The 144,179-nt window shown below is 43.9% G+C and overlaps 4 protein-coding genes across 9 annotated transcripts; 1 reads left to right on the top strand and 3 right to left on the bottom strand.

The window, feature by feature from the left end:
• Positions 1-802: 802 nt before the first annotated feature.
• Positions 803-5,622, bottom strand: cd28 (CD28 molecule). The gene is made up of 5 exons (XM_026145691.2): positions 5,430-5,622; positions 3,766-3,974; positions 2,954-3,110; positions 2,705-2,859; positions 803-1,331 (listed from the first exon to the last, which is right to left on the bottom strand). The coding sequence occupies exons 1-5, from the start codon at positions 5,500-5,502 to the stop codon at positions 1,221-1,223; spliced, it is 705 nt and encodes a 234-aa protein (XP_026001476.2). The 5' UTR covers positions 5,503-5,622; the 3' UTR covers positions 803-1,220.
• An 8,456-nt stretch (positions 5,623-14,078) lies between these two features.
• On the bottom strand, positions 14,079-26,633 carry LOC113007926 (uncharacterized). 2 transcript variants are annotated; one of them, XR_013902281.1, is made up of 6 exons: positions 26,398-26,633; positions 23,578-23,705; positions 19,370-19,490; positions 17,521-17,675; positions 15,615-15,784; positions 14,079-15,292 (listed from the first exon to the last, which is right to left on the bottom strand). XR_013902281.1 is itself a non-coding variant. In XM_026144992.2 (5 exons), the coding sequence occupies exons 1-5, from the start codon at positions 26,465-26,467 to the stop codon at positions 15,710-15,712; spliced, it is 549 nt and encodes a 182-aa protein (XP_026000777.1). In that variant the 5' UTR covers positions 26,468-26,632; the 3' UTR covers positions 14,079-15,709. The 2 variants fall into 2 exon arrangements, 1 of the variants encoding a protein (XP_026000777.1); XM_026144992.2 differs by having other exon boundaries at positions 14,079-15,784; positions 26,398-26,632.
• Positions 26,634-35,270: 8,637 nt separating this feature from the next.
• Positions 35,271-113,334, top strand: raph1a (Ras association (RalGDS/AF-6) and pleckstrin homology domains 1a). 3 transcript variants are annotated; one of them, XM_026143828.2, is made up of 20 exons: positions 35,271-35,508; positions 69,853-69,911; positions 82,314-82,442; positions 82,533-82,641; positions 83,041-83,180; positions 83,269-83,511; positions 84,449-84,604; positions 85,436-85,606; positions 91,078-91,152; positions 95,194-95,271; positions 98,495-98,569; positions 98,662-98,746; positions 101,579-101,700; positions 102,178-102,243; positions 102,391-102,534; positions 102,611-102,721; positions 102,832-102,930; positions 103,575-103,695; positions 105,162-105,292; positions 107,333-113,334. In XM_026143828.2, the coding sequence occupies exons 3-20, from the start codon at positions 82,314-82,316 to the stop codon at positions 109,691-109,693; spliced, it is 4,416 nt and encodes a 1,471-aa protein (XP_025999613.1). In that variant the 5' UTR covers positions 35,271-35,508; positions 69,853-69,911; the 3' UTR covers positions 109,694-113,334. The 3 variants fall into 3 exon arrangements, with proteins under 3 accessions (XP_025999613.1, XP_080146861.1, XP_080146862.1); XM_080290735.1 differs by lacking the exon at positions 69,853-69,911; XM_080290736.1 differs by lacking the exon at positions 91,078-91,152.
• A 5,322-nt stretch (positions 113,335-118,656) lies between these two features.
• Positions 118,657-131,884, bottom strand: LOC113008507 (uncharacterized). Of its 3 annotated transcripts, XM_080290739.1 has the most exons (15): positions 131,443-131,884; positions 130,002-130,088; positions 125,132-125,244; positions 124,878-124,919; positions 124,755-124,781; positions 124,588-124,659; positions 122,902-122,967; positions 122,623-122,649; positions 122,502-122,546; positions 122,381-122,416; positions 122,220-122,300; positions 121,515-121,611; positions 120,307-120,416; positions 119,624-119,743; positions 118,657-119,312 (listed from the first exon to the last, which is right to left on the bottom strand). In XM_080290739.1, exons 2-15 carry the CDS (start codon positions 130,075-130,077, stop codon positions 119,295-119,297), a joined length of 930 nt encoding a protein of 309 aa, XP_080146865.1. In that variant the 5' UTR covers positions 130,078-130,088; positions 131,443-131,884; the 3' UTR covers positions 118,657-119,294. The 3 variants fall into 3 exon arrangements, with proteins under 3 accessions (XP_080146865.1, XP_080146863.1, XP_080146864.1); XM_080290737.1 differs by having other exon boundaries at positions 118,657-119,743; XM_080290738.1 differs by lacking the exon at positions 131,443-131,884 and having other exon boundaries at positions 118,657-119,743; positions 130,002-131,031.
• Between the last annotated feature and the right edge of the window lie 12,295 nt (positions 131,885-144,179).

Raw genomic sequence — 144,179 nt, 5'->3', positions numbered from 1 at the left:
CTGCAATGATTCAGACAATATACTGTATACACAGAAAAGGGGAGAGAGGACGTTCCTGGGGAACACTGCTGACTGATGAGACTGATCAGTCAACCATTTCATTTCCACTGCATCTTACATGCCCCCACCTGCCACCCCTGCTGCACATGTAAGCTGTTTTCACCTTGGATCCATTTTTACCTTGTTAGCCTCTTTATTACAGTTGAATCATGACCACTGACCTTAACCGAGGCAGGTGAGGCCTGGAGTTCTTTAGATGCTATTGTGGATTCTTTTATGAAAAGAGATGAGTGGAAAAAGCTCCATATATCATACATATGATGCATACTAAGTCAGCTGATCAAGCCCTAACTTTAAGATGTATCAAAAAAAGCTTGAAGCCTAACCTTAAAAGTAAAGAAGGTGTCTGTCTCCCAAACCCAAACTGGGAGCTGGTTCCAGGGAAAAGGAGCCTGAACGCCGAAGGCTCTGCCTCCCATTCTACTTTAGGAACAACAACAGGTCAGTAAGCAAGGCTCCAACACCTTTGATGAGCCATAGTTTATGCAGTGAGACACATGATAAATATGCTATATGTGTCGTTATTGTCTGTGCCATGTGGACGTCCTCTTGTCAATATTTATCTGTTGGCTTCTCTGTTATTTGACATAACAGCAAAGAAATAGCCCGTTTGTACACAACGAGGCTTATTCTGATTTAAAGGACTTTTAGAAAAGTCCTGAAAACTATTAAAAAGTGTTTTCCAAAAATGTCTCCTGTTGCAACAACACATATTTATATTTTTCAGATAACAAAAGTACAATTTAAAGTCAAAAAACTTTATTTTGTGTTAACATCCAACATGAATACATGAACATTTGCTTTGCATTACAACAATAACAATAGTTGCAGTAAAAGACAGCTATCATTGTACTCTTTTAATTATCCCAAGCATTGCATTTTAAGTTGCATTTAAGCTGTGCACAATACAAGTGATTTTACATCTAAACTCAATGGAAAATTAAAGCTACAGCTTTTTACCATCATTTGAGTTTACAAGAATGTAAACATTATTTTTTCACTTAAAAAGTAAAATGTTATTTTGGTGTTTTTCATCAGTCGTCAAAGAGGTGAAAATGATCATCCCCACCCCGCTCACTAGGTAGAAGCAATAATATTATTCTAACGCTTCTGAGCCAAAGAAAAATCTGCCCTGCACACGATAGCTCCACCATCAGCGTTCACATGTTACACACGATGTTTTCACATGGACCTGAAGCTCCGTCCACCTTATGAAGTGTGCCAGGCCACGGCCTCAGCATTTCTCTCCTCCCCCTTTCACATTGGACAGTCTGAAAATGGAAAGCATGCAGATGTTAATGGAGTGAATAATTATCATTGCTTTCGATGGATAGTATGCAGCAGAGCCTGACAGCTACGTGGAAGGAAAAGGTCACATGATTTGTCTGTGACACGAGAGGCTTATGGAAAGATTTGACCTTTGAAGGATAAAGATTTCTGTCAGCCTGACATATTGTGTTTCTCTTGTTGATCTTGAATAATCCTTTACACCACTAAGACTTTCATGCCATTAGTACTCTTGGACTGTTAACCATGAATATGTGCATAAATATACTACTACTTTATGCCTTAACCGATAAACAGGCTAAAACACTGAGAAGTGATTGGAAAGAAATAAGTGGGGCAAACTGAGGTCAAGAAAGGTTTCTGCAAGGTTGCTGTAAGGCTGTCAAAGTGGAGAAAAAACCCTACAAAGTGAAAGAGTTCTCTTTACAGTTGTTACAGTATCAACAAGAGAACTACTTTCTGGAAACCAGGCAGCTGAGCTGGGACGGCACGTGGAGGATGCAGCATGCAACACTGGCTGCAGCTCAGGTGGCAGAGCAGGTCAGCCACTAATCAGAAGGTCGGTGGTTCGATCCCCGGCTGCCTCCTGGCTGCATGCCAAATATCCTTGGGCAAGATGCTAACCCCGTGTTTGCCTGCTGGTGGTGGTCAGAGGGCCCGGTGGCGCCTGTGTCCGGCAGCCTCGCCTCTGTCAGTGCGCCCCAGGGTGGCTGTGGCTACATGTAGCTGCCATCACCAGTGTGTGAATGGGTGGATGACTGGATGTGTAAAGCACTTTGGGGTCCTTAGGGACTAGTAAAGCACTATACAAATACAGGCCGTTTCCTGATCCTGCACAGCCACAATAATTTGTAGCTTTGGCTGAAATTTTAAAACATGCTAGAAACAATTTTAGAAACATCAATTTTGTTTGTGCAGAGGGCAGAACACCCCATGGGGTGCCCGAGCACACAGGAAGTGATTTTCCTAAATAGCATGGTAGAAAAACGTTTCCATGTCTCTGAAACTGCTCTGGACGAGGAGCGAAACATCAGTGGCTCGCAGCTGATAAATGCCTCGAGGCTAAAAGAAAACACAAAACTGCTTTACTGCTTTTTAAACAACCCGTGCAGCGTTGGTTCAGTGCCTCGTGTTTGCTCTTTCATAAGTGAAACTGTAATATTCCACGTGAAAAATTAGAACCAGTTACCTTCTGTAAGGCAGTTAGCCAATGACTGATGATTCACACCACAGAGTCACACTCTTTGCATCAGAAACAGTTCATTGTGTTGGAGTCAGGTTGCTGTGATACTACTAATTAGAAATAAATACTAATCAAATTCCCGATAAAGACAAAATAAATGAATAATGTTCTGACCTGGAAGTAGATGATGATGATTAAGACACAAATGATTGCGATCACCAGGACAACCACAGGAACACTGACAGGTGCCGTGTTATCATCATCTCCCTCTTCTTCACCCTGGTGCTGACTTTGCCTCTGAGTTTCCTGCATGGGGCAGCTGGAGCTGTCTGTGAACGCAGAACAGGAAACGTAAGACTGAAAAAGTGATGTGCACTCAAAATTTCAGCTCTGTGGATAAACATGGCAGTGCGGTCGCCTCACCGAGGACATGAATGAGTGTGCCATTGCCAATAAGCCGCAGGTACGGTGGTGGGTAGAAGATCTGTATTTCACAGCGATACATATCTGTGTCAGTGGCATTCAGTCCAGAGAGTGTCACCTCCACAGTGTCATGTGTGGTCTCAGCAGTGCACTCCACCTGAAATGTGCAGGACATCATTGTACCTCAACACTCCGTGCACAAGTTTCACACTTTGTATTTTGTATTTCAGTCTAATGTTTGTGCCATTTGTAAGAGTGCAATCTTCAGTTTAATGTATAATGAAGAAAAAGAATATTTATGGAGGAAGAAATATACATTTGTAGGACGGGATCTGGATTCTTAATGTTTGACACCTTGTTCACTAAAGACGTCTCATGCATGCAGTTTGCTGAGCACATGAACCACCTTCGTTTGGTAACTGAGGGTAAATTAAGGGTGTAGTGAAAGTGGGCTTCTTCAGTTGTGAGCCATGATATAAATATGTTTATATAGCGCTTTTCCACTCTGAGCACTGAAAGCACTTTCATAACTTCATTCCCACGAGCACTGTTTTCTCTGCTTTCTAACATTCACACACCAGTGGATGCATCGGAGGGCAACATGGGGTTTAGTACCTCGCCCAACGATATTTGGCATGCTGACTGGAACAGAAGGAGGTGGAACCACCAACCTTCCAATTAGTAGGTGACCTGCTCGACCACCTGAGTTTTTAAGCATAAAGTGTTATCTTGTGTCACTAGCAGGTCGCAGTGGCAGATTCCTGAAGAAAACTCAACCTTAACAGGCAAAAAAGCACAAAAACAATAATTACCTGTTCTTTTTGCTCCATACGTGTCTCTCTCTGGTCCGTGAAGTTAAGGATGGAGAAGCAGATTTCTTGGTGGCCATGGAGGCCCTTCAGCACAGTGACTCTGGCCTCCTCAGGGTATGGGTATTTCAGGCTTTGTGGATGAATAACACACTGAATCTGTGCCACACCATTGGTGCTGACCACTCTGTAGGGCTGGGTCACTTTCGTAGCTGGCGTGAGAAAAGGTATAAGTGACTATTAGTAGTAGCAATGAAGAAGCAAATACATTACTATCAGCTAAAACCATTTACATATCAGAGTCCAGTTCCAATGGAGCACTCAAAGAAAGAAACGTATATATAAATCTTTTCATATAACGACAAATGAGCTAGCACAAGGAAATAATAAAATTATGGGAGCAAATTCTGGGTTTTGTAAGCTTTGTATGGATTAAACAGACAGGACACAACCTTTGGAAAACCTCACAGGAGCTAAGACACGATGCTCTTCTTTCTGAGAGCTGAGGTGAGGATGAGTGTTTGGAAAGGCCGTCTGACTCCTCCAGTTCAAAAGTTATCAAATTTGAATTGTTGTTTCATTGGTTTTCCTCCAAGCCGAGTCCTTTCAGAGATTCTCATAAGTTTGGCATTGACAAACTCAACATGCGTCATGTTACTTTACCCCCTCCTGTTACTCTGTGTTTGAATGTCTATCGAGCTGATAGTTAAATTCAGCACCGACCTACTGAAGGCCTGCTGAACAGTGACATTTAATATACCTGAATTGTTTAATCCTACATTAGAAATTCCATGACTCTTTTATGTTTTTCATCACACGACGATTCATGATGTGCTTGTTGAAAATTAATTGGAATACATTAAATTTGCTTGGCTCCTTTCCTGGCTAGCACTTTAAAAGCTAAAACCACATTACAATGCCTTATAATACAGTTAGCTGAATCCACAAGGAGCAGTAAACTTCAGAGCCACAGCAGCAAAACGGTTCAGCTAAGGACAGCTGAACTATCTATCAAAAAGAAATATTGCTGAAGATTCACTTTATGATCAGTTTTGTCATTCTGGTGGCAAAACGTCTGGATCCAAGGGTCACTCCACCTGTCAAATGAATGCCCGTTCTGTGATTACATCCTGCAAACTAAAGGTTTCAGCAGTCTTCACATGTATTTAATATTTTCCATGTATCGCGTCTGAAATGATGACTTCTTTTAAATACAGAAAATACCACCTGACACCTGAAAACCTTACATGTTTCACGTCACTGATGCTGGGCTTGGCACCAGTTTTACGTTTTAAGTCAACAGTAAGTCTTAAACTTGCTCATGTAGGAGCAAAGTGTGTCTACACAGCTCCACCATTAAAGCTTCCAAGCTACTTTATATGTCTGCTCATGTGGAAATGTAGTCACTGTGGTACATGGTCCAGCAGCTAGTTAACATATGTTTGGTGTCCCAACGAATCCTGTCAGAACTGCCCTCAGGTTCTTCAATGTGCCCCACAGAACACAAAGCTTCAATGGTTTTGCATGACTGTGACACCATTGTCTTTATCTGTAGTGCTGTTTAATCTGATTCCAGTCTCATTCGCTTTTCTTGTTCGTAATGAACTTAAAAATAATGTTTTTTAAAGTGTTACAAAAATCATCAGTAAAAGGCTGTTTATACTCACCGCTCCACACAGGCAGGCAGAAGCTAAGAGCTGTCAACACAATCCATCCCATCATACAGTGAGTCAGGAACATCCTACACTGCTACACAGAAAGCCACAGGCACTTAAAATGATCCTTAAGCTGGCGATCACTCACACTGAGCAAATTTGACAGAAATACATGAAAATGAGTGAAACTCATCTTTATATTTCCTTACGGTGCTGTCATGGAAACTGTGCAGCAGCACAGGAAATGATGACGAGGTTTTGCCGGTAAGAGAGATGGCAACGTGGTTGTGGTTCTGCTGGAACACTGAGAAAAACATGAATTTCATTTTTCTATGATTTTAATGAACTAGTTTAATAGCAGCATCCTCTGTCTGAAGAAAACAGAAGAAGCTGCTCAAAACATGAAAAAACAAAGAAAGGAAATCATGGTAAAAGATGACAGCAGTCAATTAAATTCTCAAGAAAACTTCAATATTAATAAGACAGAAAAAATAAACATGATGCTGTTTATGTTCTTTAAAGGATGTGAAGAGCGTAAGAATGTTCCAGAACAGCTACTGAAAACAAAGTAACACCTGCTGGCTCGGGAATTTTTACATCTCTTTCAACTCTGTGAATAATTTAAGATCCTTTGCATATGCTCATACAGCAAAATTCAGTGATTCAGTGCTTTATTCAAATATACACTAAATGCTCTGTTCACTGAAGCTTTTGTGTCTAATTCCAAAATCTGATTGTTTTTAGAGTTTTGTTGATTTTACATGAAGCGTGTGAGCGCGTCTCTGAGGCACAGTCGCTGATTGAGGCTTTGGCAGGTGAATCTTGGGTGGAAACTAACGTGCACAAATGACTTGTTCGTGTGGAAACTTTTGCTGGGTGAATATTTAGTTTGAATTCCTGTGACTGTTGAATTTTCCTTCCAAGTTTTAGATAACAGTGCAAAATCTGTAAAGCATAAAAACAAACCAACTGTTGTTTTTCACTGAGCCATTGCTAACATGATTTTCTGTCCATGACTCTTCCCAAGTTAATGAATATTCCTGAATACTTGTGTATTCTTGCTGAATATTTGATATTTTACATGCACATAGTCTTATTGTCTTTAGTTGTAGTTTAACTTCTTTTTATACAATTATCTCCTGTTTGAAACAACAAAACCGGAGGATCAAACTTACTGGGCTTCACCTCAGATGGACCATTGTGTAGTGTCTGAAAAACCAAACCCCGGGGAGTCGCTCGTGAACTGGTGGCATCAAGAGGTTAATTCATCTTTATATGCTTTTAGACAAACAAAAACAAAACAAGGCAGGCTAACTAAACTAAACAGCAGAACACTGAGCTTTGTAGGGGAGTAGAGTGACTACACAAAGCTGTGAGTGGGATGTACAGTAGAAACTGTTTTTGTTTTCCAAAACTGTGTTGCCTCATCACAGCAGGATGGTTTTCTGCAAAAACACAGACAAACGTTGTTCTCTACTTAGGCGGGTCCATTCAGCTCCAAAATAACAGCTTAGTCTAGTCCAGGTTAGCACAAGTATATGTTTAAGTTTACGTTTTTAACCTGTGATTGAAGCAGCTTGCAGAGATCAACTCCAAAACGTAATAACTCTGACTACTTTCAAGGCAAAAGCAAACTGTGTCACTAATTTGTCACATTTGTTCCTGTAAAGCTTTTAAAGGACTTTTAAAACAGCATTCAAGTCCTGCTTGCAGCATAATGCAGCGCATGATGCAATCAGCACCCACAAGTTCCCCACATGTTGTATTTTAACATTATCGCTGATTTGCTATTTCTCTCTGGAATATAACAATCATTTTCGTAGTTTCATTTATGCATTCCTCTCAGGCCTGCTGCACCTAATATGCAACGATAAGGTGCAAACAGTGGAAAACAGCTAATTTTGCAAGTGCATTTTCAGATAGTTCACTGTGAAAGTGCTGATGTTGTGACATTCAGTGTCCTGACGTCACATCTGTGTTTTGCCTGGAAACACTCTGTGGGGTTAAACCCCGTTTTTGACAAAGCTGACTGAAGTTACAGTCAGCACTACAGTCACCCGGAAAATGGTGGTTTATTTCTGCTGCTGTCATTGTTTCAGGACGGTTTACTATGAAGCGCATGCATGTAATGAGAAGCCGTCAGCCCCTGCATGTGCAAAAAGCTATTGAAAGGAGATGGTTTCACTGTTTAGTTCTGCAAAGCGTCTTTAAAAAGGCCAAAGTTGCAAAAGCACGTGCTCATCTGATGTTCCTACTTTACACCGCGTAGACGAGAGTAATGATCTATATTGGCAGCTCTGTGCTCAGCTTCAGTAGATTGTGTTGATGCAGCAATTGTAACACGAAGCAAATGCAAAACTATCGAAAGCAGTTTAACAGCTGCAAAATCCCATTTGGTTCCATTTATCCAGTTTTTCGTTAAATGCACAAACGTCTCAGTGATATAAATAATAAACAGACGTCCTCCCGTCAAAGCTGCAGCGCTCCTCAGGCCCAAAACTGAGAGACACTGCTTGAAGCTCCACACTTGCACTTTGCAGCATCTCGACTGGCATGCATATATTTCTACTACTTTACATAAGATTATAAACTTCTCCATCACTTTACTTTCTGTTTTATCTTAAACACATATTTGAGTGATATGGTGATGCTCTGCTTATCATGACAGCAATATGAATCCAGAGTACAGTGTTGCTGTTGGAGAGTTTAAATTGATCATGGGTGTGAGAGTGGAGGTAATGTAGCTTGTTTTAAGTGCTTTGAGAGGTAAGTAGAAAACTGATGCCAATGGGTCTATCCCTGCCCTTCCATCCTAAGACATGTGACTGTTTTGTTTCAGTGTTTTTGAATTTGTAGAGTTCGTTAACGACTAACGGACGACTGGTTCCAAACAAAGAAACGTACCCAAGCCTCTCTGCCTTCAGCTCTCCACAGCTTTAAATCTTGTGTTCATTTTCACCAATGTAATAGCTCAAAGTATGCAGTTGCTTTCTCCCCTCTTGTCTTTGATTCCTGCTGCTATAGTTATACTTACAGGATATAATATTTGCTCTTTTTGCACCGTGATATGTTTGCATGATTGCACATGAGCGATTTAGAACAGTTTGCACCAAATGCAAAAGTGCAGAACTGCTTAAATGTAAGATAAGATAAGATAAGATAAGATAAGATAAGATAAGATAAGATAAGATAAGATAAGATAAGATAAGAAGAACTTTATTTATCCCGAGGGAATTTTTGTCGTACACATGCTCAATGCAGCAGGAGAGACAGAGGAGCACAGGAATAAGATATACAACATATACAATAAGAATAGTAGTAACAGTAATATACAGTAATACAAATATAATATCAAATAACTCTAATAAAGTAACAATATAACTATATCCTGAAAAATAAATAACTTAACTATCAGTGCAGGTGATTCTTGACAGTATTGTGCAACTGAATAAAAGAGAGTAGCAGCGTGTGATGAAACATTCGATGAAATGCTGTTGGGTGATGTTGCAGGAGTGCTGGGAGTGGTGCACTGGTGCACAACAAGCCTGAAGAGGATAGCTGTTAATTGTACTATTTGTTTTCCTTAAATGAAGCTGTGACTCTGATGGAGCCAGTTCCAGGGCTCAGGCTGGTTGTTGCTCTGTCTTTATCTACTGAGTGTGCCAAAGAGTGTTTTAGACTTCCACCCATCAGCATTATTGAGTTTTTAAATAGATGTCTGCAATGAGAGAGAGAAATTCTAAATTACTGTACAGAAACGTTTTTAGGTGAGACCCATGTTTTTATAGGTTTCCATTAAATACCAATCAGCCCTGTTTACAGAACTCAGTAAAGTTCTTTTAGAGTCTCATAGAGAATGTAAAATATAATTATCTGATGATGATGATGATGATAATAATAATAATAATAATAACAACAATAATAATAACAATAACAATAATAATAATAATAATAATAATAATAATAATAATAATAATAATAATAACAATAACAATAACAATAACAATAATAATAATAATAATAATAATAATAATAATAATAATATGCCTTGCTATGTGGTGAGTCCGTGATCTGGTGAGTGAATGAGGTGATATCTGTGATTACCTTTTGGATGAGCTGCAGTGTGATCAGCTTTGACTGTTCTGAGTGTGTCCACTGTGGATAATGAAATGTTATAAAACTGGAAGAGGAACACAGGGAAGACACGAGAGCTCCACACACCGACCAAACACAAGAACCAGCATCAGCTCAGCAAATATTTCACATGAACCCAGAGCTATAGCTATCTAACCATGTAACACTGTGGCTATATCTTCTATATATTCTGTCTTTCCAAAACATAATGAAAATTAAACCGTGGTTTACGACAAGGCCAGGAACAGTTTTTCATCTCAATATGCCTGTGACCCAGTTAGAGCCGCCTCCGTGCTGTGGAAGACTGATTTCAGAAGTATGAATCAAATTTTCGATTCTCTCTTTGCGACTCTTAGTTGACGTTATGAGAACTTGGGAAACTAAAAATGGATCTAAAAGATGTGAAACTGCTTTATTTTCAGTGAAATTAGAACTTTTGATTCCTTTATGACAGAAAAAGTACTCGTATAACCGTCTGTGTGTAATGCATCCTTGTATTGCAGCTTGTATTGGAGAGGAAAATATAAAAGCAAGAGACAACATAGTAATAAGATAGAACTTTATTAATCCCTCGGGTGGGTTCCTCTGGGAAATTCGATTTCCAAAAAAGCACAGCACCGACAGAAGTTACAGAGTTGTACACACACACATATATATAAATACAGAGACAATATAAATAAAATATACGAAGGGGATAAATAGAATAAATAGGAATAAAAATAAAAATACAAGTGAATTGCACATTTCAAGTATTGAGTCTATTGCACCGTTGACTATTTACAAAAGTATTGCACAAAAGGTATTGTACAGTGAGGTGAAGAGGCACTACAGCTTAGTTGTTCCCCCCTCCTTTGTCCCCCTGTCTCCCCTCCCTCTCCCCTCCAGAGAGGAGTTAAACAGTCTGATGGCGTGTGGGACAAAGGAGTTTTTAAGTCTGTTAGTTCTTGTCTTGGGGAGAAGCAACCTGTCACTGAACAGACTCTTCTGGTTGTTAATGGCCGTGTGCAGAGGATGCCCAGCATTGTCCATAATGTCCATCAGTTTCTTTAATGTCCTTTTCTCTGCCACTGTCACCAGAGTGTCCAGCTTCATGCCGACCACAGAGCTAGCCCTCCTGATCAGTTTCTCCAGCCTGGATGAGTCCCTCTTTGCTGTGCTGCTCCCCCAGCACACCACAGCATAGAAAAGTACTCCAGCAACCACCGACTGGTAAAACATCGGTTCGATCCCCGGGCTCTCTGTCCTGGTCGTTGTGTCCTTGGGCAAGACACTTTACCCTACCGCCTACTGGTGATGGCCAGAGGGGCCGATGGCGCGATATGGCAGCCTCGCCTCTGTCAGGGCAGCTGAGGCTACACCTGTAGCTGCCTCCACCAGTGTGAATGTGAGAGTGAATGCACAGTGGCATTGTAAAGCACTTTGGGTTCCTGGAAAAGCGCTATATAAATCCATTATGATTGTATTGAACTGTACGTCTCACACGCTGTTTTAAAGATCAGTCTTCTGAGAGCACTCCTTATGTTCTAATGTTACTGACTGCTTGCTACCTGCAGGTCATCTGATTTCTCATAAACCTGGGAATAATAGGAAACGTTTAAAGATACTGACTTGTTCACCTGTTAGAAACAGCTGACACTAAGCTGCACTGTGATTATTGTGCCTTTCACTCGGTTCTCTGAGCAAAGGAACTAAGTTAATTGCTACTCTGAGTAACAAGTAAGTTATTCAGCGACCCTGCAGACTGTATAGAAAAGATGGACACAGTCATCAATCCCAGTGGGACTGATGACTGTGTCCTGTTTCAAAGTACTGAGCTCAGCATGTTTGTGCTGCGATGGCCTTTTGAAACTGGTTGTGAAGATGGAGTGAGGAGTGACTCTGCACACTCATACTTGTCAGTCACAAGCTAGTCCCAGCCTAACCCTGCTCTGACATTTGTGATTATTATTTACAAAGCAGACATCCTGTTGTATTCATTAAGACTGAGATCATGACCTTATCAGGAGTGTCTTTTCTTGAAGCCGGGGGTCATTTATTATACAGAAGTAAGAAATCTGGGCCCCTTTTGAAAGCAGTGAGGTCGCCCCCTGCTGGCTCCTGGAAAGAATGCAGGCTGAAGGTCTGTGTCTGCCTGTGTCTACTGTATCTGTGTTTCATGTTTGCCATGTGTCCCTTTGTTGTTCTGTAAAACACTTCCGGTAAACTGGTGCTTTGCTAAGTTAGATATTTAAAGCCTAAATGTAATAATTACTTTAGATTTTGTTTGAATGGGATACTGGATGTGTACGTGTGTTTAAGGTTTCTAGATGTTTCTAAATATTGTTTTAAAGCAAATGAAGTGATGACGGTTCCATGCTATTCAAAGTTTATACTGGGCAGTAAGTGCAGGCTATGCCGGGTAGTTAGTCTACCATGATAAACGATAGTGCCGTGAAGATTTCGACCCTTTCTCAGAGCTGAAAGTTTGATTAAACACATTTTAACATTAGACAAGGATTCTCGAGTAAATGCAATACTCGTCTTTGAAATTCAGCCCCACTGAAAGGCTTTTAGACGTGAACCCTACCAGGGCCGGTTCCCACGCTCAGGTCTCACCTGTCACGTCATATGAAAAGCTGTGTCAGTTTTACAACAGATGCAAGAAGCACAGTCTTTCTAAATGTTCAGCTTTTGTCTTGTTGATCTACAGAATGTTTCCTCTGAAGTCTTGGAGATGATGAAGATGTTTCTCTGCAGCCTTTGTGGGATTTCTAGCTCATCCAGAGCCCTGGAGTAAGTCCAAGAAGTGTCAGAGGGGATTTCAGGTCATCACGTGGTTTTAAAGATAACAGTTGGCAATTAGATCGTGTGAATACACAGTTTGGGTAATTAGTAATCATGCAGTAATAATGTGTATACCACAGTGAGGTACATGAATTTAAATCTTTGTATATTTATTCATCAGTCAAATATTCAAGAATTAGTTTTAAGACTGCTGCCCTCTGCACGTATCCCAGACTTTTCCTAAAGCTTCCTAACAATACTTGCTAATCAACAACAGTCAGATCCAGATATTTATTACTACATATTGATAGAGCAGAATAAATATTTTCCATCTGCCCCAATTTTTCTTCAGTGTTAGGATAACTCAGTGTTTTAGGAGGGACACAGTGTGACTCACAGGTGACTATCAGTGACGACAGCATGCCAGTGCTGTGTCTCTGTGAATACAGTGATGGACACAAGTGCAGCGACAGAGATCGCAGTTCTTTCTTAGAGGCTAAGCTAGTGGCAGGAAGGTCTCTGAGGCCGCCTCTGAAACCCGAGGCACACAAACTCAGTCATGACATGAGAGCGACAGAGGGGAGGGGGTAGGGAGAGAAAGGGCGAGGGTCCTGCAGGACTGTGACATGCTGCACACTTAATCACTAAAACAAAACGTTTTCGTCTACTTTTTGTGAAACACAGTCAGAAATGTCTCTGTTTTGTATGCAAATAAATCTGCTTTCTACATTAGAACACAGGCTCTGCCCAACATGTCAGCTTCCTTCTTGATATACAGCAGCAAGGCACCTTTGTGGTTTTAATGGCTGTTTACACCTTTGAGCATGTTTTGGTCCATTCACATATGAATACATTTGTTTTCTGTGTTTTTGAATGTTATGGAGTTCCTCGTTGATTGTAATTGTGTAATGATGAAGAGTATGTCACGTTTCCTTTGTTGTCCACAGTGTCCACTGTGGCAGGTGTCTGCTCTCTCAGACGTTACACGTGTGCAGTCGGTCATTATGGATTGGTATAAATAATATACAGTAATACTGCCAAGATGTTGTTGATGAATATGATACAGTTTTTTACTGCAATTACTCATTTAGCCCATTTTTTTCAAGGCTGACTATTTGCTGCTTTTTTACTCTCAGTTCTGTCTGAATCTATTCTAACAGCCAAATGTAACAAGACTCTGAACATATGACAGTATTAATTTGATCACATTCCCAGTAGATACACTGACACAGGCTGATAAACTACATCCCATAATGTCACTAAGGGTCAACACCATCTAACCAAGTTATCTGTAAATAAACAAATGTACAAAGTCAGCCCACATCCACTTAAGTAAGCCGATATAACACAGTCTGGTTTTTTTTAACACCTCACATTTAAAAACTACATCTCAGACTTCAGTCTGTTGTATCTCTATGACACGGTTAGCCTTTGTTGCTAACTTTCGAGTGAAACTAGTGTGAAAACTCGTAAAAACATGACCCGGCTGACTGACTGACAGGCTCTGAGCTCATCATGACGTGTATTTTGGACATATCCATCTTTAATCATTCATAATAAAAATATGTTTTATGAAATTCAAAATAAGTGCTGTAAATCTTTCCTGGTGTTCTCAGACTTTTTGTTGCTTCCACTTAACTAAAGCTCAGAGTCCAGCTGCATCTTGTCTTGCTCATAGGAATGATTCATTCATTTATTTTCAACAGAGACAAACTAAAAAATAAATGAATTAATAACATTTAAATGTTAGTGAGTGACGAGAAAAATATGCAAGATTATATTGAGACTTGAGACGTGTCGGTTTCCTGCAGAGCCATGAGCGCACTTATTCTGAGTAATAAGACATTTGTCATCTTCATCAAAGAAAAAAGATACAGTCACTTCTGAGTAAATCCACACACGCGTGAGGCATCTCTGAACTCACGACAGCATAATGTAGCTGAATATGAAGGAAAATTACTCATATATCAACCAAACAAGAGAAGGAAATAGATTTTCAGCACATCAGTCCCAGAAGTGAACACAGTCATTACATAATGGCAAAATGTTCTAAAAATACACATGATTTTTTCTATTTTAAAACATCTCATGTTTATAGCAAAGGTGTTTACTGTGCAACATGTAATGTACATATACTTCACAGTAGTGGGACAGACTTTATCATTAATTAAACAAGTAATACAACAACAACAATAATAATAATAATAATAATAATAATACATAAGAAAAAAGTAAAGATCAAACAAAATGTTTTAAACTGTTCTTAAATATTTTAACTTTTAACAACCACCAGTGCTCTGCTGAACCACTCAGGGTTGCACTTAGCCACATATTAAGCAAAGCAAAGCTAAAGGATCACTCTTACATACACTTACACACTTACATACATTTACACACTTACATACACTTACACTCTTACATACATTTACACTCTTACATACACTTACACTCTTACATACATTTACACACTTACATACACTTACACTCTTACATACATTTTCAGTGTGCACTTCTTCTGTTCTGGGACTTTCTAGGGTTTCTAGGGTTCAAGCTACAGTGAACTGATCTAAAGGCTGAAAGTGCTTTGAAGTCAGAACAGTTTGACAAATTTGTTTATTTATATTTTCTTTTTGTGTTAAGTTTTGTGTATTGAAATATTTTATTTCCCCAATTCTTTGTCTGAAAGTCTGTTGACATTGCTACATAAGTAATGTGTCTAACTGATGGTTTCTCAGTATACATGTAGTATTTTCAGTTGACACCCACAGAGTCATCCAGAGTTGGACTTTGCTTTGAGTACATGCTAAACAGGCAAATCTTCCAGGACCAGAACATGTTACATCTTGGATTAAGTAAATGTCATTACTGTTGTTTCCATTAAAGTTTTTGGCCTTTGGGTGGTGGATGAATGTCCTACAGAAAGATGGGGATTCTAAGCCCAGATTCTGCTCCCTTACCCTGGATGGGTCATCAGTGACCTGGTTAATATCAACAAGTTTAAATAAGAATAATTAACAATAATTCTACTATTATCTGTCTATACTGTTTTTCCTTTTGGTAATTGTAAAAATTGAAAGGTTTAGACAAACAGCCTTGTGATGGTGTTAGGTAAGCCTAACTCATCACGTGTGCTAATCCTAATCCTACGAAGCACCAACCATAAAACAAATGCCTGAAATCCAGACATACCATTAAATGTGCTGTGCATGTCCACGCCGTTTAGACTAACCATCAGAAAACATACAAACAACATCAAAAAACAACTTGGTAAAGACCCCAACAGGTGAATCTTTTCCATACCTACGCAGTAGTCCTCTGACTTGTACTAAATGGTGTTGGCAGCATTCCTAGGTTTAATACTCGTGATATTTATGGATGATTGCCATAAGCAGCAGTTAAGGTTTGGGAGATTTCCTGGGTCTGGTGTTTTCATACACAACACTTTCCATCTCTTCTTTCTTCTGCTTTTTCTAAGGAACACAAAACCGACAGACACATTGTTGTTGTGTGTTTTTAGATGAATACAGCACACTATACACAGAGTTGCTGCCATGTGTGGCTTATTAGATATTTGCATCAACAGGCAGCTTAACAGGTGTACCTTAAAAAGCGTATAGACACACCTACCCTCTGTGGTTACTTTGATATGAATGGCTCTTATTTACTGCATGACTCCTAATTATTATACACAAATTACACACTGTTAGCAGAAATCATAGACAGTATAAAACATGGATGTAGGTCCTGATTTGGAAAAATGAAGTCAGTGAAGTGGCTTAAAGCTGCATTCTATCTGAAGGCCACCAGGTGGCCGTAGCTGTGGTTGCAAACAGACTTCCAGTCCTGTGGAGGAACAGCTGACCTCTGTAAACACTTTCCTGCTGAGCTTCAGTCACTCGATCTGGGTCATGTCTGCTCGTAAATATTATTAATATTATGTTTGAAAGTGGAGGGTTGTCTTTGGTGTGCACCTAGAGCTACATGCTGTCCGTCTCATCAGTGTGCAGTTTCATCATGACCGTTTTTTGTGACCAAATGGAAATGACAGAAATCCTCACATCGAGGCTTCAAGTGCTGTTTTTACACTAGGAAGAAGGGGGTGGGTTATCTCACACTGAGTGTGCTATACAAAAACACTCAACCGCATAAAAACTGCTTTGGTTTAGTTGTTTTGCAAGCTTCAGCTATCTCAGTCATATTTCAGTGGGTTAGCATCTACAAACTGATATCAGCTGAAAATGTCTGAACTGATAAAATCAGCTACGTCTGCTAAAAACCCAGTGAGAAAGCTTTCCGTCTTCTTGGTAATGCATCTGGTTTCTTCTTCATTACCTCTACCGTTGATGAGTTAAAGCTGATGAGCTCGCTATTTTGAATATTACTGCCTGCAAACATGTGCAGAGAGACACGGTGTCGTTTGCAGATATTTTAGGATTTGACCTCTGCACAGGAGCTGAGGAACGGTTCAGCTAATGGCTCTTACAGAATGATGCTCATAAGAACTAATATCTGTCCTACACCACTGAATTTTGCATTCAAGCCCAATAGAGTGATTTGTATTCATGTATACTGAGATTTTTCTAAAATTGAACATGCTCTTTCCCCAGACAACTCACAACTGCTGAGCTGAGAATGTTAAATTATAGCTTACAATCCACAAATTTAGCTTACAGAGAAAAGAAAGATGATGCCTCAGTTCCCTCATTAGCCCAGTCCACTGCACTACAGCTCTCTCCTCATCTTTCAATCAGACACATATGGACAGTAAACTGTGTCTAATTTTCATCCCTAATGTCGTCTGCAGTTTATGAAGTTTCTCGTGACTCCAGCTGTGACATAATGTGGCAATTTGGTTTTAAAATATTGAATTAATGATATGAAAGAAACTTGTGAGGAAAGTAACCCCCTGAACCCAGATCAGTGATAAGAATGACATAAAAAGGCAGAAACCATCTTTCTGAAGTGAATTCCTGATCCAGTAACATGGATAACCTCACCATGTTTTCTACTGTCAGTCACATATAACTTTGACCATTTCTATTTTGTGTCATATGTTTTCTACTTTCACTAACACTGATCAAGAGAAGCAGGCCCAGGAGGCGTCTGTGTACAAAGGTATCTCCATGGTTACCCCATTTTGATCCTTTTACCTGCTTTGGCTACTTTTATGTGGACAAATGAGTGAAATCCATCTTCTTATTCTTACCCATATAGCAATGGTTATGCAGGTGATTGTCAGGCTGTAGACCAATAAAGCACAAGATCCCGCCCACATCACCACCTCTGGGATTAATGGAGGATTGCATGGACAGTCCTTAACAGGTATGATGCTGTCGTTGATTGATGTCCAATTCTTCCCATCTGAAATTCCATAAGAGTACAGTTTATATTATTATCATTATATATTATATTTCACATTCATGTGGGAAAAGTACCTCTGAAATCCTTCCTTGATGTCCCCACCTAAACCTCACTGTTGGTGTGGTGTTTTGGGGTACTTTGTGACCTCCAAACATGGCATGCATGATGGCATCCAAAGAGTTTTCCAGTTTTAGTCTCATCTGACACGACTATATTTCCCAGTATTGCACAGGCTTGTCTAAATGTTGTTCAGCAAACTTTAAATTCACTTTAACATGTTTGTTTTTACAGCATTAGAGTCTGAATAATGGCGGCTGAGTGCATTACTTATTGTTTTCAAAGGAGCTTGCAAAGAAAAGCGTCTGGACTTCTTTAAGTTGCTTGAAGACGTTTCACCTCTCATCCGAGAAGCTTCTTCAGTTCATGTTTTCTTTGAAACGATCATACCTGCTGATCCCAGGTCAGATGCTCCTTGGCTCTCCTGATCATGCTGTTCATTCTGTCTGAAATCTGTCTGGTTGTGGCCAGTTTATGGTGAAATTATGTTCTTTCCACTTGCAGATTATGGCCCCAACAATGCTCACTGGACCCTTCAGTATTTTAGGAAGCAACAACAACTGGTGGGGAGCAGCAGTGAGTAGCAGGGCTGCTTACCCCACTCCCCTCCCCACATGACTGATTTCAGCTGTCCTGACATCCCGTGCCTTTCACACCTCCCTTTCTGCATGTGTTCAATACTTTTTCAATGTCATTTATGATTATTCCTCATAATCTCATTTGTGAGCATCTGTGGTTTCATTTGTTGGTTTGTGTGGACTGCAGATCTGGTCAGAATTCAAAGTTAGCATTAAATTAGCACCTTTAGAAATATATGTACTTAAAACTGGTGACATGTTTCATATTTATTTTACCCGCTGTGAACCTTTAGAGCCTCGTCAGCGGGGAGAAGAGACTTTGTAATGTATTTGTTCTGCTCAGACAGTGTTCCTGTGCAGTGACCTGGATGTGGGGAAGACCCTCTGCTGTCCTCAATACTGTTTGCAGGGACTTTCAATCTTCTGACCACACAGACATACATGTGGTCCTACCAGCTGCAGGGACTCTGCATAACTATGATCGAATAACCTAATTAAGCAGGGAGTCAAAGACTGAGTGTGAAAAGTCTCTTTATCTGAGTCTGTGATGTGCAAAGAGCGTAACCAGACTCCAGGAGGCTGCAACTCACCAGCACTTGTTTTTGTTTTAAGCTTTGTGAGACTCCGCAAGAGGAATTTAAAAGTTTTTGGATTCAGTCTTACCTCACATAATTCTATGCGGCTGTATGTAGAAAATAAACAGAACAGATAAATTATTGAATTACCAGGTTCATAACTGCTGGATTCATTTTTACTGTTTTTTGCACTTAATGTCACTATTTGGCATGTAGGTAGGTGGGAGGTGCACCCGAACGCAGCAAACTCGGTCATATAAGAAACTAGACATGGAACAAACAGAGCGCACAGCATCAGGCGCTCGCACGACACCGAGGAAAACTGAGGACTTGGACATACATGAGGTAAAAGGACAGAGAAGAGACACCTGGGTAACACACAGACTAAGACATACAAACATAGAGACAATCAGACAATTCATGATCTCACACACAGAATGGAAAGCAATGGTTTTCTTAATGAGTTTATGTGTACGTGTTTTACCGGTCACATTGACTTGGATTCTCTGACAGCTCTGTTTGTATGGTGGAGGATAAATCTTCTCAGTGATGCAGGAATACACCCCACTCTCACTCACTGTGACTTCAAACTGTGCAGTGTGGTTCTGTATAAAGAAAACAAGCAATCATTCACCATCATTTCAACTGAATTCATTGAATGGAGTGAGTCCAGGTGTTTCCGGCATCTGGCTGGGATGTCACTCAGGCCGAGGAGAGATGTCTCAGGCATGTCCTACCACATGGAGACCCCGAGGCACGTCCAGGAGATGATTTTTCGGTTTCGGATTTTCCAGTGTCCCACCGGCAGTGTTGGTCAAGTTACTTGAAAAAAGTAATCAGTAACTAATTACTGATTACCTCCCGAAAAAAGTAATCCTGTTTCTTTACTGATCACTTATTTTCAAAAGTAATTTTGAAAACATGATTTATCCCCTAAATAGGTAATGACGTCTTGGATCTTTCAGCCCAATTCTACTTTTTCTGCATAATCCATCATACAGAATGTAATCAAATGAAAACGTCTCTTTTTAAACTTTAAAACTTTATGCATCAAGCAAAGATTTAATTATCTGCAACATTCTCTGACTGGAAGAAATTTGTTTAACATCTAAACCTATTTTCTGCACATTCCAGCACATAAGATAAAGTAGTGTTTTGTGTTTACACTCAGTCTTTTAAATAGACGCAAGTAAAACAGCAGAAAACAAATAAAAAAGTCAAAGACTCAGCGGTCCTGTTGCTCTATTTTCACCTGTAGAGCAGGAGTGGGGCAGGCGGAGGTTTGCCCTGGGGCAGGTGTGCCGCGGCGGTCAGTGGAAGGATACGGCAGTTTCTCTGTGAATGTCACATTCCAGCGGCAGCGTATTTGGTGCTTTCTCGGGCGTTTAGGGGTTTTTTCGCTGTAAAAAGAAGTTTTCTTCCCACGCACAGCGGACACTAATGTTTTTGTCCCTTTTTATGGAATCAAACTCAAAGTAAGGTCAGTACTTCCACGCTTTAAACGCTGCACGCTCATACTCTCTCTGCACTCGATATGTGATCCATTGTTGATCTGCACACAGCTGTTGTCACGAACGTCGCACTCGCTTACGTCACTGTCGTGAGACATTCTCGCAGAAAAATCACGGTTTTAGTAACGCAGTGTGCTTACGGGAAAGTAACAGTGATCTAATTACCTTTTTTGCAATAGTAATCCCTTACTTTACTCGTTACTTGAAAAAAGTAATTGGATTACAGTAACGCGTTACTTGTAAGGCGTTACTGTAATCCACCAGACGAGGTGGCCATAGAGCGGGAGCCTCGTCAGCCATGTTTAGACTGTTGCCCCACAGACCCAGTCAGCAGCACACAATCAGCTCATGCATGGATGCCTCTGAATGTTCACACTGATTGAAATAGAGCACGTACTTTATTAACTAAAAATAAAATATTTACTTTTCTTATCTACGCTGTTTCTGTGACTCCGTCTTTCTCTGAGTTGATTTATTTGAACTATTGTTCAGATTAACTGCTTTTATCATTTTAATATGGCTCATAACATTGAGTTATAGAGCTTTTTTATATGTTTAATTCAAAGGAGCAAGTTTGAAAGAAGCAGAGCTCATTAGGTTCACACATGGGTTAAACATAGATGGTTGTCATGTGCTCAGACTGCACATGTCCACACCATCTCAGCCTCGCCTCTCCAAACTGCTCAACCTGAACCTCTGATGTTCTCATTTCTAATCCTGTCATTCTGGACTCTCCCAGTGAAAATCTTGAAAACTCTGCCACTTCCAGTCCAGTATCCTGTCTCTTTTGTCAATGCCCCCATCTCCAAACCATACATCAAAGCTCTCACTAACATCTGGTAAACCTCCCCTTTCACTCTTGCTACTATTGTTCTGTCACCCTGCCTCCTCTTCACCACTCTTGTGCTCTGTCCGTTGCCTTGGATGGCTGACTTCAGTAAACTCATCTACCACACATGTCTCATTTACCCGGCTTTACACAGGCTTTTTCCAAAATATTAGAGAAAATACAAGAGGAAAGAGTAATCAATAATTACTGCAGTATGCATTAAGTATATATATATATATATAATCACACCACCACACAGTACTGACCCACACATATGGTTCTTACACACACACTGGACTTTCTGGACTTTGGTTTTGCACAACACTGGTCACTATATTCTTCATTTCCGGTTAATACTTGTACAGCTGCTGTTATTGTGTATATATTTATTTATATTTATATTTCTTCATACATTCTTATATAGTTCTATATTGTGTATTTTGTTGTACAGTTATTTTATTTTCAACTTTAATTTATATTTTATTCCTTCCTAGTTAAATTTACCCTTTTTAATTTTTCATATTTATTTCCTTTCTTATTCATAGCCTTTTCCTTTTTTGTTCTCTTTAGGTCACGAGCAGTTGTCCAAGCATTTCACTACATATCGTACTGTGTATGACTGTGTACGTGACAAATAAAATTTGAATTTGAATTTGAATTTATATATATAGTCTGAAAGTGTGTGACACAGAGCTCAGTGACGTCAGTATTATCTTTTTGTGTGTGGTGAAATGATACAATCATGCCAGTCATGCACATCCTGATTATAGGAGAGACGTTACATTTAGAAATTAAAAATAAGTTACATGTGTTTATGTGTATGTCTTAAAAATATACATAACATACATAACACTGATTTATGAATACTGACCAACTGACTGCAACAAGTATAGTAATGTTGCTTAAAGTGCTATTTACAGGGATTTTGCTGTTGATCACGGGTGGCAGTTTCTATACTTGACCTTTATCGTGCTTACAGAAGAAGAAAGGTGATAATGTTCAGCCACACTAAAGACAAATAACTCAAACTAAAATGTGAGTTACCTGAAAAAATAAAAACTACACTTCAGAAAACAAGGAAAACACTGAAAAGACATTGTATATTCACAATATGTATATAATGCTATGCACAACACACACACACACACACACACACACACACACACACACACATATATATATATATATATATATATATATATATAATATTGTGACACTACATTAATGAAATAAAATTTAATTTAATGTAAAACATTACTTAAATGTCTTTCTGCACATACTGTTGTGGATCTTTTGCATGAATTTTTACATCAATCAGTTGAATTTGAAGTTCACATGTGGGTTTGGGGGTCTGTGGGGGAGGTATGATCTGAAGCAACCACATAAATTGGTTTAACAGTCAGTGAAACTGTAATACAGCTTTCTAAAGAAGTCAGCCTGACATTTAGTTAAAGGAATATTATACCAACAGCCACTGATTACTGTTTCATCCATATGCTGACGTATGATGTCACCAAGAGCCTTTGACTCAACATGAAACAGTAACCCAACACAGGTACAGCTTCTCCCTCCTCAGTTTGTCCTTCCCATCATTTCTTTCGGGGTTAATAAAGTATTTCTGATTTTGATTCTTTTCACTTGCACTGAACGGTTTGCATACAGTTGTCATTGTTCTTAAAACACAGTGACAACAAAGATTGTGATGATGTTCCTATGCTAAGGCCATCACAGTCCCCAGATCTCAACTCCGCTCATACACCTATGGGACATTTTGAAGTCTCAGACAGAGCTCTCGATTTCTGTCATCAAAGCTTCAAATGACAAAGTGTCTTTTTGAAGACAGGGGACAACGACGGGGACCAAAGATGTTCCGCACAAAGATGCGTAATACCTCACAAAAATAGATATAGAGGTCCATGCAGCAATTTTAATTGTCAGCTTGCCATCACATGTCGATGTCACGGCCTTGATTGCTCACAGCTTTCAAAATTCAGTGCATCTGCATTGTGATACTGCACACTGTGAACAAATAGAAACCCCAACTTGCATGGGATCTCAGTGCAGTGCAGAGGAGACACTGTGGTTTTCCCGTGTGGCAGAGATCAGCAGTTCTTGCAATCTGACTTTCATTTCATCAAAGTTTTCTCTGAGACATAAATGAATACTATGACTTCAACATAAACTGTTTACATTACTGTGGTGCATACTGGCTAGGTGTGCTGCATGTGCTCCAGCGCCTATGACACAGAAATTCAACATATTTGAATGATACAAAAATCTATACTGAAAGGTTTTTAATGAATGTCCTTAGTAAGGAAACAGCTAAAGAAAGCTACAAGCTCACACACTGACCTTATCCAGGCTGACTTTACTGATGGGTTTGTCATTGAAGATTAGCTGATATTTCATCTCTGAGGCTTGGATACGTGGACATGGAAACATCACTTTACTGGATTCGGTCACTGAGATGACAGGTCCACCTGATGGACAAAAACAGAGTCCAAGCAACAAAGGATGAGGTTGTGCAGAGGCTACCTGTCATAATGGACAAACAGCAATGCTCAGCGTTGTAATGTACAAGCATGATGTGCGTGCTCCCAGGACCTGGAAGACTGTGAAACCTGAATACATGTAAGCAGTACATTTTTCTCACCCAACCCCGACAATGTTGTAACCCATGCCAACGTGAACTGTTGCACTTTTCTCTGCTTTTGTTCAATGTTCTGCTCAAAGTTAGTATGAACACAAAACAAATAGTAAGTCAGTCAAAATATTTATGAAGCACTTTTAGGCACAGCTCTCACTGACACAGCTCTACTGTGTGCAAATGTACACACCCCACGAGTAAACAGCTGTATACTGGCAACAACAACCAGAGAACAGCAGGTTACTAATGTAGGTACAGTGAATTATAGCAACACACACAGGGGAGGTCCTAGCCTAAAGATAAGGCTGCATCAGTGTCCTTAAAGACACCCCAGTGTTCAAGATGAGCCACAACAGTGCTTCAATCCAGCAAAAGGTGCAGCCTGGTCAGGGCTGCTTTATCTCCCAACTTTGACACTAGTAACAGATCAGTGGTCACTTCACAGATTTAAAGGAGTGTTTTTGTTCCCTACTGGTGGAGAAATAAAACTCCTAGAATGAAAATGAACAAAACAGAGCATTCAGCCTGCCCTTCTTTGATGTCATTGACACAACCTGTAGTATCATCACTGGTTCTGCAAACTTGCTGGAACATGCTGCTCTGACACAACTCTGATGTCCAGCTCAGGTTTGCCACTCCAGGCTCAAATCCCATCCCTGCAGGCACGCTCTGATCTGTGGTCGAACTGGGATTTCTGTCAGTTGTTGTCAAAGAAGAACTGAAACATGAACCAAAACATTTTCAGCTTCTTACCTGGAATTCCCCAGTTTACAATTTTTCAGTCAACAAGTAAAATATGATCCAGGTTACGTTTTAGGAAAATCAGGGTTAACTAGAGAGTGTCGTGCTGCTGTACCCCTAACACACTTTTCAAACCGTTGTATTTTCTTTTAAACTGTGAGTGTTCCTGGACATCAGACTTGATCCTCTCATGACTGTTTTTAACCTAAATATGATGGCACATGGAGCTTCTATGCACGGTGTTAACCTCAGTGTCTTTATACTGTTGGAAGAAACCAGACAGCCCAGCATGGAAAGGGCAATCAAAACCAGGAAGGTAAGAAACCAGAAAATTGAAGCACCACTGACACAACACACTGAAAGAAATGTGTCAGAATGTGTGAAAAGGCTCTTTGACTGAAACCTACGAGTATAATCCTTTTGTTTTCTTTATTTGTCCAAACACAGATTGTCTCCTTAAAATCTTGTACTGGGATCACTCAGCAGCCAGTTTCTCAGGGACGCTTCATTAGCACTGGTTGGACCCTTTTGACTTGATTCAACAAGCTGCTGGAAACAGTCCTTGGAGATTTTGGTCCATATTCCCATGTGAAGGCCATTTGAGTCATTTTTACAGTGTACATACATATCAGTGCATAAACTGTGCAGGAATCACTGATTGATCCATGTTTTCAAATCTGAATTTGTTCTTTCTTTAAGTGCTGCTGACACTGTGTATGAACAAACACTGTCTCAGGAAATTTAAACTCACAGTCTTTTAAATTACTACTATTATCATCATTATTTTTTTTTTTTAAGTGTTTATGATTTGTCACACTTTTGTGACCATAAAAGAAGAAGCTTCTGTTTATTACTAAGAGCTTTGCAACAGTTTCTCTTTGTGTTGTATGAAACAATAAAGTAACTGTTGGATCATTCACAGTCATGGTGTTCTCGGTTTACTCTTCTTTATTGCTAGAATCTCTAGTTTTGTATTCTGGACTGTCTTTGTTTTAAGAAAGGATTTGTGTTCATATGTTTATCTGTTTGTGCTTTAGTCCCTCGCCCTGCTGTGCTGATTGTAGTTTTCTTAGGTACCTTTTGTCTCCATGTCTGCTCTGTGGATGGTTTCGTCTTCTCAGTCAGGTTTCTGCTTTAAATAGCTGGAACATGTCTGGCCATTCTCCTCTGAACTCTCAAATTAAAAAGGCAACGTCGCCCAGAGATATTGTCTCATTTTCAGGGCTGTTCTTTCTGTGGTGCAGCACAGTGTAAAAGTGTAGTTATTCACAGTTTTACTGCTATAAAAACCAGCGTTCCTGTGATTGTGTGTGGCAGAATATGACATCTAGGTCATTCATTCTGAGGTTATATACCTCACATCTGATTCATCCAGTATCCAGTCAAAGAGCTGCACTAAAGAATAACTCACTCTTTAGTTTTTCTCGTTTTTTGAGCCCGTCAGTTTGCATAGTTTTCCGAGTCAAGCCAGCTTATCAAACTTTCCCGTGTGAGGGTTTATGTCAGTGTAGATTTGACTTTCTACTGTTTCTCAGAGTGTACATGTTGTGTACTAAAAGTTATTTGTGAGCCATGTATTAGTATTTCATTTGGTGTCCCACAGTATGCAGTACAAGAAAGAACATTTTGTGTCCATAACAAACTCGCTTTATAACCACTGCAAAGTCAGTAAAAGCACAAGAATCCGACACGCGACAGCTCTGTCATTCTGAAAGTCGTCACATTGATTAATACACTCACTTATACAAATAACTGAAGTTATTTCACAAATTCACTGGTCTTACCTGAGCATTCTGTGCCTTCTCCATCACTGAAGCACACCATCACCACCATCCACAGAGCCCTCAGCCTCATCTTGCTGTCCTCTGAAGTTAAGCTGCCCGTGTTTGATGCTGGTCTGTGACGAGGACAGATTTTGTTTCCTGTAAGGTGTGAGGGGGGTTATCACAGTCCTCACTACGTGAAAGCTATTTGCCACGTGCTAACAAACACCATGTTCAGTAAAGAGAAGTGAGTGACTGTCAGGTAGGAACATTTCCTGTGTGAAGCTATGAAACCATAGAAAACGAATACCCACGTGTCCCCACACACACACACGCACAGTTACAGTTGCTTTTGTTTGTTTGTTTTGTTTTTGAAGCAGTGAGCACTGAAACTAAACCTGCACTTTGTTGTTGTAGCTGATACTGGCTGTCAGTCAGCTTTTATTCGCAGAGTAACAAAAAAGAACACAAAACAGAGACTTTTGATGTGATCCACTTTCACCCAACTGTGTGACTTGCTGTGGTCTGTAGTTCTCCCTCACCCACTAACTGCATGTGTGTTTTGTTTGTCTCGCATGTGTGTGAAAAATCCATTGTATGTGCAAATGTACACTTTCAGACTGGATATGTTTGTGTTTATATGGGTGTACATGTTGCTGCAGACTCACCTGTAAACTGTGTGTGTGTGTGTGTGTGTGTGTGTGTGTGTGTGTGTGTGTGTGTGTGTGTGTGTGTGTGTGTGTGTGTGTCCACATGTTTCACTTTCACACATTTTTTTAATTATTTTAAGAAATTAAAACAAAATGGAAAAAAGACCAAATCTGTGGGTTTTGAAAACCAGCTTCAATGAAAGAAACTGACACAAATGAAAAGGGGGGCCCATATGAACCTATCTCTCTCTCACTTTCTGTATTAATTAATTAATTAATTAAAAAGATAGATAGATAGATAGATAGATAGATAGATAGATAGATAGATAGATAGATAGATAGATAGATAGATAGATAGATAGATAGATAGATAGATAGATAGATAGATAGATAGATAGATAGATAGATAGAGTAAGTCCACATCATCCTCTTCATGCATGTTGTCTTACTCCAAGCTGTATAGGCTCGAAAGCCTACTACCAATTAAGCATATTAGGTGATGTGCATCTCTGTAATGAGAAGGGGTGTGGTCTAATGACATCAACACCCTATATCAGGTGTGCATAATTATTAGGCAACGTCCTTTCCTTTGGCAAAATGGGTCAAAAGAAGGACTTGACAGGCTCAGAAAAGTCAAAAATAGTGAGATATCTTGCAGAGGGATGCAGCAGTCTCAAAATTGCAAAGCTTCTGAAGCGTGATCATCGAACAATCAAGCGTTTCATTCAAAATAGTCAACAGGGTCGCAAGAAGCGTGTGGAAAAACCAAGGCGCAAAATAACTGCCCATGAACTGAGAAAAGTCAAGCGTGCAGCTGCCAAGATGCCACTTGCCACCAGTTTGGCCATATTTCAGAGCTGCAACATCACTGGAGTGCCCAAAAGCACAAGGTGTGCAATACTCAGAGACATGGCCAAGGTAAGAAAGGCTGAAAGACGACCACCACTGAACAAGACACACAAGCTGAAACGTCAAGACTGGGCCAAGAAATATCTCAAGACTGGTTTTTCTAAGGTTTTATGGACTGATGAAATGAGAGTGAGTCTTGATGGGCCCGTGGCTGGATTGGTAAAGGGCAGAGAGCTCCAGTCCCACTCAGACGCCAGCAAGGTGGAGGTGGAGTACTGGTTTGGGCTGGTATCATCAAAGATGAGCTTGTGGGGCCTTTTCGGGTTGAGGATGGAGTCAAGCTCAACTCCCAGTCCTACTGCCAGTTTCTGGAAGACACCTTCTTCAAGCAGTGGTACAGGAAGAAGTCTGCATCCTTCAAGGAAAACACGATTTTCATGCAGGACAATGCTCCATCACACGCGTCCAAGTACTCCACAGCGTGGCTGCAAGAAAGGGTATAAAAGAAGAAAAACTAATGACATGGCCTCCTTGTTCACCTGATCTGAACCCCATTGAGAACCTGTGGTCCATCATCAAATGTGAGATTTACAAGGAGGGGAAAACCTCTCTGAACAGTGTCTGGGAGGCTGTGGTTGCTGCTGCACGCAATGTTGATGGTGAACAGATCAAAACACTGACAGAATCCATGGATGGCAGGCTTTTGAGTGTCCTTGCAAAGAAAGGTGGCTATATTGGTCGCTGATTTGTTTTTGAATGTCAGAAATGTATATTTGTGAATGTGGAGATGTTATATTGGTTTCACTGGTAAAAATAAATAATTGAAATGGGTATATATTTGTTTTTTGTTAAGTTGCCTAATAATAATGCACAGTAATAGTCACCTGCACACACAGATATCCCCCTAAAATAGCTAAAACTAAAAACAAACTAAAAACTACTTCCACAAACATTCAGCTTTGATATTAACGAGTTTTTTGGGTTCACTGAGAACATGGTTGTTGTTCAATAATAACATTATTCCTCAAAAATACAACTTGCCTAATAATTCTGCACTCCCTGTAATATTTCTAATAAATACAAGTAAAGGATAAGTCCGTTTATAATTAACAATGAACCAGTTAAGACGTTATATCCACAACAGTGAAATTCATTTGGTGAGTAGTTGCCCTGTATGTTAGTACATGTACTAACATACAGGGCATGTCAAAGTTGTAACAAAGTTGCCTCGTGAAGAATTAACACGCAATGTTAAAACATTCAGTTTTTCAGAATTTACATAAATGTTTCAGTAATGTGGATTCAGTTCAGCCACATAAATTCACACGGTGCCAGTTTACAGCAAGAGTCGCTTCAACGTGCTTTGTTGATGATCCCTATGAGCAAGCACTACCCGCAGGTGTGGGGAGGAAGACGTCTGCTCTGTGGAAAGGTTAATAATGTGGTTATGCTTCCATCTCATGTGTTGAGTTGATATTTAAAATATGCATCTTCATAGACGGGTTGAACACACACACACACACACCACACACTGTGTGTACATGTGCAGCCATTAACCTTCCCTTGTTCCTCCAGTGACGAGCTCACAGCTTTGTGCAAGGGGATGAAAATAAAATGTCCCGACATTTCAAATTAGCAGCGTGGGCTGTGAGTTGGAAAGCTCGTCAAAGTACTGAGATACGTAATGCACATTTAAAAAATATACATATATGTAATAAGTGGGTGGAAATCTTTGATTGCTTTTTCCATTGTCTTTCTATTATAAGTCAACAGAGGAAGCCAGCAGGGGACGTCCCGCTCCCGCTGAGCGCACCACCAGGTTAAAGTTCCACTGCCTGCTCGTCTCTGTTTGTCTAATCTGCGGCTCTTTGTTGGCTTTGGCTTTGGAAAATTGGTGTTCTTATTTGGCATGCAGTCTCTTTGCACCCCACAAGTGCAGGGTTGAGCTCTAAAGTTTGAGCAACAATAAAAAAGTTAACCCCATCAGAGATTTATAGCAATGGCTCTCTTCAGCTAGTTAGTGCCAAACACAGCATGCAAGTCTGTGGCTGAGAGCTGCAGCTTGTACCTCCTCCTCTTCCTTCCTCTCTGCAGCAGCCCCAAGTGTTCTGCTGTAAAAAAAATCAACTGTCTTATTGAAGCCAGCAGGTCTCCCATTTAAAATGGTTTAATTCCATCATTGTAACACTGACAGGTGGATTCTTGGGATTAGACAAAGTTTTTTTCTGTGAGTGCAAAGAAAATGAAATACAGCTGCTACATTGTTAAACTCGGTTGTGTGTGTGTGTGTGTGTGTGTGTGTGTGTGTGTGTGTGTGTGTGTGTGTGTGTGTGTGTGTGTGTGAGAGAGAGAGAGAGAGAAAAGCTAATTTAGCATCTTTTACCCAGCTCGAAATCACAGCATAGTCGTGTCCAACCGGCTCTAATGTTCACCAGCTGGGCAGCACCTTTATCTGGGTGCAGTGATGATAATAGTCAGATGTGACTTTGTGTTCACAGGTTTCTTCGTGAGGCGCAATGAGGACATTTTCACTGTCCACTGGTTGGACCTGGCTGAAGCTCAGGAGGTAGAGTGGGTCATCCACTGACTGGAAGACTGGTGGGTTGATCCCTGGCTGCTCCAGTTTGCATGCCAAATATGCAAATATCAATGGGCAAGAATCCTCTTAAGCACAGGAAAACATGCGGCCTGTTGTATAAAGTGCTCTGTGCGCTCCGGGAGAAAAGAAAAGCAATCAGCCCATTTAACGTTCAAGTCATGTGTGAGGGCGTTCATAAGGGACAGGTGTGCGAGTCTCTCCCATCGTCTCGTGGACCATAACTATGATTTGACACATGGAGAATGTTGTGCTCTTTGTAGCAAGCTGGTAGCTAGAAAATAATAATAATACTAGTAATATTTTCATATTGGCTCCTGATGGGACTCAGCAGATAGTCCATTGTGAAAAATGCACCATGTTTGACTATGATGATGATGCTTGGCAGTACAAACAGAAAAAACAGTAACTAATAACTTTCTGTCACACATTGACAGAGAAATGTCAAAAGGAAGAGTAGAGTGTGTTTGAACGCTGTGATACAGGTGTTACAGCACCCTCTGCACTCCTGGCCTTTCTTTGCTTTCACACAGATCTTTGAATTTTGCTGCGCAGAATGACGAGTCAGCGCAGTCTGACAGTCTGACACTAGAGGGAGCTCTCTGGAAACTCATTTCAGTTCTACATATTTGTCCTATGGAGAGAGCCATGATTGTTTTCCGCTAACTGACGTACCTCCTGCAGACCGTGCTTTGAAGAAAGCATAATATTTTTTCTTTTGTACATATAATGATTGATTTTAAAAGTGTGCTAGGTGTTAGACCCTTTAAAATAATAATAATAATAATAATAATAATTGTTGGGTTGTGTTAATATGAGCTACCAGACATACCAGAAAATAACGTATTATTATTATTTGATCCTGTCGGGGTCTCCTTTTAGTAAATTAAAATATGAAGCTTGTGTGGATCTGCATACATCACTGTGTGCACACCATAGATGGACTGGCCATCGGGCATACCGGGCATTTGCCCGGTGGGCCGCTGGCGATTTTTTGTTTTTATGGGCCGATGGATTTTTTTTTTTTTTTTAGGAAGGGTATATATAATGAAAGGTGTTGGATTGGCCAATTGGTCATGATCAACTCTGGGCTGGACCAATTACAGCCGAGGAGGCCGGATGCACCCTCCCCCTTGTTTAGCAATCACGTGATTTTCGCGCATTGCATGCCGGGAACTCGTGGCAAAACAATCCAAGTACTGCATCAAATGCAAGCATTTGCAGCACCGCAAAACGTTCATTCTCCGGTTCCAATACCTTCTTGTTTTTTCTTTGCCGCACAAAATAGGAATGTACAAAACAAAAGGAGAACAATGCCGGTCCGTACAAAGACAGACTCGACGAAAAGTCAAAGAAAAGATACACAGCAAATCCATCATGTCCAAATTAACACTGTCGGATTTGATTTCAACACTATTAAAGTGTCTATATGGGTCCACACCAGAGAGTGTTAATTTAACTCCTTTTGGAGAGTTGGTACGTTAACTCTGATTTAGTGTTAAACACCAAATCTGTCTGGAGTTGATAATTTAACACTTGGTGTTAAGAGTTTATATATTAACTCTCAAAGAGTATTTTAGTTTAACTACGTAAGAGTTATCTTCTAATTCATTCTAAAAAGCGGTAATTTTACTGTTCTGAACTTCTAGAAATTTCTTTTGGAAATAAACATTTACTAAAAAGATGCAATGGTTTTTGAAAAACATTTATTCTGAACTGTGCACCACAATTTCAAAACATTTTCTGAAAGATGTAACAGTGTACATGTTCTCACTTTATTTAGAATTTTGTTTATCAAAAGGTCTGACATGGTAAATGCAAATAACAGCATCTCATCACTTATTTCTTCAATACAATATGCATGTCCTTCATTCATCACTTTGTGGAACTTTAACGCACTTCTGCTCTCCCCCATATTCCATCTTCACAAGCATATCCTGTGTGGAGATTGAATAAAAATTAGTTGACAGTAATTAATGGCACAAATAATCCAGTAAACAATTGCAGCACAGTAAAAAAAAAAAAGGAATCCTCTTTGAGCCATTACTTGTGTAAAGTATTTTCCCAAAAGACAAAGACACAGGCAACAGGTAATACTGAACTAAATGTAAAACCTCAACCTTTTTCATTTTTACCTAAACCGTGTGCACAAAACTCTGGAGGGATCTATGCTAACGTAGAATCCAGTCAGGACGCCTGCTACTGCTGTTTGCTCGTGTTTTTTTTTATTTTTTTTTATGGGCAATCGTTTTCAGGCTTCAAGTAGCACCATTATACCAACATTTCACATTCTACACATTGTTTTAGGCGTATTTGACCAAAAGTTTGACTGAAAATTCACATGCAAGCTTTTTTTCAAGGCTGTGGTATTTGCCCGCAAACAATACCTTTCAGCTAGCTAAAACAGAATATTATGCTATCAGCGAGCAACATGGCTAATGCCTTTCACACAGCTTTGTCTCAACTCCAAAGAGCCACAGAAGTAAAAGCTCATAATAATAATTGAAACAATCTTTGAAAAAATGACTTACCAAGCATGGCAAACAACTCAAATATGTAGAGCAAAATGTTCTGAAACGGCTTCACTTCAGCTTCGATTGGAGCCGTGCTGGGGGCGGAGTCTGTGAATTTACTCTGTTGGTGTCATAGCCCGTCTAGGAGTTCAGAGTTAAGAGGTCAAGAGTTAATGTTTCCATTGTAACACCTCCAGATTTGACAGAGAAACACTCATTTTTAACACTCGATTTTAACTACTATCATTTTACACCTCAGAGTTACATTAAAAGAATGTGACTCTGCTTAGAGTAAAATTAACTCTACTTTTGCAAGGAGACTACTAACACCAAAACATTTAACACTTTTGAATTTGCTGTGTACGAGGAAAAAATCAAAGGAGTGAACGGGTCAGACCCTTACGAGCACACAGAGTGGACAAAAGACGTTAGCGTGCTGCCCAACTTTCACCACGCTCAGATTTATAATTATACGGTTCTTGGAGTGAGTGCATACACTCATGAAGTTTAGTAACTTCAGGTCACTGCAACAAGCCCAGGTACAGTTTACCGACGGATGGGTGCAGGACCTTGAAACCGTGTAGAACGAAAGACCATCGTACGTATCATAAGTTTACCAGTCTCACAAATCGTCTTCATAAATACACATTCCTTAACCGTTTATTAATAGGACCTTTGAGCTCAACGGTAATTAATTAGTAGTGGAAATAATTTCTGGTACAGAAATGTAGCAGTGACAATAATACTGTATGCTGTAATCGCACTGGGCAATTAGTGATACAAAACAACTGTTTTATCCTGTGAATAAAAGTATATGTTTTTGTCAGTGTACCATAATAACAGAAGCGAAACACAATATTGTGTCAGGACAATTCACTATTTATGCACAATAAATAAAGGAGCATAGCGCGACAATTTCTGTTCAGCGCCAGACTTGCTTGTAACCTATATCATCAATTATGTTAAGAAAAATGATGTAATAACTACTACAAAACTCTGACCTTTGTGGGAATGCTTGGAGCAGACTAACCTGTGAGCTGGAGTGTTCTGAGACGTTATATTTGGTATATCCAGACCATCCGTTGGCTCTTACTTCGGAAACATGGCTTAAAAAATTTCTCTTCAACGACGTAATCCAATTAAAAAAAACGATCTCTTTACCCGTCGGCTTCCCGTGGCTGTCATGCGACCGGCTATTGCAGTTAATAATACAACAGCTTCTTGACATTTTTTGGGTTTCTTATTATCGCTGTGTGACTGAGTTCAATTGAAAGCCTGCGTGCGCTAGTACCTCTTGCCACAAGTTCCCAGAATCCTTTGCTGTTTTACCCCTGAATGACATCACATTTTCAATCTTTATCCTGGTGGGCCGGTCTCTAGTCAAAATGCCCGGGCCGATTTTTTGTCCCAGTCCAGCCTTGGTGCACACATGCACACAGTGATGTATCCAAGTCTGACCACGTGGATGTAAAAAGCTTCTTAAATCGGACCAGGTGCCTATTTTGTGTGTGCGTGGTACATGTTGGCCCATTATATTATATTATATTATATTATATTATATTATATTATATTATATTATAAACTTTTCAAACAGATGACATGAGAATAGAATAGAATGAACTCATCAGCACCGATTGGTTAAGGCTGATTTAAGGGTTGGGCAGGACAGGAAATGAGCCACCGGGAACGCGCAGTGTGAGGATACGCGCTCCCACAAGTTTTTTTGGGATCTGGTGTAGCGTCAAGTCAAACTGCAGAATACCGGAAGTGAGGCGTTTTCGGCTTCACAGTAAAAGCTTAATTCCTATTTGTATGGTCCTTATATGCACTTTATTCTCAATCCTTAAATCTAAAATTTGATATACAGAGAAAAAACAAAAACTTCCTTTTTTTATGTAATATACACTGGTCTGTGTGGAGTCTGGAACTGGATTATTTCCCTCAGTTTAACTTCTACAATGACAAAAAAAAAAAAAAAAAAAAAATCCAATCTAAATTGAGATAAATAAAAAATAGAACCTAAAAGTGTTTAATATTGTGTAGCCTAGCCAAATAAACATGAGAAGTGGCATTCTCAAATGTCAGTACTAATAATAATGCTTTTTTTTTCCTAAGGCAAATGAGCTACAATTAATATACAAGAGAGTAGCCCGCTACCACAAAGTTATCATTACAATGTAAACACATAAATATGACATAAATATGTTATCATTATTTATTGTCAGTTATTAAATAATAATAATAATAATAATAATAATAATAAGGGCTCATCTTTCTAGTTTTATTGTGAAAGTCACGCCGGAAGTGCTCCGAGTGCCAGCCTCCAGTATCAGCAGCGGTGTTGGGATTCAGTGTAGCAGCAAGGGAAATCAGTGGAATCTGGGCTATCTGGGAAAAGGGCAGTCGGTGAAAACCGGCAAGAATCCCGGCGAAGTGTCCACCGTGACACCGCAGAAGCTCCCGGCGGACTCCTCGGTCCCGTCTCCCGCTGCTGGCTGCGGTTTTTCCTCCCTGGATCCGCACAGTAAGTAGCCCGATTCCTCGCTCACCTAAACGCATCTTCATCGCACCGCATTCACCCTTTCCCTCTCTCTCGGTAACCTTTGTGGATCAAGCACTAAAGCGGCTTCTCCTGGCTGCTGGAACACCGGAGCTTTTTCGTTTTGTGACAAATGCATCACGATTTCCATTCGTTAACATCCGCTGCAATAAGAGCTAATTAATTCCGTTAGAAGCTGCATGTGTGCAAAGAAAGGAGAAGGATGTGAGGGGAGGGGGGGGGTGACAGAAAAAAGGCACTGGGGTGTCTGCATGTGCACACACGGGCTCGCTGCTCGTAGTGTCACACTGCGCCGGGGCCTGCTGCGCACACACTCCCGGCCTGTATGCGCAGGGTCGCCGGGGAACAGCAGCCGGCTTGCATCGCCTTTCCAGGCGGAATATCGGCGTAGCTCCGAGGCCAGGCATGCCGGGCTGACGCGAGCTAGGCGTGGCCTTCATATAGCATTACACAGATATGGGCGTGTCCCCCGCAGCTGCCTCACAACTCACTGCTGTCCTGTTAAATCGCATCCACATATTACGCGCATTGATGTGATTTGAGCATCAGTTTCCATTTTCGTGATGTTTTGTGTAATAAGCAGACGAAGGCTCGCCCCGAGGCTTCTTTAAAAGTCCTTCCAAACGCAGCATCATTAGACATGCAGGCCTGCCATCTGTCTGTCCTCCTCCCATGCACCGTCAGGGTCTAACTTCCTCTCTTGTCTGTCCTCCTGCTCACACTCCTGTCCGTCTACACTGACGGACCCAGCAGGGTTAGAAGTGGTGGTCAGCCATTTTTTATGTGTGTTGCTGTAAGCTGTCAGGTGTTTAAATGACGTGACTCCACTCCTCAGTGTTGGTGGTTACGGTGTGTGCAGTGTTGTTTGTTTTTGAGTCCGTAGAGATGTGCAGTGGTATTAGGAAATGCTAGCAGGGCGGTTAGCTGAACCCACAACTGTACAACACACAGATTCACATGTCAACAACCGACCTTTTGGAAGCCTTTCCTGCACAGCCAGCCATATTATTGACACTAAATATAGGGGCGTGGTTTAGTTGTGTTACAGCCATTAGAGGTGTGGCTTAGCAGGCGCTGATTTGATACAGCTCCCAACAGGCCATGTTAATAATAATGCTAAAATTACACAAAATGATCTTATTTTTTAATATAATATGCAGACACTTACACAATATTTCTGCCAAACCACAGTTATTGTGATTGTTTTTTTTATAACCAAGAAGAATATCATCAGTACTTTTTATCACATGCTGGTATTACTATTTGAATTGTATGTTCCATGCTGGTGTGCATGGCTGAATGCGTGTTGTATAAAGTGCTGTGAGTGCTCAGGTAGAGTAGAAAGCGCTGTATAAGAACCAGTCTGTTTATCATGACCACTTCAAAAAGTAGTGAGATGGCAATGACGAAAGATCTTCCTTTTGAAGTATCCAATGGTTACTCATGTCTGTCTTTTATATACAGTCTATGAGAGAGAGCAGAATATGGAGCAGTTTCTCTGATTAACGTGGTTACGGTTAATCTTAAACTCCTGAGTGCAAACCAGACCGAACAGGCAAACAGCTAGAAGGGCAAACCTGCAGCTCCACATGGGAGATTGTTCCAGGAGCTTTGCTGGGAAGATTTCAGGTATGAACATCCTGACGCGTTCACTTGCCGTGCTCGTCTCTAAGGTTCTTCGACAGGCTTCCTCCTGTCGTTTCAGAGCGTCCGTGTCGAAGCATGTTGGTTTTTGCTGGTCAGATGCTCCAGCATCTCCATACAAGACTCATGTTGTTTTTCCTGCTCGTGTCTCCGTGGACCTGTTGCTACAGCTGCACACGTTTTTACACAAGTCTCTCCACAGCTACAAGATCTAAGCTTCATTCACTCACCATTGTAGTAAAAGGAAGGGCTGTGGCACACACTTTGTACCAATGTGTGACTGAAGATGTAGGAGCAGTGTAGTGTGTTCAGTCACAGAAGCCTGATGTAAGTGTACTGATGTAGTGCAACATGAAGTTGTACTTACAACTGATTTTGTGGGAATGAGACTGTGATCACAAACTCTTCTTTAACTGAGGAGTTAATCGCGTCCACTCGTGACACAAGACAGGAAATGATATATAAAGTATTCAGAATGATTTCACCACACTAACAGCTTTAAACGTTTCTCATTCAAATGTGTGATGCCTCATTTCAACCAAACGTTCTTAAAACCACTCGTAAAGGCGTAAACGTCTGGAACTGGGCTCGTCAGAGCTCCAGTCTAATCGTTCTGGCAGTTTTGAGAAGTCCCGCCTCGATAACGCGCTCGCGTGCGGCAAAGTGGGGCAGGATCCCGTGTCTCCGGGTGGTGCTGAGAGTGAACTGGAGTATAAAAATCTCAGATGCCCTAATTCCACTCAAGGCTTCCCCAGCTATGTGTGACCAGCCCCTGGACTACACTGTCCACTGTGCCCTCACTAACATGCTGATTTAGTCGCCTGGCGCCTTTTTAAACAGCGTGACACCATTTTTGATGGTTTTAGCATTGATGCAGTACGAGTTGCTGCTTATTGCTGGCAAGGTGTGGATTACATGTTTAAATTGTTTAAATATCGTGAACATCATTTGGCTAACCATTGCAGGGCTCTCAAAATTTCAAAATCCCTGGTAGCCCTTCGGGCAGGGACTCTTCAGTTTTTGGTAGCCCAAAATAAATGTAAGTAGCCCGAATAAAAAAGAGAGCAATTTTTTTATTGATGTTTTGTTTCCTTTACAATATTATACATTAAAGTATAATATTGTAAAGGAAACAAAACATTCATCAAAAAATTGTTGAAACACAAATTACAACATTGTATAAAAATTACAATCATCAACTCAAACACTTGGTTCTAATTGAACAGAAATTTCTATGAACTTGTAAGAACTGTGTAGGACTTGAATCAGTCTGTGTCAGATCCTGAATTTGAAATTTCCACTGAAGTCACGGGTAAGAGGCAAGTGGAACCAAGATCGAGGCCGTTTGCTTTTTGAAGTTTGCACAGACTGCTACATTGTGCCAGTGGTAGTTCACTCTTTGCAACATAGTAGCTGTTCTAAACAGATTTTTCAGGTTTATTTTTAGTTTGTTATTTGCAATTGGTGTTTGTTCTGGGAAAGATACTGCAGACAGCAATAATGCATTTCTTGCATTTCTCATGGGTTCTAATGGGGGCCTTTCTTAAAATGACTGGTCCCAGTAACAAAGGCGCTTGTCGACTCAGAAATCGAGAGAAAACCAACAACACAGCCGGCAGAACATTATGTTATTTACACGGGTGCACATAAGTGGTCCGCATGTGCGCATTCGCTGTCAAAATAAAAGACGCACCAGATAAGAAGTTGCAGCGCGCGTTTGCGTCCATATAAAAGGCACTGTTTTTGTCCTAGAGTGGGATTTTCACGGCACATTCTGCACCACATCTGTGCGTTCATCATTTGTTTGAAGCCAGCTCACCTCCTGCAACCACTTTTCCAAGAATACGCGCTTCTTTTGTGGTTCGGACTCCTTCTGACATTTGTTTGGAGGTGGAGGAACATCACAGTAATTGCTTAAAGGAGCTTCTTCGACATCTTTAAGAGTTTTAAACAAATGTCTGTCCTCCTCCTGAAAATCTTATGTACGCAAACACGCGTTGCAACTTCTTATCTTGTGCGTGTTTTTTATTTTGACAGCGAATGCGCACCTGCGGACCACTTATGTGCAGCCCTGGTTATTTAGCTCGTCATATTGCAGCCACAGAAATTCTTCTGTCCATGAAACCATGAAGCTGCACTTTCTTTTTGCCTTATAGTCTGATTTGTCACAACTTTTCCGTTTTGTGGTAAGCTTTTCTTTGGCTGTCACTTCTTCCCCCTGACCTGTCTTATTTGGCTCAGCAGAACTAAAATATATATCTGTCTGTGAAGGTTCTCAGTCATCCAGGTCATCGTAGTCAAATATAAATCCTGCTGCTTTTACACACGTACTCACATAACGCTCAGCGATTCTCTGCGCGATCAACCTCTCACATGTTTAAGCTGCGGGAGATTTCACTTGTCATGTTTGCATAGTGAGCTAACGATTGATAAGACGATGTCAGAGGAATTGGTGTGCAAATTATCATCACTCACAGATCAGTGCTGTCGCTCTCTATACACAGTTCGCGCGATTGCAAAGTGAAAGCAAAAAACAAGCGCAAATTCAAACACGATTTCAATATGTCACATATTGACAGTGGCTCACCGATGCCAATGACATAATTACCCAGCTACATTTCCGAAAGAATGCAAAAGCATTGACATATATTTTTCCTTCCTACAATAGCCCGACGGGCAGGGCAGAGATAGATTTTGGTAGCCTGACTGGCAAAATCGCTAGCCCCGGGACGTCGGGCTGCCTTACCCACCTCAGCTCACCAAGGCAGTACAGACACTGCCTTTTAATCCAGTCCTTGTACCCATGAATCATCCAAGCATAAAACACCTAACTAGAGAGAGATGAGTTAGTGTTGTGTTTACATGTACCAGACTTAGCAGTTGTGTCATTAGCTTGATTTTGTTCCCATTTCTGTGGTTGAATCCATGAAAAATGCTCCAATGGAGACACTTTGGAAAACTGCACCTCTTCCTCCTGTAACTATATACACTATATATCTATGTGCAATGTTACCAAAACAGTAACATTGTAACAGAGATCCTGAACACATCACGATAAAATATCATACGACGATATAATCACACACACACACACACACACACACACACACACACACACACACACACACACACACACACACACACACACACACACACACACACTTTGAACTACACTGAAGTGTTTTAAGAACCTATGTAGTTATAAGATTATATATTAGTAATTAGGATTAATGTGTGGCCTTTGACCATGCTGTGACCTATTGTCAGAAGGCAAAGCAAAGGGCTAACCTGAGGGTGTCCCCTTGGGCAGGGCCCTCAGCCAGGGCTGCCCGTACCCTGGCCTGTACCTGACCCCTGCAGCTGTGTTTGGACGGGTGGGAAAGTTACTCAGCAACAGGGGGCGGGGATACTGATCCCTATATATCAGGGGACCAGAGGACACCCCCAGCACTCGTTTCCCCTCTGCTGATGCTCTCTGTCCGTCTCTGTGTTGTTCTGCTGTCTGTGCTTAAGGCTGTACACCCTGGGGTTTTGCTTTGCTTGCTTTCTGCTATGTAATTCTCTTGCTAAATGTCTGTATGTATTTTTCCTGCTGTTCATATGATTCAGTGTATTAAACTCTGTTCCAGAGCATCTTTTTAAGTGTCTTGATTTTAATTGGATCTAAAGAGGTTGGATCTCCACATCCTTGGTGGGAGAAGGTTATCAGGATGGCTTCAAAATTTACGACCACAACCTCAGACACTTATTTCTACTGTTAGGTTTAGAGGTGCTGGCCTCTCTTTTACACCAGCGTCACTACAGTAATGGGGGTGGGGCAGAATGCAGATGGTATGTAAACTGTATGGAGATCCTGTTAGACTGTCGGTTCGAATGAATCAGATTGACTAATAAATACGCATGGTGGTCAGAACAAAACAGTCCGGTACAAACTGCAGCAGATGTTAGTAAATGAGGTCCAATGATCTCAAACATGCTGCCAATGCAGTAAAACATACATGGGTTGAAAATAGGGCTGCCATGATTACTATCAAAATCGTCGACAACTAACTTAATAGTCGATGTGTCGTTTGAAGCTTTGTAAGATCCCGAAAGATACAGGAATAAGTAGTAGGATTTAAGAGTGTAATAACGGACTGAAACAGAAGATGGCAGCACTGCATGTACAAGGAGTCCAGCTGCCGTCAAACCCCGAAGAAGAAGAAGCTGTGTCCGGTATCGTAGCTGTGTCCAAATTCAGGAACTGCATCCTCCTGAGCCCGCATTTGTAGGCCGATTACGTTACAGCGACACGACAGACTGTCCAAATTCGAAGACTCCTCCAAATGTGGCCTTAGCCGTGTAAACTTCAAATATCTGTTCGGTTTATCAAGACATCACATATTTGCAAGAGCGCTCCGACGTTTTCGGAGATGTCTGTTACCGACCAGCTCGATAGTGGGGTTCAAGGCTCACTAGAGCACAGCGAGAACAGCGGACTCCCTGCACATCATTTTCAACCCCCCGCGGCCTTTGGCTACTCAGGTTAAGCATGATATATAAGTCACTTAGATAACTTAAAAATGTTGTTGTTTGGCTTTTTTCAGTATTTGTTCCTGAGTAAATCGGTTTGGCTGAGATTAAAGTTATAGTTTTTACACAGCTGAATAAACGTCAAGCAGAGAACTGATTATCAGAAGTGTGAGACGGTGGAGAATATACTCCTGTTATATTTTAGATAGCAAGGAGCAGACGGCTGAGTTTATTAAACTTCACCAAAACAATCTGCAAACTATCATCTTGATTATTTTTAGTTAGCACAGACCTGAAACACTTCAAGCTGTAAGCTAATGATAGTCAGTGTTGGTGAAGTTTTTTGAAAAAAGTAATCAGTAACTAATTACTGATTACTTCCTCAAAAACGTAATCCCGTTACTTTACTGATTACTTATTTTCAAAAGTAATTACTTAGTTACTTAGTTAGTTTTTAAAAACACGATTTACAACCTGAATAGGTGATAAAGGGGTAGATCTTTCAGCCCAATTCTACTTTTTCTACATAATCCATCATACAAAATGTAATCAAATGGAAAAGTCTCTTTTTAAAACTTGTTTTATCAGTTTTAATCTTTTAACTTTATGCATCAAGCAAACATTTAATTATATGCAACATTCTCTGACTGGAAGAAATTAGTTTAACATTTAAACCTATTCCAGCACATAAAATAAAATATTTTTTGTGTTTACACTCACTCTTTCAGATGCAAGTAAAACACAGCAGAAAATAAATAAAGTCAAAGACTCAGCGGTCCTGTTGCTCTATTTTCACCTGTAAAGCAGGAGTGGGGTAGGCGGAGGTTTACCCTGGTGCAGGTGTGCCGCGGTCAGTGGAAGAATCCGCGAGTTTCTCTGTGAGTTTCCCATTACGTCGTAGCGCACTCGGTGCTTGCTTGGAAGTTTAGGGGTTTTTCGCTGTAAAAAGACGTTTTCTTCCCACGCACAGCGGACGCTAATGTTTTTGTCACTTTTTATGGAATCAAACTCAAAGTAAGGTCAGTACTTCCACGCTTTAAACGCTGCACGCTCATACTCTCTCCTGCACTCGATATATGATCCATTGTTGATCTGCACACAGCTGTTGTCACGAACGTCGCACTCGCTTATGTCACTGTCATGAGACATTCTCGCAAAAAAATATCACGGTTTTAGTAACGCAGTAACGCAGCCTTCCTACAGGAAAGTAACGGTAATCCAATTAGCTTTTTTGCAATAGTAATTCCTTACTTTACTCGTTACTTGGAAAAAAGTAATCGGATTAACGCGTTACTGCCCATCTCTGCTGATAGTTGTATAAGAGCAGATGCACGCTGGTGCAATAAGCCGTACGTTTTACATGATCTGATTAGTCGACTGTCAAAATAGTCGTTTGTGGCAGCCCTAGTTGAAAAACCAAAGTGCAGCTGTGTCATTCATGGTCTGGCCTCCTCTGCAATCTAACAGAACAAAAAGCAGCTGACATCCAAAGAAGAGCTTTGGAGCGCCCTTCAAAAAGCTTAGAGAAATATTTCACAAGACTATTTAAGCAATAACTGGAAAGCTTGCCTTAGAGTTCAGGCTGTATGGACGAATGAAGGCGGTCATACCAAATACTGACTGTCAAGCTCAACTGTTTCATACTTGATATTTCCATGGATGTCTGCACATGTTTCAGTAACTGCACCTTTTTCCCATTTTCCTAAAAAATCAAAAGAAATGTGGGAAGACTTTTGCACAGCACCGTACCTGCTTTACATCTTCACCAACTGCCCAACAATAAACTATAATACACATAATAACTGTAAAATGATGTGGTACATAGATTATAATTTAACATGTAATGAGGGCCGTAGGTCGATGATCGATTTTGTAATCGTATCACCAGACCTGCGACCATATGTTCTGGACACTCGGGTAAAGAGAGGGGCTGAGCTGTCAACTGATCACCACCTGGTGGTGAGTTGGATCAGGTGGCGGGGGAGGACGCTGGACAGACCTGGTGCACCTAAACGCGTAGTGAGGGTGTGCTGGGAACGTCTAGCAGAGGCCCCAGTCCGCGAGATCTTCAACGCACACCTCCGGCAGAGCTTCAACAGCATTCCGAGGGAGACTGGGGACATTAAGTCCGAATGGACCATGTTCAGCGTCTCCATTGCCGAAGCTGCTACATTGAGCTGCGGCCGCAAGGTGGTTGGTGCCTGCCGTGGTGGTAATCCCCGAACCAAATGGTGGACACCAGAGGTGAAGGGAGCCACCAGGCTGAAGAAGGAGTCCTATCGGGCTTGGTTAGCCTGTGGGACTCCGGAGGCAGCCGACAGGTATCGACAGGCCAAGCGGAATGCGGCTCGGGCAGTGGCTGAAGCAAAAACTCGGGTGTGGGAGGAGTTCGGAGAGGCCATGGAAAAAGACTTTCGGACTGCCTCGAAGAGATTCTGGCAAACCATCAGGCGTCTCAGGAGGGGAAAGCGGTGCTCTACCTGCACTGTGTATAGTGCTGGCGGAGCGCTGCTGACGTCGACTGAGAAAATTGTCAGGCGGTGGAAGGAATACTTCGAGGACCTCCTTAATCCCACTGACACGTCTTCCGAGGAGGAAGCAGAGTCTGGGGATGAGGGGAATGACCCGCCAATTTCCGGGGGCGAGGTCACTGAGGCAGTTAAACAACTCCTTGGTGGCAGAGCCCCTGGTGTTGATGAGGTCCGCCCCGAGTTCCTGAAGGCTCTGGACGTTGTAGGGCTGTCCTGGTTGACACGCCTCTGCAATGTTGCGTGGAGATCAGGGGCAGTACCTGTGGACTGGCAGACCGGGGTGGTGGTCCCCATCTTTAAGAAGGGGGACCGGAGGGTGTGTTCCAACTACAGGGGGATCACACTCCTCAGCCTCCCTGGGAAAGTCTATGCCAGGGTGCTGGAAAGGAGAGTTCGTCCGTTAGTTGAACCTCGGATACAGGAGGAACAATGCGGTTTTCGTCCTGGTCGTGGAACACTGGACCAGCTCTTTATCCTCTCGAGGATACTTGAGGGTGCATGGGAGTTTGCCCAACCAGTCTACATGTGTTTTGTGGACTTGGAGAAGGCATTCGACCGTGTCCCTCAGGGTGTCCTGTGGGAGGTGTTGCGGGAGTATGGGGTGTCTGGCCCATTGCTACGGGCCATTCGATCCCTATACAACCATTGTAAGAGCTTGGTTCGCATTGCCGGCAATAAGTCGGACTCGTTCCCGGTGGGTGATGGGCTCCGCCAGGGCTGCCCTTTGTCTCCGGTTCTGTTCATAATTTTTATGGACAGGATTTCTAGGCGCAGCCAAGTGGCGGAGGGCTTTCGCTTTGGTGGCCTCAGAATCCCATCTCTGATTTTTGCGGATGATGTGGTTCTGTTGGCTTCATCGGGTGAGGGCCTCCAGCTCGCACTGGAACGGTTCGCAGCCGAGTGTGAAGCAGCGGGAATGAGGATCAGCACCTCCAAATCTGAGGCCATGGTTCTCAGCCGGAAAAGGGTGGAGTGCCCACTCCGGGTCGGGGATGAGTTCCTGCCCCAAGTGGAGGAGTCCAAGTATCTCAGGGTCTTGTTCGCGAGTGATGGGAGAAGGGAGCCGGAGATCGACAGACGGATTGGGGCTGCAGCTGCAGTAATGCGGATGCTGCACCGGTCCGTCGTGGTGAAGAGGGAGCTGAGTGTAAAAGCAAAGCTCTCAATTTACCGGTCGATCTACGTCCCTACCCTCACCTATGGCCACGAGCTGTGGGTAGTGACCGAAAGAACGAGATCGCGGATACAAGCGGCAGAAATGAGCTTCCTCCGAAGGGTGGCTGGCCTCTCCCTTAGAGATAGGGTGAGAAGTTCGGCCATCCGGGAGGGGCTCAGAGTAGAGCAGCTGCTGCTCCACATCGAAAGGAGCCAGCTGAGGTGGTTCGGGCATCTGACAAGGATGCCCCCTGGGCGCCTCCTGGGTGAGGTGTTCCAGGCATGTCCCACCGGGAGGAGGCCCCGGGGCAGACCCAGGACACGCTGGAGAGATTATATCTCTCGGCTGGCCTGGGAACGCCTTGGTGTTCCCTCGGATAAGCTGGAGGAGGTGGCTGGGGAGAGGGAGGTCTGGGCCTCTTCGCTTAGGCTGCTGCCCCCGCGACCTGGCCTCGGATAAAGCGGATGACGATGGATGGATGGGATGAATGGATGTAGAGCTGGGCGATAGAACGATAACGATATGTATCGCGATATAACTTTTTCTCGATAGAAAAATTTAACTATCACGATAGACCTCGCCGCTCTTGTCCTCTTAAAAAAAAAAAAAAAAGAACAGCCATTCCAAATTACGTAGCGCAGAGCCGAACCAATCACAGCCGCAGCGTCACGTCATGTGACTTGTTACGTACAGCACAAGTGCCAAGCCGCACATGTGTATTTGTTTGGGAAGCAGCCAGCCACCGCACCGCCCGGGTAATGGAGGAAATGAGTGTGCCGACTAGAAAAATCAACCGAGCGTGACCGAAGGTTACCGAAGAGAAAACAGATGATGGTTCCAATGCCATAGAGATTGTCGAACGGAAGAGCCATAGAAGTTCCGTAGTGTGAAGGTATTTCGGCTATTTCAAGTCTGACAAAAAACAGAGTAGCGTGCACTGTAAATTGTGCCGAAAGCAAGTCTGGAAATACAATAAACTGGTGCATGCGCTACGTCCACACGTACCCGGGTATTTTTGAAAATTTTTTCTATGCGTTTGCACCTTTCGTCCACACGTAAACGGCGTTTTTGGTCACTGAAAACGAAGATTTTTGAAAACTCAGTTTTTGCATTTACGTGTGGACTAGAAAAACGGAGAAAACGCAGTGTCAAAGGTTTGCGCATTTTTTGACGTCACACTGTGCGCCACGTTATTGTTTCGGTGAAATGAATTTCTACAATACTGTTACTGTTAATTCTACTCTCTGCAGTGTTTAAATGCTTACATATACACACAGTTACTGTCCCTCCACACATACGGCTCTGTTCTGCTTCTATGCCCCAGCTTTGTTTACTTTTTCCCACCGAGGCTTCTAGACTTCTGATTGGCCAACATTTCTGCACGGTTAGGAATCTAGCGCCACCTGCTGCTTTGGCATGTTCATAGCAGCGTTTTCCTTCATTTCTGCCTTTATGTGTGGACGGGATTATTTTTTTAAAACGAAAACGGAAAATCTCCGTTTTCAAAAATACCCGTGTACGTGTGGACGTAGCCTCAGTCTCTGACTGGAAGCGCTAATTCGTCATTCGGCTTTTGTCAGACTAAAGTAACTGTTAAAACTGTTTGAAAAGCTAAGCTATACAACAAGGAGAGATTGAGAATTTCCTTTTAGTTCTCAGTTTATTTGATATTGACAAAAGTTAGTCAATTTTGTCTGTTCTTCTGTAAAACAAACTAAGATTTATTTTTAGAATTAATATTTTGTTTCTAAGTGGAATTGACAATTTAGTCTGTTTCGTTTGTTCTATTTTGAAACTTAAACGCTTTAGCGGCTGCCTTTTGTGTAGTTTGCAATATTTGCCTTTATTTATCTGAAAAAGTCTCATGTTCCTTAAGTACATCTACCCTGTTGAACTTATTATGGGAAATAAATATTTAAATAAAAACAAGCTGCTGATTATTTCACATTTTACTTGTGAGCAACGGCACATTTAAATCTTACAAATGTAGTTATTTGGCTTATATCGTGATAGATATCGTTATCGCCTGAAACGAAAAAAACATATCGTGATATGAAAAAATCTTATATCGCCCAGCTCTAGATGGATGTAATGAGGGTAAATGTATGCGTTTTGATGACGAATGATGTCAAAGCTGATCTAAACAGTTATGTTTTGATTGGCTGTTCCCATTCCACGCTTGTATCCACTGTGTAACATGCATTTACAGCATGATGGGCTGTGCACCGTTAGCACAAACAGGAAATGGCACTAGACTTAAGTCAATCAAAGCATGGCTTTGGGATGTCGTGGACAATTACACATTACAAACAAACATGTTTGTACAAAGATGACGTTAGTTTAGTTCATTCACGAGGCTTTCCAAACACACGGCCACATCATTAGACGCACGCTGACAGTTCTGAGGAAATTAAATTTCCACCATGAATGTTTGCAGCATGGAGCGAGGACACATCGAGTTAACCTGTTATTTCTGCTGCCTTGAGGCCTTTGCCCTCGCACCTTCAAAATAAAAGAAGGATCTGCTCTAATGTATTGACACAATGGAAGGAGCAGGTTGCTGTTCGATTAATAACGCAGACGATGAGTTTGTTTCTTTTAGCTCTCTCCGGTCGTCTGTTGCTGCTTCCACTGTGCGTTCTCATTTTGTTCCAGTTGGACATGCATTTGATTGGAATCATTATTTTGATGAGAGCTCTCAGTGACTGTGCGAGGCTCTGCTTGGTTGCTCAGCAGCACTTAGACCTCTGTTATGGGAATTAGCCCATCTGCGTTTCCGAGCAGCGCAGAGGCCTACGAGCACAGAGTCGACGTTTGGCCTCGTGTGCTTCCTCTGGCATCTGTATCAGCTGCTCTACTGCAGTTTGTCAGTATATTGCCACTGGAGGCTAAGAGAGGTCAAACTAGGTCACCATCTGATGTTTTTGGGGTTTTTCTTTTGCATGTCTGTCCTCCTCTAGCCAAGTGTATGGAAAAGTCATCCCTCCTTCTCTCAGGAAATTCCATCTCATCCCAGGGGTGAGACAGACAGAGGGTGTGACGGAGCAGCACAGCACATCAGCAGGGACACTTTTCCAGCACATTGAACTGTTTGTGTTTAGACAGTTTACCTTGGACTAAGGGAGTAAGAACTCCAGTTTGATTCACACACTGCAGGGACAAAAAGCACTGGACCAAACCTATGAATCTTTGAATTCAGCTGTTTTCAGTCCCACTGCCACTGGTGTAGAAAATCAAACAGCCAGCCACGCTGTCTGCCTTCACGAGCTGCTGTGAATGTATCGAGATATCCCATAGTCAGCTGTAAGTGGTGAAGTTGAACCATTTGGAAACGTGGGATTAGTGCTGGGCGATATGACGATATATATCGTGTGGACATTTGTCTTCTATCATTTCTAACATCCATCCATCCATCCATTCGCTTCCGCTTATCCTTTTCAGGGTCACGGGGGGCACTGGAGCCTATTCCAGCTGTCATAGGGCGAGAGGCAGGGTACACCCTGGACAGTTCGCCAGTCTGTCGCAGGGCCAACACACAAGGACAGACAACCATTCACACTCACATTCATTCACACATTCACACCTAGTGACAATTTGGATTATCCGATTAACCTATCCCCACAAGCTGCATGTCTTTGGACGGTGGGAGGAAGCCGGAGTACCCGGAGAGAACCCACGCAAACACGGGGAGAACATGCAAACTCCACACAGAAAGACCCCGGTCTGATGGTGGAATTGAACTCAGGACCTTCTTGCTGTGCAGCAACAGTGCTAACCACCGTGCCACCGTGCTGCCCAGTCCTTGATCCAAGGTACGTTATGCCCGGTCGTTAGTAAAGTCGAGTTGCCTCGCTTATACGATGCATGCCGGGCCAAAGTAGAGCAGGATGTTTGCAGTGTCGTGCATTAAGCCTTGGCTGCTGACCTGTGGACGAGCAGAGATACGCAGCCCTACACGAGCGTAACCATCCGTTTCATTAACAAAGATTGCACCCTCTTCTGCTGTTTACGGACTGCGAGGTGGTGTATCGTGATATATATCGTTATCGTGATATAAAATAATTCATATCGTGATAAATATTTTTTCCATATCGCCCAGCACTATGTGGATCTCAGCCATGAAGTTCTTTGCTTTAAAGAGGAGAAATAACAAAAAGCAAATATGATTGTGTATCATGTTAGCCCTTTGATGTGCCATTATGACAGCCGAGGAAGGCTCTAGGACCTGCAGTCCTAAGCAGCTCAATAGTTCTTTAACCTTAAAGCTGTCACCAGACTACAGCGGGTCACTCCTGAGGCCGTCATCAACCCAACCGGAGCTCTGACGACAGTAACAAAAGGAAAAAATGTCGCTCAAACTCCCAAGATATTGTTCATAAAACAAAGGTCACATGGTTAGAAACCTCAGAGCGGGACTAAAGTGGACATTAACACCACCCCTCAGACGTCGCGGTGCACGTGCAGATGTTTCACCTTTAACAAAGACATGATTTCATGCTAAAGCACCTCTGACATCGTCTTTCCCACATATTTCAGCTGTTTGAAGTCTGATTGGAAATGTCCTTGTGTGCACACAGCGTGTCATAAATGGCCAAAGAGTGAGCTGCAGGGTATTGTTACACACCACCTGTGCGTGGTGCTGTGTCAGTGTGAAGCCTGCAGCCACACATTATCACACAGCGGGATTATGGTCAGCACCCAGAGAGGCTACATGCTGTCTGCTTGGTCACAGCTTGGTGGAAGCAGCTTCCTCCTCAGCTATTTGTTTTCCACTGGTTGTCAACAGCAAGTCTAAAAGTAGACATCAGTCCACTGATGGTATCTGCCCCAATGTTACACCCACACCCACTGGTGATTGTGCGTGTTGTTGATGTTGGTTGATATTGTTTCAAACCCACACACGGGGTTTCCACGTTAACCCCTGATAAGAGCTGGGTTTTTCCTGCTCGTTAACTTTGAGGCTGGTTTAAGATGAGGGTTGGACAACCGAGTTATGCATTAAGTGTTTAAGCTCTGAACATATGGATTTATGAAGGCAGTGCAGTGATGAAGCTGCACGTGTGTGTGTGTGCGCACACTGGTAGAAGTAAATGGTTTTTACTGTTTGTTGTTGAAACAGGCAGCTGGCAGCTGAATGCAATGACTCAGCCTGTGTGTGTGTGTCTGTTTGTGTGTGTTTCTCTGCCTCCCACATAGACACACACAGTATTAATGGAGTATCCAGATGAGTAGCAGTACTCTGGTCTCCAGTGTCTCCCCTTAGTGGACAACTTTGTAAAGAAAACACCCAGCGGGTAAATCAGAGACTGGTACAATGATCCTTCCTGTACTTGTTAGCAAATCTCAGTGGTTTTTATTGGATTGTGCGTAAGGGAAACACGTACACGCCACTCAAGGTTCAGAGGTCAGGGATGCCGTAGAGAAGGCTGCTGTTGGTCTGAGATAGGGCTGGGCGATATATTGAGTTTTTTAAAAATATCGATATATTTTCATATGAGATATAAGATGTGACAATATCGTTTATATCGATATAGTCTATGTTACGTTATAATTAGCCGCAGGTTTGCCTCTCTTTCGTCCACTTTTGTCTCTACGCAACGTTACTCGGCCTCGCCTCTCCTTCACTGAACACAACTCCGCCTCCCCCATAGCTTCACCTGCAGGCAGCGACAAGATGAAAGCGGAAAATCTCCGTTAGCGAGTTACCTCGGATCGCCCCGTGCGTGGGGCTGGACGGCGTCAACGTGTTAGCGAGCTAACCGCGCTAACGAGCTAACCGCGCTAACGACATGCAGCCCGAAGGGGCTGCACGGCCTAAAATCCTTTCATTTTCTCAAAACTCGACAGTGCGCCTTATGTATGAATTCTGGTTATGCTTACTGACCGCGAACCGATTTTATGTGGTACACAGCGCTCAGCAATCTGTCAAAAAATGTTTTAATATGACTTTGCTAAGCTACGGAGCTGCACCGCTTGATGGATTGTCGGAGGATTACGGCTACCGAGGAGGAGCCTCGCGGAGTGATACGTACTGTGCTTCAACATAATATTACCGTACTGTGTGTATATAAGGACCATAAATGGCTCCTGTTCAGAGACGTGGTGCAGCTGTGAAATCTGTCTCTTTGTTATTATGCTCAGCGTCTATTAGTTTACATTTTGACTGCACAATTGTGAGCTTTTTGTTATGCACAAAAACAACATTGTTTTCTTTTGTTTATGGACCATGATTATTTAATAAATGCTGATAATTTATTTTTGAGTAATTTCTTCATGTACATCTACGCTATATGTAAATAAAAGTGCCCGTGTGACAGCTGGGACACAGTGTGACTAAGAACTCTCTTTTTGTTCTTAACTTATGGCTTTAAAAAAAATATCGAGATATGAATTTTGGGTCATATTGCCCAGCCCTAGTCTGAGACACATTCCTGTCATAGTTTCAGTGGCTGAACAACACGACTCCTGGAGAAGAAACAGACTCACACAAATCAAAGTAGAACTAAGACAAATAAGGTTCAAACATTAATACTGCATCAATCTCTAATGTGACAACTAGAAATGTGTTTTTGTAAAACCCAAAGACGTCCACATATAACTGAGCATTAAAATGGTATGAAACACCTGACACAGGAAGCTCAGGACATGTTGCTGTGGAAAGCAATGGTTAGCTGTCTGAGGTATCTTAGCAAGAAAGTGAAGCTGCAGCAGCTGAGTTTCCAAAAGGTTTCAGTACTTCTGTGACAACGACAGCCCGTCTCCACTGGTCTTTATCCACCGTGATGCTGCCGTCAGCCACAGATGTCAACAAATCCAACTCGAGCATCAAGAACAAAAATGCTTTCTTTTTTATATTCTGGAGTTTAAATGGTTCCAACCCCTGCATCTGACAGCTCGGTGCTTATTTATTATAAAGCTGTGGCTTCTAAATAATAATAATGGAGTGGATTTATATAGCGCTTTTCAAGGCACCCAAAGCGCTTTACAATGCCACTATTCATTCACTCTCACATTCACACACTGGTGGAGGCAGCTACAGGTGTAGCCACAGCTGCCCTGGGGCAGACTGACAGAAGCTGCCATATCGCGCCATCGGCCCCTCTGGCCAACACAAATAGGCTGTAGGGTAAAGTGTCTTGCCCAAGGACACAACGACCAGGACAGAGAGAGCTGGGGGATCGAACCGGCGACCTTCCGGTTGAGCTTCCCAACCCCCTGAACTATGGTTGCCCCACAGCAATGCAGCACAGCAGCATGTCCTGTACTGTCCTATAATGTGAGACACGTGGACAGCGAAGTGTTGGTATGGATGTGTGTGACGTTTGCAGATGTGTGTAGTCATCTGCAGCAAACGCTGAAGTTCAGCACCGCTGTGTCTCTTTAATCCCACACAGATGTGGAGACAGATGCAGGCTGCTGTTGCTGTATTACTGCACAGCCCTCATTCTTGGAAAATTGAATGTGATTTCTTCTTCTCTCCTTTTTTTCCTTCCATGTTTATCCCCTGAGCTGCACGACTCTGCCAAGCCACTCTCTCTCTTTCTGTTTCCGTCTCGTCTTTGTGCGTCTATGTCCCTCGACCCTCGCGGAGATCCAGGGGCCGGCTGTGCAGCTGGGGATCAGGACTATCGTTCTGATTGCACTGAGTGGAGCCTGACATTGTTTCCTTCTTTTTAAAGCTCGCCTGGGGAACAGTGCAAGAAGCATTCAAATGCTTTACGTCAGATTCAAATTCAAGAAAATGCTCATGGCCCTCACAAGGAGGCGGAGTCTGACACGCAGTAAAAACAGGATCAGCGTTAAACCCTGAGAAATGACTGGACCAGTCGGTGCTTTCTGCAGGCAAACAAAACAAGTTTTAACTAAATGCACGTAAACATGTGCATGTGCCTGCATCGTAATAATTCCCTGTAAAGTCATTTCCAGCACAGAAATCTCTGCAGTGACTCAGTACGTGCTTTATTTTTCCAAATTTCCAAATTCAGTGGAATTTGGCTCAAGCCAGATAACACACACCAATGAGTTAAACTGCAGGAATGTCTTAAAGACATAAAGACCTGGATGGCCGCTAACTTTCTGCTTCTTAATTCAGATAAAACTGAGGTTATTGTACTCGGCCCTGAAAAGCTTAGAAATATGGTATCTAACCAGATTCTTACTCTGGATGGCATTACCTTGGCCTCCAGTAACGCTGTGAGGAACCTTGGAGTCATTTTTGACCAGGACATGTCCTTCAACGCACATATTAAACAAATATGTAAGATTGCGTTCTTCCATTTGTGCAACATCTCTAAAGTTAGAAATATCCTGTCTCAGAGTGACGCTGAAAAACTAGTTCATGCATTTATTACTTCCAGGCTGGACGACTGTAATTCATTATTATCAGGAAGTCCAAAAAACTCCCTGAAAAGCCTTCAGCTAATCCAAAATGCTGCAGCAAGAGTCCTGACAGGGACTAGAAAGAGAGAGCAGATTTCTCCTGTTTTGGCTTCCTGTTAAGTCCAGAATTGAATTCAAAATCCTGCTCCTCACATACAAGGTCTTAAATAATCAGGCCCCATCTTATCTTAATGACCTTGTAGTACCATATCACCCTATTAGAGCACTTCGCTCTCGCTCTGCAGGCCTACTTGTTGTTCCTAGAGTATTTAAAAGTAGAATGGGAGGCAGAGCCTTCAGTTTTCAGGCCCCTCTTCTGTGGAACCAGCTTCCAGTTTGGATTCAGGAGACAGACACTATCTCTACTTTCAAGATTAGGCTTCAAACTTTCCTTTTTGCTAAAGCATATAGTTAGGGCTGGACCAGGTGACCCTGAATCCTCCCTTAGTTATGCTGCAATAGACGTAGGCTGCCGGGGATTCCCATGATGCACTGGGTGTTTCTACACCTCTCTGCATTGAATCATATCTGTTATTAACCTCTGTCTCTCTTCCACAGCATGTCTTTATCCTGTCTTCCTTCTCTCACCCCAACCAATCACAGCAGATGGCCCCGCCCCTCCCTGAGCCTGGTTCTGCCGGAGGTTTCTTCCTGTTAAAAGGGAGTTTTTCCTTCCCACTGTCCCCAAAGTGCTGCTCATAGGGGGTCATATGATTGTTGGGTTTTTCTCTGTATCTACTCTACAATGTAAAGCACCTTGAGGCGACTGTTGTTGTGATTTGGCGCTGAATAAATAAAACTGAATTGAAAATTAAATTGAATGTATTTATAAAATATATAAAATTCCAACATTTGTTTATCAGTTTTAATCTCTCCCTCAGAACATGATATATCATGTTTAGGTGGAATCTAGCGAGCTAACTTCCTGCTAACTTCTAACTTAAACTGAATAAATCCTGTTTTCATGGATGTTAAACTGATTTGTTTCACTAATTTAGGTTTTAATAAGCTCACGTTCAAACAGGACAGAATGCTGCATTTACAAAACAGTGACTATTCCATTACAGAAGATTCCAGAGAAAACTGGAAAAGGTTCACTGCTTCCTGTACGCGTCTTTTTCTGCTTTGCTGTTAACGTCGCCGCCTGTTTCCCCACATCTGCAGATCTCTGTACAGGGAACAAGGAAACTTGGATTTACTGAGAACAGCAACAAACTCTGGAGGTTAATGCGTTCGAATGACTGGATCGCAGGTTGTAACTTGTGAATGATGCAGTGAGTGATGGTCAGATAAACGTCTCCCTATCATCACCAAGCAGCTCCTCTGTCAGGAATGTCAGGTGCTTAAAGTGAAAGTCATTCTGATTGAAATTTGTCTTCTCTCTTAAACAATCTCCTTTAACTGCGTTCTAAATATGGGCCATGCCGTTGGTCTGCACTGTGGAGGCTGAAAGAGCTGAGCATCAGGTAACAGTAGGTTTGTTTGGTTTTACAGACACGGCGGCTACACTTTAACTGACCTGTGAAACACGTCTATTATGAATGTGAGGAGTCTTTTTCTCAGGGTTTTATTTGATTTCTGATTTGGGCAGAACTGAAAATCAGGAGTAATACTTGGAAGTACAATTAAGTATTTTACATGTAATTAATTAATTTTGCATGATTGTTACGTTGTAAACAACATTTTACACAAGTGATTATTTAATGTCCATTATTAAAAAAAACCTGCAAAACATTATAATAATAATCAGACATCAGAAACAATTTGTGCTCCTTTGAAACACAAACCAAATGTGGCCGCCGCCTCGTTTTGTGACGCGCGAGAGCTTCTTCAAATCAGTTTCCTGTACGCTGCTTGAAAGTGTTGACCCTGAACTACATCTACCATGATGCATTTCGATTGTGTGAACCCCACTGCCCCCGGTGCGGCGGGTGAGAGGGAGAACATGTAGTTCGACGCGATGTACCGCCGGATCTGTTATTTAAATACAGACGTGTATCCATGGAAACGTCAGAATCTCCGCTGAAGCCATTTCAACGACCACCAAAAAGCTAAAACGCCAAACGATTAAAGAGCAGCTAAACAGATTCCGCCGAAAAATGGAGACGCCAAGCGCGGCTCCCACGTGCAGGACGTGCCCACCGAGTGTGGAAAGCCCACAGATTCTGAAAATCCAGATTTCGTCACTGCTGAACCAAAAGCAAACGAGAGCAAAACTTCATGTTTGAAAAACAGAATTCCCTCTCAGTGCGGCTGTTGCTTCCATCACGGTCGCACTTCCTGCACAGCTCTGTCCCTCAGTGTGCCTCATTTCTGCTGTTCAGTACCAAAGAAACACCTAGCTGTGTCTCTAATAAAACCTCTGTACCTTTGTGAAAAAATGCTTTTATGACTACAGTTCAAAGAACAACACAAACATGGGCAGTGTGGGCGCTGAGCTACCACAAGTTCTTCTGTAACTTTATACGTTTATTTCTTCCAGAGTCGAGCTGACAGATTTGTTTCTGTGTCACAGCAGGTTTTTTGAACAAACAGTTTAGACAAACAGTTAAATATAACAAAGGAGGGTTTCACTGGTCCACTCCAGATCAAAGTGGGCTGTGGGCCGTCATAGATAGTTCGTAGAGTTAGAGCTCGGCTCAAAGAGAGAGCAGCACTGATGCTCTTAGTTTGAAACTCAGTGAACATGTTTTCACTTATTCACTGAAAATGATCAGAAGCCGCTGTCAGAGGGAAACGCATCAAACTGTCCTGCGGAGTGGGCTACGTGACCCACTGGATACCCCAGTACACCCAGTGGACCACCTGCTGGATCCAGCTGCATAAAGGGGTCTTGGTTTGACCTCCCACACATCATAGCTGGTCTCACTACCATCTTGTAAATCTTTCCTTTCACTGTTTCTAACAGCCGTCTCCGCCCACTTCACCCTGGCTCCGCCCTCGTCTTGTGTGCGGTCAATGTTTTTAGATACCAGCGGTGTTTAAGCTCGCTACCGCTCTTCCACCAGCCTCCCTGTCATTCTCGCGCACACACGCGCACACACACACACACACACACGCACGCACGCACGCACGCACGCACGCACACACACACACACACACACACACACACACACACGTATGATGATGGTGTGAAAGACTGAGGTTACCTCCTCACAGGCAAACAAATCGCAGCAGCGAGTGGTGCAGTGTGTTTGTGTCCCGTAGCCGTTCATGTCTGAAGCAGAAGACGTTGGAGAGCACGTGTGTGGCAGCGATGCACCTGTATGTGTTTGTGTGTCTGACTCGAAGAGCTTGTGTTGATTGTGTGTGTTAGCTGCTCGCACAGAGTGTAGAGGGACAGATAGGTTTGTGTTTGGGGTTTGCTGGCTGGTCGTCTTGATGTAAATGCTGACAGAGCTGTGTGTGTTTGAAGACTGTGTCCATGCTGCCTGTTTTCCGTACAGGAAGCAGTGAAGCTTTTGTGTGTTATGGCTCGCAGTCCTCCTGGAACAGCCACTGTTTTTCTGTGCTCACTCTATCACATGTGAAAACACACAGTCTCATAGGCGCACCACGTCCAAACCAAACCGCAGCTACCTTTTTATATCCAAGCAGCTCTCCGCCACAGATGGAAAGTATGTGAGCCGTCCTCCTGTCTCTGTGTGGATCCAAACACTGTCTGGATGGACGTGGAGCGACGCTCAGACCTATGCTGCTCGTGGCATTAGCCAACTTGATAATTATGGACTTTTTCTGTGCAGTGAATATTGAGAAACTAAATCCAAGAGTTAAGTCTGGCGGCCTTTTCACTGTGGAGTTGGAAGCTCAAATCCTCCGCTTGGTTTGAAAAAATGTGTGGATGGAAAGAATGAAAGAGGAGTGTGTTCACCTCCTCCAGCAGCTGCTCTGTAGGTGTCTTCAGGCAGGAACTTCTTCACTATGTTAAAAACAGCTTCATGCACTCTTTTGCTGTTAAGCACATCTTTATTCTTCTGATGCAGAGCGGCTCAGCATAGAGCACTGGTGCTGTGCTGGGCCATGATATTTCCATCAGCTCCAGTGGTAACATTGAGCTTGTCTCTATGATGGTTTAGTCAGTGCGTGCTGGTCTTCTCCATAATCACAAGTACCTGGGTCAGTATCAAAAGGCCTTTGCTTCTGGTAGATCAGGGTTAACAGGTTAGGTTAAAGCTGATGTTGGAAGCAGCACTAGGGTTTGTGCGATCGTGTTTCCACTGCGTGTCAGGCTGTAGGCTGGATTCCAGGTTAAGAGGTTGGGTGGAAAGTATCACCAGTATTCTAATTCCCTTTTTATAATACAGTGTAATATAATGCTACACAGACTCGGGTATGTTGGTGGTTACCACTGTGAGCTTAGGGGCAGGAAGAAGGGGAAAGGAGCAGGGGTGACTGTGTGGTCTTTGGGTTGCTGTTGTGGCGAGGACCGCGGTCAGGATCAGACCCATCAGCTGATCTCCACCAGGCTGGGATTCGAGCTCGACTACCGTCGCATTAATATCAGGGTCAGGGTCGTCACCTAACAGGGTTTAAAACAGTTCACTTATTAATAGTCATTTCTAATAATTGCTCTCAGCTCAGGTCTGCGCTGGCAGACAGGGGTGGGGCTCATCGCTTACGGCGAGCGACGGGAAGTCAACAGCCCTCGGTGGGGGTCCAGGTGACCCCGAGCAATGCAGAGACAAACTGCAGGCGAGCATTAACTTTCTCTCTTTTACTCATCTCGGCTGGAGTCGGACTAAACAGCAAGCAAGTCGGGACTTTTACAGCGAAAATAAGAAAAAAGCGTCATAGGAAAAATAATTTCTATACTTGTTAAAAAATCCCAGTTATCAATGTTTCCATATTATTTGGATCACATATTTAGTGAACAACAAGTTTGGAGGAAACAGGCAAGACCGCCATCTGGCCTAATGCATTTCTTTAGGTGTCATCATGCCCCAGTGACAGTGCAGCTATTATCCCTCACTGGTCTGTTTAAAGCGTCCAGATGACCTGTTACAAGTTCTTTTGCAGACAAAAGCAGAAATGAAGGAAACCTCTGCTCTGGCTTCCTCCCGTACTTTAAAGACATCTGTAAATCAGTCAGGTTAGACTGGTTACCGTGGGTGTGAGTGAAGTGGGCAGGATCATCCTAATCCTGTATGAATATTAGGGGTGGGGGAAGAAATCGATACTGTGTCGCATCGTGATATTTTGTTTGCTAATAATGTATCGATACAGGGACGGCAGAAATCGATATTTTGTTACAAAAAGGTTTTTGTGCTCTGACTTCAGAGCATGTTGATCCTTTTTCTGAGCAAGAATCCTGACATTCCTTCACTGTCCAAATGTGTTTAACTGTTTTTGGCAGCAATAAACATGACAGTTTACTTATTTTAATTTAAGACATGTTTTATTTTAATTAAGTTTAAAACTTTTTTATTTAATGTAAAATTATATTTTGTTTTAATTTACTTTCAAATTCTTCAGTTGCTGAAGGGGCTGCATAGTTTTCATAAATTGCATAGTTCAGAATAGCTGTAATTGTACCAGATGGTTGCATTCAGTTAAGTTGGACTAGACTGTAATACAAACCGTTCAGTTTGTCAACAATAAAACTGAAATGAGAGAAAGACTGAGTGCGAGACTTTGATATTAGATAAAATGAATATTGATAAAGTTTACCTTTATGTTCAGAATCTGAATATCGCAGAATATTTTTAAAAATTGCAATAATATCGTATCGTGCGTTAAGTATTGTGATAATATCGTATCGTGGGATATATGGTGATTCCCACCTCTAATGAATATGTCTGAAAAGTCTATACACTGCTTTAAACTGAAGCACTTTAAGTGTTCATGATCTCTGCGTTTGCCCGATTATCTTCTATAATATCACATTTCTACATTTCAATGAGTCTCACATTTTCCTAACAAAACAGAAAGAAATGGGGGCTCAAGACTTTTGCATGGTCCTGGGTCACTGGGATAGTGCGGTGAAGCGGGGCCTGGGGCCTGTCGGTGAACTTGTTGGAACTGAACCGCTCTGGTAGATTCAGCTGAGTCAGATTCGGTGTCTGCTTTGTTAATTATACGATTAGCTGCAGGAATCTGTAGAAGCCTCACTTCTGTGTTTGTATGTGCCTGAGCACGTTTTTCACTTGGTCAGTATTGCTTGCCTTTCCCCGTCTTGTACTTGTGTGTGTGTGTGTGTGTGTGTGTGTGTGTGTGTTCTTTGTACAGTCTCAAAAAGAGACAGAAAGTAATCGGGGGGGGGGGGGAAACCCACTCTGCTGTGGTCATGGTGTCTTCACCCTTTGCCTGTTTTTCTCACATGTTGAGGAGGTTGTCCTTGGTTCCTAGTTGTTGTTTCTGGCAGGAATCATTTCAGCTGAGGACCGAAGTGGAAAGTTTTATTGTACGTTTAGCTTGGGTGTCACAGTGTACATGTAGAAGCAACGTTTTTAAACACTGTAACGCAATAGGAGCTAAAATGATCTGTTTTTGGAGTCCTGGCTGTCAGCACAGCTGTGGACACTCAGGGTGTCCTCACCTGTGGAACCGTCACTCTGACCGTGTGATACTTTACACTGTGCTTTAGTCCAGCATTATTCTGTGATGTTGTTAATGAAGGTTTTACACGAGTTTGTGTGTTTGTGTGTGTGCGTGGGTGTCCATGCGTGTGGGTGTGTGTGTGTCTGTGTGCGTGTGAAGGCCGTCCTCCTTCTGTGAAGTAACATTTCTGTTTTCCAAAAAAGCAGCTGACAGGTTGTTTGTTAAAGTTTCATATTCATGGTTCAGACGCTGTTTATTTAACTGATGGATGTTAGGCTACGTCACTCTGCAGGTCTTGATGCTCAATTCAGACTTTTTGATCAAATCCGACAAATTTTTTTTGTCTGCTCGTTCACACTACAAATAAAATGTGACAGCAGACGCGCTCTAGTGTGAAAATATCGTTCACACTGCAGGCGAAAGCGCATCAAATCCAACTTCTTTGACCCTGTGCGAAACATATCCGATCATGGTGTGACAGTGTGAACGGCACAAATCCGATCATTTTAATCCGATCTGGGTCACCTTTGTATGTGGTGCTGAATCCGATACATATCTGATGTTTTAGAAAGCGACTGCTGTTTGAGAAGACATCGCGAACGCTTCCCGACCATCCCGTGTAGATGTCAGTGAAACTGCTGGGAAGACAACGCTGGAGAAACATGAACATTTTATTTGTTCTGTATAATCTGCAGATTCTGACAGAACTAGAAGCAGCGCTCCTCTAAAACAGCAATAAGCATCATTATTAGGCCAAATGTAAATAACACAATAACTTTATAACTTAAAGCAAAATTGGGAAACGTAAAGTCCGAAGTCTTTATATTAAGGCCATCAGTCAAACAATGCTGTTGGTCTGGGTCTAAACAGAGCGCGTTGTGTGTGACGTCTTCTTTTGCGCATGCGGCCGCTTTGAGCATTTTTTGTTTTTTTTTAAACAGTGCATTGTGTTTTGCGTCCTGATTGGCTGTAGACCCTCGTCAATCACTCTCCTCCATGCTGTGTCTCCTGTACAGTACAGGATGTGTTCAGCGTGTCAAATTTACATCAATCTTTGATCAGCAGCAGCGTGACTCTGAAGTTTTCTCCCCAACAAACACAACAATGTCGACGAAACGTCGTCACCTGCGGGTGCCTTTGGTTTCATTCTATAACACTGGGCTTATTTTTCTACAAAGGTTTGAACTTTGAGAGTTTAAACAAGAGAGAAACGTGTGAAAATGTTCATGCCTGTCTGAGAAAAGTGCATAAAGTGTGTAGTGAGGAGTTTTACAGCCTGTAAACATCTATATAATAATTGAAAAAAGATGTGGATTTCATCAATCTGGATTATTTTTAGACGGTAACTCTAGCGATAAATGAGGGACCGCTGTCCTGGCTGACTGACATTATTAGCTTTGTCGTCGTTATTACCGTGTTGTTTGGAAAATACGGCACACTTAAAATCAATCCTTTGATTTTTCTGAAAGTCAACAGAGCCCCTTATAATCCCGTGTGCCTTATGTATGAACTCTGGTTGTGTTTACTGACCTCAAAACGATTTTATGTGCACGGCGCTCGAAAATCTGTCAGATGTTTCAGTACGACTTTGCTAAGCTACGAAGCCGCACCGCTTGATGGATTGTTGGAGCATTACGGCTATCGTAGGCGGAGCCTCGCGGAGTGATACGTGCTGTGCTTCAACATGATATTACCGTATTGTGTGTGTATAACCTCTTTGTAAGTTTTGTGGATGTTATACATGGTTATGCTGAGGATGTGTCGGCCAGTTTCCACTGGAAATGCCTTTTGGTTAAACTGTCAGCGAGGAGTTTGCACTGTTACGTTTTTATAACTTTAATGCAGATAAAAAAAGCTGCTTGTTTAAGTGAAAATACACTGATGTTTGTTTGTTTTTTTGCACTAATAAAGTTGTGGAGTTGTAAAGTATTTTGTCTCGTGTCAATTATATCGTCAGTTATATCGTTATCGCAAATTTTCAAACGTATATTGTGATGAATATTTTTGGTCATATCGCCCTGCTCTAGCTACGTCCACACTAGCCCGGATAGATTTGAAAACAGCGTTTTTGTCTGAGAACGCTCCGCGTCCACACTAGCGTTTTCAGTCGTTGTGCGTCCACATTGCAACGGCCGGAAACGTTTACGTTCCAGTCCTGCGCAAAAGTGAGTGAGAATTAAAGAATTTGAAGAAAAGCTATCTGGTCATTTACAAAGTGATATTAATCCTTTTTAGGGTCAAAATTGAGAGCAATCAAAACAACCGCTGTATAACGCCCTTCGCTATCTTTGTTTAATTGGTCACATGACTACATCACATGACTAAAATGCGTCATCGTTTTAGAAAGTCTGCGTTTTCGAGTCTCCACACTGCGACAGCAGCTCCGTTCTGAAATGTGTGCATTTTCGAGAGCGTTTTCAAAACACTGCGTTTTTCCTTGAGGAAAACGGTGTCTCAGTGTGGATGGGAGGCCAAAACGGAGAGAAAACAGTGTGGACGTAGCCTCAGTGTCTTGGCAACTAGTTAGTCGCTGCAGCTGCTTTCAGTCGATCTCTGACTGCAAAAAAATAAAATCAATCTAATTCTGAGGTCAAACATGAGCAGTCCAAATCCTTTCTTCCTGTTGTGGAGCAGTCTGCCCAGGCAGGCTTGCTGACCTCCTTCTTTGCTCTTCTTCCTCCCAGCAGCAGTTTAACCCAGCAGCTCAGTGACATTGCATTAAGTGCCTGAGGTGTTGACTCTGTGTTTGCAGCATAGCGAGTGCTGTGAATCTCCCTGACAGCTGCAGTGTGACCACTGCAGCATCACTGTAGGACTTCTTGAACAGTGCTACGTTGGTAAATCTAAAACCGTTCAGCTCGGCATCAGCAGGCTGTCACAGTCAGCAGCCGGCCTTCAGATTGCAGTGCCTGGATGTACACTGAGGTGGCTCTGTCCTCCACGCAAGGGGGGTTACCGCATGCGTGAGTGAAAACTGTGACTTGGGACAAACTTTTCTGTCCTCATTCAAACTGTGCCGACACAGATTCTAGTTAAGAAAGTGCCCGCTGGAATATTTCAGACTTGATATGACAGCTAGCTAAAACGGCAACAGGTGCTGCGCTTGTGCCGATGGTCACCAGTGGAGAAATGACACTGTGGCACTGAGGAAATACTGTTTGCTGTGTCAGCAGCCATATTGGATGTAGAGGAAATAATACCCTGACACAAGAACAGGGTTTCCTGCAGTGCAGGTGTCGGCTTACTTCCAGGAATCTTGATATTTTGCAACAGCAGTTAGAAAATCAGAAAAGTAAATCCATGTGTGTCATTTTAATCCAGCGGCAAAATGATTTTTCATCCATGTTTATGTGATGTTTAAAAAAACTTTGAATGTTTCCAGTTTCCTTCTGTCTGATTGGATGTGCCCTCTGGCAGCGCGTACCCATCTGAATAACGATTTAAGGAAAAAAATGGCACGCAGCCGATGGGGCATGTGTGCTCGTCTGCGCTGCTCTAAATAGGTGCGTTGGGGGTTTCTACCAGCCCAGCTTCTCACTTTCAAACACGTCACACGCACACTGGTGTTTTTATAGCTACGAGGATGCTTGCTGACACCCCCGAGTCCCTAAACCCAAAGCAGGGATTATTCTTGGTTGGACACCAACAGCTGCACGCGCCACACGTCAGCTGTCATTGTGTTTGGCTTCTTTGAAGTGTGTAGTGCGGTGTCTTTGTGGAGGGCATGCCAGCATTGACATAGAGCCGCTGTCTAATGACACATCTTAGGTCCTTGCAGGTCCCTGTGATTCATAAAGGCCTAATGAAGTCTAACCTCCACAGCTGGACTAGTTCAAACTTGCACTCTTTCCAAATAGCGTTAGAGTCTGTGTGTCAGGGATTTTCTGAGGAACGGCACACGATGGTCTGGAAATGAGCTGTCGACCTGCACAATGTGTTTATTAGCTTTGCTCTTATTTTCTTGGAATACTTGTCAAAGTCATGCATTTCACTGCATGAACTGATTAGATGTGGAGGGAACATTTGTGTAGCTGCTAGAAGAGCCAGCTCGCTTTTTCCTCTGGTTTCACATTTTTGTGTTGTGCGTCTGTCCCTTTGTCACAATGTCTCAGAACTGCTCCGACTGCTTGGACGAACAGCTGGCTTGATGATGTTTTTGAATTATGACGTGATTGTCAAACATCAATATCAAAAAGCAGTAACAGTGAGAGGAGGCAGACGCAGGACGTCAGGGAGCTGCTTACACATGTTGTACACATGTACAAAGAAATCCTTCAGCTAGTGGCTGTCGCCCTGACAGTGGCAGCTTTCCTTATAAATGACTTTAAACGTTTTTCTCCTTCACACACACATTTAAACGTGAACAGCAGAGAGATTTCTACATTCAGCACAGTGTCAAAGTACGCTCCAAGATTAATGTAATCAGTTTAGTATTCAAACAGTCTCTGAGAGCATTAGCAGCCTGGCAGCTGCTGGGTCTGAGCCGACCTCTGGCATTTCAAGTCTGTCTGCTGTGATTCTGTGTGTTATGCTTGTATTTGTAGCTCAGTGTGTGTTTGACATCCTTCAACAAAGTCCGATCAGCTTTACTGATGTATCCTAACCATGAGACGGTCACCCAGCTACTACAACACTCCTGAACCTGCAGCACATCTCTAATAACAGCGTTGTTGTTTTGAATGTGACTCACTAATGGGTCACGTACAAACATGCTGCATCATCAGAATCCAGTGGGCGGAGCCTCAGTCCTGAGGATGTTTGAGGAAGACTGGAGGAAGAAGTCCTGCATTAGGAGTGTTTCAGTTCCTCTCTGCTCTGCATTCATAACATCAAACTATTAAGTCCTCTTAAAGTAATAAGGTTTATAATAAAGTCCTATTATGACTGAAGTAGTAACGCCATTGTTTCCAGAGAGCATAAAGCCTCTGCCCATGTTTCATAAGACTTTTTAATGGGGCCCGTTTGGCAGCCGGGAGTAACCAATCAGGACAGGCAGAGCTTTAATATTACAAGCATATTAGCGATCCCTTCACGGCCATAGGTTGGTAACACAGTGTTGTTTAACCTTTGCCTCTGCACCTGTCAGTGTTTTGAAGTCCCCAACAGAAAACTGTCAGGTACATGTTCTGCTTTGTGCTGGTGGGAGTAGAACAAGATATTTATACGACTGATTTTCAGGTGGTTCCGTCTTTAAGTGTCAGCGTGAGGTCCACGTACGTCAGGGAGGTCGTCATGAGAAACGGGACGTAACAGACGAATCACAGTGAGGGCAGGAACGCCAACATATACTTTACATCTGTGGAAGAGAATCTGTGGATGAATTTGGAAAAACACCAAAAAAGGTCTCAGGATCTGTTCATCTGCCAAACATGGTGGAGACGATGCACGGCTGTTGGTGGGAATGGACTGATGTTTGGCGATGCAATGGAAATATGACATGTATGAAAACTATTCAAGCCAAAGAATAAATAAATGAGTAAACAGAATGATGAGTGGAAAAACCCACAAACTATTGAAGTCAGCTGGAGCAACGGCAGAGCATCACAAAGAAGGAGTCTTTAGAGACGTCCATGTTCCAGACTTTAAATGAGCTGTTTGGAAACACTGTTATTGGCTAATGCTTTCTAATGCTTTCCAATTGCAACACAGCAGGATGGGGAACTGTTTTAAACGACACATCAGTTTTTAATTCCTGAAAGATATGAATGCCAAGTGATACGGCACAAACATGGGTGTGCAGCTGAGGTTACCACTTTAAGGAAGAGCACACGAAAGCCAAAGGTCATCCAGACTGAACTGTTTGATTTGTTGAACCCTTTAAACAGTCCCACACCAGTGTACTGTGCATCACTCCCATGGGTTTACACAGTGGATTATCTACAATGTCATATAGCTTTAAAAAACTGGGTAACACTTCCTGTTAGATGGCTGCATGACTGAATGCTGGTTCACTCACTGTTGAGTGACTCTTATGCTGGCAGATTAACAGTACAGGGGGATGCTTTGGCCTCAGCCTTTGTTATATCCCCATGTTGTGAGACTGACCGAGTTACTCCCCTCTGTCAGTCTCTCACATGCTCCCATTCTTCTCAGCACACAGACTAAAAGTGTCTTTGTGTTCAGAACAGCTTGACTACACGCTGAAGTTTGAACACCTTTTTCCAAACGATATGACCTCAGCTGGTGTTTTGAGGATGGTGGCAGAGAGCACTGCCCAACACTCGGTGCTTGCTGTAGGATATTATAGACATGCTTTTCATCAAAACATCCTTCTCATCCGGAGAGAAGTGTTTAAATCTAGGATAAAAGTTGTCTCGACTTCCGAGCGACTCGCTGTGACTGTTGTGCTCCAAAAACAACCCTCTGATTGTTTCATTGCTGGGAGGTTACTGACCTGTAGATGAGATGGAAGTTGCCGACTCGTCTGCGAGCGCTCGATAAGTAAAGTAGACGACCAGAATCTGCTGGTGACCGGAGCAGCTGTGAGGTGTATTTTGATAAATGGCCTGCATTTATATAGCGCTTTACTCAGTCCCTAAGGACCCCAAAGCACTTTACATATCCAGTCATCCACCCATTCACACACTGGTGATGGCAGCTACGTTGTAGCCACAGCTGCCCTGGGGCGCACTGACAGAGGCGAGGCTGCCGGACACTGGCGCCACCGGGCCCTCTGACCACCACCAGTAGGTAAACACGGGGTTAGTATCTTGCCCTTGCATGCAGCCAGGAGGCAGCCTGGGATCGAACCACCGACCTTCTGATTAGTGGCTGACCTGCTCTGCCACCTGAGCTACAGCCACCACCAGACCTCTTTTCAGTCAGTTTCACCTACACTCAACAAAAATATAAACGCAACACCTTTGTTACTGCTCCCATTCCCCATGGGATGGACGTAGAGACCTAAAATTCATTCCAGATACACAATATAATCATCCCTCCCAAACAGTGGTCACAAATCAGTCCAAATGTGTGGTAGTGGGCACATCTGCCATATTGAGATAATCCATCCCACCTCACAGGTGTGCCACATCAGGATGCTGATCTGACATCATGAGTAGTGCACAGGTGTACCTCAGACTGCCCACAACAAAAGGCCACCCTGGAATGTGCAGTTTTGTCTCACAGCAAAATGCCACAGATGCCACAAGCAATGAGGGAGCGTGCAATTGGCATGCTGACAGCAGGAATGTCAACCAGATCTGTCGCCCGTGCATTGAATGTTCATTTCTCAACCATAAGCCGTCTCCACAGGCGTTTCAGAGAATATGGCAGCACATCCAACCGGCCTCACAACCGCAGACCTCGTGTAACCACACCAGCCCAGGACCTCCACATCCAGCAGGTTCACCTCCAAGATCGTCTGAGACCAGCCACCCAGACAGCTGCTGGAACAATTGGTTTGCACAACCAAACAATTTCTGCACAAACTGTCAGAAACCGTCTCAGGGACGCTCAACTGCATGCCCGTCGTCCTCATCGGGGTCTTGACCTGACTCCAGCTCGTCGCCGTAACAGACTTGTGTGGGCAAATGCTCACATTCGATGGCGTCTGGCACGTTGGAGAGGTGTGCGCTTCACGGATGAATCATGGTTCACATTGTTCGGGGCAGATGGCAGCTGAGAATGTCCCAGTTCTTGCATGGCCAGCATACTCACCGGACATGTCACCCATTGAGCATGTTCGGGATGTGCTTGACCGGCGTATACGACAGCGTGTACCAGTTCCCACGAATATCCAACAACCTCGCACAGCCATTGAAGTGGAGTGGACCAACATTCCACAGGCCACAATTGACAATCTGATAGACTCCATGCGACGATGTGTTGCACTGCATGAGGCAAATGGTGGTCACACCAGATACTGACCGGTTCTGGGTCCCCAGACCCCCAATAGCGCAAAAAACTGCACATTCCAGGGTGGCCTTTTGTTGTGGGCAGTCTGAGGTACACCTGTGCACTACTCATGATGTCAGATCAGCATCCTGATGTGGCACACCTGTGAGGTGGGATGGATTATCTCAATATAGCAGATGTGCCCACTACCACACATTTGGACTGATTTGTGACCACTGTTTGGGAGGGATGGTTATATTGTGTATCTGGAATGAATTTTAGGTCTCTACGTCCATCCCATGGGGAATGGGAGCAGTAACAAAGGTGTTGCGTTTATATCTTTGTTGAGTGTAGGAACTGCGAGCAGCTTGCCACAGTCAATACTTGACAACTGGTCAGGCAACACACATGTTTACTAGTGACCAGTGGTAACTATTTGCTGGCTAACTGGTCTCTAGGTCGATGTGACTGGTGGAGTCATGTAACACTGCTGATGGGGAAACATTGTTGAGCGTTAGTAAAGGGCTCCTCCTCATTCATAGCGTACAGTTAGCATTACATGTCATCATCGATGAGGACGTGGACATCAGAGTTAACTTACCCTACGGCAGTGGGAGGGGATTAACCTCTTTACATTTACCTGGTCACCAGCAACCCATCTGGGGTGAGCAGCAGGTTTAGCTCAGCATAACCAAATGTAACAGCTGACATGATTGTGTGAGCCTGAGATTAATGAGGTTAATGAACAAGCTGGAACGTTCCACATGTGACAAACACTAAACTATAGACGGCTGGTTTTACACTTCCTGTTTATTCATGTTCATGAGCTGTTTTGTTAGTAACTGTGCCAACAGCACTAAAATAAGACACGCTCCACATGTAAGCTTCCCAGGGAACAGTTGCTGGGTTGAATGCCGCTGATGTGCCCGTGAGCACTGTGTTGCTCTTTGTTCGCTCCAACAACAGCCTCCTTGTTGCTTCAGCTTTCAGCTACTGATCACATGAGAGCTGCTAATGATCTTATACAAGTACGACCACAGCGTTGGTTTGTTCGGTGAAGTGTTGACGTTTTTATGCATTTGTCCACTCAGTTTGTGGAGACACACACACACACACACACACACACACACACACACACACACACACACACACACACACACACACACACACATCCATGTGACAGGTGAGCAGTGTGAACCTGAGAACACACACGTGGTTTCACACGTTGTGTTTGTGTGTGAGGCCCGATCACAGCACGACTGGGTCTGAGGAGCCCAGTGATGCTGTGGCTGGTTCAGCAGGTTTGCACAGAGGCTCACAGGGTGAAGATGGAGGCCGGAGCGTGGACGGAGCCTGCAGCAGGGTCTTCAAATGTTGGGGCCTGTCAGTTATTTTTAGGTCACACACAGGCTACACTCAGCACGGTAGATGCACACACTAGCGCCACCTGCTGACAACATATCAGGTGTGTAGACAGCCACTGTGTGTGTGTGTGTGTTATCGCATGTAGCGGAGCTGGTCGGGCTCTCTAAGCCAAAGGTCTTCTCTGTAGTGACGCTGCTCTCCTCTGCACCACATTCAGGCTGTAAGCAGGTCCCACACACCCACAGCCAGCTGTGACAGGACCAGCGTGCTTTCAACAACATGTGAGTCTCTGTCCATGTGAGGGAAGTCTGCTCTTGTACTTGATGCCTTTTCTGTCTGTGTCTGAAGGCTGACTGGATCATCACTGTGCTGCGCTCCAGCTGGACTGAGCTGTTAGCAGACCAAAGGTAACTGGCCTGAAAGCACGTGAGCCCTTTGAATCACGGACACATGCATGTGCTGACTGGTTTGAATGGTTCACTTCACACAGCTGTTAAGAAAAGTGATTTAGAAAATGATTTCTAGAAAAAATAAAAACAAATAGAAGAGCTGCTACAACAGGCTGCAGGCACATGGTCCAACCGTCCTCTGCAGCCATCAGCGTCACATCAGCAGAGACAGACTCCCCTCTGCCTGCTGCCTCTGTAGAGTGCTGCTCCACACATGTACACCAGCTCCAGTTCAGACCCTGTTTCATCAGGAAGGATAAAAAACTGTGCAGCCCCTCGTGAGTGAGGGAGCAGCCCAAAGTACTCCTCTCTGTTTCTGTCACATGTCCAAAAGTCTTTGAACTGCAGTCTCATAGTTGATCTTAAAATTTGTCTTAAGGGTAAGTGGGTGGCGTCCAACTGATGGTGCAAAGTTCTGTCGTGATTTCCAAAATAAAAAAGGGAACAGCAGTCCCACACCTGCTTTGAGTACTCCAGGAGAGTAGACTCCACTGTGAGCTCTGTGGACAACTGAACAGCTCTGTAGTGAGTGGCTCCAGCCTTCACCCACAGCCAGTTCTGAGTGCTGGTGGCAGGGCTGTGACCAGAATCTCATGTCCTGATATAAAACATCTATCGTCCGATAACAATATAAATGTAACATTTTCTGTAAGTTCTGTGAATCTCGGGCAGCTCGACTTGCGTGAAGTGTTTCCAGCTGGGCGTCGTGTAGCTGGAGTCGAGTGTTTTAACTGATGCATGAAACGATACATTTTTAGACAGAAGCTGTAACGGTTTCTTTATATTTATTACACGGCGTGCTGCGGGGAAAAGCCTGTTCTAATGTTGGAGTCTTTATTTTTATTTTTTAGCACCTGACGGCTCTTTTTTACTTCTCATCTGTAAATAATCTGCTCTTTCACGTGATTCAGTTTATTTTGAAAAGTCTCAACAGGATCTTGAGCTTTATTCTGGAAGTGGACATGCGATGGTTTTACCATCATTGTTGCATAAAAACAGGCGCTTGTCCGTCCGTAGTGTGGTTATATTAAATATAGGAGAAAGAGAGAACTTTAAGAAATTAATAATAACTACAGTGACATCAGAACATGAAAACATATTGCTGTAAACAGTTTATTTTGAGACACCACGAAACAAACGATAGCGTAAAATGAAACGATGTTTTTATATCGTCATCTGATATATATCGTTGTATCGAACAGCCCTAGCTGGTGGTATAAATCTGTGAACTCCTCCTAGAGCATGAGGTGTGTGTGTGTGTGTGTGTGTGTGTGTGTGTGTGTGTGCGTGCGGTTTAGGAGCCCTGAGATCACACAGCGTGTTCATTATGAGGCTGCTGCTCTGATATCTGTAGTTTCACACAAGTCTAAATGAACCCACTGCTGCACACACATGTGTACCACACTGGTGACATATCAAAGTGTGGTATGACCCACACACAGTGTGTGGTTGTGAGGGAGTGGTTTGTGTCAAAATACATGAGTGAAGTTAGATCAATAGTGTTTATTTCAATTCTTTTTAATATAGATGTGAACTAGCGTATGTAAAGTATGAATCCCAGTGCACTGGGAGTATATGCATCTGTGCGCTCTGTGAGAACAGATGAGACCACACCGGTGCCCGTGTGATGACTGTTTACAAACATCAGGCAGCTGTGACCGATCACATGATCAAACGTTAGAAAAGCTCTGCATGTCATCTTCTACAGGCTCAGCTCATATGCACGCAGGATTTTTAAAGTCACTCCATAACTAATACAAATCTTTCAAAGTCAAGGGCAGAAGTCAAGTTGTTAGGAAATCTTGTGAATGCTGTAACTAAAGGCGGGTTTTTAAATTCTCCTCTTTTTTTGTTTTTCAAACCACAAATATTTAGAAAACTCAAAGGTAGCAGAGATGTGGGAACAGCACCCAGCACAACATTTAACTGGATAATATTCAGCTGCATGCAGGTTCATCAGAGCACAGGTGAAGACCTACAACATCCTGAATATAACAAGTGGAACTATAACGGTTGTCTCACCACGTGGTGTCTGACGTACAAACTCCACATACGGTGGGTGAAAGCATGCAAGAGTAAAAGGTTTTTCATGTTTTCGTCCTGTTGTGAGTTCTTTAAGCCAAAAACGATAAACTACAGGAACACAGCTTTGTGTCTTTGCAGGGTCGGGTTGTCTGTGTTGGTCATGTTGTTGTAGTGTCACTGTGCCTGTGTTCTCACCTCAGCTTTCAGCCTGCTTGTGTGCAGGCGAATTACTCAGGGCAGCGAGTGTGCACTTACTCAGTCGTACAGTAGAATCAACTTCCTGCTGCCTCCTGTTTGTTTCTATGGGAGCAAAAATAGATCTCATTTGTTCTTTGTGTGTGTGCATGTGCGTGTGTGCGTGTGTGTGTGTGTGTGTGTGCGTGCGTGCGTGTGTGCATGTGCGTGTGTGCATGTGCGTGCATGTGCGTGCGTGTGTGTGTGTGTGTGTGTGTGTGTGTGCGTGCGTGCGTGTGTGCATATGCGTGTGTGCATGTGCATGTGTGTGTGTGCGTGTGTTTGCGTGCGCGCGTGCGTGCGTGCGTGTGTGTGCATGCGCGTGCGTGCATGTGCGTGTGTGCGTGCATGTGCGTGCGTGCGTGTGTGTGTGTGTGTGCGTATGTGCATGTGTGTGTGTGTGCGTGTGTGTGTGTTTGCGTGCGTGTGTGCGTGCATGTGCGTGCGTGCGTGTGTGTGTGTGTGTGCGTATGTGCATGTGTGTGTGTGTGCGTGTGTGTGTGTTTGCGTGTGTGCATGCGCGTGCGTGCGTGCGTGCGTGTGTGTGTGCAGTATCATGTTACATGGCTGCAGCTGAGCCCTGTTGGGGATCTGCTGGGTCTTGAGGTTCGGACGCTCACCATCATTTCCACCACACACATGCGCACACGTGTCCGTTTGCTTGTCTCTGTTTCTGTGACACAGGGTTTGTCCTCCAGCACGACACCTGCAGACACAGTGGCCACTGCGTAACATGTGTCTCTGGCTGTGATACGCAGTGTAAGCCAGCAGAAAGGCTGCAGCAGCACAGCACTCGCTCTCTCCACCTCCCACTCTTTCTCCGGATTCATCTCATCTCCCTTCCTTGAGAAACAGAAGCAGGTGTCGATACGAAGCAGGGAAACAGAAAGGAAATGATGTAATGCCTGCTGCGGGTCTCGGGGGAAGTGATATCATTGTGCTGGATCAGCAGGCGGCCCCCCCGCTCGTCCTCTGCTTCCTCTGCCTCCCACCGTCCTTCTTCCTGTGTGATATGAGCTAAACCTGTGCTGTGCAGAAATTACACTCTGGAAACTGTATTTACGTGAAATCTGCTGATGTAATCTGCTGTTGCTTTTGTACGTTGCTAAGAGAATCAAACAATGTGTGTTATATTATTAGTGACCTTTTTACAAAGCACAGGAAGTACAGGATGGCCTTTTTGGTCTTTCGGGGTAATTTCCTGCATCCTGTTTGAGCTGGTGATGATGTAACAAAGTTAAAGATGGCTGAATGAGGCGAATGACATCGGTGACAGAACGTCCCCCTGATGGACGGATGGCCTTTCCTGCTGAAACTGAAATAAAAAACTAATTTCATTGTTAAAAAAAACCCTACATACTAGTCATTTGGTTTAACCTACAAATACCTCCTGATCAAAGCTGCTCACACCAGCTGTTTTATTGTTTCTAACATTTGTAACTCAGTTTGTATTTATTCAGGTCAGAGTCCGGATGAGATGAGAGTCCAAGAGGTGAGCAGAGGTTAAAGTAGGAAACTGGGGAGCCACTGGTGTAGAGGTGAACGTATTCGCTTGTTCGATTGCAGCTGGAGACACAGATTCCCTTCTGGGGTTGTGTCAGAAACCCCTCGGCCTCATCCAGATAGCAGCTGGTGTCGTCTGCATAGCAACGAAAACGTCTTATCTAATAATATTAGCTGGATCGATAGAAAAACGACGTGTGTCTGTGGGTGGACGTGGCCATCGACGACATCCCCACACCACCAGCAGCATGGACGGGATGAGTCCATGCTGGTCTTACTGGACAAACGTCACAGCAGAAATTCAGACGCATCACACCAGGAAACATTTCCAGTCTTCTGTTGTCCAGTTTTGGTGAGTCTGTGAATTTTTAGCTGTGAGTGTGGTGTGGACGTGTTGCGCATGCAGAGAGGCTCTTCTTCATGCTGTGGTCGTACTGAGTGTTAAAGTTACTTCCTTTTAGCTCAGACCTGTCTACCAAGTCTCCTCTGCCCTGTGGTGCTAACGAGGGACCTGAAATCTCAGACCATCTGACACCAACAACGATGCCTGAGCTGCTGCCGTTTGTTGATTAGATATTTGTTTACATGTTGTCATGGTAGCGAGTTTTAAAATGACCTCCGAGCTGTGAGGGAGCTTTTGAAAGGAGAGCGAGGCTAATAATCATCATGTCGCCTCACCGCGCTGCTGAGTGTTGTGAACTAATGACTCTGAGTGTGCTTCCTGTGCTGTTAGCAGAGCTGCAGACGACTCTGGCACCATCACAACGATGCACATAGAACCAGAGTAAACAGAAAGCATCCTTCACCACACTCTGGGGTAAACGTGTGTGGATCACAGGAAGCCTGGCTCGCATCAGTCTGACTCACAGCTGTGCCCGATGCCTCGTATTTAACCTTCACTGTAGTAAATGATGCTAACTCACAGCTGAAACATGGCTGGTTTCCATGTTAGACAAACTGGGAGACTCCCAGTATACACGTCTGTCATATGAAGGCAGCATTGTGGGAGAGCCTCACTACAGAACCAGCGTTAGACTCTGACACACACACACAGTGTAAAATCATTCACACTGATCTCATCGTCAGCATGATCCTCTTTGGCAGAAATGTTAGAGGCAAAGTTAAGAGAGGAAGTGAGGAAGAGACATCCCGAAAACATGACTCGAACAAATCTGCTCAAAGATCCTGGATTTGAGACGGAAGCATCACCTCTGTTTGCTTTGAATCAGCTTTGACTCTAGACTTTAGTGATACCGTTTGCATTTGTCCATGATCAAACCCATCAAACTGGAAGCTCTTGTATAGGGTGAACTATTTAAGCTACCCTAGCCCAGGGACCCCTTACTGGGGATAAAGACTTTCCTAGGACCACCCGCCCCGCTGATAAAACTCTTCAATCATCGTTCTGATGGAAGCCAAACTCGAGGTAACTGTTTCTAATTTTAGCTGGTTTGGTTTTTGCATTGCTTGATTAAAATATTTGTCCAGTGTCCTAATTGGCTCAACCCTGGATGATGCACAAGCTATGACTCGCGGACCGCTGGAGGTCCGGGGACCGCAGTTTCAGATGTGCATCTTCTCTGGACCGACCCGGCCCTGACTGAAATATCTCAAGAAAAAGTGAACTGTGCTTGTAAGTGTGGTAATTAGACAGCGCTGTGCGTTTGAAGCTGTTGAGGGAGCCTTTTAGTGTGAGTGCACCATCAGCAAGCACCACAGAGGAACGAGTCCCACCCGGATTTACTCACTGCTGCGTTTCTCTGGACCTGATTTATAGCTTCGCTTCACAGAAACCCAACAAACCCAACAAGCAGGCCTAAAAATACCGTCCTCTGTGAGTGTGCGTGCGTGTGTGTGCGTGTGTGTGTGTGTGTGTGTGTTTGATGTCCTGATATAGAGCCGTGGGAACGAGCCACATTGAATGCACTGGAGCTGGAGGGGTCTGTAAAGGCTTTTCTGTTGTTGCTCTGTTATGGCAGCAGACCAGTTGTTGCGCTGCCACAGTTGGAACTGGCCAGTACAGATGCAGCATTTTGCTCAAGGGCACTAAGACAGCAGCTGTTGGTGAAGTCATGAAGGACTGGAACCCTCTGTCTCCTCTTCCCTCCTTTTGAACTCGTCTCCTCTCATCGCTCTCTTCATTTCATTTCTTTTTCTCCTTTTTTCACTTTCAGTTTCCTTTTGTCATTCCCCTGTTTACTCACCTCCTCTTCATTCATTTCCTTGTCTCCTTCCTCCTTGCCTCATTTCCACTTATCTCTTCTCACTTTGTGTCGTTCTCCACTTGTTCCCTTTCTCTCTGCCTCTCCTGTATCCTTCTGGTGTCCTCACCTTTTTCCCTCCTTCTCCTTTCCTTTCGTCTCTTTAGTCCTAGTGTGCTTATGAGTTTGTTAAGAGCACTCAGACTCTGCATTGTTGCTGCATAGTGCAATTCAATCACAGAAAACTGGAGGGCAAGCAGACGTCCAGAAGGAGCCTGACATTCGCTGTCTGAGGCCGCCCTGCTGCGTCCTAGAGGGAGATGGGCCTTTGTATCCTCAGACATACAAGCCTGAACACTGGCTCTACAGTTTCAGGTCTGGGAGGGGCTGTCTATGTTAGCGTTAGGAAGTCATCTTTCTGCTCTCGTCTGTTATTTAACGCTGTGGGAGAGAGGTTTAGGCCCCTCCCGTCTGTAATGATTTGTAGTGTTTGCCAGCTGGTTACAGGGCGTGGCGTCGTTGGAGTTTGCTGGAAACAAGATAAAAGCTCTCAGAGGTCGTTGTGCTGTCCGTCTCATCTCACAGCATCTTTTGTCTAAATGTCCAAAAAATTAAAAAATGTCAGTTTTATTGCGGCCAAAGACGTGCAGTAGGATTCAGCGCTGAACGCAAAGCCAACATGGCTGACCTCAGCTCGCTAATATGCTGAATGATCCCATGCAGCTTTCTGCTTTCTGTCTTCATGAAGACACTTTGTTGGTCTGCGTTGTGCTGAGAGCCAGAAGGTCGATACAGACTAGTGGACTCTAGCTAGCATTAGCTTTGAAATAGCAACTCTCTGTGAGTAAGTACAGTTATAATAAGAACGGGCACAGTTCCTCGTTAGAGACAACTCAGGGTGAGCAGCGTTCTCAGCACCAGTGTGCTTAGACACCTGCCTGCATGCTGAGCTGTGCATGCATCGTGTAACAGCGCAACGTTCACACTGTAGTGACGTCCTGCTCATGTGAGGGCGCTGTCGTCTCTACAGGATATCGAGAAACACTGTCTCACTCCCTCTAAATTGTAACAGACAAGTGGGAGAGGATGGGGGAGCGAGGGAGGAGGGGGACAATAAACGAGGGAGAGACATGAAGAAGGGAGGATGGGAGATGATTGCATGGTTTCATTGTGACACACAGGAGGAGTGTGGCTACAGCAGCACAGTAATTACTGTTTACTTTGGACACACTCACAGACACACACACACTTACAGCCCATCACAATGAGTTGCTGTCTCAGCTGTTTGACTCAGAGCTGTTTTTAAGGCTCCACCTGAAGGTGCACTTGACAGCATGCCGATGCTGGAGGGTGGAGAGAGTACAGCCAAGCTGGACGCTGACATCGTGCTCTCTCATCTTTTTACACGACACTTACATGTAGCCGTGCAGTGCAGTCATACCTCCTTCATGATGTGATGACAGATATTTAAAAAAGTAAAGGCACCAGCCGTTTGCTGTTTTAAATCAGTCCCAGTCTCCTACTGTACTGGTGCACAGCAGGACACTGGTGTTTTGATTTTGGCGTTTTTAAAGCCAGATTTTGTGATGTCACTGTGAATCTGCTGACTCACTGGCTAACAACTGGTCAGAAGCAAGAACCGAAGCAACGATGACTAAAATGTACAAAACGAACTGAAAACAAGTGAGATAAGCCCAGGCTACGCCTGCAAGCCCCTCTGAGACCCCACGGCCTTACCTGACATCATGTCACACGTCAGGTGTTTCCATCTCAGTTCAGACTGATCTGTGAGAGAATAATGATCACTGTCTCAGGATAAAGAGTCATAGGATCGAGAAATGTCAGCACATTTCTGGAGTGAGAAACTTGAGGGACAAATATGTTTGCCACCGAAATACTCGAGGGGAAAAATATCAGGTTTTTATTGTTTCTATCAGCCGACACAGGAAAAGAGCCACAGAGTAATGAAGACAAAAGCACCAGCATGAGCAAGAATGGCAACGACGCCGTTGACTCACCAATGGACTCTGAATCAGGCTTCACACGGACCCTCTGGTCACCATTTCTTTATTATTATCTTTATTCATATATGTATTTACTCAGTGGTTTCCTTTTGCTTTTTACAAACTGTCACGATCGGGCGAATTACACACAGTAGTTCGGCGTGCCCGTGTGGCGGGCTGGCTAGACCCAAACATGGCGAAGGCTAGCAGTGGGTTGGAACAGACACGCAGTTATTCTAGTAACGATCAGTGCACGAAGCGTGGCTTCAGAACTGGCGTTACAGACGGAGAGCGAGTGGAGCCGGGATGAGAAAAAGGATCGAAGGGAAAAACACTCACGGTTGCTGAATCAGGCGGAGACTGACATCGGCAAAATTTCGGAGCTCCTGACATGAAGAGAACAATGTCTGAGCGGCGAACAGGTGGGTGGCGTCTCTCTTTTAAACCCGGCCCCGTGATCAGCTGATCACCGGCTGACACAAACGGTGCTGCCAGAACGAGCCATAGTGGGCGACCAGTAGCCTGACACAGCTCCTCAGCCTGCTGCTCCTGGTGTGAAGCTAAGCTAACATCCAGCAGGGACGTGCTCGTGTCCGCTGATCCCAGAATGAGTTTGGAGACTCTCCGGAAAGAGGCCGACACACATGGTGGTCAAATAAGTGCTTTGTACATGCAACTGTTCTCTACTAGCATTGTAAAGATGAACATGAAGCACGGTGACAGTCTGCCTGGTATCTTTGTAACTAATATTCTAATTGGTGTGACGCCGTTGACTCACCAGTGGACCCTGAATCAGTTTTTGAGTGTCAGAGAAAAATAATTGTAACAGCACATTTAAGACTTTTGATATTGATTCCAGGCTTATTTTTAGACGAATGAACTCTTTGTGCAGAAATACCTGATGATTCATCCTTAAAACTATCCTGACGCAGTTTCAATGTACGGCAACAGCGTTGTGTGACAGTGTGGTCTTACGTCTTCTTCCTCCATTTAAAATATGTGGTGCAGTGACCAGATGTCAGAGCATCAGATAAGCTGAACCCAAGCTGAGTCAGACCTGATGAGAGGAGACTGTCCAACCTTTGGCTGCATGGAAACAGCAGATTGTTGCAGAAGAGTGCAGCTGTGAGAGCTTTCACAGCGCTCCTCTGGTCCCTCAGCAGCCCCAAACCACACACACACACACACGCGCACACACACACACACACGCGCACACACACACACACACACACACACACACACACACACACACACACACACACACACACACACTTGTCTAAATGACAGACCTTGCTAACCACAGGGATCTAATTGTAGCAGCGCTCCTCATACCCGTGTGTGTGTGTGTGTGTGTGTGTGTGTGTGTGTGTGCGTGTGTGTGTGTGTGTGTTGGTTGGCTATGTATCTCCATAAAGGGGGCAGAGTGGTGACGAGTAAGCAGCGCTCCAGGAATAGCATACTGTGCCCTGGGCAGCACTGTGGGGTTGTCTGGGTGGAGAGCTGGTGGAGCTGCTTATAGGAGGCCTGCAACACTGTCACTGTTGAGTACAACTCGATGAGCTGTATGTGCAGCTTCACTTCACAGCTAATCTTTACCAAAAGACAGTTTTTTCACATGTACTGGAAAAGAAAAGAACAGTGTGTAATATCAACTATGATGATTTCATTTACCTTCAGTGTGACGTTAGAAACGGCAGAGTCGAGATCCCTACAGTCAAAATAAGACAGTTTTCCTTTGCATTGATGTTCAATTTACAACAGTCGTCTCAAGGCGCTTTATGTTTGCGTGTGTTGATCTTCTCTGTGGCCTTCTGCCCTGCTATGAGCTGGTCTTAGAAGTGTGATGTAGGGAGAGAGTGACTCCTTCTGCATGCATACATGCCAGAGGTGGGGAGAACAGCTGAACAGCAGTTAGGGTGGCAGTGGGTTTCAAAGCAGCTTGTAGATGCAGTTTGAAGTTTCTCTTGCTGAAATATTCATGAGCTTCCCTGAATAAAATGTTGTCTGAGCATGTGTTGCTCTAAAATCTACTGATGCACCCCCCGTACTATCAGACCTCAGGCTGATGACAATCCCGACGGTCCCGCTCCTCTTTAGTCCGGAGGACACGGCATTCGTGGTTTTTTTTCTGAAAAGAATTTTAAATTTTGATTTGTCTGACCTCAGAGCAGTTTTCTGCTTTTCTCTGGTCCACCTTAAACGAGCATTGGTCCTGATAAAAGGATTTCTGGATCAGGCTCTTCTTTGTATGACAGACATTTGACCTCCACTCATGGATGGCACGATGACCTGTGTTCACAGATGTCTGGAAGTCTGAGCCCATGCAATGATTCTATGATTGAATCATGTTTTAATGCAGTGCTGCCAGAAGGACCAAAGATCATCCACATCCAATATGGAGTTTAGGCCTCGTGTCTTCCACACAAAGATTTTTTCAGATTCGCCGCACTGAGCATATTATGTAGTCGATGAAACCCAGTCGTGCTGCTGACGTGTGACCAGTTACAGTTACATACAAAATGGTAAATGGCCTGTATAGCGTCTTACTAGTCCCTATGGACCCCAAAGCGCTTTACACATCCAGTCATCCACCCATTCACACACACAGTCACACACTGGTGATGGCAGCTACATTGTAGCCACAGCCACCCTGGGGCGCACTGACAGAGGCGAGGCCGCCGGACACTGGCGCCACCGGGCCCTCTGACCACCACCAGTAGGCAACGGGTGAAGTGTCTTGCCCAAGGACACAACGACCGAGACTGTCTGAGCCGGGGCTCGAACCGGCAACCTTCCGATTACAAGACGAACTCCCAACTCTTGAGCCACGATCGAGACAAAGGTTCCTCCAGCTGATTTCAGCACCACTTACTTTCCGTCCTTATGCTTCATTCCAAACTTTTTTTGAGCCGACTTCAAAATCATCATATTTTCAATGAAATAATAAAACATGTCAGTTTGAACATTTCCGCTGTTGTTTTATGAAATAAATGTGGGTTTTTGAGAGCTGCAAATCATTTCTTTCTATGTCTCTTTTCATTTTACACAACTTTCCAGTTTTTCCTGCATTGGGTTGATATCACATCATGTAGCCAGACAGTCTTTGACGTTAGCGGGTCCACCATGAGATGCTAGGTTAGTTGTATTCATGGTCTGAGGGCTTTCCCATATTCTGTATATGCTGTGTTAATATGGGTGTCGTGAGTGTCAGTGCAAATAAAACAAGGTATGATTATTTTAATGTGTCATGATACCTTTCTAATATTGGTACTGTGTTTTTATGCTAGCTATCTTCTGACTATTAGCTTCTGACATAAATGCTCATGTGATACTTGTGTAACTCTGGCGAATAAAAGCAATTATTTCTTAGAATACTCTTCAAAGTTAAGCGATTCATTCAGCTAAACTGTTGTCAGCAGTATTTTTATTTACCAAAGAAATGAGCTTGTAGTTGGAATTAGCCTGATGACTAAATCGATGTTTGGTTGCAGGTCATGGTTTTACTTTGATAAACCGTTGGAGCATTGGTTTCATTACAATAAGATGTGTTTGCTGCTGGTTGTCAGCAAAGTATTTAACAGCTGCTGCGTGTCTCTGATCTGTTTCTCAGTATATTTAAATAACTCTGAGAGACGTTAATCAAAGCAACGCTCCCTCGCTCTCTGTCTGGGGACACAGACAGTTAATCTCTCTTAACCTTTCCCCGGTATTTTCATTTCTGGCTTCGGACTCTTTAGTTCTGTGGAAACAAACCGCTCCAACTCTTCCTGTGAATAAGACTCAAAGGGGTCGAGAAATTAAACAGTTCTCTTTAAGTAATTTATAGAAAATGTTGTTTTTGACCACAATGTCAAACATATCAAGATGGGCACAACAGAGACTGAAGGTCAAAGGACCAAACAGTGTAACAGCTGACTGCAGTTCTTACTGGCTCACACTCGTCTTATAGCCTCATCATTTAAACTTTAGTCCATTTACTGGTTATCTGTAAGAGGGTCACTAACCATCATTTGGGCTTATTAAAGGCGTGCTGGGGCAGGGATTATTTCCTGAGACATTTTAATAATTCCAATCTGAGAGATTATCAGACTACAAATATATTCTGAGCAGCTTCTAATGTGCATTTGAATTGTTGGAAAATCCCAAAGGAAACGATGAACGTCTCAGGGACGTCAGAGTCCATCCTGTCTACTGAATCCAGCTGGACTCTTTGAAGCCGGATTCCTGCTGCCCGTCGATTTATTACACGTTAACCACTTGCACTGAATTTGCAGCTTTCACACAACAAGCTTCAGACAGGGTTTAAGAAGGGTGTAGTACACACTATTGACCACCAGATGGAGCACAGAGATCACAGGTGCAGCATTAATGAGCATGACTCTTCTTATCCTCAGATGGATCAGTTGTCAGATGAGGAGGTGGAGGTCAGAGAGGAGGAGGAGGAGGAGGACAGTGACAAGGAGGACCAGGACCTGGATAAGATGTTTGGTGCCTGGCTGGGAGAGCTGGACAAGCTGACACAGGTACACAGAGCATGAACAGTCCGTGCTTATCTGTGTTAGAAATGCAGCTGCATGTAAACACTCTCCTTTCTGCTTCGCCTGCCAATCCAGAGCCTGGATGACGGTCGCTCAGAACGGCCACCTCAGGAGAAGCCTCCGCTCAGACAGGAGACCAACATAGCCAACTTCTCCTACAGATTCTCCATGTATAACATCAACGGTCAGACATTTTATTTTTATTCTCCCTGTTTTCCTTTTTCCCCCACAGGACGATGCAGCCCACACCTTACTGTTTCCTTAGCAATTAAATAACAACCAAGTCCTAATCAGACGTACACACATCATCAGCAAGTGTGCGTCTGTAAAACGTTTCAGCAGCTCGCTCCTCTGCATTTTAAAAGCATAATAAAAAAGTGCTTTTCTCTGTCGTATGTATTTGCCCTGATGTTTGGTGAAAGATAAACTCTGTCGGTACATTTCAGTTACCATAAAGCGTGTTGTCATTCTAGTCTATAATGAACGACCTTCTGCGTACAGGTCGCTGACCTTTGTCTGTTCTTGTTCAGCCATGCCTGCTTGCTCCTCTTTGTTCCTGCCTCACATCCTTCTGTCTCTGCAGAGGCCTTGAATCAGAGGGAGAATGTGGATCTGGATGCTCTCATGGCCGACCTCTGCTCCATCGAACAGGAACTCAGCACCGTCAACGCCAAACCAAACAGCTCTGGTAGCATGGCCCGTCTGGGCATAACCGATACCAAGGTACGCACAATCGTCCCTCTTGTCGCTGGCTGTACGTTTACCGACTGCGCCTCTTATGCTAACGCTTTCTTTTTTCTCGTCTCTCCAGGTTCGCCAGAAGCCCCCAGCTGGGCGCAGCAGCAGGCAGCAGCCAGCAGGGGGCAGCAGCGGTGCTGCCGGCAGTGGTAGTAACAGTGTTAGCGGTGGGGGTGGCAGCAGTGGGGCGAGCAGCAGCAGCAGCAGCACCAGGGCGTCACCGGCCGGCACCATCAGAGCTCCTGCTGGGCAGCAGGGGAGACCAGCCCTGGCTTCTAACTTCAGTCTGGATGACATCACAGCCCAGCTGGAGAAGGTAACAGTAAAAAGTACACATTTGATTTTATTACAAAGAAGTGTTGGGACTCAACTCAACCCTAACTTGATGCAGAGAGAGTGAGGGGAGGGCAGCTGGAGGCTGAGCCCTGTTTCTCTGAGCTGTGGTCACGTTCTTCTGTTTGTTCCTGTCATAGTCGTATCACAGACATCACAGTGCAACAGTTTAACACACAAACTTCACAGCACAGATAAAGACGTGTGCAGCCTGCGACAGATGTAAGGCTGGTCTCTGTGGACTGTGTCAGCTTCCTAACAACATTTGGATGCTCGTGGCTGATGTGATGGACAGCTGTAGCTGCAGGCTGATGCAGCTTGTACCCGAGCTGCCAGCTTGGTTGTCTCCACTGTCACCTCGGTCACCTCGAGCTCCAAAAAAATAACATGGCTGTGGACATGTTGATGCTTCAGAACCCACAGGTGGCGTCACAGTGACCACATCCATCTTTCATGTTCGCTGTGCTGCCATGAACGTCATCTTTGCCACTCCCTTCATTCCCGTGGCCTTTAAACAGCTCAGGGTTCAGGTTCCAACCAGCACTTGGACCAGTTAAGGATGTTAGCGCTGTTTCCTCTTTAGCGTGATAAGCCAGACGTGTGACTGACCAGCAAATAAAGGCCTTTCCTGCTTTTCTGGGGGGGGAGTCGGTCTCCAAATGCTTCCTAGTTAGTTCTTTGCGTGTGCAGATGTTAGGCCTGAACATAAGACAGTCCTGGATACACACCTGGATGCCCTGAGGATACAATAAGATGTGACACAGCCCTGATATTAGTGGGTAAAACTTTAAGGGCGGATTCATCGAGCACCACCTGCATCACCTGTCAGTGATGACACATCCGCAGCACCACCAAAGTGCTCCCTTCCTGCAGACGTACTCGGTCTGTCCTCTCATTTCTTCTGTTTGTGTCTCCTTCAGGCTTCGCTCAGTATGGACGAAGCTGCTCGTCAGACCTCCTCCCACTCTCTTAGCTCAGCCTCCTCCTTCGCATCCTCAGCCACGATGCGAAGGCCCGGATCCTCTCAGAGGCAGCATCGACGCACGGGATCGGTCGGCACGGTCAGCGAACACGAGGTGAGAGCAGAGCTTGTGCTTCATCACAACATCAGCGTTACAAAGGCAACAAAAGAAACGAGAAAGACAGAAGTAAAGCGGCAGCAGGAGGATGGAGTCAGCTCAGTGAACTGGTCATCGGTCTCAGATGTGAGCGCGATGGCTCTGCACTGTTCTGCAGGCTTTATAGGAGGAACTCGAGTCCCGTAGACTCGGTTTCTGTGTCCTGGCTGTGGTTACGTGGAGCCGTGTCATATAAAATAAAAGATATTTGTATGTTTAATGAAAGCAAAGCAACAGTTACACAGCGGTGCTGCTTACAGTGTCTGTCATCAAGAGTTCTGTTACACAGAGACTGTAGTTGGATGAACGCACGTTTCATGGGTACCTAAACCTTTTTTATAGCAGACACATTCTCGGGACGGCCTTCGTTCTTCTTTTCAGTGTTTTGAATTAGAAACCACTGTGACTCTCAGTATTTAAATAGCCCATCAAGTCATTTACTTGTAGACTGATCTTTAGAGACGTTGATTCGTTTGCAGTGACCACAGTCTGTTTGAAATGCTCGCCATGGTTACTTGCAGGCTGGACTGGGTCTACCTCACACTGCAAAGCATGAGTAAACATAAGTGCTGACTTGTGCTCAGGGTTAGTGTTTAAAGACACTCTGAGACGAGCAGCTAGCAGCTTGTTAGTAGTTAAACAGCAAACTGCTGTCTGAGCACATCATCTCAGCGTTTTAAGCTCATTAGCGTATTATCTCTACGGGCTTGTCCAGCGTTTGTGTCCAGCTGGTCTGACGATGACAGGGCCTCTCTGCTCCTTCTTATGTCTTCTGGTTTGCCACTTTAGGCACGCTCGATTGTCCACTCGTCACGCTCCTCCATCACCTCAGCATCCGGAGTTTCCGTTAACTCGGCTTCTTCCATGGACTCGCTGGACAGCGTTCTGTGCGCTGACCCAGACGGCCAGCAAGTGACGCCCCCAGCAGAAGGAGCCGGTCGAGGTCATCCCAACACAGAGGTACACGGCTCTCTGTTTGTACGGTCCTGTGCTGCTGTAGCCGAACATAAGATACCTTACTGTAGATAATGTGATGACCAGTAAACTCACAAACAAGGAGGTCCTTTGGTTGGTTACAGGTTAAAAGTACAGATATTCACTGCCTGGCATTACACCTGCACATCACACAGTAACTGCATTTACACGACACACACACACAATTAAAGAACATGCGGAGCGCTCAGGAAATCCAAACACAGCTAAGTTCTGTTCATTTAGTTTGCTCCTGCAGTTTTAGTGGCTTGAGGGTGAAAATACGCTCATAACGAATCATATGCACGATATTATTAATGGATGCATACATCACTCTAGTGTTGCAGCTGGAGATGAGTGTAAAACGTGTACACTGCAGTTTCAGAAGACTTCCAACAGCATGGACGTTTCCACAGACTGTATGTAAAAGATGGACATTATGACAATAACACCAATAGCCTTAAACATGGATTCTAGCAGCCCAGCAGGAGGCAGCATAAATGCAGTTGTCCTTACTTCATGTGTGACTTGGGTCAACAGTTCCAGGTGAGGTTACTGGTTTAAGGCCTCCTTATTGTTACTGCAGCCTCGTGTCTGTTCAGTAAACTCAGACTGACGATAAATGGATCAGAGACTGTTGTGTAGCTGTCAGTCTGATTCATGTTCTCCTTAAAGACAAAGAAAGCTGAAGCCCTGACAGCCACACAGTGTGGAAGTGTACACTATACAGCAGTGTGGGTGAGCACTGGGTGAACCCACACTGAAAATGATCATTGGCAGCTGCCGATGGTTCAGATGGGACAGGAGGCTGTGGTTCATGCTGCCTGCCAAAGTTTGACGACAGAGACGGTGCTCTCAGTGAAAAGGAGCCTTTAACCCCCAACGACCAACCAGCCGTCTTTTTCCATGAGACTCAAAGTGTTTGGGACCAACGATGCAACGTCACCCTGTCTCCTCTCCAACAACACAACCTTGTCGGCTGTTTGTTACTGGTGTGTGTCGGGTTATGCTTTGTGCTGCTTCAGGCTTCGTCCTCGCCTCTTTTATAATCCACACTGCTCCAACAGAAAAGCTTCAGTGACGCGCACATGCCACCACAAATAACAGCTTCTTCTTCTTCCTTGCTGAGGAAGTTGAACCTCCAACCTTGTTAGTGCTGTCACCTTGTTTAACAAAAACCAAACACACCCTGTTACTGTGAGGAAACGGGGCTACTGCTCCAGTTTGTCTGAGAGAGCAGAGAAGAAACAATATTAGAATAATGGAAGAAGCAAGAGTGCGTCAGCATGTGAGAGTAAGACATGTTAGCAACACAAACATCCAAATACTGAGAGGGCTGAGGAAGAAAGACACACAGAGGAGGAAGAGGAGAAGTGCTGTACTGTGTTTGCCGGAGCATTTCTCCCACAAGCTCATTAGAAAGTGGGACTCGTGCAGTCTAATCCCTGAGGCTCTCACTCTGACCGTGGGCAGCAGAAATAACCCCGTCGCTGGACTCAGTAAATTGAACTTTCTAGTTATGGCTGCTCTCGCGTGGACGCACAAAGGTTAGTCAGACATGAGCTCTGAGTTAGTGGGAGCCTGACTGTGGTTCAGTTCAGGACACGCCTGCCTGTTTTCTTTCACCACACAGCAGAAATATATTGATGTTGAATGTTTGAAAGTCCGATCGTAGAAACACAGTTAAGTCAGTATTTGGGCAGTGACACATCATCAGCTTTGATAGAAAACAGTGACCCTGTGATTGAAGCACACGAGCTGCAGGAATCGAACTTAAGCATGAATATAAGGCATGTTTCAATACTTGGATGAAATCCTTCAGTCTTTGTCTGGAACTCGTGAAAACAGTCACGTTGTGTTTCATCACGCTAACAGCAGCAGCTTTAAATGCTAACGTGTTTCAGTGCAGAAGATTTATATGTGGTGAAATTAAAAGCATCATTTTAACTAAGTGCATGACGTCACGTTACTTTAGATAAAACAATCAACTGTCAGCGTTTACATGCTAGCAAGTCTACAGTGTAACGCATGGAGTTGTACTGAGACGCTAACAGTGTTGTAACTGGTGTGTATGACTACACAATCAGACACCTTTGGGTTCACCACGCACTCTGGTTAGATTACGCTGACTTAGTAGTTGTGATTATTATTAGTCTGTTATCGTCTTGTAAACACACTGAGCTGCTCTAACGGCACCAACAGTGTCATAATTCCTGAGAGCTGTCCATTCAGAATATTTAACATCCCAGTCATGTTTCCAGCCTCGCCTTCTACATGTGACAGGACACGCCTGATCTGCTTGTTTCTGGGTAGCAGCTCTTTTTGTCACACACGCTGTGGACGGGTCAGTTATGTGTGTCTGACCTAAATATTATTTTTAATCTGCGGCTGTCACGACAGACCTAATGCTTTCTATAAAATAGTTTCTAGAGATTGAAGCAAATGTGCAGTGATCAGATTATAAAGATGAGAAGAGAGAGGATGGGTTCGCATCATTTTAACATGACCCCAAAATAGCAGGTCAAAGAACCTGTGTCATTGTTGAAAGTGCCTCCTGGTGTGTGTTTGGTCAAAGAGTTCACACTCGGTGCAGTGGCTCTGCTCATGGACAGGAAGTCTCACCACGCCACAGACGTGTCTGCGGTTTCTTTCTTAGCTTTGCCTTTAAATTCGAGTAAAACTGTACATTTAGTGACTCAGTCGTAAACACTGTTTTACTGCACGGCTGCTGCGACTCACTGTACTCGTTTCTGTTTACATGATTTAGCCTTGATGTCACGTTTCCCACATTATTACCCAAACTGCAAACTAAACAGTTTGTCCTTGAATCCATTCAGCATGTTTGGCACCATTTTCCTCTCCTTGATGGAAAACTGCAACCAAAGCAACAGTCTCATTGTGCTCCTGTCTTTATTGTGGTCTTTAGAGAATATGTGCTGACATTTGCAGACACATAAAACCTGAAAGTCTCCACTGTGACACCGATTGCCTGACACTAAGTGCTCTTTGCCATCACCGTCGTGGTGCTGTGACACCACAGCGTGTCCATGTAAGAATACCCTGCTACATGCTCCATGTTCAATAAGAGACACACTGGTTTGTATTAGCTAGTGTTGGAGCCCATTACTGGACGTCTGTGGGACTGCTGCTTGTGTTGCCTCCTGCTGACTCTGAGAGAATGCAGGTTTGATGTCATGCTTTCAAATCCAGAAATGACGACACAGACCTTTTACAGAGAGCCACAAAAATCAGCCCAAAGTCCTGAATTAACTGGTGTCTTTGCACTTGTAGTTTCCTGAGCTTTGTGGTCATGTGACTGTTTTGTAGTTTATTTTAAAAGCCCTCAAACTTCACCCAGGGTCCGTCCCACATGATGACATGATTTGTTAGTAGAGTCGGCTCAGTCTGGTCTCTGCAGACAGTTTCTACATACTGCTGCTGCTGAGCTGTACAGGGAGTGCAGAATTATTAGGCAAGTTGTATTTTTGAGGAACAATTTTATTATTGAACAACAACCATGTTCTCAATGAACCCAAAAAACTCATTAATATCAAAGCTGAATGTTTTTGGAAGTAGTTTTTAGTTTGTTTTTAGTTTGAGCTATTTTAGGGGGATATCTGTGTGTGCAGGTGACTATTACTGTGCATAATTATTAGGCAACTTAACAAAAAACAAATATATACCCATTTCAATGATTTATTTTTACCAGTGAAACCAATATAACATCTCCACATTCACAAATATACATTTCTGACATTCAAAAACAAATCAGCGACCAGTATAGCCACCTTTCTTTGCAAGGACACTCAAAAGCCTGCCATCCATGGATTCTGTCAGTGTTTTGATCTGTTCACCATCAACATTGCGTGCAGCAGCAACCACAGCCTCCCAGACACTGTTCAGAGAGGTGTACTGTTTTCCCTCCTTGTAAATCTCACATTTGATGATGGACCACAGGTTCTCAATGGGGTTCAGATCAGGTGAACAAGGAGGCCATGTCATTAGTTTTTCTTCTTTTATACCCTTTCTTGCAGCCACGCTGTGGAGTACTTGGACGCGTGTGATGGAGCATTGTCCTGCATGAAAATCATGTTTTTCTTGAAGGATGCAGACTTCTTCCTGTACCACTGCTTGAAGAAGGTGTCTTCCAGAAACTGGCAGTAGGACTGGGAGTTGAGCTTGACTCCATCCTCAACCCGAAAAGGCCCCACAAGCTCATCTTTGATGATACCAGCCCAAACCAGTACTCCACCTCCACCTTGCTGGCGTCTGAGTCGGACTGGAGCTCTCTGCCCTTTACCAATCCAGCCACGGGCCCATCCATCTGGCCCATCAAGACTCACTCTCATTTCATCAGTCCATAAAACCTTAGAAAAACCAGTCTTGAGATATTTCTTGGCCCAGTCTTGACGTTTCAGCTTGTGTGTCTTGTTCAGTGGTGGTCGTCTTTCAGCCTTTCTTACCTTGGCCATGTCTCTGAGTATTGCACACCTTGTGCTTTTGGGCACTCCAGTGATGTTGCAGCTCTGAAATATGGCCAAACTGGTGGCAAGTGGCATCTTGGCAGCTGCACGCTTGACTTTTCTCAGTTCATGGGCAGTTATTTTGCGCCTTGGTTTTTCCACACGCTTCTTGCGACCCTGTTGACTATTTTGAATGAAACGCTTGATTGTTCGATGATCACGCTTCAGAAGCTTTGCAATTTTGAGACTGCTGCATCCCTCTGCAAGATATCTCACTATTTTTGACTTTTCTGAGCCTGTCAAGTCCTTCTTTTGACCCATTTTGCCAAAGGAAAGGACGTTGCCTAATAATTATGCACACCTGATATAGGGTGTTGATGTCATTAGACCACACCCCTTCTCATTACAGAGATGCACATCACCTAATATGCTTAATTGGTAGTAGGCTTTCGAGCCTATACAGCTTGGAGTAAGACAACATGCATGAAGAGGATGATGTGGACAAAATACTCATTTGCCTAATAATTCTGCACTCCCTGTATAAGTAAACTGAACTGAACTTGTGAGTGCAGGTGTCCGTGGGCAGTGTGGGTTGTTTTTATGAAAACAAGTTTTTGCATATGACTGTCACATGATATGTGTCTTAATCTCTTGATATCTGCAGTAACCTTGTATTTGTGCTACATGCTACAAAAACACTTTAAGATGAAGAAAGTTAAAGGCGTAACCTTTGAAGCTTTTTGAACTTATAGGCGAATCGGGGAAAACTGCATATAAACAGGTTGTAGTCAGGGCTAACCTCACATGGGTCACTGGGATGTAATATCCTTCCATTAAGAGCTGATCATTGCTTTAATGTGTTTGCTGTGTGTGCAGTTCTCCTCCACAGGTTTCCCTCTCTGATCTCTGCCTGACCATTGAGCTTTCTGCTAAACTACCACGTTCAACCAATCAGCAGCAGATCGATTCACCGGCACTCTCTCTTTCTTTTTCAAGCACTCGTATTTGGACAGGGAAACCTCGCTGATTTTGAGAAACATAGCGGGAAAACCTTCTCACCTACTGACCAAGGTGACACCCCACATACTTCTGCACACTGCCCCTCTGCCCTCATGCGTCAGCATCCATCCTCTCCTCCACCTTCTTCTACATAAGTCAAATAAACATGCATGTGCACGATAAAACAAGAGTTTTGGCGATGTGCTTGTTAACTCTGTTCACCTCGCTCTTTGCCTTCCTTTTCTAACTCTGTGCTTGAGCCTTGTTTTGCACAGCTTTGTGGATGCTGCCCGTTGCTGTTCTGATGTTGCTGTGTGTGCGTCTCACTCAGCACCTGCTCGGTTTGTGTTTGTCACAGTGATGCAAAAGCTGGTTTGCCTTCAGTCGTACCTGCAGCCAAGTGCAGAGACACTTTTGAATTAAGGTTTGCTTCATGTATGAGTGAAGGCAAATGCTGCTTCACTGGACGTGTGCTACGTGTGACATATGTGCGTTTCACTGGTGTACCAAGTCTTTGAAGGTGAAGACCACACAGGACAAAGTTGTCATAAACTCAGTATGTACCTGCTAATATGTCATTATTTCTGTGTGCATGTTGAGTTATGAAACCTCGCCTGATGTGAAACATCCACTAAAAACCAGTGAGCGTGTCGCTGGAGCACACCCCACCTGTGTGCTTTTCTGTTTGCCCTGTTTGCCTGTAACTGTAAAATCTTGGGGATTGTGAGGATGTAGGATTACTTCTGATAATGAGACCAAGCACAGGTAAGCAGGTGTGACAGCCAACTCTTCTGTGTCTGCTTTTACAAGCTCCAACCAGCTCAGCCGGTGTTGGACGCTGCATTCCAGTAAAAAACACTAAATGTGTGTGATAATATTTCATATTTCATATTGTGGCATAGCTCGGGCTGAATGTGTGAGCGCTCTCCTGGACAGTTTAGGTTAGCTGCTGTTAGCAGAAACCACGGTCCACAGGCGGTCTCTGTGCTAACGAGCGTTTGCAGCCAGCAGCAGTAACAGAGACTGGTGCTGGTATTGATAATGGGACCAGCTACCCGCTATATAGAATAGTTACTGGGATCAGCATCCCGGCTGCTGGTGGAGATCAGGCGTTCCCGGTTTATTTTCAATAATTTTTTTATTCTTTTTTAAACTCGTTTTTCTTCTTATGTTATTTTTTACCAACATTTTCACGTCTTATGTGTTTTACTGTTTATTTTGAACTTGCACTAACTGCAGTGGGAGTTGTATTAACACTGAACGTGGACGTCCGTGGACGGGAGCGTGGCAATCGTAGCTGTCGGAGAATCTGTGGTTCTTAAGCTGCAGGTTGTATTTGTGTGTATTAGGAAGGCCAGCTTAAATACCAAGCAAGTAAGGAGGCTTTATCCTGATTGGATCGGCAATGACAGGATTTCATTGGAAGAAAAAGCAACTGTGGCACTTTGATTGGATGTTACAGGAACGTGCCAAATTTGCAGGGGTAATCTCCTTTGGAGGACAGAGGGGTGATTCCCTTCCTAGGAGCATCAAACGTAGACACGTGCACACAACGCAGCCAGCTGCCCGCAAAAACTCCAATTTGAGGAAAAAGGAATATCATCCTAGAAATCGACTGCATCAAACAGCGTTTAAAGCTGGACGTTTACATAGTGCTGAATGATCAAATTATACTTGAAGAACTTTCTAATGATGCAGTATCTCATTGCATAGTATTTGTACTGTTCCTGGCTCTTGTGTCTAAGAATTCAGTGAATATACTGGAACAAATGTTTTACCAGTGTTCTCACACCGCTGTGGGTCAGACCGTCTCGCTGCTGCCTCGCTGCTGCCTCGCTGCTGCCTCGCTGCACTATTCCTGACTCTGATTCACACAACATGCTCGAGCTGTCTCTGGGAAGATGGAAACAGTCCGTGTTTTCTTTTCATCTGTGTCCCAGATTAGAGGACGCATAACGGCCCCGACCATCCAGGCAGATTATGAGCTTCTGGGCCAGTCTAATTCCTGCAGCAGTGATTGCACTGCGGGCGTAATTATCTGCAGTCATTAGACTGTGTGTGTGTGTGTGTGTGTGTGTGTGTGTGTGTGTGTGGATGCAGCAGGTCTGCATACTGTTTTTGTGTCAGTGTTACACTGCCTCAGCAATAAGTCCACACACTGCTGGCCCAGTTGTGCAGTTCATCTGTGCGCTGTGTTTTGAGCTGCAGCACTGAGGGGACTCATCCTAGAAAACTTCAAAGGCAGAAGATCTCTCCCTGAGCACAAGCTCATTTTAGCTGCTTCATAATGTAGGCCAGCTGAATATGTGTGAGACAGAGAGACGATGATTATGCTGCAAGATGGAAAACACAGTGATGTCAGAGGTCGGCGTGTTCAAGTATTCAAAAATGAAGCTTTGTTAGCTCTCTGGGCTTTCTTTGGGCATTAGCTGTGGTTTGTCTGACTTTCAGTCAAGCCATGCATCAGACCGTTAGAGCCACTTGACCCTCTCTGAGTTAATCAAGCATCAAAACGGCCCCAACTGAAAGGATGAAAGAACCAGTTTTAAATATGTCCAGAGACACTTTGTTACTAACAGCCCATCACAGAAACCCACCATTTGTTTCACTGGCTTTAGTCACGTCCTGCCAAAGGTTTGACAGGAGCCCTAAAACTGATCCACCAGCAGTGAAGACATGGCCTCAGTGGAACGGCTGTCAGGCCGTATCGGTTCAGTCTGTGCACATTTGGTTTCATTTGTTTCTTGGCAAAAGATAAAGAAATGAGGGGTGGCTCAAAACTTTTGCACAGTGCTGTACCTCTGAATGATTGTCTGCTTCCATATATGTTTGTCACGACAGTTAACTGTGGAACCAAGTGGAATAATTAAGGCCAGTCAAGTATGGGCACTGGATTATGAAGCTCTTTATGAGCTTAGGCTGTTCGCTTCAGTGCTGCTTGGAGAATTGTGTGCGTGTGCGCGCGCATGTGTGTGCACATCCTTCGGTGTGTTTTGGGGGTGGGGGAGGGGAATGAGGGAAAGTGGCTGCTAATCTCCTCCTCCTCACCACATGGCTCCTGTTTTCATGCAGCCTGACTGACAGCAGAGCGCCTCCATACTCAGACCCCTTAAAACTGGATCCAACTCAAAGAGAATGTGAGCGGTAGAGAGGTGAGGTGAGGACAGCAGCAGGAGAAAAGTGAAGGAGGAGATGACTGTGTTGGGCAGAGCACAGCAGGAGTGTGAGTCTGTGAGGAGGGGGCATGAGAGCCTGAGATAAAGAGATCAGTGCTCTTCCATGTAAGCTTGCACAGCAGCAATGCCCCTCCCCCCAGCTGGGTGCATCTCTCCCTCCGTCTCCTCCTCTCATTCCCTCTGTCTCGCTTGGCCGGGGAGGATGTGACAGGACAGGGTAGCATCTTTCACTCTGGGATTGACTCAGTAAGTCTGATAGCTCGTTGATACAGGAGGCTGTTAGTCTGCAGATCAGCTGATGGTTGCATCAGCATGAGCGTACGCGGTCAGTCTGTTTGATTCCAGGTCTTGTGCCTGAAGCTGCTCCGATCCACCGTCTTCCTCCTCCACTCCTTCCTCTTCCTTGTTTTGACGTGATAAAGCGGCGTCTGTCCAGGCTGAAGTAGCGGCGTGCGCTCAGTTTGGATAATCCAACAGCCGTGCATTAATCCAGTCTCATTTTCCTGTGCTGTCCAATAACGCGCTGATGACGATGATTAAAATGAAGAGACGCAGGAGGAGAGGCACGCCTGCCAGCCAAACTCTTCCCGTGGTTCCTCGTAGTTTGGGCTCCTGAACAGCAGTTCTCTGCGGTGGCGCTAACCTGTTCGGCCTTTCTACATCAGCGCATCCGAAGCCTGGTGAGACGGGAAGCTGGCACACAGCCAGCTGGGAATGCATCGATCCTACCCAAACATTAAACGCCAGCATTTCCTGGAGTTGGACTTCTCTTTAATTAAACCTCGCAAATATTATTTGACATCAAGCAGACACAGAAGTGTTGGCTGTTTGAGGGAAACAAACGATGAACTCATGTTGGAGGAGTCAGGTAGGTGACGGGCTCGATGCTGAGTGACTGCTGGTTTGCACTGACTGACCGGTGTGTGTGTGTCTGTAGGAGGAGCAGGCTGCCAAACTGAAGGCAGAGAACATCCGACTGGCCCTCGAGAAGATCAAGGAGGCCCAGGTGAAGAAGGTGAGCCACGCATTTGTTGTCTGGTAGCTGCGTCTGCGGCACGTGCTCGCCGCACTTCATTTTCTGGGTCAAGTCAGTGTTACTCCACACTGAAAGCTCTGGTCAGTAACAGCTGGGGTCAACATGCACATCAAACACACACTGAGCACTCTACATAATGACCGCTGCAAGTTAAGTTCCAATCCCAGAGAGAGAGAGGAGGGATTACCAACCTGGATTTACCCCACACACACACACACACACACACACACACACACACACACACACACACACACACACCCAGCTACCTGTGTGTGTGTGTGTGTGTGTGTGTGTGTGTGTGTGTGTGTGTGTGTGTGTGTGTGTGTGTGTGTTGAATCATCTGTATGTTGATCCTGCACAAAGCTCCAGAAAAGTGATCTTTCAGCACCATGTCTGCAAAAGCCCCATTAGAGAAAGAGGCAGATGTATGAACAGCTGTGTGCACAAAGCCCATAAAATCACACTCAACCCATCGCTCACGTTTTTTAATAATACAAGAATGAACACTTACTGGCTGCATAGAACTGGCTCTATACGAAAGTGTGATATAAGGTGGCTTTTGAGATGAGGTTGTTAAAAATGTAATCATGTATGTGGCGGCGCGGACCCACCACAGAGACCAGATCACGTTTCTGCTTTGGAAACTGTCAGAATTACAGTGAAATCTTTACTTTGACTCAAACGCACTGCTATCACTGGTGATTGGTGGTGATTAACACAAAGAGAACCAATCACAACAGGCCGTAATTCAACCTGACAGCAGCCTGTCTGGACTTTACCAAAGCCTGCAGGAGCTGTGCTCACCCCAGCTTCTGCCAATATGAATGTCAGAATCTACGTGCAAGCTTTCTTACTGAAAACAGTGTATTCAGATGTTTTCTAACATTTGAATTCAGTTCATGATGCACTGATTTCGGTTCTCTGACATCACTGCGTAGATCAGGGGTGGGCAACTCCAGGCCTCGAGGGCCGGTGTCCCTGCAGGTTTTAGATGTGTCCTTTAACCAATACAGCTGATTTAAATGGCTAAATTAGCTCCTCGACATGTCCTGAAGTTCTCCAGAGGCCTGGGGCCCGTTCTTCGTACGTCGCTCACTACATCCAAGATCAAATGACACATCCAAGACCAAACCATCGCGCTAACCGTGAGCTCGCTAATCCGGTTCCCCGAACACACCTGCTGTTGACGATTAGTACAGCTGGCTGAAGTAATGTGAGATCACTGGGTGTCGTAAAAGGGGCTACGCATCGATAGCAGAAACAGTGATTGGCAACCCTCTGATTGGTCGGCGAAAATGTCGAAGGAGTGCGCTCGGTATTTTTCGGCAGCAGAGCAAGAACCCTTGAGTGAGGGATTTCAGGAGTTTCAGAGTTTAATCAGAACCCAAGGGAACACTGCAAAGGCTGCAAAAGCAAGGAGAGAGGGCTGGCAGAAAGTTGCTGACAAATTAAACTCGTAAGTAATTTAATAATAACAATAATAATGGAGTGGATTTATATAGCGCTTTTCAAGGCACCCAAAGCGCTTTACGATACCACTATTCATTCACTCCCACATTCACACACTGGTGGAGGCAGCTACGGTTGTAGCCACAGCTGCCCTGGGGCAGACTGACAGAAGCGAGGCTGCCATATCGCGCCATCTGGCCAACACCAGTAGGCGGTAGGGTAGATTTATTATATTATATTATATTACATTATATTATATTATGTTACATTATATCCTCTTTCACATTAGAGCCACGACAGGACCCACTAGAACATGGGAACAAGTAAAAGTGAAATATAAGAATATTCTACAGAATGGTAATATTTATCACTTATATTGCTTTTAGTCTCTTGGAAAGAGACCCTGAAATAATCTGTTGGTTTGTTCATAACAGCAACCAAGAAAAGGGCAGAGCAAAAAAAGACAGGTGGTGGTCCTGCACCCCCTCGTCAACAAGTTGGTTAAGTAAATAATACCCTCACGGGAAAATCGATATCTCTCTATGAGCACACTGTCGCGCTGAGCTAAAGGATCCTGTCTATCCCGCAATATACGCTGAATTCTGAGGACTCTCCTTATCAATCTTGCACCTTCCACAATGGGTGGCTCGCGTAAACGGACAGGACATGGCTGCGACAGACTTCCCAAATCCACCTTCGCTTTTATAGCCGTGGTCTCTCATCTTGATTACACGAAGTAATTTACAATTACTACTCTGAAATATGAATCATATACATGTAATAGAATGTTAATAGTACATTTCCCTTTTTTAGGGAATGACCTGTATGTATCTGTGTGACATCAATAAAAGGATCAAGTGCTGCATTATCTTTAGTTACATTGATGTTATTTATTTATGGTGAAACAGTGGTAAAATATCGCTGTTGCTTTCGTATAAATGAAGCGGGCATACCTGCGTGGCCGCGATCTAATCCTGTTTACATAAAGTAAACCTGCTCCCCAGCAGGTTTACGCTTACGGCTCTGTTGCTATGACGATGAGCTTCGGGGAACCGAACGATCCAAGATCACGCGAAATCGTCAACAATCTAATCCAGCTAACCTACTTAGCGAGGTACGAAGAACGGGCCCCTGGTAACGAACTAATCATGTGATTCAGGTGTGTTGACCCAGGGTGAGATCTAAAACCTGCAGGACACCGGCCCTCGAGGCCTGGAGTTGCCCACCCCTGGCGTAGATGATGGTAAACCTGAAGAGTCTAGAAAGTTTGCACTGTTTCGCAGCATACAGAATGACATACACCGTGCTAGGAGATGGGAGAAATATTCATATAGCAACATATTTTATCATTTTCAAAAAAAAGGAACAAGCCTATACTAATGCTAACCAATAAATGAACGAGTACTGTAAATATAAAGTAATCACGTTTGTAACTTTCTGGAGTCATTTCAAGAAAGGCTTCAATAAAACGAGTGTAGCTAAGCGCTGGTTTCAGTGTCCGAGATTTAATTAAAAACAAACAATAAATTGTGAAAACAAGAAGCTGAAAACAACGATACTATTAGCTTATATAAAACATTGTGTTAGCCATTCCTCAACCCATAAAAAGCTAACATTAGCCAGTGCGCTAGCCTAAAAAGAAAACGTTAGTTGCTAGCAACATTAGCCTGACTAAGGTTAGCTTACGAGATGTTAGCAGCTCACATTTAGCCGTGTTACGTACTCTGCTCTCTCCTCCTGGTCCTGCTCACAGCTGGTGATTCGTGTTCATCTGTCAGACGAGAGCTCAAAGACCATGATGGTGGACGAACGGCAAACGGTCAGACAGGTACGGCTCCTGCTGGTGTAGTCATGCAGTTAGTTTAAAAAGCAGTAGAGTATGAGCACAGCGCTAATCTCACAGTTGGTCCCTGTCTTTAGGTTCTGGACAGTTTGCTGGAGAAATCTCACTGTGGCTACAGTGCGGACTGGTCACTGGTGGAAACCATCAGCGAGTTGCAGATGGGTGAGTGCACGTGCACACAGAGGCTCTTCTGTCTGCTCATGACGTCATGTGTACTCCTGTTTCCTGAAAGCAAACACAGGGAGAGAAGTTACTAAAAAATTATATAATATGTTGGGTTTTTTAATGTGCAGCTCTGCTAAAAGTTCGTGTTGAGGGTCCCTGATGTGTACAAACTAATGCAAACCCTTCACACAGCACACACAGAGGTTTCCACCACAAACGCGTTCCAGTTCAGTCCTCCAAAATCCCAAATACACGTCCGTCTGACAAGTGGGCCAGAAATGGGAAGGGAAAGAGGAGCATAAAAATAAACACACACTCAGCAGCATATTAAACATATCAGGTCCCCATAAGGAGAATCCTGTGCTAACGGCTGTCTAAATGACTCAGGTAAAGTTTGTAGCATGCTGCTTGTTGTTTTTGTCTGCTTCCACTTGTCTTTGCACTAGGATGATGTCGGAGTAAATGTGCAGTCATATTCGTTGTGTTCCCACTAGTGCTGTCAGCCTTAATCTGAAATGACGTTAACGCCACAACACGGCGAATCTCCGTTAACGAGCTACCGCAGATCGCCCCGTGCGTGGGGGACGGCGTCAACACGTTAACGAGCTAACTGCGCTAACACACAGTTACGCACATCCACAGTATGTCGGATGTGCCATTGCGTGGCACATCCGACATACTGTTTTACTTTAGTCCATGACGCGCTTACCTTCAGGGTCATTCGTCACATGAAAACCAAAATAGTTCCAAACGCCAGATCTGAATGAGGGTGGGGGAGGTTCAATTTGCCATGTTGCAACGAGAGCTTAACTTCTGTCTCGCTAGCTTGCCCTGCGCTCAGTGAATCTGCGTTCGACTACTCCGCCTAGGCTGCACTGTCGAGCGCAGATCCACTGAGCGCTCAACACAGACAGCATCGTCAGAAGGAAAGTTGATAAAATAAATTACAAATTTTGTATTGTTCAATACATATGCGTACCGAACCCAAAGCACTGTATCGAACGGTTCAATATCCATACGAGTATCGTTGCACCCCTAATATACATATATACATATATATCTATATATCTCACAGATGGAAAATGCAGTATGAAAGTACAGCTGGTGGCTGCAGTGGACACTTAGATGACCTCATCCCTAAACACCAGCTGTTGTGATCCACAATCAGAGCCTGAGTCATACTTTTTTAAACTGTTCCCATATTTACACATGGACACTACGTGACGTGTCTTCTTTTTGACGTCCCACGCTGCTGCACCTACTTCCAGTCATACAGTCTTTGTCTCCAAAAGTTGGTTCTGTTCATCTGGACGTAGCGTTTTGTGGGAGAAACGTTTCGTCATCATCAGGTGACGTCTTCAGTCTCAGCTGACTGCAGGTTTCAATCTTATAAACAGGACATTTGCACAATGACTGAAACCAGCCCACTGAAGGAACAATGGGCTGGGAGGTCAGTTCCTTAATCTTAATTATGCAAATTCTCACGACCATTGATCAAAACCCGCTGATCAAAGACCATTGATCAATGGCCATGAGTCCCATTCACAGAGAGTTGGGGAATGGCTGCAATCATACAGTCTTTGGGAAAACATGTTGCAGGTGAAATTCTAGGCTCAGGCACTTATTTTGGGACAAAAATATGGAGCGTTAAATCCGTGTTTTGATCAGATATGGCTGATGAGCAGTGGTTGACAGATATTACTGTTCGGTCCCCCGTCACTGTCACATCTGGTTTAGCATCACTGTAGCTCCGTGTTCAATGTGAGCTCTTAGAAACTGAACCTGGTTTTATGGGTCATCAATCAACAAGAGGATTCTTTTTAAAATGCTCTTACCTGTTGTTAGATGAGTGTAACGTGTTCGTGTTCACCGTGTGAAGCAGACTGGGATTTGTGATCTGGTGCTACCAGACTTTAACCAAACGAGTGAAGCTCAGTTCTGCTGTTTAGCTTAGATTTGTAATTGTGTTCAGTGATGTTTCGCCATCAGTGACAGCACAGATATTCAGCTGCAAACACACACACTTCCTTTGGGGGTTGAACTGCGTGTATGTAGCACACACTGTACTACAAGCTTCCACTCAGTTTAACACACACACACACACACACACACAGCCTGTTTGTAGGTCCAGTGCAGTGATGCGTGTGATCTAACCTACATCTTCAGGGCTTCTGCTGAATTGCGGTCAGCAGTGTTATGAAAGAGAGCGGGACGTCAAAGTGTGTTTGATCACATCCAGCTGAATCTAAAGCTTCCTCGTTTACACAAATCCACACGTCTCTCAAAGCTCTGCTTACAAACACAATCTGGGGTTAGATTTAAATCCAGCTGTACTAATTAATCAAGTAAGTGATGCTTTCCACGTCTATTTCCACCCACCACCCCCCTCACATTCCCACACCGCCACCAGCACCCTGCTGGGCACCCTTTAGCAATAAATTGACTTCCTGTTTCAGACCTGAAGCTGATGTCGCTGTGCACAGCAGGAATGATCTAATGAGGATTCTTCTGCTGATTGAAGGAAAGCTGACGTGTATCAACAAACACGCCTCTTTAATCACATGTTAGTATTCATAAACTGGTCAAAAAACTCCCATCAAAACATTTTTGGGTTGTTATTGTAGGAAAATTAAAGTCTCCTGTTTTGAGATTTTAAACGTGGACGTACGGAAAGCTGAAACGTGTCAGGGCGGCGGGGACATTTCCAGATCTTTAGCTCGTGTGAAACACTTTGTGCTTATCGTTTGCTTCATGACAAAATCTTTGAAAGTGTTAGTGGTGGACTAGCAATGATTTTAATGCTGCGGTCTGGACTTTGACTGTATGCAGAGCGGATCTTTGAGGATCACGAGAACCTCGTGGAGAACCTGCTGAACTGGACCAGAGACAGCCAGAACCGCCTGATGTTCACTGAGCGCATAGAGAAGTATGCTCTGTTCAAAAACCCCCAGGTGAGACATATGCACATGTAAAGCACCCTGCAATTATGACCCAATGTTCAAAAGTTCAGGAATCGGCTGATAAGAATCAAACGCCGTCGCAGAGACACGCGTGACAAGCCGCCTTGTCACGCGTGTCTCTTCTTGGAAAGCTGGGTGTCAGAGGAGGTGCAGAAGCTTCCAGGCAAATCTTGTAAAAGGTAACAGGTGATGAGCAAGGTGGAGAAGTGGCATGTTGTCCCTCACAGCGCCGCAGGACACCGCTCTCATTCATGGGGCGGATTCTGGCATGTTGCACCAGCTCGGAGTGCTCCTCCACATGCAGCATAGTGCAGGTCACAGCGGGACTTTTTCCTGAACATTAGGGTTGACCTTAAACCAGAAGTTGGACAATAATGAGCCGATTGCTGCGACTTCTCGACTGAACCTTCTCTTGGACTTCCAGCTCCTCACCTACCCCTTCTTTCTCATGCTCACTGTCTACTGCAGAACTACTTGTTGGGGAGGAAGGAGACATGCGAGATGGCCGAGAGGAACAAGGAGGCTCTGTTAGAGGTCGGTCTCTATTTTTATTCTTTTTTTCCTCATCAGATTCCCTTCTGTTGGGTCCTTACATGAAATGCTAAACATGTAGAATGTTTAGCATTTAGCATGATGGTTTTAATTTCAGGCGAAAATAAAAATGGTGTTTTTGTATGTCAGGAGTGTTTCGGGGGCAGCTCAGTGTCCGTCCCTGAGATGGAGGGTGTCTTATGGCTGAAGGAGGATGGCAAAAAGTCCTGGAAGAAGCGCTACTTTCTGCTGAGGGCTTCGGGCATCTACTACGTTCCCAAGGGCAAGGCCAAGGTGTGTAATGGAGGCAGCACTTTGTCATACAGTCAGTGTTTGGGTGCAAAGTTGTGAGATACGTGTGTTTGTGCAGGCATCCAGAGACCTGGCGTGTTTCCTCCAGCTGGATCATGTTAATGTCTACCTTGGTCAGGACTACAAGAGCAAGTACAAGGCTCCCACAGACTACTGCATGGTGCTGAAGGTAGGTGGACATGATCTTCCACTGCCATCTAGTGGTGAAAAACTGTAGTGACGCTTGGATGGGTCTAAAACTAATAGTATCCAGTGAGTTAATGCAGCGTGTTTTTGTAGCACCCTCAGATCCAGAAGAAGTCACAGTACATCAAATATCTCTGCTGTGACGATGTCAGAACGCTGCAGCAGTGGATCAACAGCATCCGCATCGCTAAGGTAAACGTTTCACAGTCTCCCTGTCGTATCACACGACGGCTCTAATCGGAGATGATTCACTCGTAGTGTATGATGTTGGTGCGGCTCACAGGCTGTGGGACACAGGACCATGCTGGTGCACCATGAAAAACTGGGAAACTATTCTGGATATGATGTATGAAAACAAGTATAAATTGAAGAGTTTGCCCGTGTTTAGGATGCTGTTGTTTATTTAAAAACAAACAACAACAACTCCTGTTTTTATTGTTAAATGATGTGCTCTAATTCTTTTCCATGGTCTAACACCCTGTGCCAGCTAACTTTGCCAAACTTTCAGCGCTCTGATTGCCTGTGTGCTCCTTTTCTCAGCCTAGCTGTTTATAAGAGTGTGTAACCTGAGACTAAAGTCCACAGAGCTGTGACTGTGTGTGTGACAGCCCACAGATGGGATCTAATAAGCACGCCTCATACTGCCTGCTATTACTTTGTCATTTTCACTTATTCACTACTGATTTATGATCGGCGTGCTGTTACTGACACCTCCCCCCCAAGTGTTTATTCCTGCCCACAGCCTGATGCACATGGGGGGAGCACTGTGGGGACGCTGTGTACTTGCTGAAGCTGCCTTTCTTGTGTAAAGTGTCACCTGTGTATGTGTCCATCAGTACGGGAAGCAGCTGTACATCAACTTCCAGGAGGCAATGAGGAGGTCGGAGGCAGCCTATGATTGGTCCTCCCTGTCTTCGTCTTCCATCAAGTCTGGATCCAGCTCCTCCAGCCTTCCAGGTCCGTGTGCCTCCTTTGGTTGAGATCACTGGCTGGTAGGGCGGGGCTATATCATACCGTTCATGGTAATACTGGTGTAATGTTGGGAAACGCTAAGAAAATGAAATATCGTGATAGAATATGGGTAAAACGCACATACACAGTGCCTTTGTTTACATACGCACATGGCGGAGAAAGTGGATCGTTGAATGAAACAGATGAACCTGAACTGGTTTGTAAAAATGCTGCAGCTTCACTGGTGTGGAACTGGTTTAGCTTTCGTCCCTCAGACACACAACAAAGCACTATTTTTGGTAGCGCATGCTAGCGGGCCGTCGTTATTACCGTGTTGTTTGGAAAATACGGCACACTTAAAATCAATCCTTTGATTTTTCTGAAAGTCGACAGAGCCCCTTATAATCCCGTGTGCCTTATGTATGAACTCTGGTTGTGTTTACTGACCTGGAAACGATTTTATGTGCACGGCGCTCGAAAATCTGTCAAATGTTTCAGTACGACTTTGCAAAGCTTGATGGATTGTGGGAGCATTACGGCTATCGTAGGCGGAGCCTCGCGGAGTGATACGTGCTGCGCTTCAACATAATATTACCGTATTGTGTGTGTATGACCTCTTTGTAAGTGTTGTGGATGTTATACATGGTTATGCTGAGGATATGTCGGCCAGTTTCCACTGGAAATGCCTTTTGGTTAAACTGTCAGCGAGGAATTTGCACTGTTAAAGTTTATATAACTTTATTGCAAAAAACAGCTGCTTGTTTAAGTGAAAATACACTGATGTTTGTTTGGTTTTTTTGCACTAATAAAGTTGTGGAGTCGTAAAGTATTTTGTCTCGTGTCAATTATACCGTCAGTTATATCGTTATCGCAAATTTTCAAACGTATATCGTGATAAATATTTTTGGTCGTATCGCCCTGCTCTACTGGCTCGTTCATACACAGCAAAATCTCCAGTGTTAAATGAACACTTTTGACAGTGTTATATGTTTAAAAGTAACCTAGCCAGTTTTGCAGATTAACAATGGCTAACACTGAGCAGTGCTGATTTTCTAACACTGGAATATTTCTAACATTTTGAGTTATTTTCCAGTGTTAGAAAATCAGCACTGCTCGGTGTTAGCCATTGTTAATCTGCAAAACTGGCTAGGTTACTTTTAAACATACAACACTGTCAAAGGTGTTAATTTAACACTCAACAGTGTTGTATTTAACACTCAGAGGTGTGGACCCATATAGACACTCTCTAGTGTTAATTTAACACTGGAGATTTTGCTGTGCAGTGTGTTGTTATGTATTACATGTGAATGTATATCTCACCTACAGATAAACACATTAGGGCTGAAGGAGCACTCAGAGCCTGATAAACATTGCTGTGGAAAGATCCCTGCAGCTGGATTCTTTCAAACATGAGCTAAAAGACACACTAAAAGCACTGTCATCAGTTTCTCAATGTTTTGTTAACCCTCCAGAATCCCAGTCCAACCACTCGAGCCAGTCAGACAGCGGTGTATCAGAGATGACATCATCGGGCCACACCCGCTCCCAGAGTGTCGTCAGCTCCATTTTCTCTGATGCTTGGAGGAGAGGAACACAAGGAGAGGTGCGGTCATGCTCACAGTGTGTTCCTCCATCATCTGTTTGCTTGTGTTCTGCCTTTGCCCATGTTTCCCCTCTGCTTTCCTACCAGCGATCAAAGATGAAGGGACGTATGCCAGTTCCACTTTGTGCAGGAGGAGGAGGGAGTGGAGGTTAGACAGGAAGTGATGTAACCGGCATGTTAACAGCTTGGCTGCAATCTTTAAAGCACTGGTTTTATTTGAAGTGACACTTGAGCTGCAGTTGTATAAAAATGGACAATCATGACATTGAACAGTTGAGTAGATGTGACAGATGTTTTCCTCGACTTTAGGCCTACGATGCTTCCTCCAGCATTTCTGTGCATTAGTTTGAAGGCCTTGAAAAGCTGTTAGTGAATCACAGTCTGTGGTAAATCATACGTTCATTAAAACCCAAACTGTACGAGTCTTAAAAAAGCTACAGTAAAAACAAGCAAATGTAGATGTTGCAGATGTGTAGTTAGGATTCAGGACTTTTCGTTGGTCGTCAGAAAGCAAGTAGCTGCGAACACAAAGCTAATCATTCAGAGTGTTTGCAAGTCAAAGATGTTCTTTTTGCTGCTGCGCTGCAGCCAGTGTCATTATATCATGTAATGTAACACAGGCTTGTTGCCATTACTGTACGTGGAGTGGTCACGCTCACGGGCACGATGACCCCAGTCAGGTTAGAGTCAGGACCATCCCGCCAGCTTGTCTCTATGGTAACACGTATATGTTGGTTTCCACCTGTTTTAAACGGCTGCAGCTGACCTGTTGGATTTTCTTCCTAACCTCGTGGTGTGAATGCCCCCTGCAAACATTTAATGAATGACACTGTTTAACTAAAGCTAACCAGACATGTTTGAGCCCGGCTCACGGTGAACATCGTTGAGTTTGATGCCAGATCAGAGGCCAAACAAAGAGTTTGTAAAGAAAGCTGGAACGAACGTGGAACAGCAGCTCAACCACAAACTGCCTAAGACACGCGTGTCAGAGGAACCTGACACCTGCCCAGAATATGAAACGTGTTAATAACATTGAACTCTAACGCTAATAATAATGTTGAAATATGCATTGTTTTTCTGTTTTGATGAACAAGTCCTAACTGACTTGGACATGCAGTGATTCAGCAGTGTATTGATTTAATGAGAAGGTTTCCACTGTTCATTGCTAGTATGCTGACAGCCTGCTGCTGGCCTTACGTGCCCCTCTGCGCTAAAACGTTAACATTATAGTAACTTCAGAATCAGAGAAACTTTATGAATCCCAGATGGAAATGGAGCAGCAAATATACAACAAACAACAAGAACTCGTATTAAATTAGTTTAGGAACAAAGTTACAATAGATAAATATTGAGATAAATAGATAAATATATAGAGATATAGGAATATATACATATGAATATAAAAGGACAACTTGTAACATTTTATACGAGATAAAATCAGTTTGGGGGATTTAACAATAAACTATGTTGATACAACTGCAACAAATCAAAAAACTGACTGAAACGCAACAAACAAACAAGGCATGTTTTCAGTTTTATTGATATAGCGTCAAATCACAACAACGAGGTGCTTTATATATAAGACGCTCCAATAATACAGAGACAATCCCAACAAGCAGACAAACCCCTGTGAGCCAGCATTGGGCGACAGTGGCAAGAAAAACTCTTTTTAAAGGAAGAAACCTTTAGCAGGGAGGAAGACAGGAAACAGAGCACTGTGGAGGATGTTAATGATAATTAATGATTAAATACAAACTGGTGTATAAACACATATTTAATAATATTTCTTTGCAAGCTCCTTTGATTAATAACAAACACATTCAGTACCTTTGTATGTAAGGCATGTTAAGACCTCACACGACTGGATTGTAATGACTCTTCAGTGAATGTTTGTGTGTGTTCTCTGCACTCGTTTGATGTTTCGCCTTCTTGTGGATTTTTTCATTTTTAGAGCTTGTGGTCATTTTTTCTTTGTTCCCTCCTTTCTCACCACGTCTTTATCCTGCATCCCACTCCCCGCTCTGATCTCTGTCTCTGCAGATGATGAAGATCGACCCGATCAGTAGACCCATCCCTGTGCAGATACCCAGCCTCTCCCCCCAGCCGCTCCCTCTCTCTCAGACTCCACCATCCCGGACCAGCTTCACTGACAACCTCGTCCCATCTGAGGAGTCCTCCCCGTCACCGCCGTCGCCTCCCGCACTGCCCCCTGTAGCGAGCGTGGCCCATCAGCCGGCTCCTCCCGCCTCATACGTGAAGTACAGCACGCTGGCTCGCCTGCAGAGCCAGAACCAATCCAGAACACAGCAGGCAGGTGCCCCCCCACCCTCGCTTTCCAACTACAACACCCTTCCAGCTGCCTACAGCACCTCCCCTCAGCTACCACCATCTCCTCCCCCTCCTCCTCCACCCACGGCACCAGCGCCGGGCTCAGCCATGGCAGCATTGAAATTTGGCCCTCCAAGCCCATCCGCTCTTCCACCACCACCCCCACTGGAGGAGGAGCTGGCACAGGAGCCCTCCTATCTCCCACCCCCTCCTCCCCCCGAGAGCCCGGATGCCAATGGGTTGCCACCCCCACCACCTCCAGAGCCCATCCCTAGCTCATGCACTCAACTCTCCAACACGGGCCTCCAACAGTTCCTGGCACAGAAGTTTCCCAACATGGTGTATGACTTCAGCCCAGCAGTGCCTGATGATAACTCTCCCCCACCTCCTCCTCCACCTTCCACTGAGCTGTCTCCTCCAACCTCCCTGCAAGGTCTCCGACCTCTGTCACCTAACGCACCACCTCCTGCACCTCCCAAAACCTTCACTGGAGGATTTCCCCCTCTCACTGCTCCCAAACCCTCAGGCCCCTCTTCCCTTCCCATCGCACTCTCACCTGTGTCTCCAACGCAGCCACAAGTTGGACACGGATCATTTAAAAAGCAGCAGAGCTTCTCCACAGGACACTCCCCAAATCAGCCACCTCCCACTCTGCCAAAGCAGCACAGCCTTTCCTCCAAAAATCTTGCCATCTCTCCCTCTTCCACCTCCTCTGCTGTCTCCATTGCAGCTGCTACCTCCTCTTTGGTCAAACAAATTGTCAATCAGTTCCCAGGAAACCCTGCCCCTAACTCCAACATGGAGGGATCCAAGATCGCTGCCCCTCTGTCTCCTCCAGCAGTTAAGGCCAAACCAAAGTGGCAACCTGGCAGTGTCGTGGCTCCACAATCCCCAGAGTTCCCGCCACCTCCTACCGACAGCTCCCTGGGAGAGTTCCCTCCTCCTCCCTCTTCTTCTTCGTCCTCCAAGACAAGTTCGCCCATAAAGAGGTCGCCTTCCTCCTCGTCCACGGGATCCTCCAAACGGGGCCCTCCACCTGCACCTCAGAGAGCCTCCTCTATCCGCTCCAGTTCATCAGGAGAGACCCAGGAGGAGAGGCCCAAGACGGTTGAGAGCCTGGTTAGCAAATTTGGCCAAGCTCCTCAGATGGGCACCTCGTCGAGCTCCTCGTCAGCGACAGGGTCACCTTCTAAAGACTCTTCCTCACTTCCTGCTCCGCTACCCAAACCAGGGAAACTGAATCTGGCGAACCTGCCGCTGGCACTCCAGGGACTGCAGACCGGGCAGCACCACCAGCCGGCTGACTTCCAGTGTCCTCTGCCCCCACCTCCTCCTTCCCAGCCTCCTCACCTCGATTCATCCCCAGACTACTTCCCACCTCCCCCCAGTGACTCTGAGCTCTTTCCTCCTCCTCCTCCTCCCCACCCATCAGATTTTCACCAACCCCCAAAAGTGGCAGTGGTAAACCCCCAGCCCCAGATGCAGTCACACCAACATCCGGCAACCTCCTCCTTATCCTCGTCATCATGGAAACAAGGGTCACTGAAAAAGGGGGCGGTCCTTCCTCCAACACTGAACCGGCGAATGAGCAACACGGCCCAGTACGATAATACAACTTCAATGCCCCTCTCACCACCACCTCTATCTCAGACCCCACCCCCATCACTGTCTTCTTATTCCTCCTCACCTGTTCCCCCCACCTCCCCCAAATCAGTCGCTCCAGGCTCCCTGGCACTAAAGTCTCACTTCCTGGAAGACCTAAACCGAACCCTTAAGAGGAAGTCTGTGTCTCGCCACGGCTCGCTTACCTCCTCCCACCTCATATCCTCCTCCAAGATGGAGCTTGTGGGCACCATGGACGACATGGCACTCCTCCCCCCTCCTCCACCTGAGCTCCTGCAGCAACAGCAGCAGCAGGGAGTCCGAGGACACTCTCAGACTTTATCTCGCCACCACGCACACTCCCACTCCGCCAAACACGCCAACATCTCAGGCTATGCAACGCTGCGGCGAGGCCCGCCTCCTGCTCCGCCGAAACGGGACCAAAGCACCAAACTGACCAGTGAGTGGTAAGGGAAGGAGGACGCTGTGGGTGGAGCTTAAAGAACTGAACTCAACAATTTGGTGTAATTGTTCCTGAAGAGAAAATAATTAATGTCTCTCTCCTTATCCGTCTCGCTCCATCCTAAACCATCCACCCTCGGACTCTGAGGAAGTAGCAAGTGTCCTACTCTTAATCTCAGACCCTGATTGTTAATATTAACCTCATTACTCTTATCATTAACAATACATGTTTAATCCAATAAGTATGAAATATGTATATATCTGTATACAAGCGAAGCAGAAAAGTCACCTATCGAGCTTTTTTCACAACGTCTGTGCAGCTTAATTGAAACGCAACAAGAGACAAAGACTTTAACGGCAACAGAGACCTTTTGCTGCAAAACAACAGGTACTGCATGGAGCAGTGGCAGTGATGTTACTGATCAAGGAAGGGAGGGGATCATTGAAGGACGGCACAGTGTGTAAATGTGTATTGTGAACTGAGGGGGGGAGGCAGGCGGGGAGCCCTTAGAGGGAGGTTTGCCATTTATTTCCAACTGTTTTTGTGTGTTTTTATATAAGATTATTTAATACTGGAAAGATATTGTTGTTATAGTTATTTTAAGATTTTAAGACGTGTCCGGAGTGAATGAGTTTGACTGGGGATGGGTCTGCCTTCTTCTAAAGATCTGGGCTGCCAAAACTATTATACAGCCAGTTCCTCTGGGTTTATATTTGGGTCATTTCTAAATAAGTCTCTTTTGTTCCACTCTTAACAAACCGCCAAGTAACTAGCAAACTGTTTAGGGTTAGCTTGCATTTTAGCCACATGTTAAACAAGCCGAGTTTGAGAAACGAGAAGATGCTACTTTTGAAATCAAGTCCCTCCATAGAAAGGAGCAGATGTGAGGTTCATGTTACGTAGGTTCACCAGTTCACCAGTGCTGACTCCCAGGGCGTAAAACCAATCGGTTGAATATCTGCTGATTGAAAACATGTTGTATGTCAGGTAGACATTCAACCAGGGATGCTGGGCACAGATTATAAACAAATTAGGACTGAGATTACATCACACGAGTATATTTGCGCCAGTTGTTTTCTCGTCTTCCCTCTGTAGAGGCCATCGGGATAGACCTGGACTTCTTTTCTCTCAGCTGTCTGTACTTAAGTGTTATGATGAGTCAGGTTCTCTGAGCTCAGCTTTAGTGCTCCAATATCAAAGACGTCCTTTTAATGACAGACACAATCACCACATTTTTGTTGGTGGGCCTCCCTCAATGTTGTAGAGGTCTTCCTGTTAAAAGGAAGTCATCCCCCCCCCCGCTGTCACCACTGTCCTCACAGAATATCGTCACACTGTAACGTCTTTGCCCGCACAAGTACAAGGCACTCAGCCACTCGTTTTGGTCCTATTGAATAAAAAGTTCATTCATTAAGTTCATTATGTAAATCCTTGTCATGCTGTGTTTATCAGGTATACTTGTAACTGACAAGTCCTTAGCCGAAGAGCGTTTCACAGTCAGACCTGCCTCTCTTTCATCAAATGTGCTCATGCAGCCAGCTTCAATGGAAATGGGTTAAATGGAAATTATAATGTAGACCAGAGGTCCCCAACCTTTTTTGCTCCACGGACCGGTTTATGCCCGACAATATTTTCGTGGACTGGCCTTTAAGGTGTCGCGGATAAATACAACAAAATAAAACTAGTACCGGTGCCGAAAAAAGAAGATTTATTCATAACACACGTGAAAAGACCCAGGAAAACAGAGTTAACGATAAAAACGATAACAAAATGACGCTGAAAACCGATAAAAACCCTGAAAACTATACATTTCACACCGGTACCAAACAACTCACGGACCGGTACCGGTCCGAGGCCCAGGGGTTGGGGACCGCTGATGTAGACTGATGCAGCAATCTCACAGTAAGAAAACCACCCCGCGTGTGACTAATGTTTGAAGTCCTAGCACCAGCTGATGCTAGCCTTCCATGTGTAAGCTGTGTCAGTGTCAGTAATTAGTTTTTTCTGGGTCATGGCTGAGTGAAATTTACATGCTACTTTCCCACTGTGCAAGCTGGGGTCAGGGTGGGGGCGAGATGCAGACAAAGTACATAGAAAAAATCCAAACATGAAATAACCTGGTAAAATATGACAAAGATGCTGCCCAAGCCTAACAGTCCACCAATGAAAGAAGACTGTACGAGTGTGTGTTGTTTTAACTCTTCAGTCACTTTGTTAGTTAGCGAAAGTGTGCGACCACTAAAGTAATCAAACACTAAAGGATATGCTGGGAACAAGTGCCTGAAAAGCAACATGCTAACTGTTAAAAGCATTGTGTTTACATCACGCCCTGACCACCCTAAAGCCTGGACTCGTATGATCTGTGACATACTCACTAGCATCTTTGTGTGACGATGTAGCCAAAAAACACTCATCTCGAGCTTTTATGGGGCAACAACCTGATAGGATGACCGAGAGTAGCACAGCTCTCTGTTGGCCTTAATGTTCCATTGCTGGAACGTGCTTTTGAAAATAACAACAGCTTCTATTAGGACAGGTTCAGGTGCAATTAACTCATAGAACCATGAAATGCACAATTTCACTTTTCTATTTACTTTTGCGCCCCCTGGTGGTGTTTTTTTAAAGAGTAGAGGGGGCTTCAGTCAACTGCAAGTCTTTTGAGCCCTGTTTAAACAGTAACACTGTTCACACTGAGCCCTGATGTTAACCTTTGGAGTTCAAATATCTGTCAGATTAAGGTGACAGCTCTGTGAACTGTTCACCTACAAGATTCACTGGTTGCAGGATCCCACCCACATGTACAAACATTTGGGGTTAACGTTTGGTTAAAATAATATTTTGGGGGCTGTGGGAAATGATTGCGGATATTTTTCAGCACTGCCTGACACGAGGAAAGAGCACCCTGTTAAAAAAATACACTTCTCTGGTGCTAAGAGTGTGGATACAACCCATGACACTAGTCAGCTATCGCAGTTAGCCTTTGTAAGTCAGTAGATAAAGTCACACATGAATGACTCTGTTTTTAGCAACATGTCTTCTGGTAGTAGTCAGAGGGTACATGTGGTTAGAGTAGCAGCAGGACGTTTCAGGTCAGTCAAGTCGTTCGTCTCATCCTTCCACTCTTATAGTTACTGAAACTTGCTCTGTCATTTTTGATAAAGTTTTTAAATCCATTTTCTGATCTTTCTTTTCTATTTCATGTGCCGCTTAACCTCACTCTGTCTCTACCTTCCAGTTTTTAATCCTGAATGAAATGATGAAAATCCTCTGCATGACATGTCACCACCACTGCACCAGCACAGATGCCAAAAATATGATATTCCTGCCCCAGTTTGGCAATCATCTCAGCTTTCAGTTGTTTTCCCCCTCCGGTTTGTAATTATGGTGAGAAAATGGTTTAAGTTTGTTTTAACATTTCAACCACCTGTTTTGTGATATTGTTGGGGAGTTTGGAGGGATTCACCTGAGAGAAATACTTCTATAACCCACTGCCCTGCAGGAAAGTACTCACTCGGTGTGTTTCAGCGACACTCGAGATACAGTTTGACGCTGATTGATGTCTTGAAAATGTCTTGCTCAAGGACACCCAGCAGAGCTGTTTGGTGTCACGACTGCTGTTGCATTTAAAATAAAGGAGAAATGATTCAAACGTGTGCACATCTGAACGTTTGTACACAGGTCTGTAAGCCGTGTTAGTGTGTGGATCCATGTTTCTGGCAAGCTAGCAGAACTCCATCATGAGCATGCCTGTTAGAGGGTAAACTGATGCAACGAAATGCACACAGTGCTGTATGCTTAAAGTGTGTGATATTACATTTATGCTGCAGTCTTTGTTTATAAAACATCCACAAAATGAGTTGATCAAGTTGATCAGCAAAAAGTGTAGTTTGTCTATAGCAGGGGTGGGCAACTCCAGGCCTCGAGTGCTGGTGTCCTGCAGGGGTTTTTTTTGTTTTTAAACCTTTATTGAAAGAAATTCTCATATACAAAACAAGTCAAGGAAACAGACCAGAATTGTAACAATTTACATTATAAAGATGGTGAAGCAAGTCATAACTTTACTGGGAGAAAATAAAAGTTTCTACGGTAAAATAATAAGGAACATGGACCTTTTGACACAAGCAGGAACATTAGAATAGCAAGTACTTTGTGATTTTACAGCATAGTACAGCAGTCTTTTTATTCATATTTGAAATAAGCTTGAGTGACTTAAAATATTGACAAAAGTAATTCAAGAAGATGGTAAACAGAGGAGAGGCATCTTCCACTTACATGAATGAATAAAATACACAGCACTATTACAAAACTGACAACATCTGAGATTTCAGAGTCCAGGTTGTCCATAAAGTAAAGAACATCCTTAGATGTGAAGGAAGGTGTATTGGAAAATCTGAGTGAAACCCAACAGAGTATTTCAAACCAAAAAGCATCAACATACTGACAAGTGAAAAATAGATGCTCTAATGTTTCTGGATCGGAAGAACAGAAAAGAGTCGGCCTCTAAATTAAACCTTTTATACAGGAGTTCTCCAACTGGATAAATGCCAGATAAGAAGTGTTTCTTTCATTTTAGGCACAGGTGGCTACTTTAGGTAAAAAGAAAATGACTTTTCTTTCAACGTGTTATCGAGGTCATGTCTGACATTGACATTATAGTTACAGAATACTGTTTGCTTACAGGTATTAGAGATTAAATTGTTTGTCCTTTATTGAGGTATTACCTATCGTCAGTGAAGGTGAGCATGTTCTTATTAGTGAAATCTTTCAAGTATTCACGATAAGATTTAACAGTGGTGTGGGTATCGCTTTACAAACATTATAATTATTAAATGAAACGTCTATTTTATATTTATCAATAAATTCTTCATAAGATAGCAAGTTTCTGTTTTTATCAAGCAGATCAACAACAAACACACACCGCTATCATACCAGTCTGATTTAAATAAGGACTCTTATTGATGACTATGACCCTGTTATTCCATAACACAGAATTGCGGGTGAAAATTAGTTTCCCAAAATTCAAAGCTTGCTTATAGAAACTAGACAACTTAAAAGGAATCTTAAACATTTCAAAATCACATCTGAGCATAAAATCTACCCCGAGCTTATTAAAGAGTTTGTTTGGATTATAGCACCACATAGATTGAGGGAAATGCAGTCGTTCATCCATCTGAGCCTGAACGCAGCAATAATGGATTCAAAGTCTAAGGCTTTCAAGCCCCTGTTTTCATAGTCTTTAACTAATTGTGATTTGCGTATATAATGTGTTTTATTTTTCCAGATAAAGCTGAATATAATGGAATTGGTTGCTTTGAGAATGAAAGGATTTTATTAATTGCAATAGAGACCATATTTACATTCTTTAGAAATAAGGCCGTGTCATCAGCAAATTTTAAATTCTTTATCAAGAATGTTTATTCCTTCCAGATCTGAAGAGAGTTTGATATAAATGGCATTTCGGCTGCAACAATAAACAATAACGGGCTAATAGGGCATTACTATTAGCCACGATTCATTTTAAAACTATTAGAAAACCCTTGATCGAGTGCAATACTACTTGTTATATCTTTGCACAACATTTTCACTACACTAACAAATCTGGGACCAAAACCCACAGACTCCAGAGCTTTAAACAAAAAATTATGCTCCAAAGAATCAAAAGCTTTAAAGAAATCAGGAAATAAGGCTATCATGAGGAATTAAATAATTGTAATCCAACATATCTAATACTAAACGGGTATGATGGTGGATATGACGTCCTTTTATAAAGGCTGACTGTGTCTCGTCTATTATTTGAGTTATTCCTGTTTTTAATCTGTTGGCATAAACATGAGCTAACTTGCATAAGCTAGTCCTTGTTTGGTTTAGGAAGTAAAGAAATTATTCCTCGTTTCATAGTTGGAGAAAGCATGTGATCATTTATACATTCATTAAATACCTCTAGTAATCTTTAATGTCACAATGTCTGTAAAATTCAATTGAGATTCTGTCGGGACCTGGTGATTTACCACTCGCCATTTGGGAAACAGCAGCATCCAATTCAGCCAAAGTGATTTCAGACTCATTGAGAATTTTAAAGTACGTATCAATTTGAGGATTTTTCCCCGGATAGAACTAAAAAAAGAATTGGTTTCTGAACTGGAATAATTTGTAGTGTAGAGGGCTGAATAGAAATATTAATATAATTGTTTATTAATATAGTTTTTGATAGTCTGTTGGTCCAACAACAACAACGACAATCCATTTAGCCCTTGAACTAATGAAGGCACATTTTGCTTTGTCTATATAAAGTTCATCTGTACTACATCTGGTTTAGTTCTGTAGAGTTTTCCTCTGTCAGACATGATATGTCTGTATTCATATACCACTTTACTAGTCCCTAAGGACCCCAAAGCACTTTACATATCCAGTCATCCACACATTCACACACTGGTGATGGCAGCTACATTGTAGCCACAGCCACCCTGGGGCGCACTGACAGAGGCGAGGCTGCCGGACACTGGCGCCACCGGGCCCTCTGACCACCACCAGTAGGCAACGGGTGAAGTGTCTTGCCCAAGGACACAACGACCGAGACTGTCCAAGCCGGGGCTCGAACCGGCAACCTTCGAATTACAAGGCGAACTCCCAACTCTTGAGCCACGATCGCCCATAAGACCTACAGTTCAAAATAGCACCCCTCTGACAGAAAACCCATCTGTTCTCTGATTGGATTGTTAAATTTGTGATTGACATGACATTGACCAATCAGCTGAAAGGAAGAAAAATAGGGTCAAAATTCATACTTGTAACTTGAAACTAGAGTGCAGTTTCACACATATTTTTGGCTAAGTCCACACACAAATCTTTTTACACATACAAAACTGATTTACAAGTACAAAATATTTATGACCACAATTTGAGCCCATAAGTTCCTTTTGAATTTGATGGCACCAACATAAAACATTGAGGAGAGCCGTGTTTAGCATAGTGTAGGACCCACCCGTCTTTAACATCTGAGAACAGCCGACGCCTGGTGTTTGATGATGTAGACAGTTTTTTGCAGCTTGGTGAACCTCTGCCAATCTTTCTCTCTGAGAAACTGTGTATGCTCAGTCATGTTACTGACAGAAACACTGTGGGGATGTGGTCCATTAGAAGCCAGCAAAGAGAGCTGAAGACAGGCAAGCAAAAGAAACTATTTCCATGTTTTGCAGTTATATGGACGTTTCCTTGTTAAGAGAGTGTAACCAGGTTAGTTTTACAAATCTCACCTCAATGTGACAATCATAAGTTTGACAACTGTTTTGAAAATTGGAAGGCTATGTATGTACAGTGGGGCAAAAAAGTATTTAGTCAGCCACCGATTGTGCAAGTGCCCCCACCTAAAATGATGACAGAGGTCAGTAATTTGCACCAGAGGTACACTTCAACTGTGAGAGACAGAATGTGAAAAAAAAATCCATGAATCCACATGGTAGGATTTGTAAAGAATTTATTCGTAAATCAGGGTGGAAAATAAGTATTTGGTCAATAACAAAAATACAACTCAATACTTTGTAACATAACCTTTGTTGGCAATAACAGAGGTCAAACGTTTACTATAGGTCTTTACCAGGTTTGCACACACAGTAGCTGGTATTTTGGCCCATTCCTCCATGCAGATCTTCTCGAGAGCAGTGATGTTTTGGGGCTGTCGCCGAGCAACACGGACTTTCAACTCCCGCCACAGATTTTCTATGGGGTTGAGGTCTGGAGACTGGCTAGGCCACTCCAGGACTTTCAAATGCTTCTTACGGAGCCACTCCTTTGTTGCCCGGGCAGTGTGTTTTGGATCATTGTCATGTTGGAAGACCCAGCCTGGTTTCATCTTCAAAGTTCTCACTGATGGAAGGAGGTTTTGGCTCAAAATCTCACGATACATGGCCCCATTCATTCTGTCCTTAACACGGATCAGTCATCCTGTCCCCTTGGCAGAAAAACAGCCCCATAGCATGATGTTTCCACCCCCATGCTTCACAGTAGGTATGGTGTTCTTGGGATGCAACTCAGTATTCTTCTTCCTCCAAACACGACGAGTTGAGTTTATACCAAAAAGTTCTACTTTGGTTTCATCTGACCACATGACATTCTCCCAATCCTCTGCTGTATCATCCATGTGCTCTCTGGCAAACTTCAGACGGGCCTGGACATGCACTGGCTTCAGCAGCGGAACACGTCTGGCACTGCGGGATTTGATTCCCTGCCGTTGTAGTGTGTTACTGATGGTGACCTTTGTTACTTTGGTCCCAGCTCTCTGCAGGTCATTCACCAGGTCCCCCCGTGTGGTTCTGGGATCTTTGCTCACCGTTCTCATGATCATTTTGACCCCACGGGATGAGATCTTGCGTGGAGCCCCAGATCGAGGGAGATTATCAGTGGTCTTGTATGTCTTCCATTTTCTGATGATTGCTCCCACAGTTGATTTTTTCACACCAAGCTGCTTGCCTATTGTAGATTCACTCTTCCCAGTCTGGTGCAGGTCTACAATACTTTTCCTGGTGTCCTTCGACATGGCGGAGTTTGGAGTCTGACTGTTTGAGGCTGTGGACAGGTGTCTTTTATACAGATGATGAGTTCAAACAGGTGCCATTCATACAGGTAACGAGTGGGGGACAGAAAAGCTTCTTACAGAAGACGTTACAGGTCTGTGAGAGCCAGAGATTTTCCATGTTTGAGGTGACCAAATACTTATTTTCCACCCTGATTTACGAATAAATTCTTTACAAATCCTACCATGTGGATTCATGGATTTTTTTTCACATTCTGTCTCTCACAGTTGAAGTGTACCTCTGGTGCAAATTACTGACCTCTGTCATCATTTTAGGTGGGGGAACTTGCACAATCGGTGGCTGACTAAATACTTTTTTGCCCCACTGTAGGTGTGGCTGCAGATCAGGTGGCAGAGCAGGTTGTTAATCGCAGCAAACAAACAAGCATGTTCACAACAAGGTAAGACAAAGTATTTGTTTTTATTGAGCTCTTTGTAGGAGGTGGATCACTGCAGCATCACAAGAAAGAAACACTTTCCTTTTGGTGTGTTATGATGAAGACTTGTTTAAGTGCTTTTAAATGATGCATGCATAAATCATCAGTTGAGACAAAAGACAGGCATAGCTTCCAGGTCTGGAAAGGTAAACGATACAGGAACATTATTTTAAGTGACTTCTGTTTGTGTCTGTGAGGAAATGAGCCTCCTTACTCTGTGACCTCAGGAGAGTCACACAGCACAGTCCTGATGACGTTATGCTTTCAGTTGTCAGATCTTATCAAATATAACATGTAAACTTTGTAAATGATGGTGATTACTAAAGTTAGAACTGCTGCAGGGGTGATCCCGAGGATGTTCAGTGACCAACAGTCTGTGATGGACAATTAGACAACGCTGATGATCCTTCCCTCACTCATCAGGCCACAACACCAACTTGGTGGAAAAAACCTTTCAGCTCGAGTTTTCACAAAAGGATATTTATAGGTCATATTAGAGTGGTCACACAAATCCAAGGGAATGCTTGTAAATGTTAGAGGAGCTGGTCAGACGCTGCTAATGGACAGCTGAGGCTGGAGGTCTGGTTCAGCTTCAGTATGCCGTCAGTGTCGGGGATCCTGCTGCTCCATGCAGGGAAAACACACAGAAAAGACGACACTGTGACTGTTAATAAAGCCTGCCCCCCACTTCGAGCTGCGTAGCTGTTGATATATGGGCTACACCGATTTGTGCTTGTTGCCAAAATAAAAAAAAAAGAATAATCATTATCATAATCAATAATAATTTAAAGCTTCAGTATGTGGAAGAAGAAACACTCAAATCGTGTGTTTGTGTGGACAGAGAGCAACACAGAGACTCTTCATTAAACATCAGACAGTTGTGTATTGTGTGTTGGATCTTGTGTTTCCATTCAATTGTTGCTGTGTGTTACCAATACGTTGATCCACTGAGACTCAGTGTAGATGTACAGAGCCTTTTTGTCCGTGCGAAGCACCATCACATTCTCCACGCGCAGCCTTCTCATCGCTTTCTCTCCATCCGCAACAAACACCTGCAGAGTGACACATGAGCCTGCTGAGGTCAAAAGGATTTGTTTCCACAACGGTACAAAGTCCAGGTCTCCAGCTGTTTTCCTCGTCATGACAACTGCACGTGGGGTGAAAACATTTATAGCTCCTGTGTTTGGACCAAGGATTACTGCCGCTTTGATTGACAGCTGTCACAACACGAGCAGTCATGCAAGAATTGCTTTGTTTACAAATTAGAAATTCGATTACAGCCTAACTGAACATGTAACTGAACAAGCACATGAACCTCATGGCATGCAGAACTATTCTGTGACTTGTTTAAAGCTTACTGGTGGCAGTGGTTTCAAAATGAGGAATCCAGAGCTGCTGGGTCATCATAGCTAGAATCACATTTCATAGAAGGTCCATGGTAAGCTAGCATGTGTGAATTCTGGTCCATTTGTCTGTGTTGCTGTGGGTGTGCTGCTCCACACTCTTTCAGATCCAATAAAACAAAAGTCTTGCTTTAAAAAATGCACTGGGATGAGATGGTGTAAAGATTACTCCCCAGCAGAGTAATACAGTTTAACCAGAGTGTGACACTGACCGTGTGCACGCTGACCACCAATCGTTGTGGGCTCTGAACCTGTGAACAGTTGCATGTGGCTGGAGGACCTGGGTTTCCTGTTTCTCCCTCCATGCCTGGTAGGATATACACTAAGAAAACACAAGGCATAATCAGCTTTCTGCCAACAAGTTTATATTTTAAGTGGTTTCAACAAGGCCATCATGTCACAGCTTTATCCTTTCTGGGTATGTATGACTGCTCCATGCTTGCGTCGTTGGCCTGAACGACATTGCCCTATTAAATAATGTGTAACTAAGTAAAACTTTATTTATATAGCACCTTTCTAGATAAAAGATCAAAAAGTGCTTGACACAAGGATGACAAAGTATAAAACAGAAACAGACAAAATGCAGCTCTAAAAAGAAACTACCGAGTCCACACATCTTACGCTCAGTGGGAGAGAGTTCCACAGTCTGGGAGCCACAGGGGCTAAAGCTCTGTCTCCCTCAGTTCTCAGCCTTGTACACTGAATAACAAGTAGGCCCTGATCACATGACCTCAGGGAGCTGCTGGGGACACAGGGCTGCAGACCTTTAATGATGTAAGCTGGTGCTTGTCCATGAAGAGCTCTGAAGGTCAGAACCAGAATCTTGAAATGGACTCGATGGGGAGCCAGTGCAGCTGTATCAGCAGCGGTGTCACGTGTGTGAATACTTCGATGGTTCGCCTTGCTGCAGTGTTTTGGATAAACTGCAGACGCTCCAGGAAGTTTTTGTTTAAACATGTAAACAGTGATGAAATGAAGTGTGAACTAAAGTGTGGTTTTATACCGATTATTACGCTGCATGAAAGGATTATTACAGGTTATATAAACCTGCAGCATTAAAATGGTTCTTGTGGCTTTAGTGGTTGTGCAAACATCTGGAAAAAACAATGTCACACAATAAGGCGTGATCAAAGAAACAAAAAGTAATTATATACATTTTTATACCGTGTAGAGATGTAGATGGGAGTATTCTCTGTAACATAAATCATTACATTACAGAACATAGTTTCTTCAGCACAGTTTCATGCCTCCCTGATGCCGTCACTGTCTAAAAAGCAGTTCCTAACCTCAATCAGACTTCTCTGGTGAAATGAAATTTAAATACAACTTTATAAATCTTCATCTTCTGTACCAATATCATGACTATATATTTACATGCACTTTAAAGTAGATCAAAACTGATACACGTGTTGTCACAAACCTTGTCCAGGAAGTCCAGGTTCTCCAGTCTGACCATGACACCCTGCATGACCAAGATGACCTTGAAACCCTTTGGGCCCACGAGATCCCTTCGGCCCCTGCACACAGTGATCACTCCATTCATTTGGTTTGCATGCAGCAGACAAACTGAGGTACAAACTTCTTACATTCAGCTATATCCTATTAAAGGTAACCAAGCAGCAAATGTCTGTGGACAGTGAGAGGTAAGAAGTTTCACATCAACAAAATGATATTTAGAAAATAGGTGCCTTTTTAAATATATGAATCTACTAAGCAGTTTTTCAGATATGTGTGTGTGTCAAAGGATGAAGTCGGTACAAAACTTCACGGTTAGTAGACGTTTAGTAAACGCCTACCTCACAGCTAGCTTTTGTTTCAACAGGCAGCTCTTTAAACAAAAAGGCATGAATGCAACGGGAACAATATCACACACGCACGCGCACACACACACACACGCGCACGCACGCACACACGCACGCACGCACACGCACACACACACACACGCACGCACACACACGCATGCACGCACACGCACGCACACACACACACACACACACACACACACGCACACACACACACACACACACACACACACTTGTGTGTCATTCTTCCGACTCTAGCACTGCCAGCCCCTTGCAGGGTTTCCCACCATGCACACACTCTGTGTTTCATTCTTCGTGCCTACCGTGCTCCCCCTGTCCCCAGGCTTTCCTCTGGATCCCTCCTCCCCCCTTTTCCCTGCAGCGCCCCATTGGCCTGGGTCTCCCTGCACCAGCACAACAGAATGGCCTTAACATACTGCACAGCCAGAGATTTTCACCGAATGTGTCTCAGCCAGTTCTTCACCTTCTGTCCTGGGTTTCCAGGGATGCCACGCTCCCCCTGCAGAGACGCACAGATTCATCAGCCAACGCAGTCACATAATGTCTAACAGGAGCAATGTTTTTTCTTCTTTTGATTTCTTCACCTTCACTCCCTCCAGGCCTGTTTTTCCTTTGACACCTTTATCACCCTGAACAATAAAAATAGCAAGTGTCATCGGAACATATGTATAAATGTATAACAGTAAAAAAAGAAAAAACACTTACACTGAATCCGCTTTGCCCCTTATTGCCCTACATAAACACACAAAGGAGCTTAGTATCAGTAGCATTAAAACAAAATACAAATGGGAAACTGCTGTTTGGTTTCCAGACAGGAGTCGGGATGAGTGTGAATAACATATATGTCTGCATGTGGGCAGGACGAACTCATCTATTCAGCACAGTCTTTAATGTAGTTTATGAGATGTGTCCTAAATCAGGTAGTATATACTATGGCTACTGGCTGGTTAGTCATATAAATAATATATCCAGCCTTTAATGTACCTTCATCATCCCAGGAGTTCCTATATCTCCATACAGGCCCCTCCAGCCTCTGTCTCCCTTCTCTCCCTGTGGAAACATTGACTCATATCAGCTCATATTTTCACTGTGTAAACATTTAGATTTATACATTATTTCAATAAATGGAACATTGATGATGTCTATCACATCTAATATTCTTAAAACCTATCTGGCTTTGGATGGAAAGGCGACTGATACACCTGAGAAATCAAGTTAGTGATATGTTTTCTATGCTCGGTGTTTCCTGTAAAAACATGAAACTTTGCCCCTTTTTAAAGGATGACTGTGGCGGGGGCGTGGTTTGCTGGCCTGCTGCAGAGGAGGGGTGACATAGTGAACTCTGGGCGGCACGGAGGAGGAGAGGCAACAGGTGTACGGGACAGTGTTAATGAGGGAGATGTCTTGTGTGCCCACAGTGAGATGGAGCAGATGATGCTGGGAGGGAGTGGCTGCGTCCGAGGCAGGTGCCAAAGGTTATTTCCAAAATAAAAGACACTAAGCATAACCCGTGTGTGTTTGGGTCTTGTGTCACAATGACCTAAACTGTATAAGATGAGTCTTTTATACTTATTGAAAGACCTTGGTGTGCACAAGAAATAACAGGTAGCACAAGCATTACAACCATGATTAATAACAAAATCAACCCTGGCAGCCAACAGCAAACCAAGAACAAATGCCCCACCCTGTATGTCCGTAAATGAAGCTTTTTATTTTCATCAGGGACCTTGGGCCAAAGAAAAAAACCCTGAAGTGCCTCAGTGTCACGTGCAGGGTGCAGTGGGAATTGTATTGGGGCAATTGTCATTGTCAGTCCATCTGCGCTGTAACTGCAATAATTTAATCAACCGATTCACACTACAACCTGCTTTGCCTCTTATCTGTAGTTATTTTTATTTAATTTAATAACTGTACAGTACTCTGCTTATAGTAACCATTGTCCTTAATGTAAATATGTAAGTAGCAGCCTCGCCTCTGTCAGTGCGCCCCAGGGTGGCTGTGGCTACAATGTAGCTGCCATCACCAGTGTGTGAATGTGTGTGTGAATGGGTGGATGACTGGATGTGTAAAGCGCTTTGGGGTCCTTAGGGACTAGTAAAGCGCTACAAATACAGGCTGTTTACCGTTTATTAGTCATAGCTTTACAAATACAGGATGTGACTTTATTATTGCATAAATGCACACCTCAGAGTTCTTAGTCACACAGTCGCATTACTGAAAACATGAACTTTGTGTTACACAAAGAGTTTCTTTTTCATTTTTTCACCACTGTTTCAATTCTCTGCAATTCTCTATTTTACATGTTAGGTCTCTTTATCCATTACTTTTACACTCCTGACATTTTAGTTCAGTTTTCGTTACAGCGCCAAATCACAACTACAGTTACCTCAAGGCGTTTTATATTGACCCTACAATAATACATACAGAGAAAACCCAACAATCATATGACCCCCTGTGAGCAAGCGCTTTGGCAACAGTGGGAAGGAAAAACTCCCTTTTAACAAGAAGAAACCAGAACTTCTTCTTTTCTCCTCATTTTAGTTCTTTTTAGCTCTTAAATTAAATAGTAATTTCTGTTTTTATTTGATCAGAGCAAGTCTTTCCTTGACCATGTAGTGACCATGCAGTCAGTGTTGTGGTGTATGTCTGTATGGACGGACTTTATATAACCTTTTGACCTGGCTGTCCCATGGCTCCTTGCATTCCACCTTCTCCCTCTGGACCTAACACACCAAGCTGACCCTGAAATACACTCACCAGTTAGCTTTTGCTTTCATGACATCTTACATGCAGTATTTATGAGCCTGAAAAGATGGGATAACTGTCTTACACTGTACCTTCGATCCTCTGGCTCCCCTACAGCCCTGCAACAGTAACAGTACCATTACCGTAACAGTACATATGGCGGCGGGGGGGGGGGGGGGGGGGGGTTAAATATGTAAAAAGATGGTCCTGCATACTTTTTCTCCTTTAGGTCCTGTGATGTGTTCTGTTATGTCAACCTGGAGAGTTACAGAGAAATTACAAAAAACGAGTTCTTTTACATCATGCTTCAATTCTCACACCTTTTCTTTCTTTGAATGAATCAATGTGGGTGCTACAGGTTGGGCTAAAGGCTAAAGGGTTTGAAACATTTATTCCTGAAGAAAGTCTTGAAGGAATAATTTTAAAACAAAGCTAATTTGTGGGTAACAGAGAGGAGGGAGATCATCACCATTAGCTCTGCTTTCCATTTGATTGGAGGAAACATAGGTGGTGGAAGAGGAGGAGTGATGAAGACTTCACATTTTGAAACTGACCACCTGCTGCCTCTGCTGGATGGGAATCCTGCACAGGCAGAGAGTACAAAAATCATGTTAATTACTGTGTTCCCTGTGCATTCTGGGAAAGGAGGGCACTGAGATCAATCAGATCTATAATCATGACATAGTGACGGTTTTAGGCAGTATGTGAAGTAAAAAACACTTTCTAAAACAAATCACATCTTGTGTTTTGATTTTACGTACCATCCATGACATCATGTTATCCAGAGTGGTCCTATGATCAAGGCTCTGTGGCTCAGACATTAAATATTGTGGGGCATTGATTCTTGATTTGTATATTTCACTGTCTGACTTGTCTGCACAGCAGTCATGCTGCTGCATGTGCAGTCACCAACCACCTTTCCACTCTTTATTCTCTTCATAGCGGCCCACACTTCCTCCTTGCTAATGCCCTGCACACGTGTGGGCCGCTGTGAAGAGAATGAAGAGTGGAAAGGTGGCTGGCAGATTTCTAGGAGAGAGGGCAGCAGACCTTTTAGGCTGTTTAACCAGACTGTTCACCACAGTCCTCATGCCCGAGGAATGGAAAAGAAATGTACTGGTACCCATCCCAAAACGTTGATTCTTTTCATCTGGACGTTTTCAGTGAGAGAAACACGGCACTCATCCAAGAGACGTCTTCAGTCTCAGCTGACTGCTGGTTTCCCCAATCTTATAAGCAGTACATTTGCATAATGACTGAAACCAGCAGTACTGAATGAACAATGGGCTGGGAGGTCAATTCGTTGATTATTAAAATGTAATGTCAGTCAGCTGAGACTGAAGAAGTCACTTGGATGAGTGACGAAACATTTGTCCCACTGGAAACGCTGCATCCAGATGAACAGAATCAACTTTTGGGGTTTACTTACCTGGATGACTGAGCATGCATCAAGGCACTGGAACTGATGTTCAAGAGCAAGGGTGATATGCAGAGCTCTAGTAACTACACAGGTTAAAGTTAATGACACATACTATGAAGATAAAGTAAAGTGTTGTGGAAGCTAGGCTGAGAAGAGAGGTGACAATCAGTGAGCAGCAGTGTGGCTCCCTATCAAGAAAGAGCTCTATGTGATGTTTGCTTTGAGAGTGTTGATGGAGAAGAATGGAGAAGGTCAGAAAGAGTCTCACTGACTCTTTGTGGCTCTCAAGAACGCAGATAATAGAGAGAGAGAGCCAAGAGAGGACGGACTGTTTACTCCAGAGATGAGCTGATCGCCCTGATGCCGGCCGGCTCGCTGGCCAGGCCCGCAGAAGTACCAGCTGATATTTGGAGGAAAACGCATCGGGGATGCAGAGGTCAAGGACAGAAGAGAAGAAAGAAGGAGACGGTGAGACAGCGGAGGCTCGAAGCGAGGAGGAGCTATAAATCGTGTCTGCCGTCTATCGTGATGGGAAATGTGCGATCGTTGGCAAATAAAATCGACGAGCTCTCAGCACTCGTACGGAGTCAGAGGGAATACCGAGAGTGTAGCCTGATGTGTTTCACCGAATCATGGATGCACCAGGACATTCTCGATGAGAATGCTTCCGTGGAAGGCTTCCACACTGTTCGGGCGGACAGGGACAGCATCGCTAGCGGTAAGCGTAAAGGAGGTGGGCTTGCTGTTTTAGTTAACAACCAGTGGTGTAACCCTGCCAACATAACAATCAAAGAAAAGATTTGTTGCCCGGACATTGAACTGTGTGCTGTTGGACTCAGGCCGTATTATTTACCCAGGGAATTCTCTCACGTCATCTTGGTGGCTGTTTATGTTCCTCCCTCTGCTAACCCCACAGCTGCATGTGACACTATCCACTCTGCCATAGCTCGGCTACAGACTCAGCACCCGAGTGCCTTTATTGTGATCTCGGGTGACTTCAACCATGTATCACTGGACAATACACTACCAACATTCAAACAATATGTGGACTGTCCCACCAGGGGAGAGAAAATTTTAGGAGGTGGTCAGAGGAGGCAATAGCGGAACTACAGGGCTACTTTGAGGTGACCAACTGGGAGACACTCTGTGAGCCTCACGCCGAGGACATCAATGGGCTTACTGAGTGTATCACAGACTACATAACTTTCTGCACCGACTCCATTGTTCCAGCTCAGACTGTTCATTGTTACCCAAATAACAAGCCGTGGGTGACTAAGGACATCAAGGCCCTCCTCAACAACAAGAAGAGGGCTTTCAGAGGGGGCAATAAAGAGGAGGTGAGGAAGGTCCAGGTGTTACTAAAGGACAAGATCAGAGAGGCTAAGGACAATTACAGGAGGAAGCTGGAGTGGAAACTCCAGCAGAACAGCATGAGAGAGGTGTGGAGGGGCATGAAGACCATCACTGGATTCAGGCCAACCAACAGCAGGGGAGCTGAGGGAGGTGAGAATAGAGCCGACGAGTTGAATCTGTTTTTCAATAGATTCGACACCACAGTGTCTGCTCCCACCCCCACAACCTCACCTGCAGTCAGCCTGGAATCCAGAGCCACACCACTGTGCCAGCCTCTCTCTTCACATGTTGCCTCCTGTGAGATTCCTGACACCCCTCCCCCACCCATCACCTTCACTCAATACCAGGTTGAGATGCAAATGAGGAGACTTCACTCAGGCAAGTCTGCTGGACCAGACGGAGTGAGTCCCCTCGTCCTCAAGACCTGTGCCCCCCAGCTGTGTGGAGTCTTTCATAAACTGTTTATGCTGAGTCTGAGTCTGCAGAGGGTCCCGGTGATGTGGAAGACATCATGCCTCGTCCCTGTACCAAAGACGCCTCGTCCCAGTGGCCCCCAGGATTACAGGCCCGTGGCACTGACCTCCCACATCATGAAGACCCTGGAAAGGCTCATCCTGGACCAGCTGCGACCCATAGTAAGACCACATCTGGATCCCCTTCAGTTCGCTTATCAGCCTCGTCTCGGAACTGAGGACGCCATCATCTACCTGCTCAATCGTGTCTACACCCATCTGGACCAGCCGGCGAGCACTGTGAGGGTCATGTTTTTTGACTTTTCTAGTGCTTTCAACACCATCAGGCCGACCCTCCTGGGTGATAAGTTAGCAGCGATGCAGGTGGATGCTTCTCTGGTGTCCTGGATTGTTGATTACCTGACAGGAAGACCACAATATGTACGTCTCCCACAGTGTGTGTGTCTCCCACACAAGGTGATCAGCAACACAGGGGCACCACAGGGGACTGTCCTCTCCCCCTTCCTCTTCACCCTCTACACCACAGACTTCAGCCACTGCACAGAGACCTGCCATCTTCAGAAGTTTTCTGATGACTCTGCGGTGGTTGGATGCATCAGCAGGGATGATGAGACAGAGTACCGGGCTGTGGTCGACTCCTTTGTCACGTGGTGTGAGCAGAATCATCTGCAGCTCAACGTGGCAAAGACCAAGGAACTGATCGTGGACTTCAGGAAGACCAGGAAACACTTGACCCCTGTTTCAATCCAGGGGGTCAGTGTTGACATTGTGGAGGACTATAAATACCTTGGAGTACACATTGACAATAAACTGGACTGGGCTAAAAACACCACAGCACTTTACAGGAAGGGCCAGAGTCGTCTCTATTTTTTGAGGCGACTGAGGTCCTTGATCTGCCAGAAAAGCATTCCAGCGTTAAGCTTAACAACCGATATATGGAGCAACTGCCTCTCTCTCTCTCTCTCTCTCTCTCTCTCCCTCTCCTGCTGCTACTTCATTCATAAAACTGATCAATGATCATCTGATCGGCTCTTCTGTCGCGACTCCGTCTCTCTTGTTTGTTTTTGGCTCACTTTACACCAGAAAGAGGAAACCAGCAGATAAACAATTAAAAAATACACTATATCGGATTCATATTGGTATCAGCAGATATCTAAATTTATGATATCGGTATCGGACATAAAAAAGTGGTATCGTGCCATCTCTAGTGTGAACGAGAGGGAGACAGGTGGAAAGGTGAACATGGAAGGAAGAGAGGTAATAAGGATAGATGAGTTTACATACCTGAAGTCAGCCATCTAAGGCAATAGTGCACAAGAGTGTTCAAGAAGAAAGAGCAGGTAGGGTGGAGTGGGTGGAGATGAGTGTCAGGGGCGATTTGTGACAGAACAATAGCAGCAAGAGTGAAAGGGGAGGTGTCCAAGATGTTAGTGAGACCTGCTATGATGTATCGTTTGGAGATGCAGGTCACGGCCGCAGCATTAAATCACGGAAAAGCAGGGTTATGAGTGGTCTTGTGGTGTGATGTGCAGCTGGCAGCTTGGGTGTAAATAAATGGCTCAAAATTACAATTTGTGGTCCCGCCATGCCTTATTCACACCACAATGAGTTCATCACAACAGTTCTGCCTGAGCAGTTTGGAAACAAAGGGGCAAGGCTGAGATGGTTTGGACATGTACAAAGTTGCACAGGGGATATATTTAATAAAGGACGTTCAAGATGGAGCTGCCAGGTAGGGGAAATGCTCATTAACAGACAGTTACTTCAATATTTTTGATTAATTTCTCCGGCCCCAACTCAGCTCTCTCCTTCACCAGGCTCAACACAGAAGTGTTTTCAGCCTCTCTCCATGCACAGATATATCACGTTGACCTCCTTGGTCAACGTGATATATCTGTGTGGCCCCTCCCTTGTTCGACCACACCACCTAATATCCGCTACTTGTCGTGTGACCACGAAGGGCCCTTGCCATTTGAAGTATCAATCACATCTTAATGGTTTAATCTGAAACTCACTGAGGTGGGTGCTTTACCTTAGGAGGCAAGAAAGTGTTAGTGTTTATGGACTTAACTGTTATCCAGTGTTTGACTCACTTGTTGTAATAGAGGAAGCAGCCGACGGGAGGCTGCTTAGCAACGCAGTCCATCCTAGGATCAGCTGAGTCAGCATCTCAACACTTCCTGCAACCACAAATCATGACCACTAAGGAAAGTACTGCTTCCCTCTGTGGTCATTTAAATATGGCTTCATGTCTCTCCTTCCGAACCAACACCCACCATCTTTTTCTATCAGGTGGAAAATCTGATGAGGAGACTAGCAGAAAGATCCATGAAACCATCAGTGATGACAGATATGTAATTAATAATTCAGACACAGCATGAAAGAAGGGTTTCAATGGGTTGCAAAGCTGCTTGGAGATCCACACCAACGTCAGGCAACGGATGTGTGTGGGCCCTGAGATCAGATATTTTAGGACAGATGGCAGGAATATAATTTGTTTAAGTTGAGCTAATATGAGACAACAGTTTAAAGAGCAGAAGCCTCATTTATTATACTTCAGATCAAAACATTTAATCAAATGACTGTAGTTTAAGTCAGATCTGTCTTTAGACAGGTGCACATGTGTGTGGATGTGTATGTGTTGTGAGATTATTATATTATCTTATGCCACGTTAGACCCCTAATTAAAGATTGTGAAATCATTATGTAGTTTTAGTTTGCATTATTCTCCTGACTTAGAAGAAGGTGAAACTATTACACTTATTAAACTGAGTTGTATTACACTAGACTGCTGATTTATTGTGAATGAATGATATTGTTTATGATGCATTATACTGCTGAGTTATAAGAAATACTGTTTTCAGAGAGTCATCACCTTATTTGTCTGACTAGAAAAGAACAGGACAGACTGCACAGGAAGCCGAGGTCATAACTTGGACTTACTGAGAGAGAAAGAATGTGGATGTTTAGGCTTTGTGACTAGGTGGAGGAGGGGCTGAAGCTATAAGAATGTGAGGAACGCTCAGACGCTTTGAGATCAGGCGGACACCCTCCCGCGCTCATCTCCCATCCGGATGGTTTATGCTCATAAAGTGTTGAATTGTATGGAATAAAAGATTGTTGATTGAGCATTTATACACCGAGTATTGTCCTTCCTTCAGCCCAACGATCAAAAGAATTGGGAGATTTAACAGTGTGCACGAGAGGAAGATTTAGAACGTCACGCTTAAAATAATTCACCCTTCGCAGTTGTGACTCTTCCAGCTCACAGTGGAACTTAAGTTTTCTTAGCCTGGACTCGGCTGCAATGCCAAACACATATTACAAACTTGAAGTTAAATAATCTGAAAGACCTCCAATGCAGGACCGTAGTCCCTCCACTGTAAACTCTAATTTAATAAATGGAATTTATTAATGTTCTTGTCCTGTTCATAAAACCCAATAAATAATGGAGAAGAACTTTTCCCCTAATATGTAATTAAGTATAAGAGTTCAGGTATGTTCATGCATTATAGTCAGTGTAGCGTGTCTTACCTCAGTGCTGTTTCCTGCTCAGTGCCTGGGAAAGCTCTAGTCCTGTACTGGAGATGTCTGTTGGAGCTGCATCTCTTCCTGGTCATGGTCCAGCAGAACTGCAGCCCAATCTGCTATGCTTGCACGTTCAGTCTGGCTTAATCTCAATCAACTGTGGAAATGCAATGCAGCTTCTGGCACTGCTTCACAGGAATAATCAGATAATTACTTTAACACTGAGCCAAAGAGGAGCCTGCTGATCAGGACACATGCTGTGGAGGATGTTGGGTCTGTGTTTCCACAAACCCCGCTAATTCTAGAGACTTATTCATCATGAAGAAAACAAGACAGTCGATCGATCCATTACTTGCGCAAGGGAGGCCTCTCATCTGTGTCCAGCACGACAAAGACCCCAATGATGGCCTCCTCTCGCTGCCTTTTATTGACAAACTTCAAACAATAGTTTACAAAGCACCTCCCCTTGCAACCCCCTTTGGTTACAAAGACAAGGCACTGTATGTGTGAACTTCTGTAAGTGTGTGTGTGTGTGTGTGTGTGTGTGTGTGTGTGTGTGTGTGTGTGTGTGTGTGTGTTTGACCTCCTGCTGACCAAAGGGTCATAAACCCAGGAAGCTTACATCGAAAGAAACAGATCTTTCAGATAGGATGTATCTACAATAAAACCTCCCCCAGCACAGAGTGGCTGGAGAGGTGGTCAGGATCAAAGGAATGGCTTTGATCCTGCTGCTTAAACTAAGACTGTACAAATTTAAGAAACACAATGGCAACATTCAACAATTAGACTTAACAGAGGATGAAACTTTGAAAGCAGTCTGTAGCACTTTCTGTCATAATATATTACATGAATATATCAGAGCCCCATCAGTGCTGTTCATCCTGCACTGCAGCAATGGTCATAGTGGGTAACTGAAATAGTTTAAGTACTTTTTGCCCCGTAGAAATCAGCTGATCTTCAGTGAGCCCTTTGGATAAATATTTAGACCTTCGTACATTTCCAGGTGCGGGAGTGGGCTGATTGTTCCCTCAGTGGTCATGAGAATTTGAATAATTATGATGAAGAAACTGACCTCCCAGCCCATTGTTCATTCAGTGGGCTGGTTTCAGTCATTGTGCAAATGTACTGTTTATAAGTTTGGGGAAACCTGTAGTCAGCTGAGACTGAAGACGTCACTTGGACGAGTGACAAAACGTTTCTCCCGTTGAAAACGCTGCATCCAGATGAACAGAATCAACTTTTGGAGATTTACTTTCCTGGATGATTGAGCATGCATCAAGGCATCTGAAATAAAGCTGATCCATCTCTGTCCTCACACACTCGGGATCTGAAGTTCTACTTTTACATTTTTCAGTTCTACAGTTCTGCTGACATATGAGCTGTTTCTTTGTGAACATACCTCATTAACAATTATTCAGACAGTGTTTTTAAGCTGAATATTTGCAACAAACTCAGTAAAAAAAACAACAACAAAAACCACAGTCAGTACTAAAAAATTAATCAGTGGAAAAATTAAACACACATGTTTACTTACGCTGCCAAGTGGGAGTAGTTGGTTTCAGTACATAAATATTGGGCTTTGGTATTTAATCCGTAGTTATTGGTGTGACTATGGTGTGATTATTAATCACTGTATTCAAAAATGAGTAGAGGGACAGGGTGGCTTGCTTGGCTCCTTTGGGTGGCACTGTCACTTGGTGTTAACTCGCTCTGCGGTAGAGTATCACTTCCTGTTCCTGCTCAAACACAGTGGTGTTTCTGAGTAGCTTATCTGCTTGGCAATTTAATTAAAAACCGTAAGATACATTTTTTCCATAGTATAATCTTCACGTGCTTCATCCGAAGCACACTTTCTGTGTACTCACTCCCTAATTTATAGCCAAAGTATTCACTCACTGAGTCTTTACTGTTTCGCTAGCTTAGCTTAACTCATAGCCAACTCACTAGCACCATGGCCTCTTCACCTGTCCGTCCTGCAGTTTTTTGCTCATTGTGTCAGATGTTTAGTTACTCCTCGGCCTCCTTTAGCAGTAATTATATCTGTAACAAATGTAGCATATTTGCAGCTCTGGAGGAGACTCGGCTTCGCACCCTTCATTCACCCGTAGCTAGCCAGGCCCCTGTAGCGGTGCAGCCAAGATAGCGTAGGCCTCGCTCCCTGTTCCCCGGCAGACCCCAAGCAGCTGGGGAAAGAGGGCGGCTGGGTGACAGTGAGGAGGAAGCATAGTCTTAAACAGAAGCCCCAGGTACACCACCAACCTGTTCATGTGTCTAACCGTTTTCCCCACTCGGCGACACACCCATCGGGGGTCAAACTCTGGTAATTGGTGATTCTGTTCTCAGACATGTGAAGCTAGAGACACCGGCAACCATAGTCAATGGTCTTCCAGGGACCAGAGCAGGCGACATTGGAAACCTGGTCTTGTTTAGTGATGTTCGATTCGTGAACGAATCGTTCAATACTCGAGAATCACTTTACTGACTCGTGAATCATGACTCACAAGCCCAACTGACTCACTGACTCATCCCTGTTTCTGTTAGCAAACTAATTCGCTTAGTAGAAATATATCTAGCTTATAATTAAAATTGCGGGGGGAACAAACAACAGCCAGTTTCTTAACAAAAGCATTTCTGCTCTGAACTGGAAGAAAAAACCCTGAGTAGAAGCTCACATCAAGAAAATAGCTCCTCGGTTCACAGTAGCATCGCTCTGCTAACATGCTAACAACACATTTGAGCTACTCACCCCCTCCCTTCCTGTGTTGAATCGTAAGCGTAAGCAAATCACTCAGGACTCGCTCACCCCCTCCCTCCTGTGCTGAATCATAGAGCGAACGAATCACTCATCACTCACTAACCCCCTCCCTCCTGTGCTGAATCATAGAGCGAACGAATCACTCAGGACTCACTAACCCCCTCCCTCCTGTGCTGAATCATAAGCTTAAGCGAATCACTCAGGACTCACTAACCCCCTCCCTCCTGTGCTGAATCATAGAGCGAGCGAACGAATCACTCACTCACTCACCCCTCCCTCCTGGCTCACAGCTTCTTCTTCTTCTTGGTTGGCAACCAATGTTAAGGCGCATTACCGCCCCCTGGCTCACAGCTCAGTGGACATTTAGATGAGAAAATATATATTTAACACATTTAAGGAAAATACTAATAAAATAAAAATAAACAAAATAAATGTTTATTAAGCAATTTTGATAGGAAACTGCTTAATTTTAGAATCAGAATCAGAATCAGAATCAGAATGGGTTTATTGCCAGATGTTGAGGTTTACAACATTAGGAAATTGCTGCGGTGCTTCAGTGCAGACAATAAGAATTAAAGTGCTATGTAGAAAGAAAGATATGTGCATGAGATATACATGAGATATATACATGAGAATAAGAATTATGAGTGCTACGTAGAAAGATATATACATGAGTGCAGGTGGTGATCAGTGCCAAACATGAAATGATGCAGTGACACAGCGTAGGGTCATGTGTTAGTGGCGGGGACAATCATGTGGTTATTGTTCATGTGTCCAACAGCAGAGGGGAAGAAACTGTTCTTATGGCGAGAGGTTCTGGTGCGAATGGACCGGAGCCTCCTGCCTGAGGGGAGCAGGTCAAACAGACTGTGTCCAGGGTGAGAAGGGTCAGCTGAGATCCGGGCTGCACGCCGCAGTGTCCTGGAGGTGTACAGGTCCTGCAGAGATGGGAGTCTGCAGCCAATCACCTTCTCAGCAGAGCGCACAACACGCTGCAGTCTCTGTTTGTCCCTGATAGTGGCTCCAGCGTACCACACGGTGATGGAGGAGGTGAGGATGGACTCGATGATTGCAGTGTAGAATTGCATCATCGTCCGTGTTGGCAGGTTGAATTTCTTCAGCTGCCTCAGGAAGTACATCCTCTGCTGGGCTTTCTTGATGACGGAGGTGATGGTGGGCTCCCACTTCAGGTCCTGGGTGATGGTGGTACCCAGGAAGCGGAATGAGTCCACAGAGGTGATGGGGGTGTCAGTCAGGATGATGGGGGGGAGTGGGGCTGTGTGCTTCCTGAAGTCCACAATAATCTCCACTGTCTTCTGGGCATTCAGCACCAGGTTGTTGTGGCTGCACCAGGACACCAGACGTTCAACCTCCCTCCTGTAGGCAGACTCGTCCCCGTCCGAGATGAGCCCAATGACGGTGGTGTCGTCTGCGAACTTGATTAGCTTGACAGACTGGTGGGTGGAGGTGCAGCAGTTGGTGTACAGGGAGAAGAGCAGAGGAGAAAGAACACAGCCCTGAGGGGAGCCGGTGCTGATGGTCCGGGAGTCCGAGACATTCTTTCCCAGCCTCACGTGCTGCTTCCTGTCCGTCAGGAAGTCAGTGATCCACCGGCAGATGGGATCAGGCACATTCATCTGGGAAAGCTTGCCTCGGAGATGGTCTGGAAGTGTTTTTGCTCTTTTATGCTCCATAAAATAGTTTGTTTTTTTTTAGAATCATTCATCTTAGTGTCTGTTAGTACATGACTTAATAATTGATCAACAAATCGATTTACTCTGCCTTACAGAAACCTGGTTGCAGCAGGATGATTATGTTAGTTTAAATGAATCAACACCCCCGAGTCATTCTAACTACCAGAAACCTCGAAGCACAGGCCGAGGGGGCGGTGTGGCAGCAATTTTTCACACCAGCCTATTAATCAACCAAAGACCCAGACAGACTTTTAATTCATTTGAAAGCCTGATGCTTAGCCTCGTCCACCCCAGCTGTAAAACTCAGAAACCAGTCTTACTTGTTATCATCTATCGTCCACCTGGGCCTTACACAGAGTTTCTGTCTGATTTCTCAGACTTTTTATCTGATTTAGTTCTCAGCTCAGATAAAATAATTATTGTGGGTGATTTTAACATCCATGTAGATGCTAAAAATGACAGCCTGAACATGGCATTTAATCTGTTACTAGACTCAACTGGCTTCTGTCAAAATCTAAAAGAACCCACCCACCACTTTAATCACACTCTAGATCTTGTGTTAATATATGGCATAGAAACTGAACATTTAACAGTGTTTCCTGAAAACCCTCCCCTGTCTGATCATTTCCTGATAACATTTTGTTACGGATTCAAATATTGGGATGGACACAAGAGGAAAAACCACAATAACAACACTGGTCCGGCCGGGTTGAGTCAAACGATGATTTTAATGAACACACGCGTGGGAGATGGATGCCGTACGCAGACAGCATCAGATCTCAAAATGGTGGAGCATTGATCAAACTCTTATAGCCTCTAGTGGCCCCCACCTTATCATAAAAGCCTAAACATTCACATGCTTTCTCTCACACAGCGCCTAAGTTACGACTTTGGCTCCCTGTTTATCTGCTCCTGTTGAGATGGGGCAGAAAACTCCAGCATGTTCTGTTCTCTTCTAATCAGACAAATAAGGCGATGACTTTCTGCGAACAGTATTTCTTATAACTCAGCAGTATAATGCATCATAAAACAATATCATTCATTCACAATAAATCAGCAGTCTAATATAATGCAAATCAGTTTAACAAATACAATAGTTATCACCTTCTTCTAATTCAGGAGAATAATGCAAACTAAAACTACATAATAATTCACAATCTTTAATTAGGGGCATAACATGGCATAAAATAATATTATAATCTCACAATTTACATTTACAATAATTGATTACGCAGCAGTGGAGAGTAGACTTTATCACAGTAGATGTCTTTCTGAAAGCGCTGTAACTAAGTTTAAGAATATAATCCACCCACTGTTATCATCTTCAATGCCCTGTACCAACATAGAGCAGAGCAGCTATCTGAACGCTACCCCAACAGAGGTCGATCATCTTGTTAATAATTTTACCTCCTCACTACGTACGACTCTGGATACTGTAGCTCCTGTGAAAACTAAGGTCTCTAATCAGAACAGGGCTCTAGAGTGCGACCAATTTGGTCGCAAATGCGACCAAATTTTTCAGTGGTGCGACTAAAAATAAATATTTGGTCGCACAGGTGCGACCAACTGTTCCGGTAACAAAAAAAAAATCTCTGTAACTCTCCGTGTGGTCAACAACAGACACACATTATGCCCCTATCGTGGACTAAACCAATCAGAGATAGTCAGGGGCGGGACCTCTCTGATTGGCCGTGGTCCAGTTGAAAGTGCAGGTGGAAGAGAGAGGTGAGTAGCTTGAATAAAGCGATATCAATTCATTAACGGATTCCACACAAAGACCTAAACACGGAGCGGACCCAACACATCAGAATCAGCTTCGTCTTTCTCGGCTTTCTCACCCGACGGCCTGAACACGGACACGCTGTCGGAGCTTAGCGATTCTTCGGGTCCGCGCTGTGTTTACGTCTTTTTGCGCTGATTCTGAGCTGCAGGTTTTGCCTCTCTCCAACCAAAATTCACCGAGCCTGCAGCAAAAGAAGCAGCAAACTGCGCTTCACATTTGATCAATGTCGTCATGAATTCCCTCTGACTTTTGCTGTTTTGCTTCCACCACGATAAAAATCACACTTCCTGCACAGCTCTCTCTCTCTCTGTACTTCAGGAACAGTTTCCCGTCTCAAATCTGTTTTCTGCATTATTCATTCGCTTATTACCCACCAGTCTAGCGTTGTTTACAGCGCTTTTTCTTTTTTCACTTAAATGACCTCGGACAAGAAAGCCTAATTTCTGCTGTTCAATACTGAAGAAATTTAAATTTCTTAAAATTATGCAAAATTGCAGAATATTTTTAAGGTTATCTGCTATAAAAAGCCAGACCAGGAAAATCTCCTTCATGTTTTCCTGTGTTTTATTCTCAGTTACTTTCACACAAAGGCATCTGCTGTGATTTTCACAATTCTGATGAAGTCTCATGTGTATCAGTACTGATAAATGATCAGAATTATAATATTTCTGACTGTCTGAGGCTAAATTGAATCAAATCAGGACTTTGAGAACCGGAATTGAATGGATTATAGAAATCAGTGATGATACTCAGCCCTAGTGAGCAGCCTAGGCCTGGGAGAAGTGGATGTACTGTAGCTGTGGGTAATAAGAAAAGATGAAAAGAACTATTGATAACTTTTTTGTTAAGTTAAGGCCTGATCTGTCTGAAATTCATAGCCAGTGCTCTGACACGGTGCCATCAATATTTGAATGCTGAAAAAGCACAGTGTATCCAGAAAACACATTATATGCTGCAGTAAATGCACTGCCCAAGTGTCCCCTCTCCCCACGGCCTTTCAGCAGCAGACAGCAGCAAACAGGTCGTCAGAGGAGGCCAAGATGATGATTAAGTTTTTAACATTTTCTACAATATTGACAAAGCACTTTAAGCACAAGTTTGTTAGTTAATAATTTAGAAATTAATATTGTCTGTATGGACTTCCCCCCCCAAAGAAAGTGCACATGTAAAACTGCGGTGTTAAGCGATGCGGTTGAAAAATTTGAGTGCGCCTAACTTTTGTGCCGGTACGCCTAAATTTTTAAAGTTAGGCGTACCGGTGCGCCCATGTCAAAAAGTTAGTCTAGAGCCCTGAATCAGAAGTACCTGACTCCGTGGTATAATTCTCAAACACGTAGAATAAAGCAGATGACTCGTAAGCTGGAGAGGAAATGGCGTGTCACAAATTTAGAGGATCATCATTTAGCCTGGAGAAATAAAAAAAAAAAACAACATAAAATGAAGGAACAACAAGTAAGCCTGCAGTGCGAGAGCAAAGTGCTCTAATGGGGTGATATGGTACTACAAGGTCATTAAGATAAGATGGGGCCTTCCAGGCATCCAGGTCTTTATGTCTTTAAGACATTCCTGCAGTTTAACTCATTGGTGTGTGTTATCTGGCTTCATGGACAGATAGAGCTGGGTGTCATCTGCATAGTAGTGTAAATGTATGCTATGTCTTCTAATGATGCTGCCTAAGGGAAGCATGTATAATGTAAACAGAATTGGTCCTAGCACTGAACCCTGTGGAACTCCATAATTAACCTCAGTGTGTGAAGAGGACTCTCCATTTACATGTACAAACTGGAGTCTATTAGATAGATATGATACAAACCACTGCAGTGCAGTACCTGTAATACCTACAGCATGTTCTAATCGCTCTAATAGGATATTATGGTCGACAGTATCGAACGCTGCACTGAGGTCTAGCAGGACAAGCACAGAGATGAGTCCACTGTCAGAGGCCATAAGAAGATCATTTGTAACCTTCACTAAAGCTGTTTCTGTGCTGTGATGAGCTCTGAAACCTGACTGAAACTCTTCAAATAAGCCATTCCTCTGCAGATGATCTGTTAGCTGTTTGACAACTACTCTTTCAAGGATGTTTGATATGAAAGGAAGGTTGGAGATTGGCCTATAATTAGCTAAGACTGCTGGGTCTAGAGATGCTTTTTGAGTAAGGCAAGGCAAGTTTATTTGTATAGCACAATTCAACAACAAGGTGATTCAAAGTGCTTTACAGAGACATTAGAAACAAAAACAAATAAAAAGCATGATTTAAAATTGATTAAAACAAGCAAACAAACAAACTAACTAATTAACAAACAAACAAACAAAACAGTATATAAAATCAAAACAGATAAAATCAGAACAGTAGATAAAATCAGTAGTTAAATGTAAGTTTTGAAATTTAAGCTTAAAAGTGTGGATTTGGTGCTTTATTCAAGGTTCAAGGTTCTTTATTTGTCACATGCATAGTTATACAAGTATAACACACAGTGAAATGTAGCCTGACACGCTCCTCGACATGTGCAAAAATTGTGTGTGTGTGTGTGTGGGGGGGGGGGGGGGGGGGTAGAGGAAGAACATTATATATATACACTCAACAAAAATATAAACGCAACACCTTTGTTACTGCTCCCATTCCCCATGGGATGGACGTAGAGACCTAAAATTCATTCCAGATACACAATATAACCATCCCTCCCAAACAGTGGTCACAAATCAGTCCAAATGTGTGGTAGTGGGCACATCTGCCATATTGAGATAATCCATCCCACCTCACAGGTGTGCCACATCAGGATGCTGATCTGACATCATGAGTAGTGCACAGGTGTAACTCAGACTGCCCACAACAAAAGGCCACCATGGAATGTGCAGTTTTTTGCGCTATTGGGGGTCTGGGGACCCAGAACCGGTCAGTATCTGGTGTGACCACCATCAGCATCCTGATGTGGCACACCTGTGAGGTGGGATGGATTATCTCAATATGGCAGATGTGCCCACTACCACACATTTGGACTGATTTGTGACCACTGTTTGGGAGGGATGGTTATATTGTGTATCTGGAATGAATTTTAGGTCTCTACGTCCATCCCATGGGGAATGGGAGCAGTAACAAAGGTGTTGCGTTTATATTTTTGTTGAGTGTATATATATATATATATATATATATATATATATATATATATATATATATATATATATATATATAACACACAGTGAAATGTAGCCTGACACGCTCCTCGACATGTGCAAAAAAATTGGGGGGGGGGGGGGGGGGTGTAGAGGAAAAACATTATATATATATATATATATATATATATATATACATACACACACATATAGTATATACATTGGGTGAATGTGCAGTAGTAGCAGCAAGCAGGTGAATTCTGTACATTAGTATGAATAGACATCTGACTATTTTACAGGATAGACAATATAAACATATTTAAAATTAAAGGAATTTGAAATGTACATTGTTCCTTGGTTTAGTGTCTGGAAGAGAGTCCTGTCTCAGTCAATTATAGATGATGTGAGAGGGCGGGTGTGTGTGTTTAGGGCTCGGATGGCTTGGGGATAGAAGCTCCTCTTGAGTCTCTCTGTCCTTGCCCGGAAGATGCGGAACCTTCTACCAGATTGCAGAAGTTGGAACAGTTTGTTGCCAGGATGGGACGGGTCCTTCAGTATCTGCGCTGCTCTAGTCCGGCATCTCCTGGTGTAGGTGTCCTGAAGCGGGGGGAGAGCAATCCTGCAGCAGCGTTCTGCTGTACGGATCACTCTCTGGAGAGCTTTTTGGTCCTTCACACAGCTGTTCCCAAACCACGATGTCATGTTCTGTGTGAGGATGCTCTCCATAGCGTCTGTATAGAAAATCCCGAGGATCTCTGGAGAGACCCTGAACTTCCTCAGTTGTCGTAGGTGATACAGGCGCTGCCTAGCCTTTTTGGTCTGGACCTGAATGTGGGCAGCCCATGTCAGGTCTGAGGAGATGTGGACACCAAGGTACTTAAAGGACTGCACCCTCTCCACTGGAGCTCCATTGATGATAATGGGCTTGTAGTCTCTGTGCTGACCCCTTCTGAAGTCCACCACCAGCTCCTTGGTCTTACCGACGTTCAGCTGGAGGTGGTTGTCCTGGCACCATGATGCCAGATTCTTCACTTCATCCATGTAGGCCGCCTCATCGTTGTTGGAGATGACACCCAACACCACTGTGTCGTCAGCAAACTTCACAATGGTGTTGGAGCCATGGGTGGCCACACAGTCTGAAGTGTAGAGGGAGTAGAGCAGTGGCGAGAGGACACATCCCTGAGGTGCTCCTGTGTTGATGGTGATGCTGTTGGAGAAGCACCTGCCCACCCTCACCACCTGAGTTCTGCCAGTGAGGAAGTCCAACACCCATGCACACAGACGGCTGTTAAGTCCCAGATCCCTGAGCTTTGTGAACAGTCTGCAGGGCACTATTGTGTTAAACGCTGAACTGTAATCAACAAACAGCATTCGCACATAGTTACCCTGTTTCTTGTCCACGTGGCTGAGAGTGGTGTGTAGGACGTGGGCGATGGCATCCTCTGTGGATCTGTTGGATCTGTAGGCGAACTGCAGCGGATCTGTGGTGTCTGGGATGGAGGAGGAGATGATGTTCTTCAGCAGCCTCTCAAACACCTTCATTACTACCGAGGTCAGTGCAACTGGCCGGTAATCGTTCAGGGATGAGGGTTTGCTGTTCTTGGGCACAGGGATGATGGTGGATCTTTTGAAGCATGTGGGGACCACAGACTTCGCCAGGGACTCGTTGAAGATGTAAGTGAACACACCTGCTAGCTGGTCAGCACAGCAGCGCAGCAGACGGCCGGTGATGCCGTCTGGCCCCGCCGCTTTCCTTGTGTTCACTCTCCTCAATGCCGCTCGGACGTCATGCTCCGCGATGCTGGTCACCGGTCTCTCGCTGATGACGTCACTGTCCTCGGTAGTCAGGCGGTAGATAGCATTAGCCGCCTGGCTAACCTCGAAACGGGCGTAGAACTGATTCAGCTCGTTGGTGAATGCAGAGTCGGCGTTGATCGGTGCCACATACTCCGTGTGTCACCCTGGTGGAAGCGGGACTCCACACATTCCCGGTACCGGCGTTTGGTATCTCTCACCGCGCGCTGCACGCCGTATGAGGCCACTTTGTAGGCGCTCATATCGCCAGTGGCGAGACCCGCGTTGTAGGAGGCGGTCCTGGCGTTTACTGCAGTGCGGATCGATCTGTCCATCCACGGTTTCTGGTTTGGGAATGTGGTGACTCTCGCAGTGGGGATAATCTCCTCTGCTAGCATATAGCCTGTCAACTGTAGAAAATAAGACCCGAGCATTATGGCTGTTTTTAGTGATGATGTCAGAGAAGTAGGACCTTCTTGCACTCCTCAGTTGTAAATTATAATTGTGAAGTTTCTCTTTATAGATGTCATAATGAACCTGGAGGTTTGTTTTTCTCCATCTGCGCTCAGCTTTCCTACACTCTCTTTTTTCATTTTTCACTAGTATGGAGTTTCTCCATGGAGACTTTTTCCTTCCAGAGATAACCTTCACCTTAATGGGAGCAATAGTGTCCATTACATTTAACATGTTAGCATTGAAGCTATTGACGAGCTCATTGACTGAACCTCTGGACAGATCAGGTGTTAATGGGAAGACCTGGTTAAAAATCGCACTACTGTGTTCGGTTATACACCGTTTTCTGATCACTGTTGTTGATATATTTGTATGGGCTGAGATTTTACTTTCAAAGAAAACACAGTAATGATCAGACACGCCCACATCAGACACAGTAATGTTTGAAATGCTCAGGCCCTTGGAGATCAGTAGGTCAAGAGTGTGTCCTCTATTATGTGTGGCCTCTGTTACATGCTGAGTCAGCCCAAAGTTGCCCAGAGTGTTACTCAGGTCTTTAGTCCCTTTGTCCTGAGGGTTGTCCACATGGATGTTAAAATCCCCAACAATAATTACACAGTCAAAATCAACACAGATCACAGACAGCAGTTCACTGAGGTCATTAAAAAAGTCTGTGCAGTATTTGGGAGGCCTGTAAACATTAAGAAACACAACTTTGGATGGGGCCTTCAGCTGTAAAGCCACATATTCAAAAGCCTGAAAACGTCCAGGAGATAGCTGCTTACATTGAAATGATTCATTAAATAAGACAGCAACCCCTCCTCCTCTCCTGCTCACCCTGGCCTCACTGATAAAACTGTAGTTAGGAGGGGTCGTCTCGATGAGAACAGCTCCACTGTTACTTTGGTCCAACCAAGTTTCAGTTAAAAACATAAAATCAAGGCTGTGCTCAGTGATTAAATCATTAATTAAAAATGTTTTCCCAGCTAGAGATCTAACGTTTAATAAAGCCAACTTAAGTGTTTTAGAGGTATTACTTGTCCCCTCGTGTTTGGGAGCAGTCTGTGGCACACAAGGTATGTTTACTATGTTTAAAGATCTTTTAGAGTGCAGCTCTCTGTGTTTTGACCAGGCCACATGTCTCCTGTCA

Source organism: Astatotilapia calliptera, chromosome 16, assembly GCF_964374335.1.
Source record: "Astatotilapia calliptera chromosome 16, fAstCal68.1, whole genome shotgun sequence".
NCBI classification, from domain to species: Eukaryota; Metazoa; Chordata; class Actinopteri; order Cichliformes; family Cichlidae; genus Astatotilapia; species Astatotilapia calliptera.
The sequence above is the reverse complement of the archived record's forward strand: the minus strand, read 5'-3'. Positions and strand labels throughout refer to the sequence as shown.

Coding starts and splice junctions, on each gene's coding strand:
- LOC113007926 (XM_026144992.2), bottom strand. CDS start 26,467: ATGAGGCTGAGGGCTCTGTGGATGGTGGTGATGGTGTGCTTCAGTGAT. Junction 23,706..26,397: donor AGAAGGCACAGAATGCTCAG/GTAAGACCAGTG, acceptor TTTGTCCATCAG/GTGGACCTGTCATCTCAGTG. Junction 15,785..17,520: donor GCATAACCATTGCTATATGG/GTAAGAATAAGA, acceptor TGTGTTCCTTAG/AAAAAGCAGAAGAAAGAAGA.
- raph1a (XM_080290735.1), top strand. CDS start 82,314: ATGGATCAGTTGTCAGATGAGGAGGTGGAGGTCAGAGAGGAGGAGGAG. Junction 102,535..102,610: donor TTCCCAAGGGCAAGGCCAAG/GTGTGTAATGGA, acceptor GTGTTTGTGCAG/GCATCCAGAGACCTGGCGTG. Junction 102,722..102,831: donor ACTACTGCATGGTGCTGAAG/GTAGGTGGACAT, acceptor GTGTTTTTGTAG/CACCCTCAGATCCAGAAGAA.
- cd28 (XM_026145691.2), bottom strand. CDS start 5,502: ATGTTCCTGACTCACTGTATGATGGGATGGATTGTGTTGACAGCTCTT. Junction 3,975..5,429: donor CTGCCTGCCTGTGTGGAGCG/GTGAGTATAAAC, acceptor TTCTCACGCCAG/CTACGAAAGTGACCCAGCCC. Junction 2,860..2,953: donor CACACTCATTCATGTCCTCG/GTGAGGCGACCG, acceptor CTGCGTTCACAG/ACAGCTCCAGCTGCCCCATG.
- LOC113008507 (XM_080290737.1), bottom strand. CDS start 130,077: ATGCTGACTCAGCTGATCCTAGGATGGACTGCGTTGCTAAGCAGCCTC. Junction 124,920..125,131: donor AATGGAAAGCAGAGCTAATG/GTGATGATCTCC, acceptor GTAACTCTCCAG/GTTGACATAACAGAACACAT. Junction 122,547..122,622: donor AGGGGCAAAGCGGATTCAGT/GTAAGTGTTTTT, acceptor TTTATTGTTCAG/GGTGATAAAGGTGTCAAAGG.